The sequence below is a fragment of the Mustela nigripes genome, chromosome 6, assembly GCF_022355385.1.
Source record: "Mustela nigripes isolate SB6536 chromosome 6, MUSNIG.SB6536, whole genome shotgun sequence".
Lineage (NCBI taxonomy): Eukaryota > Metazoa > Chordata > Mammalia > Carnivora > Mustelidae > Mustela > Mustela nigripes.
The window spans coordinates 103753038-103893894 of record NC_081562.1 but is presented as its reverse complement, the minus strand read 5'-3'; the positions used below and the strand labels follow the sequence as shown (position 1 = coordinate 103893894).

Here is a 140857-nt window from a genome sequence, read left to right as displayed (position 1 = left end):
TTGATTTATCCTGGTCAACCTTGTCTCCTTCATCGCATGTGTAGAGTCTTTATGTTGGCTTCACAGATAGTCCTGGGACCCTGCCTCCTCGTGGCTCACCATCAAAGACAGATAGGCTGATGCCTGCTTTGGGGGAAATGTGACCTACAAATCCCTCTGCCAAGCCACGAGTAGGAGAGAAAGTTCTGGTCCCTGCATTTGGCCTCAGAGCAGGGAGAGACCTCAGACGGGCTAACCCCCTCCTGCCAAGGACACTCCTGGAGATGGACTGCCAGAGCAGGCTGGGCTGTGTTCCACCCTCCCCTCTGAGGGGCTCCTGGGCATGCATGTTCCTCGTCAGGCCTCCTTGTTGGGCCTGGAATGAATGGCAGGCTTAGGGTTTCACTTTCTGGAAGTTTCCTCCATGTCCGCTCAAGAGAGGGTAGGGTCCATGAGCCCTCCATTTCCAAAGCCAAGAGTAAGCATCAGCACCCCCCTCCCCCACAGCTGTCCTGAGTCTGTACAGCCAGCTGCTGACTGCTGTGGAAGGACATTACTGCCGCCATCTGCAGCCTGTCCCCTTGCACAAACTTTGCAAACAACCTTTTTAATCATGTTTACGAACTTGGTATACGCTTGCCACAGGTATGGTTCCCGTGATGACAGAGGTCTCGGCAGTAAAGCCAGCAGGTTGGGTTTCAAACTCTCAGCTTCACTGGGGACCCTTCCTCTGTCTTCCTACCTTCCCTCCTCTCACCAGCTGCCCCACTGTCTAGAATATTCCCCTGTTTTTTCAGTTTTCAGTTGACACTGTGCTTGTCTGTCTCCGGTAGGGAAGGTCCATTCTTATTTCACAAGTAAGAGAACACCGTGATTGGCCCAAGGCTGATGGTTCGAGGTAGCTGAGCTGAGCTTTGAACCCACGTCCTCTGTCTGTTTCCTTTGCTCTTCTCACTTTGCTGGACTCCCTCAGTCTGGCCCACATGACAGCCTCCTTCCCTGGGCAGCGCTCAGGGATCCCTGTGTTTCCACCCTCCCCAGGACACGTGGGGCCGAGCACGGTCTGCAGCTGCTGGCGGGCGGGCTTGGGGCGGGGGGCGGTGGTACTGCTTTGTGCTAAATTGTGGTTTGTGGCTTGTGTTTGTTCCCACGATGCCCTTTGTGAATGTCATGGCACTACCAGGACCGGCTCCTTCCCATTGCAAGCAGGAAGACCCAGCCCCAAATGGTGCTCTTCCCAGGGAACTGTGTCAGCTCTTTATGTCTCCTAGGGAGAGCCTTGGCTGGGAGTTGGGACTGCTGGGTTGAGACCCAAAGCCAACTGTCCTTTTATCCCCTGTTCTGGGGCAAAGTCACGTGCCCTCATTTCTCTGCTCCAGGGACGGGGCTAAAGATTATTATGACTTCAGATCTCAGTCCCTTGCTGGGCCGTGTGTGGATGCATGGGGAGATGTCCGCCAGGGCCATTTAGAACACAGTTACCGATGGACCAGTTGATGCTTAGCTCCTGGGGAACATGGGACACCAATGGCCACCAGCCCCTGGGCACATAGGCTGCACGTGTAATACCTTTGTCCCCAGGGTGTTTCCTGCTGTTTTTTCTCTCTAGGCCTGGTACTCCCTGAAGAAGGCCAGGAAACGCCCGGAGAGAGGAAGGTGGGTTTCTCTGTAGTCACCTACATGGCAGGACGTGGTGGAATTAGACTGGAGGGGTCCCAGTTCATCCTGTGATCCTAGGAGCCTCCTGTTTTCCGGGCCTGTCCCCCATCATTGTGATGGCAACGCTGCCTCCCTGCCTCTGGCTTCTTGTCTGTGAAGGAGCACACTCACACACTTCCAGGGAGGGGCACACCCCTCACCCCCCTCTTGGTTTTTGTTTTTATCTCCTGTCCCTGTTCCTATGTTTATTGGGCCCGTGTTCCCATTTCCCTAACCCCTCCGTGTGGGAGGCGTGTTTGCCGTGGGAATCACCTTATCCCCGCCCCATGCCTGAGTGTGACACCCACGGGTAGGCTCCAAGAAGGAGGTCGGGGGCTCTTTTTAGCCTTTGCAGAGTAGCAGCAGTGGCTGCTAGAAATCTGTCCCCTGGCTCGGCAGAGCTTCCACTGGTCCTAAGTGGAGAGAGGTTAGCTGTATAGGTGAGCACCAGCGGCAGCGTGGCTGAGGCTGAAACCCACGTGTTCCCTTTTGTCGTCGGCTGCCCTAGACTTGACCTTGGAGGGTCATTGGGAGTTTCCAACAGCATCTGGTAGGGAGGTGTCGCGGAGGGAGAGTGGGGGAGAGGAGAACAGCTAAGAGTTTGGAAGTTTTAAAATGGCATAAAGGCAAGAGAATCTTGATTATATTCTAGGGTGTGAAGAAGGAAGGCGTCCCCAGCATCATAAGAACAGAGAAGAGGTCTGACCAAGTGGGGCCAGGTATTATGAAAGAGCTCCTTGTTTCCTTCTAACTTCATTGTGGAAATTTTCAGACAGGTGCAGAAATAGACTAGTGTAAGGAACCCTCATGTACCCGTCACCCAGCTTCAGTGGTCTCGGCTTTTCTCCTCGTTTTCCTTCTGGGGTGTGTTTGGATTCAGAAGGTCCCACTGCAGGCTGAGGTGTGGGTGGTGTGGACAGGGTGGGAGAGGAGCAGCCCCAGGAGGATTGTGGACAGTCCACAGGAGTCAGAGCTCTGCCCCGGGGGCATTTGCTGTAATCTCCACTCCCCAGCTCTCCTTGGTGAACAGCAGTGACATTTACTAATTGAGTTCTTCCTATGTGTCAGGCTCTGTTGTAGGCTCTTTGCATGCTTTGCCTCACTGAATCCTGACCACGATCCTATGTCAGCATTTCCATTTTATGCTGGCTGTGGAATGGGGGCTCAGAGAGGTTAGGTCACAGGCCCAAGCTCACACAGCTGGATAGCAGGAAAGCAGGGGGATTTGAATCCAGGCTGCAGGCCTCCAGAGCTCTTGTTCTTCTTGTGTGTTGTTACACTGCCCCTCAAGGGTGTGAGGGTGGACAAACACATCAGAATTGCTTTCTGTGTGGCCCCTGTGTGACTTTTGGGGTAGCCCAGTGTTCTGCCTGGTGGGGGAGTCTCTCCTGCCCATTAAAAGGCTTGTTTTTATGCTTAAAGGGGATGGTTCATGGATCTCTTCTGCCAGATGGGTGGATGGCATCGTCCCCCACCTGCCTGTGTCTGGGCTGGTTGGCCTCATCTGTCTGTGGCCCCAGAATGACACTTACATGGTGGGAGGTGCAGCAGAAGGGAGGCTCTGGGCTTCCTGGCATTAGCAAGGTGCCAGGTTTGTGGAATATACATTTTCTACTGCCAGCCTTCGGAGAAGGGAGTTGGGGAGGCATCTAAGCCATAAGGCTGTGTCTGAGGATTGGGTGATGGTTTTCTTCTCTTGCCCTAGCCTGCATGGAGAGCACCCGCCTTTCCCCAGAATGTGGTGGGTGGGGGGTGTCTAGGCCACCCAGCCTCCAGGCATCTCTCCTTCCCTCTGCTCTACTCCATTAGATCTGAGCCCCTAAGTCTGAGAGAGATCACTCTGGCTTCCAGCTGCCCTTTGAAGCTTATCATGACACTGATTTTTTTTTTTTTTCTTGTCTCCTTGGGATAAAAAGTCATTGGGTCTATTCCCCTGCTTTCCCACTGATGACCCTCAAATGGTAAGTGCCTTGCCTGTATAGTGTAGTTGGGAAGACCTCCTTTTGAACGCCACAGTGCTGTTTAGCCTTGTAACGTTGTAGCTCGGTATCATTGGCATCTCCCTCTTTACCCCTCTCATCCCAGGACAGGCACCCAGCATGTCGGGCCATTCGGTAGCATCCGTGGTGTCCACTGTCTCTGCTTGTAGAGCACCCACGGGTGTGTGGTCCTACACTGAATGGCTCACCTGATTCTCGTGGGGATCCTGAAAAGCAGTTATCGTAGTTTCATGTTCTAATTCCAGAGCAGATGAAACTGAAGCTATGGGAGAGTTTAAGTAACTATCTCAAGGTCACACAGCTGGTGCCTGAGGGTAAAGGCATTTACACTCAGGGCTGTCTGGGTTGCTTGAAGTCCAGTGTTCCCGACCTCCTGACCACACCTATCTGTACTATACTCTGGTATTAAATACGAGCATAATATTAACTCCTGTGATAGAATGTAGATTTGATATATTGTAACAGTAACACCAAAATGGCATGGACGTTTGAGAATTGTGGCTTGCTGACTGTTACTGTAATTAAGTTTGTATAGGAAGAAATATTAGTGATCAATAAGCATGAGAAGGAACATCACTAGCTATCAAAGAAATCCAAACTGTGACGATGACACTGTGTTCTTTTTGTGTTTCTGGTGTGCCCAGATTTTCACACTGATCACTGCTCGTGTGAGGCAGCCCTTCAACACAGAGCTGGGGGTGGGGCAGAGGGGGTGAAGGGTCGGAGGGGAGTGGAGGGGAGCATAAAGTTCTGCACCTTTTGCGCTGGACAACTTGGTAGGGAAGTATGGAGAGCCATCCTCTGACCAGTGGGTGCACTTCCAAGAATGCACTCTGAGAAACTGATCAGAAGCGCTGTCAGGTGTCGCGTGTGAGTGTGTTCATTACAGAGCAATTTGTAGTAAAGGAAAATTGGGAACAACTGGAATGTCTTACGTCAGGGGAACGGTTAGACCGAGTACGACTGGCGGTGAGCGTGTTTGGGGAATCATCACATGTGACGGGGCAGGCGGAGATGTTCTCTGTGTGGTGTACTTCGCACACTGTAAAATGGGCTTTTTGGTGAACGGCTCTGAGCTCCGCCTAACGCATGCGGCCTCGTCGCAACCACTGCACAAGGGGGATTCAGGTGAGGCGGGATCGTTCACTGCCATGGGTATACAGCGAATTCTGAGATGTCAGAACACGTACGTGTGTGTGCCTATGTGTGTGTGTGTGCCTGCATAGGACCGGAACGGCTTCACGGAATGGAGATCAAGCAAAGGAAGGGATGGCTTGCCTTCCTTCAAGGAGGAGTGGGTGGCCTGATTTGGAAACCAGGGTTGTCCTTCGGTATCTTGCCTGCAAAATGGTGATGCCGGGTGCCGGAGCTCTGACTGGTGCGCTCAGCCCAGCACTGGTCCGCTCTGTGGGTGTGGCTCCAGGCCTGTGACAGGCCCTGACCTTGGGTAGAGGTACTGGCTTTGGGGTGTGCCCAGTGGGGCTGGGGAGGCGGCCGGCACTGCCAGGCCGGGGCTCTGCTGTGTCACTGGGCTCAGTATAGAATGGAATGCTGCTAGCCCGGCCATGTCCTGACCAAGAGCAGTGGAGGGCAGAGGCCTCTCCCCTGCCCCCTCCTCACCGCCTCTGCCAGGCAGCTGCTTGGAGTTGGGGCCTTTACATGTGGGGGCTACTGGCCTTGGTGAAGAGGAGATGCCCCGGGCTCCTGAAGACCTTTCTTCTTCTGGGCAGGGAGCTGTCTGAATCAAGAGAGAGAACGTTCTGCCTCCCTCCCTCTTGCTGCCTCCCTGGCCCCTCTGGTGTTACTCAGGCCACCTTCTGGGGTGAAAGACCACCTTCTGGGGGTCTTTCTCTCCGGTCTCCATCAGTCCCCTGGGGTGGTGTTATTATGAATTTGATTCCAACCAGACTGCTCCTCAGCAGGCCCAGAGGAGCCTGCATATGGGATACTGGCCCCAGTGCTTCGGGGCTGCATATGCAAAGCCCTGAGCTAGGGTGGGGTAGGTGAGGGGGCAGCCTGGGAGGGGGTCTGCCACCTGCCATTCCCTGCATTGGGGCAGGCGTACCTTCTGCCTTGTGGCCTGGCGCTCTGGGATTGCGCCCAGCATGCCCCTCGCCCCGGAGCTTCCTCTCCCCCCCCATCCTAGTGACTAGCAAGGGCAGCTCCTGTTCTGGGGAGGAACAGCTTCTAGGAGTGGGAGGTGGCCTGCTCAGGCTCCCACCGTCAGTTCTGGGGAGGGTCCCTGACAGCCAGGTGTTCTGAACCCCGCTCCTTGTCTCCAGCTCCCCAGGACAGGGACGGTCCCTAGCCCTCTCTGATGCTCAGCTGCTGGGACAGGACTACACGGGGAATGCAGTGGTCTGCAGGGCTTGCCTGTGCCCTGGGTGGAGGGGCAGGCTGCTGTGGTGGGGAGCCCCAACTTCATCCTGAAGGTGCTGTGAGGTCTGCTGAGCTCTCCCTGGGCCTGGGCACCCAGTGACTATGCATGGGATCTCCAAGGGCCCTTAGTGCTCAGTCCTTTCCTTGCAGGATTTCCAGCAGCACGGACTGTTGGGAATTGTGTGTCCCTCTGGGACGGCTGCTCCCTGAACCCTGTGTCCATCCCCTGTTGCCCCAAAGTGACACGTGAGCCTGTCCTCAGAGGTGGGGCATCTGACAGGAACTCTGGAGGAGGATGGAGAGTCCCCGGGCCTCTTAGCACCACCTTGGAATCAGCCTTAGAAAGTCTGGGTTTGGGTGCACTAGTATTTTGGGGGAATGGAGTTCAGGATAGGCCTTAAACCCCAAAGTAGATAAAGCTGACTCAGTATGGAAGCAGCGGTCAGGCCTGTGCTTCTCCCTATGTTGGTGTGTGGCAGTTGGCTTCTGCTTCTCATCTTCTGCTGTCCAACCACCGTGTCTCCTCCCTGCTGCCCAGCATCCGTAGAGCAGCTCTTGTGGGCCAGGCACAGTGCTGGACCTCTGCTCCCATGGCCTTATGGAGTTCCAGTTCCAGCCCGAGGTGGCCGGGCTGCCATTGTCCTTCCCTTTACACGTAGGTTCAGAGAAGCTAAGGAACTCGTCTGGCGTTCAGAGTAGCTCTGGGCACAGCAGTTCTGTCTGGCCGGAGGTGCTCACGTCTCACAGAGTGGCCCCACTCCCCTCGTGCCCAGACAGCTGAGCCTTGAGCTGCGGAGATAGGGCCGACAGCTAAGCCGCTTAGTGCAGGACCGGATCCCAGCCTAGGCAGCATCAGTCCTGGGCATCTGCGAGGGGTGAAGCCTGGCTTCAGGCCTTGCCTCTGCTATCCCCCACTCCAGCTCTCCCTCTGTTGGCCCTCCTTTGCCAGGTTTGGGTGAACATGGACATGAACGCCCCATTGCTTTCCTGGCCCCTCCGATACGAGTTCTCAGGCTGGAAGAGAGAATGGCCCTGTGGCCTCTGATCGGTGGCAGGGATGTACAAGGTAACAGGGTTCAAGGCCACTGTCTCTGAGAAACATTCTGTGATTGAGTTACCCCTGCCAGCCCTTAGGGGTCTCCTCTGTCCCCACATTCCCTCTGGTTCTATGCTTCTGGGAGCCAAAGTCTTCCTGTCCAGGCCTTGGTGGGCCAGTCGATAGCACTCTGGCCTCTGTTTGCCATGCCTGGACCTTAGGCAAGGCTGTGTCCTCCCAGTATGCTAAGGCTTACACCCAGCAGGGCCTCTCTGGGGCACTTTGCCCTACATAGCATACTCTGAGGAGACTGATGCTTCAGTGACATGATATTTTACCCTAACGGTCTGCTTGGAGGCAGGGAGATTACTTTGTCTGTGATTCAACTTTCTTGCCCCAAACTCTTGTCTTGTCTCCATGAGACTCAGCCGCAGGGACCCTGGTCCCCATGGAGGAGTGAGTTTAGGCAGGTCTCATCCCCACCCTGGACCTTGCTGTCTCTCCCCAAACCTTCATAGCCTTGTGACAGCCATTCCCGTAAAGAGATGTAGGGAAGTCCCACCTGCTGCTTCTCAGCACTGGCTGGAGAGGAGACCAGGGCTTGCCGGCCACAGCCCTGGAGCTGGGTGCCAGTCCTCCCAGCCCTCCCTGGAAGGAGGCACAGGGCACAGATGTGGGGGCAGGAGAGGCTGCTGCTGGTGTGTGCTGGGGCTGTGGCCAAACGCCCGCCGAGGTCCACTTCGGGAGGAGGGACTCTCGCACCCCCTGTGCCCCCTTGGTCCCTGTGCTGCAGACAAACAGCATCAGTGGCATCAGGGCTCACCAGATGGTGAGCTCCCAGTGTCCCCCCCCCCCCGAAGGGGACCATCTGCTTGATGGTGTCTTTAGTCATGGGTGTGAGAGCCCGTGTAACGGAGGAGAAAGCATGAGTGGAGCCAAATCTTGCTGGAGTTCTACAGCCGAGAAGGGAGGGTATGTGGTTCACTGGGTTTGCGCCGCCCTTGCCAGACTCTGGAACATTCTCCCTCTGAGAGTGGCTGGGCTCTTCCCTCCCTTTCCTGACGACAGTTGACCCAGCTTTGTCTCTCGGTATCCAGCACCATGCTCTTGGAGCTCCATGGGCTTGCTTCTGCCAAGTCTCCCTCCCTCCCAGCGCCTTTGCTTCTCCACTCCATGGCACCCAGGCTTCTGGGGCAGACACATGTGTGGGCTGCTTTGTTCCTGGGATGGAGGGAGGAGGATAGACCTTCCTGAGCCCAGGTGCCATCCATGCCCCCTTCCCGCCCCTGGGAGGGGCTGCCCTCTCTGCCTCTCGCTGGCAGCGTCTGGTTCTGGAACTCAGCACCACTCTGATCGGACCGTCCTGAGGCGGCCAAGCGAGCGAGCAGATTCCTGGACCAAGGCACGTTTCTTGCACCTGCTAGCCGGTGCAACAACCCCGGAAGGTGCCAGGCCCATTTCCAGTTCTCGGGCTCCTGCCAAAGGGAGGTGCCTGGGGGGTGCAGGAAGGACAGACGGATGTCCTCAAAGCTGCTCCTGGGCTTCCACCCTGAGAATGGAAAGGGAAAGTTGACTCTTGCCACAAGAAGTGTTTTCCAGTTTTCTTTTTATCAAGCCACTTTGGAGTGTTGCAGAAGAGGGGAACAGGTTGAGTGGAAGCCTAGTTGTGTCAGAGGGAAAGGGAGTGAGATAGGACAGGGTTTGCCCTCGGTTTGCCCTATGACCATGGACAGCCTCTCTGGGTCCCTGCGGCCTCTGTGGAGGGAAAGAGCTGCCTGCTCCCCTGTTGTCCCCACTTTGCTTCCTTACAGTATGTTGGCTGCCAAAAGAGTCACAAGGGGGGTGAGGGAGGTCTCGGCTGCATCTCCCAATCCCCCAAACATCCTTTGCTGATGACACCAAGCTGCGGCAGGAGGGGCCACAACGTGTAGCCAACATCAGGATCGATTCTGTGTCTGTCTTGTGCACTTTAGTGATTGGTGGGGGTGCTCTGGTTTTGTGTACTTGAGTTTCTGCTGGGCAGGCTGGGCCGTTCTCCTTGGAATCCAAGGAGCACAGAGGCTGTCCCCGCCCCCCGCCCCAGTGCCCTTCCTCTTCCCAGCTTCAGTGACCCCTCCTGGGACTCTGATGGGCTCAGTATAGCCACCCTGGGGATAGGAGGACTATGTGTCAGGAGGGATTGAACCCAGGTTACCTACTGAGAATGCTCCCTGGAGTGGAGAGGGAAGAAGGCACATGGACATTTGGCAAAATCTCACACTTGGAAGGTCTGGGATTCTGAGTCCGTTCTCCTCTAAGCACCAGGGAGTGGTAGCCCAGTTGTTCCAAACCCCTGTTATCTGGGTCAGCACACCCACATCCTTTCTGACCATGCCCTTCAATTCTGGCCTTGTAACGGCCTCATTTGGGGCAGGGCGGAACCACACTAGGATTGGTGATTCTTCTGAACAACCCTGGGGCCTTCCCGGCTCCCCTTTCTGAGTGCTGCTGGCCACCCTTGCTGGCCTGGGGTTGGGCGGTTCGTGGAAATGGCTGTGGGGTTTTGTGCCGAGGCGGTCTCTGCTCCCAAGGGTGTAGGTAAAGAGGCTGAGCCCTGCTCTGCGGGAGTCCTAGGTGACATGGGGCAGCCTCCAGGATAGACTGTCTGTGGCGTGCGTAGGGCTCCTGGGTGACGGTGGTCTGAGAAGAGCGTGGTCCCAGGGGAATACCTGGTGGAAGGAAGGGTGTAGGCTCGGCCAGAGCAAAGAATAGGAGTGCAGGGCTCATAGAAGGTGTTTGAGAAATGTGGATTGCTTTGGACACTGATGAGTTTATTGAGAGAGCATCTTGGGAATGACTGTGGGCCTCATCTAGGACCGGCCAACAGGCAGTGGGAGAAAGCAGAAACAATCTGACCAAGGCCCGTGAAATTTACTAAAGGTGGAGTGAGAGAGAGAAGATTCGTTCTTCCGGTTCTGGCTGATGGGATTTGCTGGCCCACGTACCCCTCCGGGAAAGAGCAGAGTGGCCAGTCCTCTGTCTTGTGGAGGCAGGAGATGGGCCTGGAAGCCCTCTAGAGGTCTTTCTTGCTTCAGTTCTCTACATCTTCAGAGCAGAGAAAGCTCAGGAAGGCCTGAGAGGACGTCAGGCCAAAATGACTGGCAAGGTCTCAAAGCCTCCTCGGAGAGAGACTTGGCAGGGGAAGGAGACCGGAGAGGAATGGGGTGCTCCAGTGCACAGAGAAGCACCCTGGGGTGGGGGGCATCCATGGAGCAGGTGCCGTCAACTCCATTGCCCATGGCGTTCTCTCTTCTGCCCTGGCTGGGGGGGACGGGCTGGTTTGGAAGGTTCAGATCCCCTGAGCTGGCACGTCTGCCCAGCTCCTTCTGCACCGCTCCTGAAGCCAGCCCACTACTAGAGGAGGTGCTCACTGCTGTCTTCTTGCAGGCCGCCCCCTGCACTGTTCCTTTCCCGCTGCTGGCTCCCGGACTCACAGAGAAGCCCCTTCACTCTTTTGCAGAAACACACCCCCCACCCGGCTTCCCACAACCCCACTGCCTGTGGGCTTCGGTGCTGGAATGGGGTGGTGTGTGCAGTCCGTGCTCGCCTGCCGGCCTGGCCCCTGGAGGACGCTGGAGTAAAAGTCTCCTCTTACTGGAGTGACAGCCCGCCTGATTTCCTCCCCCTCCCAGAGCCATTCGAGCAACAGCCACTTCATGATAATCAGGGAGTAGACAGCTCCCGAATGCCTCTCCTCTGACCTGCTGTCCCCAGAGATGTTGATGGGCAGTCCCTCACTGGCCACTCACACCTGTCGTTACTTCTGCGGGAGTTACTCCTCCGAGGGGCTGCGGTTCTCCGTAGCACCCACTCCACTTACCTGTGACATTGTCCTCCTTTTCAGGCTGGGTCAAGGGCACTTATTCCTGGTGGGACCTTGGGGGGTAGTGGCTGGCACTGGCAGTGTGGCCGCATGAGCCTGGGCTGTGGGCAGCCCATCTCTGGGGAGAAGATCCCACTCTCTTTCTTTGAGTTTTGAGATTGGGCCCTCCTGGTTTTTCTCCTGCTGCTCTGCTTTGTCCGTGGCTGCTGCTCACTCTGAACTCAACGTCTCCGAACATTACACCTCTGGTCCATCCTCCCTCTTGTTCTTCTCCCTCTCCCTTGGCAAAGCTGTCTAGCCCCTTGGTTTTTAGCTGTGAAGCCCGAGAGTAACATCTCACGTGTATAAAGTGCTTTGTGGTTTGTAGTGTTATCTTTATGTATGTTACATTTGCCCTTTACGACAAGCCCGTAGAGTGGAATAGTTCCTTCACTTTTTTCTGGATGATCAAGCTTGGGCCCGACATGCTGAAGCCACATTTGGTTGGGTTACACTTAGAGGCCACAGAGTGCATGGCCAAACCATGTTTTCTGATCCCGGCTTCACAGCCCTCCGTCACCATGCTTCCCACCGAGTGCTGGGGTTTCTACGTGCACCTTCCACTGGTTCCTCAAACCGGTTTTGTCTTCCTGCTTCAGAGGCCTTCCTTCATCCTGTTGCTTGGGTTGGTAGCAAGTCCCACCACCTGCCCAGCTCTCAGACCCAAAACTCTGCCTGGCCCCGCCCCATCTGTCCCGCACCTGTTTGTCTGTACTGCCATTTCCATAGGTCAGGACTCCTTCATTCCTTGGGTGCTCATTAGGTTCTTTTCTGATCTTCCTTGTCCCCACTTTCTCTTAGATCGTTGTGTCACAACTGCTGGGTTCTTCTTCCTGGTGCCTGAGTCTTGTTAATAGCCCCTCTCCACTTCCACGCAACATACCACTGCTGTCACCGTCCCTCGGAAATCAGCAGAAACCATGCTCCCCATCCCCATCACCTGGACCTTCTGAGCTGGAGTCACACTCTCTTAGTGACCTCAGGTACCCTGTGGACCACCTCTCCCTGTCTCTGCTCTCTCTCTGTCACATAGCACCCTGGGTAGCCCCTCGGAAACACTCAGACATCATTTCCTATTCTGCTTCCTTCCTGTGTTGCCGTGTGGCTCATGCTTTCCTTCCTGCCCATGATTCTTCCCATCCCACTGGTCTGTACACATGACAGCCCCATCCCCACTCCCTTAAAGATTTCCATCTCAAGTGCTACTCCTCTTCTTCCGTGAAACCTTCCCAAGCTCCTCCAGACAGACCCTCGGAACTCCTTCCACATTCTGTCTGTCAGCAATCCTTACTGCTTTCTCCTCGTGCTGGGTTATTTACGTGTGCCTCCAATGTTGCCGTGGGCAGAACCTCGGCTGATTTATTGGCGAAGTGAATGTGGATTCTTGTTAGTGGCTGTTTCCTGCCCACCTCCCTCCCACCTAACAGGCACTGTCCTTGGGGTTCACATATGTTATGTGGTTTAATTCTCAGATCATCCCTCTGCAGAAGATCTCCTTCTCTTTATTTTGCAAACAAGGGAACAGCCCCAGAGAGGTAAGGTACTTTTCTCAGAGCCTCCAAGTGTGAGTGGTGGAGCTGGCATTTGGACTCTGGATGTCGGACTCCAAAGCCTGTGTGCTTTCCTCTCACCCCGTGCCTCGTCGGGGAGCAATGTTGATTGCTTCCATGGCACATGGGGAGGGCTTCCTGAGCTCGGTGAGTAGCTTGTCTGTCCATTTGCCGTAGGGCTGGCCAGCGTGAAGGGCAAAGCACTCCAACTAACCTTCCTTTAATGAACCAGTGTGGTTTTGTCACCCTGGGTTTATGAGTGGTCTTGATCTTAGCCATATTTTTGTCCTGTGCCACCTGCATGGTAATGAGCCCCTTGCCTTTGCCCAGGTGTAAAGCTGAATTGCCTTTTATTTGTCCTCAGATAATTTTTTTAAAGCTTCGAGGGATGCCTGAGGTTCTATTTTGGGATCTGTTGGACAGATCTGCGTCGGCTGTCTCATTGTCCTTCAGGATTTTTGCAAACTTTGATCATATACCCTGCAAGCTTTGTGTTTCCAGAATGAGGAGTTCGCTGCTTTTAGAATCTCCCCTCATGCCTCACCTTTTCACTTGCCTCTTGTGTGTCTGCTGTGTTGGGTGGTTGCGGGTGAGTGGCCCACCACAGTCAGGCATACTGGGGGCCGGGCTCTTGTGCCCCTTCCCCAGTCCTGCCTGTCCTGGTGCAGGCCTGCCCTGGGAAGCCTTGTCTCTGCTCCCACTCCCGGGCTCAGCCTGCCCATGCTGAGGCCAGCTTCTCAGCAGTTGTGGAGGTGGCCGGTGCCAGGGTCACTGGCTCACAGCATTGCGCCTATGACACCAGAACCCATTTCGGGTGCCGTGACAGAGCGCCTGAGGTATGCAGTGCTCAGTTGTGGGACTCCTATGCCGATCACAGGCTGCCAGGCCCAGGGACAGCCAGGTTCATGGCTGCAATGGGCACGGCGACCTGCCCCGAGAAGGGGCTTGGCGCCCGGGAGGGATTAAAGATGGTGCAAAGTGGACGGGGTGGCAGGTGGGGATGGCCTCCTGCTCCAGCTCCTGCTCCAGCACCCTTGTCTCCTTTCGGCCTTGTCTTCCCCCTCGGCTCCCTTTCTTCATCTTTCTTGCTCTCACTCGTGTTTCAGGAGTCACCACGGTGACGAGTATGCTGAGAGGAGAGCCTGGGTGTTGGCTCCATACCCTCGTGGACTCCTTAAAGAGGCTGCCTGCCTACTAATGGTCGAAGGCTGTCTTTGGAGATAGTTGTGGGGGCTTGCTGGTATGCAGAGCAGCAGCAGGGGCCCCTCCAGGACCACAGGGAGGAGAGAGCGTTCAGCGCGCACCTACTGTTCCCCGTGCCGGCACGCAGGTGTCCCGCACCCGAGAAACGAGGAGGTCTGGTGCTGTGCTGTCCCAGCAATGATGAATGGCACTTGCATGGGGACGTTCTTCCCTTGCGGGTGTGAGTGTGCCAGCCCATATGGGGAAAGGAGGGTGCAGGTCTCTCACTAACGATGGGAAGGGTCCGAGAGGGAAGAAGGAAGTTGCTTCATCTATCCAAAGTTTATTTCTGGTTATAAAATTAGTATGTGATTTTTGGAGATGATCAGAAAGGATAGAGAGATTTAAAAAATACAGCATTAATTAAAATCACTCATAAGGCCATCTTTCAGAGATAAAGATGTTCACCTTTTGATGAGTTTCATTGTTCACCTTTTGATGAGTTTTTAGGTGGGTTGGGTAGGCTGGGGTGGGGTTGGGTGAGGAGATTTTTGTTGAAAAGCACACCTTTACTTATACAGAATGGAAGGACATGGAGGCCAATGGGCTCTTAGCCCCCATCGTGCCCCTGGGCTGTTGGGGTGCCCCACTCTGGCAGCCACCGCTAGCCGAGTTCCCCTCAGGATGGGGGCAACCACTTAGCACCATGCTCGAGTACTCCTGGGTTCAGTAGTACTCAAAAGAAAGAGGATGCTGCTCTGGGAAGTTCCTAGTTAAGGTGGGAGTGGACAGTGACTGGGACAGCAACAGGCTCATAGGACAGCTTCTGCCCCAAAGCAGAGGTTCCCAGCCAGCAGCTGTGGCATCTCCTCCTGGACTTTTGGGGGCAGCCACCGTGTCAGTCCGCTCTGGGTCTCTGGGTAAGTGAGGTTAAGGGGTTGTTCTTCACCTTGTAAGTTCCGATTCTGGGTGCCCATTCTACCCTGCAGAGCTTCATGGAGTGAGCTGGACAACGTGGGCCATGGCGGTCCTTCTTGTCCTTAAAACCCGCACCCGTGTGCCTTGCCACCTGTCCGCCAAACCTCTCATGTCTCCACACCCTCATAGATGACGTGGTTTTTACACCCGCTGGTACCAGCGTGGTCAGGGAGAGGGAGCCTTGGGCAAGGCTTCTGGGAGCAGGTGAGACAAGAATGGTGTTTGGAGGGTGCGGAGATGGCAGTGAGATGGGGAAGCCCATTCCAGGCCAGGGAATGGCATGCAGGAATGTTCAGCCGCGGCAGGTGTGCGCTCATGACTGTGTGAGCGGGAGCTCTGGCCGGGGCCAGGCAGAAATCCCAGCCCCCTGGGCTCCCCCCAGCCCCATACCCTTATATAGCCTTCCTCACGCTCCCAGAGCTCGGGGGTGGGGACGGAGCCCTCCCCCTACTGTACTCCTGTGGGGAGCCCGCAGCTAGCTGGGTGGGAGCCCACTCCCTCAGGATCGTCTTGTCATCACAGCCGGAGTCAGCTGTTGGTTTGGGAAGCCTTCCCTGGTCCAGTGTTTCACCGTGTGCAGCCAGAAATATAACCCTCCTGTTTGCCAAGAGCATTGGATCTTGGCAGGCATCCGTGTGGCCTATTTTAAACCAAAGGGAGCCGAGAGAGGTGCCTCCCAGGCTGAGCCAAGGACCCTTTTCTTATGGGCCCAGTGGGGCTACAGGGGTCTTGTCACTTTCTCCCTCCATGGGCTGGTGGACAACAGTCTTGAGGGGAGAGTGCAGGGGATGGGAAATAGGGCTGTTTTGGGGCCTCTAGAAGAGGCTTTATACGATTACATGGGGAGCCCTAAAATGACCCTGGGAAGTTCAGTTCTTTAGCTCCCCTGTGTTGTTGTGGCCGTATATGGGTGACCTGTTTGTCACCTGGAGAAAGGGGGCATGCATGGACCTGCCCTCTCTCTCAAAGAGCTCCTCTGACCTCGGAGAGTGGGACATCTCCTGAGCCCCTGTCATCCTGCTTCATTGGCCAGAGTCCCAGGCAGAGCCTCCTCGAAGCAGACCCAAGTTTGTAAGCAAACCAGATAAAAAGACAGCAGGATTCAACTGCTTACACGGCTGCCCGCTGGGTCTGTGAACGGAGCCGTCATGTGATCGCTCGTGAAGGATCGGCAGGGGCCGGTGCTCCGGATCTTAGCATCTGCATCTGACTGCCTGAGCTTCCCAGTGGGCCAGTTTCTTAATCTCTGGGAGAGCCTCGGTTTCTTATCTGTAAATGGGGATGATCGTGATCCCTACGTCATTGATCTTAGTGGGGGTGCAATGCATTAATGGGTCTGAGGGGCGGGCACCTGCTGCAGAGAAGGGCCACGTGAGCTTGGCCACTCCAGTTGCTGCTGCTGGGACTTCTGTAGCCTGTGCGGAGTTCCCAGAGTATCTCGTAGACCGTGCTTGCAGTGGGGCTGAAGCCTGGAGAGGACAGGCCACTGATGGGCCCAGGATCATCTTAGGTAGAAAATAGTCATCCTCCATTAAGCATCCACAGAGCAACACGTAAGGGTAGGAATCTGGTTGCTGTTCCCAAGGAGCCCTGCCATAGGAGGCTGAATGTCAGTGGTGGTGGTGACGGGGTGTTCATGCCAGACCATACATAGGGAGGCGCCATAGCATGTCCCTGGGGATCATTCTGTCCACTGTGCTTCAACCCAGTGGCATGCTCTCGTGTGGGCACATGGATGCTTAGAGCCCTGGAGATTCTGATGCATGGACCTGGGGCAGGGCCTGGGCATCTGCAATGTCACAGACCTTCTTGGGTGACTCTGATGCCCAGCAGGGGAGTGGAGGGGTAGGGATGGTGGAGTCACCCAGAGCTGGGGACAGAGCCTAACTGCTTGGTCTCAGGTGATTGTGCCCGCCTCCTCAGGCTGGTGTGGTACTGAGTGGACTCTCAACACCCATCCCAGAACCTAGTGCGTGAGCCTGTTCTCCAGACAGTGACAGCGGGGGTGATCTTGAAGCATGGGCATGGGGTGGGGGGTGGGGGCACTCCTCTGTCAGGCCCTTGCCTTGCCTTCTTTGGACCAGGTGCTGCCTGCCTCCAGGACTCCAGCTTCTTTCCCATACCCTTTCAGTCTTAGACATCCCCCCTGCAACATCCCTATATTGGAGGCCGAAACGGTAGGCGGGGCCTCCTCATCTTAGAGGTAAGGAGGACGGGGACCTTGGCCCCCTCCTGGGTCAGGACAGCAGCTGTCTTTTCAACTGGCTTATGCCTGAGCTGCAGGCTCCACAGTGGCACTCAGCACATCTCTCCACCAGAAGGAGAGCTAGTGTGAACGGGTTGGGTCTGGCTCATGCATCTGCTGATGACGCTGATGACAGTGGCAGTGACAATATTATCCAGTGCCTGCGGGACCTTTACTGGGTACCAGATGCTGCTTGAGGTGCTTTCTGTGCCTTAACTTATTTTTGCCTTGTGACAACCCTGGAGGAGGTACCGTTAGCGAACCCATTGAACAGATGTGGTAGGTTGAGTCGCCAAGGAGCTGTTAGCTGGGGAGGGCCTTGTATCCCTGTGTGCCTTTCCCTAGTCTTGGTTCTTTTTGTATCAAGTTCAAGCCTGTTTTCAGGAGTGGCCCGTGGCTGGGGATAGGCGTGGACGTTTCTCTCAGTAGTTTGTAAGCACCTCGTGGGAGGGATGCTGCAGGCATGCCTGTGTAGCGACTGTTGAGCGAATTGTGTTTGCTGGTTTCCAGGGGACAGGGGAGAGGGTGGCAGCTGTCCCATCACCAGGAGAGCTGTGCTGACGCCAACCTGCCCACCCTGTGGGCTTCCTGCTGCCGTTGTCAGCTCCCCTTTGTCCCCCAGAGCCCAGAATAGCCATCCGCAGTCAAGGGAGACAATGAGGAGGGAGGCACGTGGCTGAGCTGGAGGGCCGATGGTTGCAGGACGGTCAACCTTGGGGCTTCCGGCCTGGCTCCGACTGTCCCGCCAGCTCCGGGCTTTTTATAGCAAGGCTGCGTTAGGCGAGCCCAGCGAGTTCGTGCATGGGCCGCATCTGATGGCAGCATGTGGACCCTTCGCAGAGGTGGCCTGAGGAGACGTGGCCCCTGGGCTGACCTGGGTTTGAGTCTCTGCAGCAGCTGACTTGCCCTGCCCATAGCCAGTCAGCGCAACTGAAAAAGGAAACGGGCCGTGCCCTACCCAGCTCTATTATTAAACTTTTCTCCAGCACTTTCTCTGCACTCAGCCCTTTGCCACCATATTTTCGAGATTGTCCTGGTGCCACCCCAAGGGGATGTGGCCATAGGAAGCCAGGATAGAGAGGACAGAACGGGTGCTGGGTTTGGTTTCCTGCAAGTGCCATCAGGATTTCCTTTTTTATTTTTTATTTTTTTATTTTTTGGTGGCTGAAGAATGACTTGTTTGCAGAAGGAACTTCTTCGGGAACCTAGCCCCATAACCCAAAGTCATAGAGCCTTTCCCTTTAGGTTACTCTTAGCATAAGGCAAGCGTCATCTAGACTGGACAGACACGCTGTTGGTGAAATCTTGGTTCAGGCCAATAAACGTACTCTTGAGGATACGCCGGTACTGGGAAGTCTGAGCGTTCTCCTGGGCCCAGAGCAGAGTGTCCGGTTCAGTGGACATGTGGCCCGTGCAGGAACAAAGCTGGATTTCCCTTTCATATCTCCGAGGCATGGGCAGTTGCTCTTACTCTTTCCTTGAGGGGAAGGGCGGTCTTTCCCTCGCCAATCACATCCTTGAGGGCCGGGCTGTTAGCTGGTCACTCACCCCTGCCTTCCTTCCCTCCCTCCGACTCCCTCTCAGCCCCTGCTCCCTCCCTTCCCCTCTCCTCCCTTCCTTCCTTCTGTCTAGGAAGTTGAGGTTTACAACAGAATTGAGAGGAAAATTCAGAGGTTTGCAGCGTACCCCTTGCCTCCCAAACATGCAGAGCCCTGCATCACTGACCAGAGTGGTGTGTATATATGTTTTTCACCACGAATCAACTTTTGTTGACTCAACAATCGTCCAGAGTCCATAGTTTACCTTAGGGTTCACTCTTGCAGGTGTGACTTCAGTGGGTTTGGGCAAACACACAGTGTCACGTAGCCATCATCGTGGTATCATACCGAGTGCTTTTACTGCCTTAAAAATCCTCTGGGCCCTGCCTGCTCATCCTTTCACCCCTGCAACTGCCCGTCTTCTTTCTGTGTCCGTAAAGAACGTCGCATGGTTGGAATCACACCGTATGATCTCAGAGTGGCTTCCTTCACGTAGCGACATGCACGTTAAGTCTCCTCTGTGTCTCTTCGGGGCTCAGTAGCTCGTTTCTGTTCAGCACTGAATGCGATTCCATTGTCTGGATGGGCCTCCTCTTTTGCAGAGGTGGGGAGACCTGTCCCCCAACTAGACCCATTCCCGCGTCAAGACTCACTTACACAAGTGTCTCCACTCCCACTCTCTCCGTGGTTTTGTCCTTGCTTTCCATTTGTTGGGTGTCAGAGCTGGGGAGGTGATGAATGAGGAAGGAGGAGAGGGGTCAGGGCGCCGGCGGTAGGAGGGGGCGGGACAGGCAAGCCTGAGGCCTAGCGGTGAGCTGGTGAGAAGCGGGGGAGCCAAGGCCCAGCCAATGGGGGGCCCGGCGCTGCCCAAGGGGTGTAAGACGTTGTTGAACACAGCCCTTGGTGCCTTGCAGGGCCACTCGGAACCTGGCAAGGGCCCCCTGCAGGGGTCCGGCTCGGCCGAGTCCCCAAGGCCGAGGCCACAGGCCTGGTGCTGGGCACTTCACGGTGACGGGAGGTGTCTGGTTCCCTGCAGAGGCGAGCAGGTTATAAATAGTGGATGACGGGCTGCTGTAGCGTAATCGTCGATTTTGAGAGTGCCCTGGCGAGGGTTAGGAGGGATGGACGAGGTTAGATTCGGTCCTGTTGGCTGATTGGCATTTCTTGAGCGAGGTGCTAATCCCTTCAGGAGGTCAGATAAGCTCTCTTGCGGCGCCCCTGATCTTGACTTTGAGGCCAAGTTAACTCTTTCAGGGGACTGCCAAAGAACCCCAAAGTCATGACCGCTCCACGTTGCCTAAAACAGAGCAGAACGGGGCTTGGGCAGGGCCCGTCCCAGGCAGGGTTGGTTCCTGAATTACAGAATGCACTTTGCTATGTGGCCATGGCTCCAACCAGGCCATCCAAATGGAGGGCTGTTCTGGGACAGCCTTGTGGTTAAAGAGGACAGAAGCGACTTCTCCCTGGGAAGTCGTGGAGGCCTCAGGCAGCCTGACTTTGCTGAGTATCAGGGGTGAGGCAGATGGAAGGCTCTTAGCAGGCAGCACTGAAGGTTGGGGGTTCCTTCTACCACCAGTTCTGTGTGCCAACAACCCCCATAGTCCGATGAGTTGGGAGACCCCTCCCAGTCACGTCTTCCGTGACCCTCGAAAGTAAAGGCAGAAAGCTCCCCTCCTAAAACTCACTGGGCTTTTGGGGGTTTCCTGCCCCTGCCTGGTCTGCTGGAGGTACCATGCCTCACCCTGAGTGCAGAGTTAAGGGAAGCTCTTGGCCCTGTTTGCCCCACCCCAGGGGCTCTGGGGCAGCAGGTGGGTAGTTCTTTGCAGCCAGCTCTGGGGGTGCTCGGTCCTTCCCCTTCAAGTGCATGGGGTTCTGGCTCAGCTTTCCTCTCTGAGTCTGACCTGCTTCCCTCCCTAAGCTGGGGGTCCCGCTCTATTTCCTTCTGTGATGGATAGGCCATGCTCACGGGTTTCTTGGAACCTCCTCTTTCTAGGACTGTAAAACCTGGTCCCCGTGGAGTGTCACGGCCCCCAGTGGGCCGTCTCCTGCTTTATGGCTGCTGGATCTCGGCGGCGCTCACTCCCCCGTCACAGAGCTGTGGCATCCAAGAACAACAGCAACTGCTTGTTCCATTATAAACTCAACTAGCTGAAACCCGCTGAGACGCGGGGGGATAAATTATCCCCAACAAGCTCTCCTGTTAAAAGCCAGACCCCCTTCCACTGCTCCCACCCGGTTCCCCTTTGCGGGCATCTCAGCCTGCCTGCTGGCTGTCCCCTTCCAATGCCCTTCCTACCTGCTGTGATGGCTTCTCTCTAGCCACCGAGTGTGACAAGTCAGGAGGCTTTGGGCAGAGGACTAAAACTCCCGGTGCCCAGAAGTGGAGAAGATTGGATTTTATTCTTCAGTTTCTTTCTGTTCTTTGTCCGAGAAGGATACCTCCAAAGTGGTAGGATCTTAGCTGATCTTATAGGGTGACTCAGGATGGGGGGAATCATCCTGCCAGACAGGGGCTCTCCGGGTGATGATGAGTTGCTCACAATGCGTGTACTTGGAGATGAGCCTGTGGTCAGCTTGAGGGGGACCTTGGCTGCTCGGCCAGAGGAGCTTGGGCTCCTCACGCATGCGGTGGGGCAGGCTGGGGGGTGTAGCTGAGCTCCTGAGCATAGAGATGACACGGTAAAAGTGGTCTTAGGAAGAATAGAATAATTGCGGCAGGGAAGAGAGGTGCTGGGGTGGTGTTGGCAAGTATGGGTGTGTCAGGGGCCAGTTGAGAACTGACCATCTACGTGCAGCTTGACGCTGTCTTGGGCCAAATCTGCACCCCCCTCCCCCGACTGTCCTTGCCCACAGATTCTGGGGGTTCGGGAAGGGAGAGCCTTTGTGGCTGACTCTTGTGGGCCCAGGATGTGTTCTCTAGACGTGGGAATATAGTCTGGGGCTCACAACTCTGCTGGGATGGGGAAGGGCAAGGCAGGCCCTCCTTTCCTGGAGGGAGGCAGACCTCATGAAGCATTTTTGGTGTTGCTTGTCATCTCCTTCAGTGAGCTAGGAAGAGCAGAGGGAGCCATGGCTCCTTCCCTGTGGCTCAAGCTGCTATTTGGTATTTGAGATCAAGATGTCCAGTGAGTTGGCTCTTATCCTCCATCTTCCTCCTCCCACTGAGGTTGCAAGCATCTTGGAGTGACCCCAGATCCCGAGCACTGGTGGGTAATACCAGTTACCTTTCTCCTGGAACCCCAGTGCCTGCTCCAGGGCGTTCTGCCGTGGCTGGGAATGTCAGGTCGGTCCGGCAGCGGCTTCCCTTGGTGACTCCCAGCTGTGGTTCCCTGGAATCTGAGTGCGCCTGGTGTCCGTGGGCAGCGTGGTGTGTTCCCGGAGCCCTGTGGCAGCTTCGCCGCTCCCCTCCCCACAGCCTCTTGGGCTTCAGGTGAGGTCCTGAGACAAGGTGGCTGAGGCGTAAGTGATGGTGATACCCAGACAGCCCAGCACCTGGGGAGAAGGAGGATGAGCTCATTTAATTACAAAGAGCACGTGGGTCTGATTAACATCCTTGGAAAAAGAGAATTTTACATGAACATCCGCTCTGAACCCAGCCCTGTGTTTGCACAGCCTTGTGAGTTTGGCCTGGCCTCCATTGTGTAAATGAGAAGTTAAGGGCCAGAGAGATTAAGTAGCTTTCTTAAGGTTGGTGGCCAGGGTGCGGATTTTAACTCACTCGAGGCCATCGGCTTTAGAGCCCCCGTTTCATCCTGTTCTTGTTTGCGGGGGCTCTTTACATCCCATGGCATTCTCTCTGAGCACCCTGCCACTGCTCCCGGGATCTTGGGGATGCCCCAGAAGCTTCATTCGTGTGTCCTAAATGCTACTTTGAAGGAAAGTTCTCAAGGACAGAGGATTTCCAAGTCCTGGTCTCCTTCTTCCCTTCGTTCCTCCTGTCCCCAGATATTTATGGAACCTTTATCGCGGGCTGCCGCAGCGCAGTGCCCAGCACAAGGAACAAGTCAGAGCTCCCTCATCTCCTAGAATTCGTGTTCTTATAGGGAAGACAGACATTCTAAACAAACACTCTAAGTCATAACAGATTGTCATACAGGATGGGAAGGAAGCAAGGGAAACTTGAAGGGTAAGAATAAACCAACCACGTGACCACCTAAGGAAGAACATTCCGGACAAAGGAAACAACAAATGCAAAGTAGCGTGGGGCTCTTTGGGAGCCAACAGAGGTCGGTATGCACAGAGCGAGGACGCGAGGAAGGCAGAGGCCAGATCCCTCCAGATCTCGCAGGCTGCGGGAAGGATTTGGAATTGGGAGTTTGAACAAGAATGGTTCTGGCTGCTCTCTGGAGAAGGGGTTAGAGGAGGGCAAGAGTGCAGACGGGAAAGCAGAACAGGTGGGTGGCGGTTCAGGAGGAGATGGGAGCTGTGGACATGGAGAGAAAGGGACGGACCAGAGATGGAACTTGGAGGCAGAACCGGCCACACGAGGGAATGGAGGGCGTGAGGCAGTAGGTCGGACAAAGAGCCAGTGGTGACTCTTGGGTTCCCCGTGGTGGGAGCATCAAGATTTCTCCCATGAAGCTATTAAGAGAGAGATGCCCGTGAGGCATTTGGGTGGAGAGAGCAAATAGGTGAGTGGGCACACGAGCCTGCAACCCAGAGAGGGGATGCCCACTTCTGCCCTGCGGTGGTCCGGCCAAGCCCTCTGGGGTCCTGGGAGGCACTCAGTGCTGCTTGACATCGTTTCTGTCATCGTCTGCTTAATGATGACCATGGAAAGAAAGCAAGATGATTGCATGACTGAGTCACACAAAAGAAGAACCTTGGTCATCCCTGTGATCACGTGCCTTGGGGTAGGGGCGTGGAAGTAGCCGCATTTGGCAGGACGTGGCTGGGCTACTGAAGAATTCAGATGCATCTGGTTTTCATGGAGGGGACCTTGCTTGACCCCTGCGGTCCTCGACAGGGTGAGTGGAGAATCGGCTGGGCACCACACAGAACAGATTGTACCATCTCGGTCCCACCCTGCTGGGAGCTTGCCTTCAGGAAAACATAGCTCTGACTTGTAAAACGTTGCCTTTTGGGAGCCTACCTTTGCAAGGTGCTGTAGGAGATGCAAAATGAGAGTTGGCTTCGGCAAAAGCAACAAGAAGCTAATCGTCACAGGGCAAAATGTGTTGGGTACCGTGAGCTGTCGGGTGTTGGAGTGCACGGACGTAGAAGGATAAGGGAGGGGAGGTCAGAGACCCTTCCTGGGAAGGATGGCCCTTGCTGAGCAGTAGGGGGTGAAGGGAAGGGCATGGCTGGTGGGGGAAGAGCTAGAGGAGAGGTATATGGCTCAAAGACATGGGATATTTCACCGAGGGAGGGGTACTACCCACATTGTAGGTGACAGTCGTGCACTAATGATGAAAAAAATGAGCCTATGGAAGGTCTTGGATGAACACCTTGCCAAAGAGTTCTAGCCACCTCATGGGGGCTGCGGGAGCCTTCCAGGGTCTGCACTATGGGGCACCATATGCTATGAGAAGAGTATTTATATTGTGTTGGTGACAGAGGAGGTGGGGTGACCAACCGGGGCGGCTCCCAGCGTTCCAGCCAAAGGGGTGAGAGCAGGAAGTGGGTTCTGGGCCTGGAGAGGATGAGGTGGTTGCAGGAGATGGGCAGGGATATGGCTGGCGGGGCTGAGATGGATGAGATGCAGAAGGGTAGCGATAACCATGACCGAAGTGTGCCTCGATGACGTGAGGCTGTGCTCTTGTGCTAAGAGCTTTACAGTTTAGCTCTATTTAATTTTCACAACCACCTTGTAAGGTAAGTCAACTGCGTGGATGTTTTTGGAGCTAGCACTCTTTGCTCCATTCTACAACTGAGGGTCAGAGTCACAGAGGCTAACCAGCCCCGTTACATTGGGGAAGGGGAGAACTGGGGTTCACAACCCATGTGTTCACTCCAGAGCCTATGCTTGTAGCTGCTGGCCACAGATCCAAGTTTTAACTCCAGAAGGGAAGAAGGGGTGAAGAAAACACGTCCCCAAGGCGGGGGACATGTGTGGAGAAGCACATTTTCAGGAGGCCAGGATGGACACCCCGATCCAGGAAACGTTCAGAGCACCAGCAACACCACGGAAAACAAGTACCGTGGTTCAGGGCAAGCAGAGACTCTCAGGCGTTCTGTGGCCCAAGGGGCGGCGTGGGCACCGACAGAGGGGGCATGGTCCTCACCTGAGCCCAGGGTTTCCAGAGCGTCCAGCTTCATACCCACAGACATACACTAGGGAGCCCCAGCATGGACTTGCACCCCCCAACCAGCAGCAGTTTGGGCACTGGCTGAGCACCCCTCCTCTCTGGGCCTTGGCGACTCGCTTCTGCAGAAGAGGCAGCATCTGTAGGACGACCTGGGAGACTAGCTTTGGCAGAGAGGTCAGAATTTTCCTGAACAGAAGCCAGGCTCTCGTTCCCCTGAGCAGCTGGTACCACGGATGTTAACGGTTCTAGCTCCGAGTAAATTTTTCTTTTTTTTAAAGTAACTTCCACTTCCGAAGATGCAAAGCTGCCATGCGAACGGGAGCGGCACATACTCCCATTAATTTGAGGGTTTCTGTTTTGTGGGTGCTCCTGGTGGCAGCACCCTAAACCTCTCCACTCACAGTGTTATTTTTTTCTATTTCTTCTGACTCTCGTGTCAGCCTGTATCTCAAAAAACACTCTTTGGAGAGCTTAAGGGAGGTGTGGAGACGTAAAGTGCAGGCGTTTGCATTCTGCTGTGTCCGCGTCCCTCTCCGGTTCCTGCTCTCTCTTGCTTTTTTTATTTTTCTGTTGAATAAGCAAAAGCAAGAGCGAATTTATTCCTCGGGATCTCGTATGAAAATACGTAGTAATTGTTTCTTTTTGCTATTGTCACTGCGTGTCTGTTCTGTTTGCTGAACTTCATTCTCAGTGTCCTGCCAACTCACAGTTTAATGTGTAGGTCCTTTCCCCTCTGTTTGCTCGTTATAAAAAGGCATCGTTTGCCTCCTCCAGGTCTTGGTGAAGGGAGTGCTTATCTGTGTGTGGGGGGGGAGAAGGGCAGGGGTGGGAAAGGGGAGGGAGGCCCCCCTGGGATTTGGGATTTGCTTTAGAACAAAGCCTAGACTTGCTCAAAGCCCTCCCTTTACTCTGCTCCTTCCAGGTATGGGATGCACCTAAGCTCTGAAGTGATCGATTCTGATTTATATCCAGGTTGGGGTATAATTAGCAGTCTTGATTTACTGTCACTGTGGCCTGAAGCCTTGCCATCTCTGCCTTCTGTTTGAGTGGATGTACGTGGCGGGTTCCTGAGGCACGGTGCTGAATGGGCATCCGACTGACTCCTTGGCAGGTGGGTTGGGGGTGGGGCAGCAAGTCTTCTGTCCCAGTGTCATCCATTTCTTTAACTGAGGGTTTAGATCACAGGGTATGGGTAAGCATAAATGACACAGCCCTTCTCAGGCCCAGCTAGTGGTCTGGCACCTTTCCTCTATGCTCCGTTCTGCGAGAGAAGTGGCGCCCCTCTTCCTGAGGTGGGGGGTGGGAGGCAGGCCCCGCGGTGTGTGAGCAGGTCCCACAGCCTCGAAAACCTTGGCGTCTCCCCCCAGAGAGTGGACTAACTCTGACTAGAGGGAGGCTGGAGCTGAGATGAAATCCCAAGCGCTTAGGGCTGGTTGGGATTTGGGATATTATTAAGCTTGGGCTTTTGTTTTAGCGGTGGGGGGAGGACAGATCCAGTCACCGAGGTTCGCGGGTGTCCCGTGCACCGTGGCGGGTCCTGTGAGGTCGGGCTTGCCATGTGGCTTCGACTACACGCTTACCTGTCGACTAACTCCTGAACACAAGCAGAGCCGCACGCCTCTCTGTGTGTGCTGGTGGACAGACAGCTGGCCTGTCTCCCGCCATATGCCTGGCTTGCAGACGAGTGCCGGGACTGAAGGGGGTTGTATACCGTCGCACTCGGGTGGGGGAGGCACTCCTGTTGCTGAGCTGAAAACCCGCCTTGCTTCCACGTTCCCACGGCCCTCCCTCACTTGGGCTCGCTCAGTCGGTATCAACCTGGCTGTTGATAACGAGGCCCTCTCTACACCCAGTACTGAGCTCAGGGCCCAGGCAATGCAGAGAGGTGTGACGGGAGGCACCTGTGAGCAGCCGTTGTAGGCTGGAACACACACCCAGCAAAGGTCAGCACTGGCAAGGTGGGAGAAGGTTCTAAGGCTAATGAGCTGTCAGACCGTTGAGCCACTGTAGAGCGTTGTGGTCAGGGCGGGAGGGAAGGGAGTTGGCCAGACTGGAGGAGGAGGCGGGACATCAGCTGCGCCTTGAAGGTCCTGGGTTGGATCGAGAAAGGTGAAAAGGAACCTAGTCTACCTGGTTGTAGGTAGGGGGAGAGGCTGTGAGCAAGGCATGGAGGCAGAGTCCTGCATCATACACTTGGGGTGGCCTGGTGGTTCACAGGGAGTGTGGGGAAGCTCCACAGGAATGACGTTTTTGCTTTTAGAGGTGGCTCTCTCATGTTAGTGATGGGGCAGGCCGGGGTCTGATTAGATTTAGCTGGTCTTGCGTGGTGACTGGGAGTGGTGACTGGGATCGTTCTTTTGGCTCTGAGCATTGCTGAGAACCTGATGTTATCAGTGACTGACGCTTGCTTACCTGCCCTGAGGATGGAATGGGTCCCAAGAGAGGCACGGTGACTTCCTGTGTCTCCCCCTTCTCTGAGAAGTCTGGGTCAGACAGGGCCCTAGAGATCCAGGGAGAGGAGGCTGTGAGCCCTAGTCTTGCTTTGGATTGACTTCGGGCCCTTCTGGGTCACAGAGCGGCTTCTGGCCCGCCCACCTCCCGCCTCAGCCTGCCTCCTCCTGAGCTGGCTTTCCGCTTATCTTAATTTATTGATGAAAACTTGTTTTACGGTCCAGAGCACAGACGGCAGCAGCTCCCTGCCAAAAGAAAGCAGCTCACAAATCGGGAAAGCGAGCTGCCTCCCGGAGATGGGTGGCTGGGGAACAGGAGGACGGCAGGGTGAGTAAAGCATGTCTGGGCAGACGTGCTGGGCCCTGGTGGGGGAGGACGGCCCGCCGAGGCCGGGCAGGTCAGCTGGGGCTGGGACAGCTGGGCTCCCCTGCTCGCCACCACTGGCCCCCGGCTGACAGCCGCCCCGCCTGGTCTCTGTGACTGCGGCCCATAAATACTAATAACGACTCCTGTTTGTAGCTTTGTGTGCAGCACCACGCTGGGAGTTTATTTTCATGAATCTCATTTAATCCCAACTACGGCTCTCTTTGGTAGGTACCACTGATCCCCCCTTTTAAAAGCCAGCACTGGGAACGTTGTTTTCTGAGATGCACCCACACCCCCAAGGGTGAATGAGGGTGCTGGGAGTTGGAACCCAGTCTCCTTGGTTCCAAGGCCCGAGCTGTGCACAGCCTTCCTGGACCTGGACGTCAGCACTGGCCAGGTAGTCCTATGTGGTGGCTGGCTTCTGTCTTCTAGACTTGCTGGGTCCAGCTGGCTTGGTTGTTCCTGGAATAGGGACCCCATTTCTGGCTCATGTGCCTTGGGGGAGCCTGGTGAGAGACTGATGGCAAAATTCTCTGTGAACAGGTCACCAGTCAGACTTTCCTTGTTTGTCCTTTCTAGGAAGTGGACAGTCTTTGAGTTGCTTTTGTGAGTTGCTCTGAAGCTCCATTCCCCAGGGAGGGGGCGTTGGTCAGATGAAGCTCTTCTGCCAACCACGTAGGCTGGTTACAGGCACTGCATGAGAGGAGGGCTTGACTCCCTTGGGCTCATTTATAAAGCGGGGTGACCCCTCCTCACGAGGCTGTTGGGACTCTGTGTGTGAGAGAGACCGTGTATGTGAAAGAACATTCTAGAAAACAAACGGCAGGTGATTGTGATTATTTTTACCATCTCCCCTTTTATGAAAATACAGGCTCAAAAAGAAGGCCTCTTGGCCTTCTTTTATTTTAGTTATTAGTTTATTTCGTTTCTTTTTGCAGAGGTAAAACCAACAATTTCCATAATTCTGGTGAGATCAGTGAAGTAGGTATATTACCTGGGCTGGACTTTGGCAGCCCCAACCCACGTCCACGCCATACACACACCCCTGCCGCTCGCTCCCTGACCTCGCCCACCTTCTCTGCCCCCTGCCCCCACCCTGATCCATCCAGCCGTGGCACGTGGCACGTTTCCTTCCCTCCCTCGAGGCGGGCTCTCTTCCTGGGTCCCTCCCTTCTTCAACTCTCCCTTCCCAGCCGCCTTGACTCAGATCGGCCTAGAAGGTTGTTGAAAAGGTTTAACAAAACGAGGTCTTGGGTTTTTCTTATAGGAGTCACAGAGAGGTTTCAGCCATAGGATTTGGAATTATATCAAATTGGATTAAAATCCCAGGCCCGCCAGCTCCCTGTGGGCGCTTAGACGAGATCCGTAATCTCCAATCCTTTGTTTTTCCGTGTGCGTGTGCGCAGGGGAGGGAGGGTAAGGAGAGTAACTTTCTTGTATGGTTTTTGTGCAGAGGGGCTGGCACGGTGCCTGGAAGGTAACGTGGGCTCACTCAATGCTGGCGTCCTCATCAGTGCTCTTCCTGTCTGCATCATCGATGTCACCCCCCTGACACCACTGTGTCACCACTGCCACTATCCACCGTCACTGCCTGTGCTCTTCCTGCCCCTGCCCCCAGGCACAAGTAGGCTTCCAGGCCGTGGAGCCTTGCTTCTGCACAGCGTGCCACAGCCAGCCGGCCTTCCTCCAGACGCAGACGTGTGTGGACGACATCCTTTTTGGCCGATTTGGGATGACCTAGGTCTGCGCAGTGGCGCATGGCGTGTCAGAACACGGTTTCCGGAGCCCAATTTCCTGGGTCCCTTCACCACCCAACCTCCCTGCATCTCTGCTCTCGCACCTATAACACAGGAGGACAAAAATATCCCCGCCCCCACCACCGAGAGGGTTAAATGAGGCCGAAGAGGCAAAGCCCTAGGAACGGCGCGGTGCCTGGTCTGTGCTGGAGAACCCTTGCGCATTCCCGCCCCCTGCAGCATGGCGTCGAAGGGCCAGGGAGGTCAGGGGCAGGGACAAGGAGTGAGGCCTGGCCAGCCCATGGACAGGCAGCTTTCAGGGGAGGGCCCCGAATCACATGCATATGGACAAGAGCAGTAGGGTGGGCCATGGTCTCCTGTCGTGCCAGGAGGACGAAGACATGGGCAGGGCCTGGCATGGAGGGGCCTCGGGGGCTCACTTAGGTTGCTGCTGAGACCACATCTGACAGAGGGATGTGACCATCACCAGCCTCTGTCCCCCACAAAGCCTGTCAGAAATGCCAAATCCTGGCATGGGTGGACACACTCCCATCTGGTGGAGTAAATAATCAGGCCGTGGGCATCGGATCTCTGGAGAGAAGACCAGTCACGTGGCAGCCACGTCCAAGGGTTATAGCAGAAGTGTGCGTGGGTGGCTGTCCTGGGGCCGCAGATGGGCCTGGTGGTCAGCCACGATCTCTCCTGATAGCCGTACGTGTAATTACAGAGTGTTATTTGCCGAACTTGAGCAGTAGATGGTTATTAAAAGGGCATGCATTTGTCATTGCCGGAGAGCTGCCGCTCAGGGACATGTTTGCACCATGTGACTTCTCTTCGCCTCTCTGGGTGGGGCAGGGGGCACCTTTCCCCAAACAGGAGGACGGCACCCACCCCCTTGTCAGTTCTCCAGGATGAGTTATGGTCTCATCCGGGCTCTTTTGCGGGATGTGATGGCTGTTCAAGGGATCCTTGGCCTGTTCCCCTGCGTTTTCCAAGGAGTTTGAATAATAGCACAGGACATCATATGGTGTTTATATTCCAAGGAACAAAGTGCTTGGCAGGCACAATCCTATTCATCCTCTCTGTGTCCCCAAGTGCCGGGGAGCTGCTTTCTGTCTCCGAGGCCTTTAGCAGCAGAGCATCGTCCCCAAAAGTCCAGGTGGCCCACCAGAGCTGCGCAGTGTGTGGCTGTCCCCGAGGCCACTGCCCTGAGATTTGGGTGGCTGGTGGTTCTGCCTTCTCCGAGAAGCCCCAGTGGCCGCCCGTGTCACTGGGATCCTGGAAGGCTGGTTTCCTAAGCCCATCCCTGCCTCCCACGGCAGCCCCAGCCCTGGCTGCACGTATGCCTCCACGCTTTGATGCTGTCAGAAGTGCCTTTCTCCCCAGATGCACAAAATAAAACAAACGTGGCAGGAAGGAAAAAATATGCTGGTGATTGGAAAATCCTTTCTGCAGACTCCTTTGACAGGCTCTGCTGAGTCCTTGGCGCCTTCCCTCCCAATTTACAGCGACCTTGGGAGGGAAGAGCTTGCCTCTGACTGTAGTCCCGCGCGGGTCTGCCCCAGGCTCAGGGGCTCAGGTCATCATGGCCCCGGGGGTGCAGATAAGGAGAGCTACGCCCCAGCACAGACAGCACCCCTTCCTACAAGGGCACCCTGCCTGAGTATGGTACTGGGTGCGGGTGGCCTCAGGCTCCGAGCTGTTTCCTATCAAGTGTTGACAAGTTCCAGAGTTTGGGGAAAAGACATGTCCAAGGGTCATTGCCCTTCCCTCCCCTCCCCCAACTGTCCCAGCAGAGGGCAGTGTGCCAGCTGGCTCCAGGAACAGAGCCTCTAGAAGAGACCAAGGACAAAGGACTGTCAGCTTCCCTCTTGGGAAGTTCTTCGCTTGCCTGCCCCTGTCCCTTCGGAGTTTTAGCCTCCTTCCTCTTGTGTGTTCCTAATGAGGGACATGAAGCACTGTGTGTCCTCCCAGACGTCCTCTGTCTAGGTCCTCAAGCAGATTTCGCTGTCAGGGCCTCCGACTTCCCGCTCCAGGACACAACAGGATGGTGGGGTCAGTTGGGCAGCGCCTGGCTGCAGATGCTCCTGTGTGAGTCCCTTCTCCCCGGCACCCTCTCTGCATGTTTGGCGGCCAGCAAATGGCTGTGATGGCGGTGGGAATCGATGTTTATGGACTGGTGAGTGATCGTTGCTGCTTTACGAGGCTGGCTGGGGCTATGTGTCATCTACCGCTCCTTGGTGTCCCAGCCACACATCACTCTGTGGTCCTTCTGGGGGCTGTTCCAGAGGCTTCCTGCTGGCAGACTCTGGCCCCAGCGTGGACTCCCCGTGCTGTCCGGGCATCAGATGAATCGGGCTAGGTCTGCTCTCAGCACCCCCACCCTGGCCTTTGAAACCCAGGGATAGACACAGACTCTCCCTGCCCCCGGGCGGGTCAGCCTGGAGTCCAGCAGATGCCTTGATTCAAGTGAGCCCCTGGCTGGACAAATGCCCTTCGTGCTGAGGCTGGGAAGCCCAGACAGATGGGCAGTGCTTCAATAAGGCTGGCCTCCTGCCCTCCCGGGGTCAGAGGACACTGTGGGCTAGGACTGCTGGTACCTAGACCTTTACCCCCAGCCAAGACCTTCAGCAGGGCTGTCCTCAAAGTCTCAAGTGGGATTTCCTCGTCACAGACTCTGATTGTCGTATACTTCTTAGTATACTTCTTAGTATACTTAGTATACTTCTTAGTTTGGGGGATACACACAATACATGAGGTATAGTGATAGGACCCACTCTCAACAGACGGGGGCGGGTCTCACGAGCGGGTTACTGTGGTCTCAGCGTCTCTGCAAAGCTCACTGGGGAGAAGTGAACTCTGGAAACATTACTGAAGAGCTCTGTGCACCTCCGAGCCTTGCAACATCCAGACAACAGCACCCCTGAAGTTGGGCTGTGTTTAAGTGCTCTCTCTTAGAGCCGTCTGAGAAAATAACCTCATTCTGCAATAATCAAAATGTAACTGGGTTTTAGATATGCAAATGCTTTATGTAATGTTTATTTGGAGGAAAATTCAGCTCAGAAATATGGGTGTGATCTCCCTGTCACCTATGTAAGCTGGTGATATTGGGGGCTGCGAGGTGAAGTTGTGAAGAAATTGGAGGCTTTGAGAGAAAGTGTGGGGTCAGAAGAAGAATGACCGAGGAGTCATGCTATTTCACTTTAAATTATGCACAAGCTCAGCGTGAGCCAAAACCATGGGGGGCTGCCCAACAAGTCTGGAGGTCTGCGGCTAGATTACTAGAAGTATAGAGCCCAGAGTGTAAGGGATGAGAGGGGTATCTTTGTACTCCATGCTGTCCCCTGCATCGCAGGAATCTGACTGCAGGTGTGGGACAGGGATGAGACAAAGTTGTAAAAGCCGTGGAATAGACTTGGGAAGGCATGGTAGATACAGGCCTGCAAATACTTAAAAGCCTGCCACACTTGTGTTTGGTGGGCTGCTTGAGCAAATCTAGGACTGATGTATGTCAGCCCCAAGGAAGTGCATTCTTGAGTTACTAAGCAAGAATTCTTGATGAACCAGAATCGTGCAAAGGCAGGGTGCTGGGTATGGGTGGATGCTGAGCGTTGGGACCCTGGTGCGTCAGTGGGGACTGGTCTGCCTGGGGCCAGGGACAGCCTCACATGGAGACTTGTCACCCAGTGTCCACTTCCCTTCTGTGCTCTGATCTTCCTGCTTGCAGGGTGACTTTGGCAAAGACATTGTCTGGCTCCCCCTGTCCCCTGCTGCGGGTTATGGCCATGACACTGAATGAGCTGCAGGGCCCCTTGGAAGCAAGGGGTATCGGCAATACAATGACCCCCCCTCCTGAGGCAGATGTATTTTCCCTGGGATGAAGTTCTTGGCAGGCTGGCTTCTCCCAGGGCCAGGCTGGACCATTACTAGCGGCACGTCGGGTTGTGAAATGAAAGACGTTCTGGTTTTTTTTTTGTATTCTCCACATCCACTAATTTAGTAAATGCCATTAAATGCTGCACTTGTCTGTGGCTCATAGAGAGTGCTGGGGAGTGCTGAGACCTAGTGTTTGAAAAGCTCCAACAGAGCAGGGGGGTGAGGCTGGTGGGGTGCCAGGGCCAAGTTGGGGGGCTCTGCACAGACACAAGAGGCCACAGGGATGAAAACAGATTGGGGGCTCTGAGGGGAAGCGGGGTAGATAAGCAGGTGGCTTACACCGGCAAGCGAGGGGCTCCAGGGAGTCATTTGGGAGTAACTTGGGGCACTTGGGGGTTCTAAGAGTAGAGATGAAGAGATGATGGGGGCGATTTTATTCAAGTGGGTTTGTGTGTCTGGGTCTGGTCCTGTTCCTAGGCTGTGGCCTGCTCAGGCCCTCCCACCCCCTCCTACCCATTCATCCGTCCATCCATCCATCTGTGTGTCCATGGAGCAGATGTTGATGTATTCAAGGCATGTTCTAGGCCCTCCCATGGAAGAGGAATAGATGAACATGAACCTGGTCCCAGCAGCTGGTGTTTTAGTAGGGGTGGGTGACTAGTCTACACAGAAGGCTTGGCAGGTCCCTGATGGGCTGCCCTGGGGCCAGCCCTCGCACAGGAGGTCACTCTTGGGGCAGGCCTCCCCTGCATGGGGGACAGATTGTTGGCAGCTACAAGGGGAAGCAGGGAGTGGCTGTCTGCTGTGCTAAGTCAGGGGTAGAAGCTCAGAAGGGAGGTTGGTTTGAAGGGGAAATTATGGGACTCACCCCCAGAGAAATGGGATGTCTGCATGAAAAATACATAAGGACATGAGGCAGAAACACGTATTAAAACTACAAATCAATAGGATTCAAACTAAAGAGGAGGAAAAGTGCCATGGGGATATTTGGCTAATTACAACAGGCTTAATAAGTGAGGCAAGCCTGGAATGCTTGTCCACTCTATGGCCATAGCCGGGCTAGGACTCAGTTTGCCCAGTGTGCATCTGGTGGGTGGGCCCATGGGTGACAAGGAAGGGCCCGAGATGGCCCTTGGAAAGGGCCTGAACCTTCTCCCTTCTGCAGTCAGTGAAGGGCTGCACAAGAGAGCCCTGTAGGAGGGACACCCAAAGCCATTGCCAGGGATGAGGCTCTGTTCTAGGCTTTGGGGAGTTAGCAAGGAATGAAACTGACCCAAACCCCTGCCCTCACGGAGATCAAGGCCTCAGGCAAATGCAACGGTAGGAGCTTGTTTTCTTACATTTCGATGTGGATTTATTTGGGGTGCGGCATTGAAAACACTTAGAAATGCCCTCAGTTGGGGCAAGGGGCAGGGAGCAGGAAGGCCGGGTAGTCAGGACGGTCGCTGGTCCTCCCCGGCTGGAGAGGGGTGCTGACCAGGACTAGACCATATCATGTTGGCTGATGACCTTGGGTCGGTTGGTGCTAACCTTGGCTAGACCCTGGTTCCCTGAGTCACCCTGCCTCAGCCCAGAGTCTCTTCCTGGCTTGGGTTTGACTGTGGCTTGGTCCTCTTGGCTGAGACAGGCCTCTGGTTTGGAAGGGAATTTTCCCGAAGGCCCCCAGCTAGTTCTCTGACACTGAGTGTTAGCTGTGCCACTGCGGGCCTCATCTCCTTCCTACGCGGGGTACCTTCCACGTGGGCTCCTCTCCTCCCTCCTCTTCCCTCCCCCATTCCTGCTGCACCCTCCCCAGCCCCTTGCTCTAGCTTCAGAGGTCTGCTTCCTGTCTTCCTGCCCTCCTGTCCAGCAAACCTGTTCTGCCCTCAGTTCCTCACTCTTGCCCATTGCCGCACACCAGACATCGGCCTCTTCCCTGCCCCTGCCCCGGTTCTCACCAGCTTCCCAGATGGAGTCTTGTTACCTCTTTACTCCTCTCATGTTTTATTGTCCCTTCCAGAACCAGGATGCTGCTCCAGCCCTGGAAGGGGACACACTGGGTTCTTCCTGTGATGGCTGTCTTCTCGCAGTAGCCAGGGGGTGGGCGCCTGGCATGGGGCTGGGGCTGGGGCAGGGTTTCTTGGCTTCTCTCCACACATGGGGCTGGGTTGTTCTTTGTGGTGAGGGGCTCTTCTGGGCATTGTTGTTGTTTGGCAGTAACCTTGGGCTCTCTTCACTTGGATGTCAGCAGGAGCCCCCCACTCCAAGCTGTGTGAACCAGAAATGTCCCCAGACATTGCCAGATGTCCCCAGAGGAGCAAAATCGCCCTGGGTTGAGAACCACCAGGCAGGGATGCAATGGCACCGTGTCTCAGGCTTGGCTAAGCTCTTGCTGGCAGGGACCTAAGAAGTTCTCTAGTCTAAAGCCCACATTTTAAAAGAAATTGGGCCTCAGAGAGCTAATGAGTTGTAAGGTCACACAGGGGAACGGCCTGATGAAAGCAGCATCTTGGAAAAAGGATTTAGGCTGCTCCGTGCAGGCTAAGCTGAGAAACAGGCCAGAGGCAGGAAGGGGAGTGTGGCTGGGACCTGGGCGTGAGGCAGGGACTGAGGCAATGCCTTCCCTGTCTGTCCAGGCTCAGTGTGCACTCAGCGTTCTCCTGGAGTGAGGGTCTGGGAGAGGCCCCACACCAAAAACCCGGAATCTGGGTGTGGGTCCAGCCTGGCAGTGGGATGGCTGCATGTCCCCTGTTGCTGTCCTTAACTGTGAAATTAGGGCCTGATTGTTTTCTTCCTGCCTGGGGGTTCTGCCTGTGGGTCTGAGAGGGGAGCAGAGGCGTCATCTCAACAGGAGAGCCCTGAGGGTATGGAAGAGTGGCCGTGGGGTTTGCAAGAGGCCCCCCCTTTGCATGGCTGGGGCGTCATTTACTCAGCAGACTTTGTGTGCAATGCCCCCTACACTCCCGAACTGAATCACAGGCAGTGTGTGGGCACTGCCCCACCTGTAGGCACAGGGCTTACCTGGGATCCAGCCCAGGGCATGGTGGGACCTCAGACCGGGAGTGAGAGGGCAGCAGGAATGGGACCAGAGCCATGGGCCCTTCTCCTGTGCAGGAAGGAGGCTCCAGGGTGGGGGTTTGGGAAGCTTGTAGACCAAATCAAAGAGTGTGGAGCATGAAGTCAGAGATCTGTTTTGCGAGAGATGACCAGGTCCTGGGAGTTTCTGAGCCTTGAAGGTTTTCCCAGTTAGAGGCTCTTGGACTCACAGCTGTTCTCCCCAGGAGGGAGCGGGAGAACGGAGGTACAGAGGGGCCCCTGCCCGGCCCGCTCCCCGTGGGAGCTGGCTTCCAGGGCAAGGTGTGCCGGGAGAACTTTCCAGGGCCAGGGAGGGTCCTGGGGGCTCCAGAGTCCCCACAGCAGGGCAGTAGCGAATGTCCTGCATCTCCAGGGGTCCCCAAGCCAGTCCCTTTAGCAGGCTCCTCAATCCCTGGGGAGTGACCTGGCAGCCGTGGGCTTTCCTCTCAATCATCCCAGTCTCTGGCTTTTTGAGCCATAAATCTTCAGCATGAAGATCATGAATTTCCATGGTATGATTAATGAAACAAAAATTGAGACAGCAGTATAGAAACTGACCAGACTGAAAAAAGTCCCTGTGAGAAGTTGGAGGACCTTTCAGAGCTTCTGACCCGTCCTGGAGCGCCACCTAGTGGTCACATGGGTGGTGGCACCCACCCCCTGGAAAACTGTGGATGCCCATGGATCCCGTGGATGCCCACACCTTGGGAGCCTTGACATAGTTCCACTGGGACTGCTCTCAGGTACAGGGGCCACAGGAGCCCTCCACAGCGTTGGGGGGGCAACTCAGGAAGCTGCTCCACTCAGTCCCACTCCTCCCTGGCTGCTTGAGCCATCTCTGCTTTAGGAATGCATGGGAATACCCCCACTTCTTTTGTCATGCCCCAGTCTGGATCACCTTTCTGTTTCTTCATCTGTGAAAATCCTACTCATCTTTTAAATCCCAGCAAGTCCTGTCAAGCCTGCCTTGTACTGCTGCTCAACAGTCCTCCAGAGCCACCTGGTAGAGGTCACCACCAGCCTGTGCCTAATCCCTGCAGTGGCCTCCTGATTGCTCCCCTGGCTTTCCCCATTGCCCCCTCCCCTGGGGGCCATCCCTGAACAGCAGCCAGAGTGATCTGTCGGAAACATACATCATGTCACTCTCCAGCCTTCCCAGCATGCTAAGAACACCACTTGCCTCGTCTTTACACTGATGCCTGCAAGATCTCACCCCACTTGTCCCCTGCCACCCTGCCTCCTGGTCCCCTACCATGTGTCACCTCCTTCATTCCCTTACAGCCACATGGGCAGCTTCCCGCTCCCGGGGAAGGCCAGCCTCCTTCCCAACTCAGGGCTTTTGCACATGCTGTTCCCTCTATCTAGAACATTCTTCCACCATGTGCCCTCCTTCATTTGGGCCCTTAATAATAAATGCCACCTTTCTTAGAGGGCTTCTGTGACTACTGTGTCCCCTGAGAATTTCTAACTCCTTGCCATCCTTATTTTTCTTCATGGCACTGCTTGAAATTGTGTTACTTGTTTGCGTATGAACCATCATGTCCCATATAAGAAGAGCCTGCTTATTGGAGGGGGTGGCTGCTCATTCCTGCCCCGCCCCCAGGACTCAGAACAGGCCATGGCACTTGCTAAATGGGGGCTCAGTTTGGGTGTGTGGAGTGCAAGAGAGAAGAAAATGCCGCCTCCTCCGGGCAGCCTCTCCCCCACCCCCACCCCCGACCTTCCCTGCACGCATGTGAGAACCGCTATTTGCCTACTCACGGGGCTGCCTTGTCTTCCCTGCTCCTTTGGGGTCTCTCTCTAGACCTAGAGCAGCTTGAGAACAGGGGTGCACTCGATTTTTGAGGTCACAGTGTAACTCCTGGCACCCAGGAGCTGCTCGGTCAGGGCCTTCCTGAGACTGGCACCTGGTGCAGGCAACCCACTTCCCAGGCTTTCTCCCCTTTAAATTCTCACAGCAATCCTGGAGGCAGGCGATTGTATGCTCTTTGGGTCTACAAGGAGTTTGCAAGGTCGCACCAGCAGGAAAGGCTGGAGCCGAGGGGTCAGATCCCTGTCTGTGCCCTGCCCCCCAGGTCCTTGCATGTCTGCTTTCCCCCTGCCTGGAATATTCTCATCCCCCACCTGCCCTGAGTCCGCACTCAGGACTCTGCCCTGAGTCCGCCCATCCTTTGGGGACTGATTGCCTCCTCCAGACGGACATTACCGGCCAGAGCAGAGTCCCAGGAAGGCAGGGCTCTGAAGAGGTTGTGGCTTCTTCTTCTGGCTCAGAAGGCAGCAGGCTACAGGTACTCAGTAAATGTGGTCTGGCTGATGGATGGGCTCCTCAGACTCTGCATACTTCCTGGGAGCTGCCGGAGCTGCTAAGGCTGGGGGAGGTGGGGGGGGTGGGTCGGCTCTGTGGAGCATAAAATCAGACAGTTGTGGAGACTCGCAACCAGTGAAAGCGAAGTGTCCCCAGGTGAAGCCAGTGGCGTCACAGCCCCAGGGATGCCATGGAGAGAGCCAGTTTTCCGGCTCACGTGGATGGCCGGCTGAGGCAGTGATGGGTTTGCATGGCCTGTGTGTCCACCAGCCCGATGGGTCCCCTTCTCCTCCATCTGTGGGAAACCTGTTCTTCAGGCACCTGAGAACAGCAGGCCTGTGGCCCCTTTGGACAGGGCAGCGGGACACAGGCGCCTGGGGGTCCGGCTCTGAGCATCCCCCCGGTCCTGACTCTTTCCCTGCCCGCTCTGCCCCACCTCCTGGACTCCCTCTTGAATGCTGGGGCCTCTCCTCTGACAAGTGGAATAACTGTGTTCCCCTGTGTGTGTCTGGGACCCTCCATAGTTGTTACAGGATTTTGCCTGTGTCTTTTAAAATCAGATCCCCAGAGTGATTTAAAATCAGATCCCTGAGTGACCGTAGGAGATTTGTGTCGTGCTGTTTGCCGGGCAGGAAAACAGACATGGAGAGGCTCAGGGCTTGTCTGGGTCTCACAGCTGATGAGCACAGGCCCATGGCCCTATCTGACCTGTAGCCCTGTTCTCCCCCTTTCCCAGTCTCAGAGTTGGGGCATGGGGCCTTGCAAACTCTGGGGCCATGGGGATGAGCCCCCAAGCAGTGCTGATCTAATGGCTCTCCTTTCTCTCCAGCTCTGTGGCTGTGGGCTGCTTGGCGTGGGCATTTGGCTCTCCGTGTCCCAAGGCAACTTTGCCACCTTCTCCCCCAGCTTCCCCTCGCTGTCTGCAGCCAACCTAGTCATCGCCATCGGCACCATTGTCATGGTGACAGGCTTCCTCGGCTGCCTGGGGGCCATCAAGGAAAACAAGTGCCTCCTCCTCAGTGTAAGTTGGACCCCAGATCCCTCCAGCCCCCGAACTCTGATATCCCTACACTTGGGCCACTGAGATGGCAGGTCCTGGTGATGAGGGAGCAGGAGGCTGGCTGAGGACAAAGCAAAAGCTGGCTTACAAATGTCCTAAATCTCACTAACAAAGACGATTGATAGCAGGATTGTGACACCCCACCAAAAAGTCTCCCAAGGATCTTAATGTTAATGGCTGGTCTAAAGACAACATTGATCCAGCAGCAAGGGCAAGGCCTCCGGCAGGCCTGGAACATCCAGGCACCTTGTAGGCCCTCTTTAGCATATGAAAACTCCACTGAAACCTCCCTTCCCCTCACCTTCCCCCAACAGCAGGGTACATAACCTGCCATCCCTCACAACCTGGGGCAGCAGCTCTTCCTGCCCACGGGTCCTGTCCCGTGCTTTAATAAACCACCATTTTGCACCAAAGATGTCTCAAGAATTCTTTCTTGGTCATCGGCTCCGGACCTCAGCCCACCAAACCTCACCTAGGTTCTAGAACTTCATCACTGGGATGACCATCAGCCTCCTGGATGCCCAGCCTGAGCCCGGAGAAATTGTTTTAAGAGTGTTCCTTGACTGACCACGCCCCTCATCCCCATGATTGGGTATCCCTTCTCTACTTGTCCCTCCCACTCCTCCTTGATTGGCTGTCTCCTGTATCTCCCTCCCTTACCTGTCTGGGATTCCGCCGAAGTAGCTGGCCACTCCCACACCTGGGAAGCCCAGTCTAGGGGCCACTTGTCCCCTGCCCCCCCCCGCCATACTAGTGTGCACCCCATTCCCAGCCATGGCCGCTACGATGTACCCACACCTAGGCTTTCTCTTTTCAGTTTTTCATCGTCCTGTTGATCATCCTCCTAGCAGAGCTGATCTTGCTTATTCTCTTCTTTGTCTACATGGACAAGGTGAGCCTTATGAGAGGGGAGGGGGCATATGGGCGGTGGGGTGGGGACAGGGCCAGCCAGAGGAGAAGCACTGACAAGGAGGACCTCTGAGGAAGGGAGGAGGGAGAACGGAACCAGGGGAGCTAGGAGAGGCCCCGATGAAAGGTTTGGTGGGGGCAGTGTAGGGAAGGTGTTTGGGGGGGCATGGGTGGCTTATTGCCTGTGTAGTCTTGGGAAATAGAATCCTCTGAATCATTGGCCATGGACTGTCTCTGGCATTAGTGAGCTCCCCATTACTAGGAGCATTCAAGCATAGTTGTGCTGACCCTTTGGAGGAGGGATTCAGGTGTCTGCCCTCAACCTGACAGGTGAATGAGAACGCCAGGAAGGACCTGAAAGAGGGTCTGCTGCTGTACAACACAGAGAACAACGTGGGGCTGAAGAACGCCTGGAACATCATCCAGGCTGAGGTGAGGGGCCAGCCGGAGGAGGGGGCGGGGCCTCAGACTACCCAAGGGGCCGGGAGAGCTGCTGGGGTTCCCCATACAGGGAATGCTTCTGGAGAGGGGCAGCAGGGGAGTGAAGGAGGGTGAGCGGGATCTGGACACAGGAGTGCGTGCCTTAAATGGGTTCAGGGAACTAGGGAGGAGAGATCATCTTTATTCAGCAAGGGGGATGCCTCCCTGATCGTGGGTCAGGCAAGAAGGTCCTTGTGCTAAGAGGAAAACAAGTCCATGCAGCCCAGAGCTCCATAGTAAGCCCTGGATTTGGGTGGGGGGTGCAGCAGCTGGCTTGGGACTGTCCCCAAAGCAGAGCAGGTGGGGTGGGGCGGGTGAGCAGAGGGCTGAGCGCTTCTGGTCAGGGGGTCGGTGCCCAGCTCAGAGAGGCAGGTGAGCATCACCTTTTCTGTGCTCTGGTCTCCAGGGAGAGGCTGTGGCTTCCCTTTTAGGGCAAGAGGGATGCTCTTGTCTCCTCTGCTGACCTGCAGAGAGGCAGCGTTTGTGGGTTGGCTTGGGAGGATGGGAAGGCACAGAGGGGGGCAGCGGGCTGCGGGCACCTGACCCCATGGGCTCGCACCCCCAGATGCGCTGCTGCGGCGTCACCGACTACACGGACTGGTACCCAGTGCTGGGGGAGAACATGGTTCCCGACCGCTGCTGCATGGAGAACTTCCAGGGCTGCGGGCGCAACACCACCACCCCTCTGTGGAGAACGGTGAGGCTGGACGCTGCTGCCTCGGGGCCTTCTCCCAGAAGCCTGGGTGCGGGACGGTGTGGCCAGAGGACACCTGGAGTGGGGCACTGGGGACTCCAAGAAGTTGGCTTAACAGAGGTGGGGTTGGGGACACACAGGACTGAAGCTAAAAGGCAAGTGGACCTTTGGGCGGGGGATTGGACCCACAGCTGGGAGTGTCAGAAGGTAGGGGTTGAAGGGGGTCTGAGGGTGTGCAGTGTGGCCTTGTAGGTGGAACCCTGGGTGGGAAGGGGTGGGGTCAGCTCCAGGGCAGGAGGATGAGGGCTGAGGGACAGGGAGGGACAGAAGGAAAGGGCAAGGGCAGGGGCAGGAGGGGAAGTGAGGTGGGGGCTGGGCAGGGGGGGTAGTCACTGTCCTGTCCTGCCACTGCCTTAACCTGCGGTCCCTGCTCCCCAGGGCTGCTATGAAAAAGTGAAGATGTGGTTTGATGATAACAAGCACGTGCTCGGCACGGTGGGGATGTGCATCCTTATCATGCAGGTAAGAGGGTGGGCTACAGCCGAGCCCCACGCACCCCCCCACACCCCTGCATGCACCCCCACACCCCTACATGCACACCCCACACCCCTACATGCACACCCCATGCACCCTATGCATCCCCCAGACATACTCCCACTCCACCCCACATCCCTACACGCACCCCCACGCTCCCCACACACACCCCTACATGCATCCTCCTACACTCCCCCACACACACCCCTACACATACTCCCCATACCCTCCTTGCATGTTCCTGCTCTGCTGCATCCAGAGGCTTTCCCATTCACTGCCTGTCCCAAGCCAGCAGGCCCAGCGGGGCCCAGCTTCCTCTGCATTCCCTCTGAGTCTGGGGCCTGGTGTCGGAGCTGCACGAAATCCCTGGGTGGGTTTGCTTGAGAACATGCCTGCCCTCCTGAAAGCGGTGTCCCCAGGTAACAGGTCTGAGCACAGGCTGGTGCTCCATGGGCAGCCTTCCTGGCCATGTCGCCTGTGAGATGTGCAGGAGCTGGGCGGGCTGCCTTGCTTCTTTGCCTTAGTTTCCACTTCAGTGTAATGGGCATAGTCATCATGCCGCCTCTCCGCATCCAGTGGTTGAGCAGGACCAGGTGGCTGGGAAGAGCTCCAGCCCAGACGCTAGAGTGGAACAAGGAGGGAGAACCTGCCTCCCTTCCTGAAGATGAGGCCAGTGTGGCTAGAGGGGGGCCAGAGCCCCCCGACCTTTCTGGGACAAGCCTTTCCTGGCTCCCTCCTCTGCATGGCTCCAGCCGTTTCTGAATGGCTCCTCCAAGCGAGAGTCTTCAGTGCCCGATTCCCCTCGGAGCCTGGAACTCTGCTGGCCAGTCTGTGTGAAGGTGGCCCACCTGCAGGAAGTGATCTTTCAGGTCTGACCACGTCCAATTTACGGGAGAGACTTCAGGCTCAGCAGATGAGCCCGCTGTTGTCCTTGCAGAGCTGAGAGGACACGTGCGCACGGGGGCAAGCCTCCGTTCAGCACTGGGACTGGCTGCCAGTGACCATGCCTGGAGCAGGAGCAGCCAGGGTCTCCTCCAGTTAGGCCCCGGCACCGGGAGCACCAGTGACTTGGCGTGGCCTTACTGTTCTTGCCGTCTTCCCGTCTGCCGCCTCAGTTCCTCGGTGGATACCACTTAGGACGCGTCCTTTGTGTGTCTGGTCTTTACCACAGCCCTCGGCAGTAGCTCCATTTCCGAGCCTCTGAGGAGTCTGTGCCAGCAGCTCTGAGGGGCTGAGCTCCTGGGTGCACAGCCTCCTTCCGGCAGTCCTCAGGCCCACAGGCGGTCATCCCCGCTCACTCCGGGTGCCGCGTGGCAGAACCCCGCTGCGGGCTCCCGTCCTAGGCCCTCTCCCCGTGTCTTTCAGATTCTGGGCATGGCCTTCTCCATGACCCTCTTCCAGCACATCCACCGGACTGGTAAGAAGTACGACGCCTGAGCCGGCTGGCTGGGAACACCCTGGCCCGCCAACATGGACACTGTGCCCGGGAAGAAGATTTGAGCTTTGTGTTGCCTGCCCGCGCTCTCCAGACTGCTGACCCTTGCAACCACCTCCCCAGCCCGCCCGCCCCCAGCCCACCCCGCCTCAGCCTTCTTGGTGGGGGGAGGGCCAGGGAGGAGGAGGCGTGGAGGAGGCGCACACAGACCTTGGGGTGCTGGAGGCGCCTGGATTCCTGCATCTGTGTATTTGCCAAAGAAGAGAGGGTGGGCCGGGTTCGTGCTCCTGGAGCCCCCCCAGCACGGATGCGTTTCTGCCCCTGCCCTTCCTCACCCTGCCACTTTGTCCCCGTGGGGGTGGGGAGCAGAGAGCTCCCTCCTGGTGGAGAGACTGCCCAGTGGAGGCCACTGGTGTCCACGGCCACCCCCCAGGGCTAGAGCTTGTGGGGTCGGGGTCTGACTGCCTCTGGGCAAGGCCCCTGGGAGCATCTTGCCCAGGCCTTTTATACCTTACAGTGTAGCTTTTTTATTTTATTTTACTCTGATTATGATTATTCAGGAGTATTATCTCTCAGATAAGTTTAGGGTTAGCTTTCTGATTTGTAACTTTTTACTGTGTTGATTTCTGTAATGGTTTGATTTATTTTTTTCCCTGAGGGTAGGGGACAGGTAGGAAGAGAGGATGTCCATCAGGTTTCAGTCAGGACAAACCGCCGTGCCACACTCAGAAGGCCCTGCGGTGAGACAGGCCGGGGCCAGGCCCAGGATGCGCTGAGCAGGAGGGACAGTGGGGGGGGGGGGGGGGGCGGGGCCTGGCGTCAGTGTCCCAGGGGCCTGAGAGAGACGCATATGCAGAGGGGCAACCTGTGCAGGGTTGAGGCATTTGCTGATGCCAGCGCCTGCGGCCAGGGCAGTTAGGGGTCATCTTGGGGGTTGGTGCAGTTTACCAGGAACGTGGCCAGGGCTTTTGTGGGTCCTTATTCTTCATGGATGAGCAGTCTTTCTTGTTTCCCTTCTTCCTTCCTCCTGCCCTCTGCTGGCGAGGGAGGCTCCCCCTTCCGCCCCCTGTGGGCATTCCCGCGACAGGTTCTGCAAACCCCAGTTACTTTCACAGACATTCCTGCTAGAAATTCTCGGACAAATACCTCTCTAGTTCAAATGCTGCTCACTTTCTCACATTGCTTCTGGAAGGGGAAGTAGTCCTTATGTTTTGCTGTTCAGACAGGGGCAGAGGACCCGTGACCATCAGAAGGGGAAGGCGGAGCTGGGGCCCTCGATCATTCCAGCCACATTCACTGGGCAGCAGAGTCCCTGCTGAAGGGGTGGGGGGAAGATAGCCATGGGGCCCCAGGACCCCCATTCTCTTCCTTGGGGTTCACTGATGGCGGAGTGGTGGTAGTCATGTCCTCCAGGGCCCCCGGGAGAAGCCCTAAGAAGTCATACTGGGTCTTGCTACAGCTGTAGGAGGAAGCAAGCAGCCTATATCTGGGAAGAGGAGCTGAACAGGCAGGGTAGGGGGTCTGATTGCCACCGGGGCCCCCATAGGACTTAATGCTGGCCTGAGGGAGTGTTTTTGTAGTTTTGAAATAAATAAAGTCAAGAATTCACACAACTGAGCTTGAAAAGGCTATCCACTAGCCAGCTAGGGTTGGTGGCCTTCCTGGATGGGGCCTCGTGTGGGGCAGCTGCCTTTTTCCTGCATCATTTGGCTCAGTCCCTCAATTTCCCACCAAGCCCACGTCTCCTCTCCAACCTCCACCTGTCTTTTCCAAAAGCTGAGGCCTGTCCCCTACCCCCACAGCCGGCAACACCTCCACACGCCTAAGTAAAATGCAATTGGGACCAAAAGTACAGAACTTTTGGTGTGTTCAGGATTCCAGATTTTGAGGGTTGGGGTGCAGAGAGTAAGGTGGTCTCAGTGAGTCAGGCAGAGTAAAGACCATCCCCCACCCCACCCGAGACATGCACAGAGGATTCTCTGGGGAAGTAGGGAGGTGGGTCCTTGGGTGGAGGATGGGGCAAGCACACACATGAGCCCGACTGCCTCCCAGGTCTTTTGGCGCTACCTTCCTGGTTAGGAGACACGGCTGCCACCCCGGGGCCTCCCTGCTGCAGTGCTCAGGGCAGACATGCCACCACACCACCGCGGACCGGACAGACTGGCAAACGAGCCCCGGAGTCGCCGGGTGGGACTTGGTGCATAAGGACTGTGTGCTTGGGGGTGGGGCCGTTCGTTCACGCCTATCAATGCAATTTCAGTTTTTGTTCAAATCCACAGCAAAATTCTAACACCTGCGGGCGGGGGATGTGTATAGCCTCCCTGGCAGTCCTACGTTTCTGGAGCTTCAGGGTTGTCCTCTGGCTCCAGAGCCTTGGCTACAGTCCCCCTCTCCCCTCCAGTGCCCTTTCCCACCCCTCACCTGTCTGTCCTCCTCATCCAGAGTCCCCAGACTGCCATTCAACTGAGTCGCCGCTGGCTGGAAGGCACGAGTCTCGAGGGGTGCTCTTCCAAGCCCCCAGCCCTTTCTGCATGGTGGGACACAGCCCACGGAAGGCAACGTTGCATGATGTCTGTGTGGTGGCCTTCTCCATTTCTCCCGACTGTGATCTCGTTGGGGCAGGGTTCCCTGAACGAACCCTCTCACTTGGGGGTTCCCTTGCCAAAGTCCAAGTGAGTTCAGTCAGCTCTGATGCAGGCAGGTTACAGATTTGACTTAGAAGGTCAAGGTTCTATAGTCGGCTTCAAGGGAGTGTGGGCCAGAAACTTGGCCTTTTCCTGCCGCCATCTTCCAGAGGACGTGAGCGAACAGGGACTGAGAATTACCCTTGGGGGTTGCTGGAGCAGGTGTCGGGGGCCTGTCTCCACCTCCATGCCCCAGCTGGAGCATAGTCACTCCCTCTCTCCACCAGCATGGGCCTGCATCTGGGGCTTTCACCCCAGGGAGGTGGCTGACCCCACCCCAGACCCCCACACGGATGTTATGGTGTCACGTGGACCCAGGCGGCCATCCCTCCTTGCTTTGGTGGCCCCAAAGCAGTCCAGGTGGCTGGAAATGACTGTCCCCGCCTCTGCAGCCCCCTGCCCACCCACACTGGTGGAGGTGCTAGCTAGCAGGGCCCTGGTGTAGGGCGGGAGCTGGGTGCCTGGAGCCCCCCCATTTTGTCCCTCCACCCTCCTGCATCTGGCTCCCCAGGGCCCTGGCCGCCCATCTCGCTCCTCTGCACTTCCATGAGGCCTGGTCCCTTCTGGGCCCCTGAGGGCTAGAGCCAGGGGCTCACGCCCACACCCTGCCCCCCAGCCCGGGAGCGTGGGGAGCTGGAGGGAAGGAGAGCCAGCCCAGCTCACTTGCTGGGTTCAGATGCACTTTCCTGCTTGAGATGCCCTATCTGTGCGCTCCCTTCATCCTGGTCCTGGCTTTCTTGAACACCATGTTTTTAGCATGTTTTTAAATAAAAACTGATATCGTGTCAAAAGCACAAACAGACAGTCTCCTGGTGGGGTGTTTGCGTTCGTGTGGCCACAATGGTGCTTGGACTTGTGGCCGGGGTGAGGGACACAGATGCGGGTCAGGCTCTGGCTCTACTATTTGCTCAGGATACCCTACAGCAAGGACTTTCTCTCCCCTTCTCAGGCCCAGGTTCCAGGCCTGCTGGGCACAGTGGGGCTCAGTCCCCTCCAGGGTGCCCCTTTGTCTGGTGACTGAGGGCAGTTCTGTCCAGGGACCAGTCCCAGAGGCCCAAGCTCTCAGCAGGAGAGGTCAGCTCCCCCCTTGGTGTCTGTCACTGGTCACATGCTGCCCGGCTTGCAGGAAGGTCGGCAAGTGGGTTGGGGGAGGGGCAAGGAGTATGTCATTCATGGCTTCCCTGAGGGGCAGGGGCCATCGGTTTTAGGTACAAACTCTCCCCAGTCCCATTTGGGCCTGAATGTCTTCCAGGAATGGCGAGAACTTACAGCATAACTTGGCCCAGGCTGTGCTCTCTTAGGTGGGGGCTCTGAGACAGTCTCAAAGAAGGCACGGGAACAGCAGGTCAGGAGTCACCAGACAAGAGGTGGAACCCCAAGGTAGAGTGGCCCCCTGGCTGAAAGCTAGGGACCCAGGAGAGTAATCAGGAAAGGGAAGTCGGTACCTGGGGGGTGGTAGTGAGCTATGGAACCGAGATGTGGAGGCTCAGGGTGGAGGGCAAACCCCCCGACCCCATGCCTCCGTTTTGCTCTGGAATGGCCCAGGAGCAGCACTGAAGACTCCGCAGAAACAAGATGGAAGTCAGATTAAATGACCGTCACTTTGGACACAGAAATATTGGCATTGCAATGGTTTCCTTCTAAAGCGCTCAGCGAAGAGGAGGAGGCTATTGATTGAGCCATCACGTTTTTGCTGAGTTTAATGACAGCAGTGGAGATGGACTACCCTGGCTCCTTAAGCTAACGAAAAGCAGAACCCCATGCCACAGGGCTTGCTGGGGCCCAGGCTCTCGGGAGCTGCTTGTGGAATGTCCTCACTGTGCCCGTTCAGACTGCCAGGCAGCGAGAGCCAGGCGGGGCAAATGGTAGGCACTGTCTGCTTTCCCTGGCTGGCCCGTCACGCAGAGCAGGGCGGGGACCCACTAGAGCAGGGCTGCACAGTGGTCTGTGGCTGATCCTGGTGGGTTGAGCCTGTGGCTCAGAGATTTTCCTTCTGGTGTCTGTGGAGTTCTAAGACCTAGCCTCGCCTAGCATGCTGAGCGGAGCTGATCCAACATGCGGGCAAGGCGGACCAGAGCCATCACTCCGTGGCCTCAGGAAGCTCCCTGCCCTTTGCCTCCCTCCTCGCGCCTCCCACTGATGCCCCCACCGGAATTCCTGGGATCCCAATGTATTCCCAATACATGTCTCTTCTCTGGAAAGGGACACCAGTTCCTGAAAACACTCGGCCTTCTTATTACAGGTTGGCACTCAGGAAGACACATTGAATTTGACCTAATCCCCAACTTGGGGGTTCTCTAAACCGCAAACAGGGACTCATGAGCTGCTTCCAGTGTTTTAGAAGTCCAGTGGAAATTGCTCAGAACCTCTTCACGGGTGCCCAGGCTAATGGAAGCATAGCCCTCATAGCTCTGGCTGCCCTGGACACGTCCTCAGTGCAGTGGCATTGTTGGCACCTTGCTGATGGCAAGGGTCAGATGGAAGCTTTCCTCACTGCCCTCTTCACCCCTGGCTTGATCCAAAGGATCCTCCCAGGTCTGGGTTCCTCACAGCACCCTCTCCTTTTTGCTCAGTCCTTGTTCCATTGGGTTTCAGCCCGAAGACAGAAGCAGGAGGAAAGGGAAGTAAGGGGTTCTCATGTATTTGCTTTAAGAAGAAGGTAATGGAATGATCTAGGCTTTTTGGACCGTGTCTCCTCCACCCCCAATGACCATTTCTCTATTCTCAGTTGGGGAGAGGGAGTAGGAAGCAGGGTCCCAGCTCAAAGTGAGCCCACCTTGTGGTGACATGACAGCTTGGCATTCGGGCTGACATGAAGCATTGGCACCTGCTGGGAAGCAGTAGCTCTGGACAGGACAGGGCCAGCTGGTGGAAAACTTCACAGACCTTGCAGCTGCCCACCTACCTGAGTCCCCTACTGGCCACCAGAGCCTTTCTAGACGGCAGTGACACTCACCCACTGTGCTGTGCAGAAGGTGGGGGCCCAGACAGAAGCTTGTCCCTCCCAGGCACACTCGTGTTCTTCCACGCATGTGCACACACATGCACACTCACAGTGGTGCTGGAGGAGACCAGATGTCTGGGTCCAACAACATAGATGACCTTGCATGGGCCCTGGGCGGGATCCATTCCCTGTCTAATATGCAACCCACCAGAGGGCTGCTGCTGCATCTATTCAGGGAGTGATCTTGACCCAGGGTGCTGGGGAAACCCATGAGAGCTGACCAGGCTTGCAGACGAAATCTGCTTACATAGCAAGGGAGCAGGCCCTTCCAACTTTTCTCCAGGTCAGAGGCTCACTTCCCATCTGCTTCCCCAACCCACCCCAGTCTCACCATCTTGGGACTCCCAGCTTTCCCAGGGACTGTTCAGGCTGTCCCTCTTACCCACCCCATGAAGTTTCCTAGACAGATGAGTAGATGAGATCGAATGAATGGTTTGTGTCATCAAAGCATTGACCTGTGGCTCCACACTGGGTAACCTGATGCCCTCAGCTCCCCTGAGTACTAAGATTAAAGTCTTTTTGCATTTGGAGGAAAGAGGGTCCCACTTTGGATTTGGGGATGGAGACGAATTCGCTGGTCCAGGTGAAGGAACACAGTCACTCTGGAATGAGATGGGCTGGGGGTCCAGTAGGTAAAAGTGTGTGTCTTGGCTTCTGACACTCAGCCGGGAGCCTGAGGGCCAGCCGCTGGGGGCCCCTTGCCCCAGACCCCGCACCACATGCAGCCTTACTGCAGCCAGCCCCAGGCGATGCCCACAGCAGGACATGCAAATGGTAGGTGCACGACCAGAGCCGTCAGTGCATCATGGTGAGTGGTGCAGGGACACTGGCTGACCTCCGGCAGAGAGCGTTCAGAGGAATGCAGTCCAAGCCACTTGTTGGAGCCTGGCTCTTGCTTGCAGAATGGCATGCGTATAGGCGAGGCAAGGTCTGTTCAAACAAAGAATAGGTGGGAGCCAGACCAAGAAAAAGGATAGTCAGGACCCCAATCAGTGTGGTCAGTAGGTTTCCTTACAGGGCTCCCCCTTCCACTCCTCCTCCCCATGACTAATGTCTGCTCCAGCATGTGCAGTGGGCTGAAAGACATCTGATGAAATGATGATCTGAGATTTTCCTGCAGAGCAGGAAAAAAGCAACAGAAGGTAGTCCTAGATAGAAGTCCTTTATTATCGTGCCTCCCAGCAGGTGAGGCCAGGCTTACATGGAGGCCAGCTAAGGACAAGGCCACGTTCACAAAGATACAGTAAGTTCTCTATATGCAGTAGGTTAAGGCAACTTCTCAGTTTCTAAAATATTGTGATGACCCATATCCATGGGCCAGCTGGTTCCAGAAGCCCATCTGGCCTACTACTGGGCTGCCTGGAATTGCTAGTGGCACTTGCATGGGGTGTGTCAGGGGCAGAAGCAGGAGGGGAAGGGGGCACACGGGAGGCTGCAGGACAGGCAGGGCGGGGCCCTTGTGCTACACTAGAAAGTGGGGGCGATGAGAACAGAGCCGAACTCTCCCAAGGCACACAGAAGACGGGGCTGGGAACCTAATCTGCTCCCTTCCAGGAAGATGACCAGGCACCTGGTCTCCCAGCACGGTCACAGACCCACACAGAGGGCAGAGCAGGCACCACAAGAAGGCACGGCAGAAGAGGCGCATTCGTGGTCTGCACTTGCGTGGCGAATGGGCTGGGCTCCCGCCAGACATCCTGGCGATGCTGAGGGCTGATGCGCATACAAAGGAAGGTGGCCGAGTGTCCTTGGTGGGGTGGCCTGAAGCAGCGGTCCTCAGAGGGTGGGTCCAGGGGCCAGCAGTGCCAGCATTACCTGGGAACTTGTTAGAAACGCCAAGTTCTCCGCCCTGCACCTGCAGAGGGGACGCTCTGGGGGTGAGTCCTCTGGGTGACCTGATGCATCCTTTGGCTTGAGAACGTCTGGTTCCGAGACATCACTAGCACCCTCGGCCACGGGAGCGCCACCCAGCAGTGATACAAAGGATGCGTTTTCTCCGTAGCTAGTCAACCGCCTTCCCCTAGTCCTCCCCTTCTCTCCCCAGGCCCCAGGTGGCCAGAAGTGGAGAATGTTTGCAAGGCTGAAAGCAGGGTGGGTGGGGATGAAGGTGTTTCAGTCCACTTACTCTGCCTCCAAACCCTGGGATGGACCAGAGGGACCGATTCAAAGACCCAGCCTGACTGCAGGGCGCGAGGATTCGGGGGGCACATCACTGCCCCACCCCCACCCCCAAGGGTTGCGCTGGTCCTTCCAGGCCTAAGTGGCTATGACTGCGCACTGGCTGAGTGGCCTGAAAAGATTCCAGGCCATCAGCTCTGTGAGACAGAGCCCACACTGTGCACCCCCCACCCGCCCCGGAACCCTGCAACAGCAATGCAGGGGAGGGAAGGTGGTTAGCGTGGCCCCCCGGGGGTCTCCTCCCCACCTAGGGTGGCTCTGAGTGCCTGTGTTGTGGGACTTTTCCCCCGGGGCCCCGCCAGGGGCAGGGACAGGTCTTTGTCATGCCCTCACCAGCCCTCCGTGCCCCAAGATGTGCTCTCTCCTGGGTGTGAGATTTCACATGCCCTATGCGGTTCCCTTGCTGAGGTCCCGTCTGCTCTCACCCGGTGTCAGCACCGGCACCTGGGGCGACAAGCAGGCCATTCCCCTAGCAGCGGTCCCTAGGTCCCCAGGGCCCCGCCTGCTGCCTGAGCCACCCCACTGCCTGGATGTCCATGGGAAAGAAGCCAGGCCGCTCTGCTGACTGCAGATGCGGTGGTTCATCTGCCCTGCTGCTGCTATTGGACAGTGACCCCCGAGGGACACGATGTTCCTGAACGTCAGCCTGACAGCTTCCAGCAGAGCCGGAGAGCAGGAGGACACCGAGCAGCGGGGGCTCCCAGCCCAGCGCCCCTGGCTGCCACCCAGCTGGGGGTGCCCGACAGCAGCCACGGTCACTGACTTGCCCATCTCTTAGCAGCTTGGAGCCTTAATTTTGTCTGTAGAGTGGGAGACTGTATCTTGTAGCGACCAGCATGAGAGAAAGCACTTATGTGACTAGCACATTCTAAGCACACAGTAGGTCCTCAGTAACCACCAGGACCGGGACGCTCCCCTTTGGCGAGGCCTGAGCACTGCCCCCACACAGCACCCCCCGCCCCGGATTTGGGGCAAGGCTCCCGGGAGATGTAAGGAGAAGAAAGTTTCATAGACCTTTGAAGCAAGTCTCATTCCCTCACCAAAGGCTGGATTTCATTCCTGCCTCCCCAAGAAAATGAATGAGTGAAATGAATGAGACGGGTCATCCCGAGTCGGGGACAGGCCATGTCCTCTGAGGGTGGCTGCCCCAGGGCGCGGGCAGAGGGAAGGGTCAGGATGTGTGACTCAGGCCGCGTGGTTTCCAGCCACTGCCTTGGCTTCTTTTCTGGGTCCCTGTGTGCTCACGCACGACTGATAACAGCTTTCAACAGTCGTGATGCCCTTCTCTCTCCCTCCAAGGAACTCGTGAGCACGTCAGCCTCCAAGCAGTATCCTGGGTGCAGATCCGCACGCTCTCAAGTAGGGCGGGCGCCTTCTGGGCTCTGGACTCCAGCCTTCAGCGTGTCCTGAGCCAGATCCAGCTGTTCCCTGGGTCTCCGTTCCCTCTGTCTCTGCCTTCCCTCCGTGCTGTGGGCACGGATAAGCAGAGGAGCGTTCTCTAAAACTCTGGGTCATTCAGTCTCTGCAGCTTGGACCCTCTGTCCTCCTGCTGCTGTCAGGGTGGGACAGTGCCCAGGGTAGAATCACAGCTAATCCCGCCCTCCGCCCGGATGGCCTAATCCCATGTGGGGCCGGGGCCAGGAGGTCTGCCGATCACCCCGTTCCACCTCCACAAGCCCCGCTGACCTCAGGTACCACAGCACCCAGACCCTCCCCGGGCATCACCGCTTTCCACCGGCCCCTCCAAGAAAGAATGCAGCTTTCAGCCCTCCCTTGGTGAGACCTGTCAGTCTGCCTCCTAGCCCTGCGGAGAGCTTGGGGATCAGTCATTTCCCAATTGCCTGCACGAGTCCTAAGGAGTTGGAGGGTAGCAAACATAGCCCCTGTACCGTTTCTTCCAGCCTTGGTGCCGTCCAGGATTTCTGGAAAGCTAGTCTCCCTGTTAATGAGTTTGCATCAGCAACCCCAGGGCCCTGAGGACAGAGGGGATAAGCCAGCTGGGGTTCCAATAGGTCCCGGAGGATGGCCAGGGTCGGGAAGTCATCTGCCCTGGGAAGCTGGTCCTCCCTCTGTGCGTGTGGGTGATCTGTGTTCTGAGGGGGCAGAGCTTCTGTCCAGCTGGGGGCTGTGTTTGGGGGCAGCAATGACCTGTGTTAGGGAGAGAGAATGCCCTTCACCCAGGACTGATGCAGGTTACCAAGAGCTGTGGTCATCATACTGGGACTTGGAAGGAGTTGGGAGGCAAGGTGTGACTTTTCTTGGCCTTGATCTTAGCAATAAGGGGCCACCCTCTCATGGTGGGGTGTGAAAGGTTCCCCAGCATGGGCAGCATGGGACCTGGAAGATACAGGAGCTGGGTGCCGGCTTCTCTGGCTACAAGCTACCTACTTGGGACAGCTCCCCCTTGGGGGGGTGGGGGTCCCCGTGGCTGACTTTCAGGTTGACACCTGTTCTTTGGAAGACTGCCAGCATCTGTACTGTCCATTTCCCAGGGTTTTCCTTTTGTTCGATTCTCCCTTAGTATTTGAGAAAGTTCTTCCTAAAAAATTCCCTGCCTGATTCAGGGAGAATGAAGGAAGGGACTGCATTCACTCTGGGAAGCGGAGCGATGGCTCCTGGAGGCGGCTCGGTGGTGGCCATGTGGCCAGGGACTGCGGGCCCTGGAGAAACGGGGTTCAGGGCAGAGCACCCCTCTACTCAGAGCTGCTACTTCTCCATAGCTCTAGCTTTGCTGGGTCTGTGATTCGGCCTAATCAGGAAGGGTTTTTCACTCCCACCAACAGGAAGAGCTGGAGATCATTTTAAAAGCCTGGCATTCCAGGCATGGCCTGAGAATCAGGCCATAGAGAGGAGATCCCTGAGGGGCGTATTACTGTGGACTGGGGCTCAAGGTCATGGTCTTCTGGGGGACTTCTCGCAGGGATGGCTTCTGGGCAGTGCCCAGGGTCCTGGGACAGCATGTGCTCATGTGGTGGCCACTTTACTTGCCTTGGTCTGCTCCCTGGCTCTGCCACCAGCCATCTCTGCCTAAACCCAGCTCTAGGGTCCTAACTGCACACCTCTCCACTGCTGGGCACTGCGGGAAGGAACCAGTGGCCCTGGAAGGGCACTCCCTTACAGGTGAGAAGGTGTGGGGGTGGGCACATCAAAGGGCTGGGTCTTCTGAGGGCAGAGCTTACCCTAACTGCCCCCACCCTAAGTATTTCCCAATGGGGAGAGAAAAGGACACCAAGCAGGGATAAGAGGAGGGGTGCTCAGCACCAGTGGGGAGCTCACGTGCCCAATGCAAAGAGTCCCAAAGGAGCTGGAGTCTTCAGACCTTCATTCCAGTTTCCGGAGCTGGGAGGGAGCAGAGGCTCTGATTCTCACCCTCTTGCAGTCCACGGACCCCTCACGGCTGGTGAAGGGAGGGGCACTGACGGATGGGTTCCCCCGCTTGGGGATCCTGGCAGTGAGCATTTGGAAGTAGAGGGAGGGGGCCGAGGGACCCTGGCCTGGTAGGGAGATCCGCAGGGGTCAGGGTTTTGGGCACTTGGTAGGTCCAAAGGGGCTCGGCAAAGCGGAGGGGCTGTTTCTGGGAGTTTCTGGGAAGCTGAGGCTGACTCTGCAGGCCTGGAGGGTGGGATCTGGGCCCCTGTCCTTGGGAAGGGCCGTCAGAGGGGGATGCAGTTGGCGGTTAGTAAAAATGCAGCTGGAGCCTCTGGTGTAGGCAGCAGGTGAGAACCATCCCGCAGATCTGCCGGGTGGAGAAAGCAGAGGAGCAGAGAGAAGTCAGAAGCCCAGGAAGCTGCTGTCCCCGGACTGCCCTGGGGCAGGCTGGTCCCACTTGGGTGCACACGTGGGGGACCTTGACAAAGGGCAGATTCCAACTCGGGAGGCCTGGGGTAGGGCCAGGAGATTCTGCATTTCTAACAAGCCGTTCACTACGGGTTTGCGGCCACCAGAGATGGTCTAATTTAACTAGATCCTGCAGGGTCTTCGTTCTACTCCTCACGGCTGTCTGAAGCTGTTCTTCTCCAGGACAAATTCTGTCTGTGTCTTGCTGCTCTCAGACTCCAGAGCAGAACTAAGGTTCGTAGTCAAATCTCTGATGTACAAAAGCCACAGGGGAAACAGAGGGACCTCCAGAGCTGTCACCAACTCACCCTGGAAGTCAGCTTGCAATGCGGCCCACGCCAGCCCCTGGTCACATCCACTAGCTGAACAAGGAGGCATGAGAGCGTCCTGCCCAAAGCAGGATAGTCCAGGAAAGTCACCATCCCCCTGCAGGGCCTTACTTTGCTGATCTCTAAAATGCAGAACAAGAAGCTGGGGCTGTGTCAGACCCAGGAGGCCCATGACGGCCCATGACGGTGGAGGCCCATGACTGTGTGCATCGCAGCGATGCCATTGGATCCCGACTCCCTGCACACAGGGCGGAGGCGCCATGAGGGCAGCCCCGTGACTCTCCTGTGGTGCGAGGGCAAAGGTGGACTTCCCTAGAGATGGGGTACATGCCCCCATTGCTCCCAAATGTTTCCAATAGCTGCTGCTGACCGGATCTTGCCAGAGCATATCTGGGTGCGCCTGGAGCTCTGACCAGTGGGGGGGGGAGGGGAGGCTGGTGGAGCCGCCGAGGTGCCCGCAGGCATCTGGCTCCTCCTTGCAAGGCTGGCTTAAGGAGGGGGCCCAGGAGGAGCGCTGCTTCTCGCCCCTTCTCCCGCACTCTCCATTCCTTCCCCGGGAGGATGGTGGGGCCCTGCGAGCACAGCTTTCAGCTTTCAGACTCGGCACTCAGAGCTGTGCTGATCCACATCTAGATTCGGGGCCCCAAGCTGAAGGCGGCCCGCCAGGTCGTCTCCTCTCCCACAGGCTTTGGCAGGGGCCATCACAGCCAGGCCACCCAGGTGTCGTAAGGCACACCCTCTTCCCTGTCCCCAGCTTGTGCTTTGATGGCTAATCTGTGCGGTTACCTGGATCTTTCTGGTTCTTGCTGAGAGGAAGGCCATATGGGAAGAGTTGGCCCTGCACAGACTTGTGGCCACATCTTCCATGGTGTATGGTCTGTGCCAGGGGCCTGAGGGAGTGGAACTTCCTCCCAGGGAAGGCACATGAGCGGGGAGGTGTATGGGCCAGAATCTTATCGTGCGTGTCCACACCCCCACACCCCCGACACATGCAGAGGGGTCAAGGATGCACTCATCAACACACGCGTGCACACACACAAGCACCCTCATTCGTCCAGAGGAGTACTGGATGCCCTCTGGTCCCTGAGCGAGCCCCAGCGTCTCCTTCCTGAGAGAAGACATGCAGAAACCTGCACCAGTGGCTTCAGGTGGCCAGCAGGATGAGCAGAGAAAATGTGGGACAAGTTGAGTGCAGAGGCAGGAAGGGTGGGGACTGGCTGGGGGGTTGTGACCCAGCCGGGGGGAGCAGGGCTGCATGGTGCCCGGCGGCCTCTCCTGGCAGCCTGCCTAGGTACAGCACTTGTCCCCTGATGGGGCCATTTGAACAGGGAGGGGGTGTGCTTTCAGGTTCTTTTGAAGTTTTGGGGCCAATACCTCATTGTTATCAAGAGCATCAAGGAAGGGCCAGGGAGGTCCCAGGAAGCCAATCCAATATGATCTTTCAGTTTTCCTTTTAATGACTTGCAGACCCCAATGATGGCTGTCTTGTGAATTTTCCTGGCTCTGTGACATGTTCCAGTCTGGAACCTCGGGGTGGGAGTAGGGTAGATTCTCTTTGGGGCTGTGGGACCTTGGGCACAGTTATATCCCTCTCTGAGCCTCAAAGCTCCCTTTATCAATAGGGAAGCCTCCAGACTATTCACTGGTTGACAGCCTACCCTGGAGAGATTCTTTAAAAACGAGGATGATAGGAACAACATCACGGTTCCCCTCCCACACCCTGAGCCTCTGAGAGGCCAGAAAGTGGCTCTCCTGAGCCCTCAGGATAAAGCTCTTCCCCCACAGCAGCCAGCAGGGCTTTATAAATCCAATTCCCTCACGCTACCACTCTTCCCCCTCTTGATTCTTCCTGTCAGACTCCTTCAAGATTTAATTAACTATCACTTCCTCCAGGAAGCCTTCCTTGACTGCCCATGACAGGTTATAGCCTCCTATGAGCTCCCCCAAACACCAAGTCTCACACTTGCACAGCACCCCTGACTGCAGGCGACAACCCATGTTCTGTGTGTCCTCTCCCTAGAATGAAAGCTTGCTGGGAGAAGGGGACACATCCTGCCCACTTGTGGGCCCGGCACCGGGCGCAGAGCAGCTCTCCCTTCAGCCTCTGCATGGAGGCTTCCAGAGTGTGTGTGTGAGCAGGGCGGTAGGAAAGGGAGCTGAGCCACTACATCCTTTCAGGGCGGAAGTTTCCCTGCCAGAGTAGTCTGCCCATAAGGGAGACTACTGGCGGCTGTGTGGCTGTGAGCCAGTAAGCACACCATGGGGCTTGGTGTCTTCAGAGGCATAGGAACAGGGTGGGCCCAGCGTTCTCTGCCTCATCCCAGACAGTCTGAGCCTGATCCCATACGTCCAGGGCTCGCTGCACCTCCTAGAAGGAAAAGTCTGATTTGGAGGCACCTCAAGGTCCCAGTTATCCCTTTCAGTCTTAAAATCCTGAGTCGTGAATCCCATGCCTGGGGTGGACAGAGGGGCCCTGCAGGGTCTTGCTGGAAGTAACAGGTGCATGCCCAGAACGTCTGGCTGCAGCGTGGGAGGGACGAGCTGCCTACCAAGGACAGGGCGCCCTGCTGCAGTGTCCTGGCCAGACCCCCGGCTTTGCTGCACCTGCAGCCACACACAGCTTTGTGTTCCGCAGGGACTGCTGCTAGAAAATTCTCATTGTTAACACATTCTCCTCTCTGTCTCCTTGTAAATTCTACCCGTGGCTCCTGTCTGTCCTCTGGTCTCTCCTGGGAACATCTCCTTGCTCCCCCCGCCCCCCATCTGCCTTCAGGTGCTTAAGGACTTCAGTGATGGTGCCATCTTCTCCTGGCGCCTGACCTCTCCCACGTCTGACTTCCAGATGCTCCGTGGCTCCTGTCACTCACATGGGCCAGTGTTCTCATTCTGGGTGCACACGGAACCCACCAGGGAGCTTTACAGGATGCTGGTGTCTGGGTGCCAAAGCCCCAGACGGTGTGATTTGACGGTGCTGTGGTGTAGCCTGGCCAGTTCTAAAGCTTGCCAGGTGGCCTCCTTGTGCAGCCAAGGTTGAAGCCTGTGGCCACAGAGGCTCTGTGGAGATCCTCTGTCCCTCCAGCCTGCCACCAGTATTAGTGTCTGGTCCACACAACCACGGGGCCACAAGACACTCGTGGCCAAACCCCAAACAGTCGCATTTTCTGATTGGCATTCACACCATTTACAAGACATGCTTTGACCTTCTAGAATACTGCAGCATATGAGTCTCACTGAGGTGGCATCCTTACCTGAAATCATGGAACCTTAGAGCCCAACCCCTGCTTCAACCCGAGCAGCTCCTCCACATGTCTCACCTAGGCAGATCAGGAAAGACTGCCTCTTCACAGAAGGCCTGAAAAAGTCCACCTCCTCCGTTTTATAGGAAAGGAACCCGAGGCTCAGAGAGGGAATGTGACTTCCTCAAGGTCACATACTAAGAGGGGAGGCCCTCTGACTTCATAGCAAGGTCTCCTCTGGTCCTGGAGACCATGGAAGCAGGACACCGCCTTATCTCTTGAGCCTTGGGGGTCTTGGAAGGACCAGGCTGGGGGCATGGTTGGGGAAGGCGCCTGGCGCTTGCTCTGATGCATGAAGACTGGGAGCCCGGGCCCAGGCCAGGCCTGAGCCCTTCCTCCCGGCTGGCGGCCAACCTGGGCTTGGGGAGCTTAGTTCCAGCATCGGCCAGCAGAGGGCGCTGTGACCGAGGCTTGGCTGCCTGAGCTCCAGCAGGAGCCGGAAGGAGGGGAGAGGCTGGACAACGGTGGGGTCCACAGCGGAGGCCAGAGGAAGCTCCTTCTGAGGGACAGCGAGCTGAGGGGGACCGAGATTTCATGGGTGTGTGTGTGTGTGAGGAGGAAGCCTCTGCAGGCCCGCAGCAGCCTGTCTGACAAGATGGTCCCCTGGGCAGCATCTGCCTCCCCCCTTGTTTCACCTTGACCTTAGGCTTGGGGTACTGGCAGATCCCTCCCTGACCCCGGCCTCACTGGCCCTGTCCTCAGCTTCTACAGGCTCCCAAGGCCAGAGAGGTCTGGAAGAAAGGGGTGGAGAATGTGGTCCCGGCCTGGTCATTGTTCACGCTGCACAGGTCCACACACCTGAAGCAGACAGCAGGTTTCTGGAAACTTCAGTGGACCCAGGGGCTGGAGCACACAGCAGCCCTTCCTCAGGCCCCGGTGGCAACTGCCCAGCTCAGAAGGCCTGTGCTAGGGAAGTGCAGAGAGGGGGCGTCTGATGTCTCCCCGGGGCTCCTGGCCTGCCTGCGAACCAGTGGGGGTGGAAGGGCAGGAAACAACTTTCTGAGAAGGCTTTTTCGAGAGACAATGTGCCCACGTGGAAATGAATCAAATAATGATGGATACCATTTATTGAACACCTGCTATCTGCTCAGCGATGAGCCAAGTGATTTACATATATATTGCTAATCCTCTCACCAAACGAGGGATAATTAGCCCCATTTTACAAACGAGGACCTGAGGCCCAGAGATGGAATAACCAGCCCGAGGTTGCCGGGTGCCCCCCCTCCGGCGGGTAGAGCCCCGGGGACGAGGCTGCTGCTAGATCCCCCGGACGCACAGGCAGACGTGGCTAGGCCACGCGGTGATCTGGGAGGAGCCCCACCCTCGCAGGTTCTCCGTGCCAGCAGCTGCTACAGCCCCGGCTTTGCTTTCCATGGAACTCTCTGCTGGGGCGGGGTGGGGGAGGGACTGGAAGGAGCTGGGGAAAGCAAAAGACCAAGAGCCAGGAGACCTGGGTGCCTGTTCAGGATGTGACACCCTCGGGAAGTTTTTTTTCTGGGTCTCAACTTTTTGATCTGTAAAATGGGAGAATGCGGACACTCGCTGGGTGCGGGGTCTCAGGATGCGGTGGAGATCCGATGACAGAAAGTACCTGAGACCGCTCTGAGGTCTGCACATAGCTGGACAATAGCCACGTGCACTTACGGGGAGGCCTTCACGTGTGCCGGGCACAGAGAGTGGGTCACATTCATCACCTCATTCTGATCTAGACCTTATGTGTTGGGGATATGATCCCCATTTTGTGGAGGAAGCTGTGGTGGGGCAGGGATGTAAGGGCTTCGAGGGGCACAGGACCAGAGGCAGGGTTGGCCCCAGGGCCTCTGATGCCCCGGCCACTGCTCTCACCCGTCCCCTGGTCAGTGCCTGTGGTCCAAGGAGCAGGAAGAGCCAGGCAGCCTGGAACTCCCTCTAGCACCCGCTGGGCCCTTGCCGCCTGTATCTGCCCCACCCCAGGGTGCCCCTCCTGACTCCCCTCTATGGACCTGGACTGGAGCCACTGGGAGAGCACCACTGACATCCTGGGGGTTAGCAGGGGGCCAGATGGAGCCCCGAAACAGCAGAAGGCCTAGCTCAGAGCGGAGACCTGGGTGTGCACAGGGAGCACACATCCATTAGCACACATCCATGTGCACACACATACAGGGACGAGTGCATGTCCATGCACATACACACACGTGCACAAGCACACCTATACACATACCCATGCATACCACCCCACATACGCTGAGATGCATGCGGACAGCCCGCGGCCCACACACACCCCAGCAGGCTATGCATACATGCCCACGTGCACACACACGGTGCAGGCACATACCTGAGCTCACACGCACTCATTCTCCTCCCAGGTCTCTTATAAGTTCAAGAGGGCCCCCGGGGCCCCTGGGCATTTTCCTTCATCTTTTCTGGGGAACAGAGTGACTATGTGATTCACCCTTGGCTGCCGAGGGAAGGTGGGGAGAGGAGGAGGGGAGGGGAGGGCAGGGCAGCACAGGGCTGTGCAGATGGCAGGTGATTTGCAATCCTCGCCAATGGGAGAGGGGTTCCCAGATCTTCTAGACAACCCCCTGTCCCAAGTCCACCCCCCCACAAAGCTCACCTGCAGACAGGCCACCCCGATGCCCACCGCCCCCATGAGCAGCAGGTGGTCAGCCAGGAACTGTTCTAGCTTCGTGATGCAGCCGCCCTGCAAAGTAAGGGCAGGTGACACAGGGTGGCCCAGAAGCTGGCGAGGCCGGGGAGGGGAGGGCTGGCAGGGGAGCTGCAGTCCACCCAGCTGAAGGCAGGCCAGAGGCTTAAATGGTCTGGTCCAGCCTTTCAGTTGCCCACAGGCTTTGCAGGTGACCCAGGGGCCTGCCATGATGTCTCAGAATTCCCCAGGGCTTTTTGTGCAGACCATTGAGGGCCTCTTCTTGCCTCAAGGCCAGTGTGTACGTGTGTCCTGTGCCCCCGGTCCCCATGTCCCTGTCCTTTGCGGGTTGGGGGCGGGGGCTCCTGGATGGCCGGGACCTTGGGCGCTTACCTCCACCTTGTAGATGTTGGAGGGATGGGCCCTCTGGCCACAGCGGGTCACCACCGTCTTGCAGCAGCTATCCGGCACCCGGCGGCCCTCGGCCTCCTGAGACAGGATGTAGGCGCTGTGCTGCCAGTCGGCAGAGCTGTTACTCCCACAGCACTTGAACTGGAGGGAGAGACAGAGGCTAGGGGCAAAGAGTGCACATTGGGCCCCTCCGGCCCCTCCATGGCGGGGCTGCAGGACGCATTATTTGGATATTAACCCAACCCCTCTTTGTTCTCCCTGTGAGTTTTCCTGTGCCTATTTTGAGCAAGAAGCTGGTCTCTTTGGGGCCCTTCTGTCCCTGCAGGTACAGAAGCCAGCTGCGAGACGAGACCCCTTCTGGCCACCCAAGTCCTGTAAGGAGATGACGCCGGGGGTCCTGAGGGCAGGGGGGGTCTGTGAGTAGATAGATGAGTGGGGAGTAGAAGCAGGTGGGTCCCTGAGAGCGTGCGGCCGTATATTCTTGGGCAGAGCCCAGGGCAGGGCCAAGACCATACAGTGGCGGGAGTCACCCAGGGGGCAGGAACCCAGCCTCACTAGAGGCTCCTGGACCCTCACTGAAACCCTGAAGCCTCACAGCCCTCAGACCTGCAAGGACACAGAGGGTCCCAGAGCCCCAAAGCAGGCAGGCCAGTGCTGGCCGGGAGGCTCCAGAGCAGGAAAGCGCCCTCCTGGACTCCAGTGACACACAGGACATTGCTTCTCTCTTGCCCTTCTGAGAGGAGGAGTGGAGAGCCACAGAGTCAGCTGTGTTGAGGCCATCTCTGGTGTGTGGGCAGCAGGCAGGGTGAGAGGTACCCTTCGTTACCAAGCATGTGCTAGGCAGCTACTGTGTGCCAGGAGTGAGGCTAGCTGGGGCTCACGTGAACCATGTGGTTCCCGGCTTTCTGACCCATCTTGGTGGCTTACTAGGAGAGACCCGGGGAGACGGGGGCTGAGAAGATCCAAGGAGGAGGGGTGAGCGACTCTGCTCATGGGCCTGGAAGGGCACAAGGAAGAGGAGGAGCCCCGAGGAATCAGGCAGGACGGAAGGGCTCACAGAGCCAGGAAAGGCGGGGGGGTGCCGGAAGTCATGTGGGATTATACTTCCGTGTGTCCCCTGCACAGGTGACTCAGCCTCTCTGGGCTTCCTTTTTGTCACCTGTCAACGGGGCTAACGATGTACCCCCACGCCGGGTTGTGTGAGGGGTACAGGAGAGGTGGTTCTGGGAAGCCCGGAGAAGAGAGCCCTGCAGGGCTGAGCCGTCAGGAAGAGACTCCCTCTCGTGATGCTCCTTTCCTGAATACAGGTGTGTGGGCGCCATGGGACATAGCGGGGCGCAGCCCACAGCCCAGATGCTGGCCTTGGCCTCAGGCCACCGCCTTCTCGGGGCTGTCTCCTCGGGGCCTAGGCTGCAGGCTGGGGCCCAAGTTCCCTCATGCCCCCTGGTTCTGGCTGTGGCTGGCACATGTGGGTTGAGGGCCATACGTTCCGGTGCCCATGGAGGCCCTGGGCATTGGCAGACGCTGGCCCCCAGCGGTGCCCTTCCTCATGCTGTTCTCCACTCTCTGACTGCCCCTCCTGTCCTTCCCACAGAGGCAAACCCAGGCACTCCTTTCTGGTCCCCCCAGTTGGCCTCCCCAGCTCTTTCCTCCACTCTGAGGGGCCTCCCAGACTAGTGCTGGCTGCCCGTGCCTGATGTGTGTGGGGCTCCGGGCAGAAGGCCTCGAGGGCAGATTCAGGCTCAGTTTCTCATGAGGGAGCCCCCACAAGTGCAGACTGAGCTTTGGACAGGACTGACCAGCAGGGTGTGCATGGGCTGAGCATGTGGGTGTGGGTGTGGGTGTACCTGTGTGTACACGGGGGCCCCTAGCCACTAGAGCAGAGCCCAAGAGACGCCTCTGTGCAGAGCCTACTGGGAGCTAAGCCAGTCTTGGGGAGATGAGGCAGGTGCCTCCCCCACTGAACTAAAATTCCCTAGCGCTCCGAGCCCCACTAACTTCTGCTTCTGCCGACTTCCCCGGTATTCCTGGCAAAAAGACCTAGGCCTCAGGCCCAGGGAGGGGTCTGTAGTGACAGAAGTGGCAGGCTAAGGCTTGGGGTGGGTTGGCAGGAAGACGGGGGACCAGAGCGGGCAGGTAGAGCTTCCTCAAATTCGCAGACCCCCAACCATCGGGATCCTGGAGCCACACTGTCCCAAAGAACTTTCTACAATGATGGGAATGCCTTTTACTTTTACTATGCTGTCCAATTTGGTGCCCCTAACCATGTATAAAGGTTATTGGGCACGGGAGTGTGGCTAGTGACTGAGGAGGTGACGTTTATATTAAATTTAAATGTGCACGGCCACACATGGCTAGCGGCCATCCTACAGCCCAGAGAAGGTCTGAGCTCCATCTGCCCCTGCTCTATCCCTGGCAGGACCCCAGGCCTCACTGGAGGGATTTGCTGAGCCTCTTCTTGGAAAGACCCCCTTTCTGCCCCGCAGCTCACCACTGGGAAGCTTTTACAGCGGTCGGACTGCCTGTTACAGATCCCACCTGGGGACCTCGGCTCTGCTCCCAGGGGAGGAAGCAGGCAGCACTGCAGTGGAAGGAGCCCAGATCCCTGGGCAGAAGGAGGGTCCTTCCCCTTGCACAGCTAGCTGGCTGCCCACAGGGGCCCAGCAGGGAAAGGCAGCAGGGGTGGGGCTTGGAGGAAGCAGTGAAGGGGGCTGTGGGGCCGGGGGGCTACGGTGAGGGGCCAGGCACAGGAGGGATCAGGACAGAGTGTGGGCTCAGTACACGCTTTTCATGGCGGTACAGACTTCTGCAGATGTGATCGTACTGAACGCCCAACATGCCCTATGAGGCCGCACCTTAGAGGCAAGTAAAGCTCAGAGAAGGTAAGTAACTGGCACGGCGTCACAGACAGGAAGAGACAGAGTGGGGATCTGGGCCCACGTGCGCACGGCCTTCAAGCTGGCCGGGCGGGTGCTTACGTCCTGCTGGAGACGGTCTACGGACGTTGTGATGTCCGCGGCTCCGGGCTGCCTGTAGTTCTCGGCCAGAGTCCGGGCCAGGTGCTGCTTTAGTTCGTCACTGAGCTGGAGAGCGGAGAGGGAAGGCGCCATCAGCAGAATTGCTCAGGCCCGTCTTGCCCCCCAAGGCCCACCCTGAGCCAGGCCAGCTCATTCCCAAGCACCGGGCATGCTGAGCGGTGTGAGGGCAGAGGGGTCCCAGTGTAACGGGAGCGTCCATAGGAGACGGCACAGGACACGGGGTTCCTGGAGAGAGGATGCATACGCATCCTCTATCTCCAGAGAGGAGATGGGCAGAGCTGGGCTGGGGAGGGGCCGGCTCAAAGCCAGTGGGAGGGCAATGATCCTGGGCCCCAGGGAGGGGGAAGTTTAAAATCTTTTTTTCATTTGATCATGAGGTGATACTCAAAATATTTACAGTTATCCTGTGGGAAGCCATCGGTTGTACGGGTACTGGCTTAAAAGAACCGGTGCGGTCATCTGTCTCATCCCGGTCATGATCTTGAACCCCTGACTCACAGCACCGGGTGGGAAGGCACCTGACTGGCCAATCTGTCCTTGACCGACGCAGGTAGGCGAGGCCTGGGGTGGTCTTCATAGTCCGGCAGGCAGCCCTGGCCCCAGCCTTGGTCCTTGGATGCCTGACAGCTGGTTTCGTCCTCTATCTCTGCTTTGGAGGGGAGACGGGCCACCCCACCTCCCGTGGGGTGTCCCCACTCTCTGACTCCCACGCTCAACACATCAGATCCCCAGATGGGGCAGAGAATCGCCGGAAGTGGGACAAGAAGGAGGACCTGATGTGCCGAGGACTGATGGGGCCTGGGAGTCAAGATCCCCCTGGGGTGTCACTGCCCTAGCTCCCCCATTCCTGTTCACCCTGCCCCATGCTGTCGCCTCCGGGGTGGGGGGGTGCTGATGGGGAACATAGTAGGACACTTGCACTCACCCTCTGGTAGTACAGGTGGGCCAGGACCCCTGCCACCAGCTCAACCAGGAAGATCACCAGCAACAGGCAGAAATACTAGGAGAAAGGAGTGAAGGTGGTCACCACAAGGATCAGGCCCCAGTAGGCAGATGGTTCTCCCTATGACAAATGTCTCCCCCAAGCAGTGAGGGGGGGTGGGGTGACCCGCCAGGGACCCCATCACTCATACCATCTTCCCCCTCTTACCAACAGCTCTGGATAGACTTGCCTTTCCCACCTGCTGGCATGGAGTTCCCCACTCACCCCTTCACCCACTGGTCTACTTTCAGGTCCTTAGCCCACCCACCCAACCAGTGCTCATTAAACACCCACTATGGGCTGGATATCCTAAGTAAGACAGTCATAGCCCTCAAAGCTATGGGTCGGCAGGGGGGAGGGCACAGATAATTAAGTGATTATAATGCTGTGTTACAAACGTTACAAAGGGGCAAGTCCCAGAAAAGATGGGCGGTCCTAGGTGGAGGAAGGCAGTCAAAGAAGGCTTCCTGGAGGAGGTGACACCTGAATGGCATCTCTAAGGAGGAGCTTCCAGGTGAAGAAGGCAGGAAGCATGTGCCAGGCAGAGGGGAGAGCATGTGCAAAGCCTGGAGAGTGCAGAGGGAAGTGGAGGGAGCAGAAGAGGCTGGGCAGCCACCAAGGCTCAGGAGATTGCAAAAGGCACCTGCCCGGGGAAAGGTATTGGGCCCTTCATGGCCCTGCAGTGCATTCTAAATTCCGGTCGCCACTACTGCTTGGCCTTGTCCAGGCTCGGGGCTGCTCTGCACGCTTCCTGGCCTGTGGGCTGGTTTCCTGGCTCTGCTTTCGGCTGTGACCTTTCCTGTATCTGCGAGGCAGGAGGCTCTGGGACACTGTTCCATCCTGGGGTGTTCTTGCAGAGGCCAACAGGTCAGACATGTGTGTTAGGCCCATCTGGCTAGGATGGGACGGGGAGGGGCTCCAGGCAGGGGAGAGGGCACAAAAGGGAGGGAGAGAGGAGGAGGAGCAAAGGAGCACTGGTGCCTGAAACGGGAGCCCTCTGTGGCAGCCCAGCAGCGACGCATGCCCCATGCACAGCAGTTGGTGACACCTCCTTCTCCCCCAGGCACCACCCGTCAGCCTGGCCATGGTCACTGGGATCCCTGGATTGCAGAAGACACTCAGCCTCTGAAGGAGCCTTGAAACTTTAGGACTCCTCCAAGTAGGGGATGTGATGAGAAGACAGCTGGCAGGGCAGGGGCTGTCAGGCCAGTTGGGGGGTGATGTGAGTCCACGGGCCCAGAGACCTTGCCTGACCATCTCCCAGAGCCCAGCATGGAGCCAGGCATGGGCAGGACTTAAAACACAGAGGGAGGAGAGGGTACTTCTTTTCACGAAGAACGTTCCATCCACGGGCAAGTTAAGTCAAGTTAAGTCAACTGCGCGCCTCACCCACAGCCATTTTACTGAGCCCACGGTCTCTCAGGCTCACAACTGCCCACCCCCCGGGGTGAGGGAAGCTCTGAATGATGGCAAGAGTCCAAAAGGAGGTCCCTGGTACCTCCTCCCCTACATGCCCCAGGCTCCGTGCCGCCCCAGAAAAGGCCTCTGGTCTGCATGTCCGAGCTTGGTCCATCCCCCACCAGGATCGGGCAACCCCCGGCCACCCCTAGGTGAGGCTGTGTTCGAGAAGGCTGGTGGGGTGAAGTGGGGGACACAGCAGCCTTGTCAGCCCTGTGCCGCCTCTGGATGGAGGCTCAGGCTGTCTATAATCTCCAGGGCACCTGGGGTGAGGTCTAGAAATGGAGGAGGAAGCTGCAGGCCCATGAGGGCATATTTCCTGGGGCTCGGGGGTTTCTCAAACCCCAGGAGAGGTCTGCTGAAGGAAGGCCCTGTGTGTCTGGGGCAAGGGAACGTGTGGGGTGCTGTGCAGGCCTGCAGGCAGGGGCTGACGAGAGGCCTGTGGACGGGGCCTCTCTGCCTGAGGAGGTCTGGAAACCTGAAGAACGGTGGTGGGACGTCAGTGAGCTCTGGTGAGCCTCGGGCTCTGCCACCTGCAGGCTCTGAGAGACATGGGTCCGGCATCCCAAAGAGAACACGTGGCTCTGAGAGTCAGGCGAGCTGGGTTTTGGCCTCCTCAAGTCCTGCACACAGTGCAGCACCCAGAGCCACACGCGGTGGCCGTACCTGTGGGACCAAGCCCGTGGATGGGGAGAACGGCCCCTTCGATGTCCTGTCCACCCTGAGCCGCTGGAAGGACCCAGAGGGAGGAAATTAAGCTTCACGGTGGACTGACCTGCTTCTCACTCCCAGAGCTTGTGGGTGACAGACAGCCCGAGGGGAGCCGGACTCGTCAGCCAGTGGCAGGCCCAGTGGCCTGGGCCAGGCTGTTCCCGTCCTGAGACAGCCCAGAGCGGCACGGACATCCGGCAGCTCCTCTCGGACTCAGCTGCCCTTCCTGCTCACTCCAAACTGCCCCCCACGACCCCCTGAGCCCAGCGCTCGGAGGCTACCCCCCTCCTACCACACAGGACCCTGCGTGCAGGGACGGCCAGCCGGCGGCTCCCAGGCTCCCGGCCGCACCGTCAGCTGCCCTCTGGGGCATGGGCGGCAGAGCCGAGGGAGCCCGTAACTGAACGGGACCGCGCTGGCCGCTGGCAGCAAGGAGAACAGCATCTTGGCGTCTGGCTGCCTTCCCTCCGTGGGGGGGAGAGGCTCCTCTGCCCCCACTGCTCACGGTCCCGGATCACGGGGGACTGCCAGCCGAGAGTCGCGCTGGACGGTGTCATGAAGACTCGGCAGTGGCCTGCCACTCCCCAGGGAAGCCACTACCACCGCTGGTGCTGACGCTGCGCTGGGAAGGGGGTGACGGGAAGAGAGAGACCTGAACCACAGCCCTGACGTCATGGCGGCCCACACTAGTACACGCCAGCCCCTCAAACCTCTTGGGAGGCATCACACGGGCTACTCCACCGGACGGAGCTGTCAGGAGTGGGGACAGGGCTCCCTCCGGCCCAGGAGCCCCGGCTGCTCAGAGGTCCTTGGGGTTTTGGGGGGCCGACAGTGGGCTGCCAGGGAGAGGACAGACAGGCTGGGTGGCTGGCCGGCATGGGCACGGGCCCCAGGCAGTGGCTTTGGTGGCAGAAGAGCTGCAGGTGCGTGACTCACCTACGCGGGGGAGGCTGTGGGGAGCCATGAATCACGGCTCCCAGGAAGCAGGCAAAGGTTCATGCTCGCTGGGATCCTCCTGCATGGAGGGTCCTGGCGGCTCTGCCTCTGGAGTTGGCGGGCTGGAGCCCTGGGGAGTGGGGCCAGGCGAGTAGGGGTTTGCCACGCAAGGCCATGAGCTGTGACAAATGCCTTGCCTTTGCCACTTCCCCTTCCACTGTTACCAAGCCTCCCTGACTCCCTCAGTGTGCTGCATCACCCCAGCACGTCTCTGGTACAGAGGCCGCAAATCTGCAAAGCAGTGCTGTTCCTGTACACGGTTCCCGAAACACAGGCCTAGCTGCCCGGCCTCCGGTGTTTGCCCGCAGTGTCCCCCTGCCTGGAATTCCAGGGCCTGCCTGTCCTTCGTCACCCAGCTTGGCTGTGGCCTCCTCTGAGCCCTCCCTGGGTCCACAGTGGGTGTTGGCTTCCAGCCCACAGGGTGCTTCATCTGCTCCCCCTTCGACATAACATTCTGCGTGGTTCCTTCTCCCCAGCTAGACTTTGGCCTGTCCCTGCATCAGCCCTCGGCCTGCCATCCTGTTCCTCACGGGCTGGGTGGGCGATGCGACCTTGCCCACCACTTTATGGTTTCCCTTGCTTCGGGTGTTATGGCCCCACCTCCCCAGAAGGCCTGTGGGCTTCTGGTGCTTTGGGGTCTTTCCCAGTGCCAGGAACGGGGTTGGGTCTAGACGCACGCTCCGTAAACGTCACTGGATCAAGACCTGTGGGTGCCCTTCTTACCAAGCATGGTGTGGGGCCGAGGGGACAGGCCAGCATATGCCGGCCCCATGCTGGGGGGCAGGAGCTTGGCCATCTTCTGATCTGTGGGGGACACGGGATTGTTACTGTAGTTTAATTGATACCAGTGGTTCTCAAGTGGGCACGATTTTGCCTCCAGGGGACAATGTGGCAATGTCTGCAGACATTTTTATTATCACACCTGGGGAAAGGAGGCCACCAGGCATCTTGCAGGGAGAGGCCAAGGATGCTGGCGAACATTCCCCAGCACACAGGACAGGCCCCGTGGCAAAGAACGATCTGGACTAGTGTCACGGGGGCCAAGACTGAGAAACTGATTTACACATTTAACTTCATATCCGAAGGCTTCTGATTTGCATATGTGCCCCTCTGCCCTCTGGGAGACATGAAAAGGAAGGTCTGAGGCAGGCTGTCTAATTCCCAGGAGGCCTGGGACTGAACAGACAGAAGCACGCGAGGGGCTCCCTCTGTGCCTGCCTCAGAGGGGACTCTAGCAGGAAATGGCTTTCTCTGACTCCAGGAAGGGCCAGGGAAGCCTCCAGGGCTTCGGTTCCCAGGCCCTGGGGCACTGGGGGCTGTCATGGGGATGCTATTAGCCCAGGTGCCTCCTGAAATGTCACAGCTGGCTGTCCCCTGGCTTCCCCCATGGGAGTCAGGAGGGCTGGGCCGCTGCTGGCTCCAGGAAGCATGAAGACAGCCCGGGGGTGACAGACCTCAGACACCCTGTTTGTAACTCAGAGGTGTCCCACTTCAGTGTAAGTCAGGACTTACCGGGCCCCGGGCTGTCCGGCTGCCCCAAGCGAACCAAGCCAGGCCAGGGCCCATGGGCCTAAGTTGCAGGAGGCAATAACCCAGCTAAGGGTGCGCCACTGTGCCCAGCAATTGCACTACTGGGTATCTACCCTAAAGATACAAATGTAGTGATCCGAAGGGGCACGTGCACCCGAATGTTTATAGCAGCAATGTCCACAATAGCCAAACTATGGAAAGAACCTAGATGTCCAGCAACAGATGAATGGATCAAGAAGATGTGGTATATATACACAATGGAATACTATGCAGCCATCAAAAGAAATGAAATCTTGCCATTTGCGACGACGTGGGTGGAATTAGAGGGTATCATGCTTAGCGAAATAAGTCAATCGGAGAAAGACAACTATCATATGATCTCCCTGATATGAGGAAGTGGTGATGCAACGTGGGGGGTTTGGTGGGTAGGAAAAGAATAAATGAAACAAGATGGGCTCGGGAGGGAGACAAACCATAAGAGACTCTTAATGTCACAAAACAAACTGAGCGGGGCTGGAGAAGGGTAGAAAGAGGGTAGTGGGGTTTTGTACATTGGGGAGGGTATGTGCTATGGTGAGTGCTGTGAAGTGTGTAAACCTGACGATTCACAGACTTGTACCCCTGGGGCTAATAATACATTATATTTTATAAAAAAAAAAAAAAGTATGAAAAAAAAAAAAGCAGAGGAGACGTCGTCCTCTACGGCGGGAGCCACAGAAAGGCACCGTCCCACCAGGGTGCGAGGGAGAGCCAGGAACCGTTCCTTGGCAGGGTCAGTGCCCCCCTCACCACAGTGGCCCCGAGCGCACACAGTGGGGGCCCTTGGGGCAGTGAGGACACGGCCTGCTTATGAGTACTCTTCCTGCCAGAGATGAGCACAGCCGCACTCATTATGTGGCCAGGCGAGCACCGACAACGTCAGCCTCCCGGGAATCCCGAGACACGTGCACTGGGAGGCAGAGCTGCTGGTCTGAGGTCACATGGCAAGAACATGGCTGAGCCCAGAAGCCAGACCTGGAGATGGCATGCTGACTCACTGTATTGTCCCCACTGCCCAGGGATGGGGGGTTGGATGGGCTCACTGCAAAACCCCTGGGGTGGATACAGTGAGATCCTCAGCTGTAGCCCCCAGTGCCAGCAGGGCAGGCCAGGTGTGCTCCAGGGGGCCTCTCCTAGGCAGGCTCCTTCCTCAGCAGTGGCTTCCCCTGCTTGGCGCCCTACCTTCCTGCCTGGGCCAGGATCATGGCCACGGCTCTCATCTCAAAGCCCAGCGGCCTCCCAGGCTGTGTGGCACTCCCTGGGGGTGGGGTGGGGTGGGGTGGTGTGTGTGTGTGTGTGTGTGTGTGTGTGTGTGTGTGTACAGCGCCCTGCACACCAGAGGCCGCAGGCCTTTGGGCTGCTCTCCACGCCCCAGCCTGGGACTCACTGTCCTGACCGTGTCTGTGTCACACGTTGTTGGCCATTGAGTCTCAGCTTAGGTGAGACCTTCCCGACACCCCCACCCCCATGCCAGAAGTTCCTGACCATGACCTCACTGTGGACATCCTTGTTTCTGAGCCTCCGTCAGACTCCTGGGTCTCACACGTGTCTTGTTTCCCAGCACTACGGCGACTTTGGTCCTCCTTCGCTCCCCTGCTCTAACCTGTATCTTGTTTGGTCCTCACAGTCCCTGGGGAAACTTGGGGTGAACTGGACCCACCCCGCCCCAACTCCTCCCTGACCTCCAGCCACCCTAGGATTTTTGTGACTGGCTGGTCCCTGCACTCAGGCCTGCCCCCAGTCCTTCCAGAGGCAACCACTGAGGCTTGCTCTGAGACAAATCAGGAGTGAGACTTCTACAGGAAGTTCTTGCAGCCCCTGTGCCCAGTGCCCTGTAGGAACGAGGCCACTTCAAACTCTAGCACAGTGGACCCCGAGCATGGAAGGAACCAGGCTGCTAAGCACAGAAGGCGACGCAGACATTCATCCTCCCTCGGTACCCTCCATGTTTTTGTTCTCTTTAATTTTTTAATGGTACCGTTTGGACTAGAAGCGAAGTTGGATGTTTTCTAAAGCTATAGATCCAAAACGAAGCTGGAACAGCACAGCACTGTCTAAACCAAACCAACATTTTCTTTAATGAGAAGCTCGGCGGGAGCTGTGTGGAAACATTTCTCATGGTGACACTCCGGTGATTAATTAGGGATTGACTCTTCGGATGGACTAATACCGCATCGGGGCAAGCTGGGCCCCAGACGCCATTTCTGGGGCATTGTCACACTTGTGGGGGGGGAGTGGGGCACGAGTCTAGGCAGCTCGGCACCAGCTGGGGCCCTCCCTGCAGTTAGTTTTAAGAACTTTATACAGTTGGGCTTTTGGAACTCCTCTTTGGGCTGATTCTGCCGCAAAGAAGGGAACTTCGCCCAAGCTTTCCGTCCCCTGCCTCCTCCGCTATTCTGCACTATCAGAGACAGAAACCCAGAAATGGAGCCACAGCTGGAAAACTGAGGAGGTGTGGTGGCCCACAGGTGGGGGTGGGGGTAGAGCCCATTCTCAGAGCAGGGCAGCAGCAGCAGCAGCAGCAGCAGCAGCGGAAGAGGAGAGGAGACACAAGCTGCTGCTGAGGTTAAATTGCAGGGAGAAGGGCAGAGCCAGAGGCTCCCTGCGTGACTGTGTGTTTGAGAGAGAGGGTGCTAGCGGCAGGCTAAGGTCAGGGAGCTGCAAACAGCCAAGGCCCAGCTGGAAACGACGGAGTCAGCTGTTTCAGCGGCGATGACCGCAGGGCACATCATTTTCTGGCTATTAACCACCGGCCGGAGGCAGTCAGGACTCAGAGGTGCTGCTGCCGGACTGTTCGTGCAGGAGAGAGAGGATGTGGGCTTGAGAGCCTCAAGCCATTCCTGTAAGGAGATGTCACTGTTTGGAGGATGAAGGTGACCTCTAGCCCTGTGGGCCCCAGCCCAGTGCTCACCGCCCCCACCATCTAGCCCCTCCACCCTGGCGAGCAGGATGAGGCCAGGCTCCTGGGCAGGGGAGACATGGCCCAGAGAACTCAGAGGCATGCTTCTGCCTGATGGATTGGGCACAGGGGAAATGGCTAACTGCTGCTCCCTGTTGTCCCCCCAGAGGGACCCAGACGTTTCCTGTTGGTATCTTCTCCCAGGCTGCAGGAGAGATGGGGTGTAGCCCGTAGGACCCTGTGCAGGTTCTGGGGCAGATGAGAACAAATGAGATTGCATACGGGGCCAGGGCAGGACCACAGATGGGGCCTGTGACAGGTCCCCGGTGACGGTAATTCTAGGGCAAGGTTGGCTACAGGGGAGAGGGAAGGCTGAGCAGGAGAAATTCCTACCAAGTCTGGAGGTTAGGAGAAGTTCTGAGGCTCAGAGAGGTCAGAGGTTCTGACCAGATGGAAACAGGAATTTAAATCCCCCAGAAGGTTCTTTGCTTTTTGATACAGGTGTCTCTTTTTCCTCACTAGACTCTTCCCTGCTTCTCCTGCCTTGTGCCCTGTAGAGCAGGAAATTCTGAGAATGGGCTTTCCCACAAGGAAAAATGGCTGAAACAGGCAGGTGGCGACCGTTTCCACCTGCTGCAGCCTAAGAGAGGGGGATCTGGAACCCAGGAAAGTGCCAGTCAGAGAAGAGTGATGCCACACAAGGTGCCCTGGCCTAGAGGTCTGGGTCCAGCTTGCCTCTGGGACAGGAGGCTGTGTGACCCTGGGCAAATCACTCACCCTCTCTGGGCCTTCCGCATAAAATGTGGGGCTTAGATGGGGAGAAACATCTCTGTGCTGCAGCTTCTTCAGTCTGTGATGTGTAGGGACTTTGCCACCACCCCTCCACCCCCACCACCCCTGCTTCTCTCCTCCTTACTCACTGCTTGTCCTATCTGTCTGGGGAGTGGGCCTTCCTCCTTCATCTCGGGGCCAGCCTGTCCTCATGATGCCAGCTTCTCTGCTCTCCAACATGCCGTGAGTTTAGTGGGGCAGTTCTTAGAAAGGCTTGCGGGCCTGTCTCAACCAAAGCCGACCAGCGGCTAAGGCTTCTGGCCGCAGCTATAAAGCCACACACTCCAATCAGCCTCATCAGGAATGAAGCCCTTTTGCTGCCATCTCTCTGCCTCCTGGATCTTCCTTTTCAACTGATAGTCAACTCCCCTAAAACCTCCGTGAGATGTGCGGGGAGACGGAGCGGGGCACTGCAGGCCAATATGGAGGCACGGCTTTCCCAAAGCCAGCGCCACGACCCGGCAAGAAAGGAGCCCAGCGGGACACGTGTGTAGTCACTGCTCCTGTCCCAGGCCCAGGGGCACAGGGAGGACCATGGATCCATGACGGGAATGAGGTGTGGATCAGAAACCTCACCTCCTGGATGGGAAGGGGGGGCTCCTGCACTCTGTCTGCACCCAGGGCCCTTGGTAGGGCAGGAAACTCTCAGAGCCCAACAGTGGCCACAGCCTCGGCCTCACTGACCATGTGCCTGGGGCCTCAGGATGAGGAGAGTTTCCACTAGATTCAGTTTTCCTCAGCGGCCAGCCATCCTCGTGGGTGTGAGCTCGTGCCGTGAGAGACTGTCACACCAGTGGGGAGGAAATGTCCCTAGGAAGGTTGAAATACCTGTGTGGACCCACAGGCTTCTGAGTAAGTTGTGAAGGGCTATGTGGGGTTCAGATCCCCTTTACCCACCTCCCCCCCCCAGTCATCAAGGCCAGACTGGGCTTCATTAGGGGAGAAGGACTGTAGCATGTCTCCTTCCTGTCCTGTGGCTAAACTCAGAATCTGCTAAGGAAAGAAGCAGCAACCAAATGACAGAGGGCATAATGGCAAGCTAAGTAAACTCTTGGATTTGGGATACGAAAGTCTGATGTCTAGCAGCCATCCCCTGCCCTCCTGCCACACACACACACACACACACACACACACACACACACATTGTTTCTGAGTCTCCTCGGTCAGCCCTACTCTGAGGGAGAGGGGCAGAGAGAGCCCCCACTAAAGGGTGATCATCAACCCACACACGGCCAAGTTGGGCTTTCTCCAGCTAGGTCAACGTGTAGTCTTTGGTACATGAACAGAGCTGCTGCCTGTCCCGCTGCCCGCAGCTTGAAGCTTGACCTTCACTTTTGACTAGATCAGGTGACAGGCCGCCGGGTAACTGACCCCCAGTCCTCAAAGGGCTTTGCTTTTCACCCGGAATGCAAACCATAGGTCCTGAATCCCATGGAAAGTGAATGCCCATTCCCTGTGCTGGAAGCATCCAAAAGCGGGGGTGGGGGGGGTGTGCAAAGCCAGCCGGGGGCAGCAGAAAAGGCCCTGGACCAAGACTTGGGTGTTGACCAGGCTTTGCCAATTCCTGGCTCTGTGACCTTAGGCAAGTCTATTTTTCTCTCTGGCTAAGGGGATGGGTGGAGAGTTCGCACCCTGGCAGTCCCTTCTGCACAGCCCCCGAATTAAGGAGGGTGATGGGAAAGATCGGCCAAGGTCTTGAGAGGAAGAGGGGCCGCATTCCATCAGGCAGCTGTGGACGGAACAAGCCTCTCTAGAAAGACCCCAGCCAGCCCCCGCTGGGAAAGGTGGGGCACAGGCTGACTGGATGGGTCTCTGGAGCCGCCCTCTTGCTTCAAGGCAGACTCTTGAGGAAATATGCATCCTACTTCCTCCTCAGGAGTCTTGACAAGAGTCATCTTGCCCATTTCCCGGCCTCCTCTGCACCAGATAATACAGGGCCCGGAAAGGCTCTCTTGCTCTGACAGAGAGAAGTTGGGGCTCTCCAAGCCTGGGGCTCAGAATCCATCCTTTTGAAGCATGTGGGCAGCTGACTCAAAGGTCAGCGTGCCACCAACCAGACAAGGCTGTGACCACCATGCCTGGGTGGCTGATGGACACTGACAAAGTAAGGTGAGGCTGAGAAGCAAGCGATGGGGAGATGGGGCCCCGGCGACCCCGGGGCGGCGGGGTCCTTCCTCCACGACCAGCTTCCATCAAGGACGTGGTCCCGCCCAAGCTGTGGGGACCTGGGAGGGCTGGCCCTAAGAATAACTCCATTTATTTAGGTTCCTTCTCAAAGGAGCTTGGTCATGGTGATGGTGATGTAAATGATAATTATAGCCGCATTTGATGATCTTTATATAATGTGGTGACTCGTTTCCTCCTTAGAACACGCTCTCATTCTCGTCATACCTTACCCCCAGCAAAAGACAGGGATCCCAAGATGGCCAGAACTGGCCGAGTGACTTTTCCCAGTGCCAGAGTAAGTTGGGCAAGCTCTGCTACAACTCACTTTTGAACCACAGTCCTTGATTCTAGACTTCCTTGCCCTGATGAACCAGCTCTGGATGTACTGGATGGAAGTGCTGCCATCTGGGGTCTCGTCATTATCAGAAATTGGTTCTAGCACTTCTTCTGTTCTAATCCATCCCCTCAATATAAAAGAGCCCATGATGAGGACCCAGTTTAGCCCAAACTATACATCATCTTCTTCATTTGGCTTAAGACATAAAAGTTTTCAGAGCCCGTATTCAAAACTCTAAAAATATCCCTTCTGATCAGGGTGGCGTCCGTCCTGGTCACCAGCCTTAGGCCTAGATGGCCTGAATTATCTGGGTCCCGCATGCAGCTTTTGCTAAAACAGAAGATCTGGTGTGAATAATTTAAATCCCATTCCCTTTCCCCTCTGCAGATTTCCTGTCCCTGATGAACGCTTCCCTCTTGGGAAAGGGACTTTAGGAGCTGCAGATATGCTAGGAGGAAAGGCTTGGACTGGGGCAGGATGTCACTACGCCATGTGAGCCGGACAGCCCCACCCGGTCCCACCTTGGCTCATTCTCGGGGAACGTTGGATGTCCAGCCTCACCCTCCGCCTGATCCCGGCTGGACGCACATCACTAGGCTGGCTGGTCTTTCATCTTTTCCTTTCCTCTTTGGGGACCACTTTGTGCAAAGCCAGACTCACAGCATTCCTTCTCTGGAGTTGCCTTCAGCCTTTAGCTGAGAAAAGATTTCAAAGGGAAGTTAGACAAGGAGTGGGGAGAAATGAGAGCAGCAAGGGGCCTCCAGGAACCGCAGAACCCTTTCAGACTACCTTAGCCACATCGCTTGGCCCCGATCGAGAGCCTGGCTTGGAATTTTCCTACTTGTCTTAGCCACCTTCATGGGGAAACAGTAAAGGGCTCAATGATTCGGGGGCTCAGGGGCCAGGATGGGGGTGACTCAGAACCACAGCTTCACCTGTGTTTCTGTCCTCAGGATGGTTCTGTCTTTGGTTCTTTTGTGTGTGTGTGTGGGGGTGGAGCAAAGGGAGAAGATTCCGGGCTTCAAGGTTGCTCTTTGCTAGCCTGCTGCCCCCAGACCCCTGGGCCGGCAGCTGTGCATGGGCACTCTTCCCTGCCCTGGCTTCCAAGCCGGTGATGTGTCTGGTTAGTGACATTGGACCACAGAGGCCAGAGGCGTTGGATCAGTTCTGGAAGCAAGAGCAGGCAGGGGCGGGGAGGGGGCTGAGGTGGGGCTGAGAAGAAAGAGGGCATCTAGCACCAGCCCCTGTGCCCCCAGCCCTGCCTCAAGGCCCAGGGGGATGAGAAGGCCTCTAGTTTGTTGACCCTCTGAAGCTCAGAAGGGAGAGCTGAGAGGTAGAGGTGCACTGCCATGCAAGCAAGCCCGAGGCGCTGGCCTTCCAGAAGTCCCCATATCTTTCCGGCACAGCCCTGGGTACAGAGTGTGGTCCCCCCAGGCAGGCTGGGACTGGACGCTGGAGACATCAGTTATCTTAACGGCTGGGCTTGGAGGGCCGGCAGGCCTTGCTCATGAATGCTACAGGATGGGAGTACGGGAGAGGGGGCCGTGACTGTGGCTCACAGAGCAGAAGGCTGCCCGTTAGTGACGCTTAGACTTTCCTTCTGAAGTTCAAGACTGCCAAGGGGAAGAGCTCTTATGATTGAACTGGGCTCCACAGAAGCCGAGAACACTGAGCACCCCCATTAATGCCTGGGTGACCCACACTCTCCAGCCCAGTGTCTTTGGACTAGAATGTCTATGGAGCATTGGAGCTAATGGCCCTCAAGTTCCTTTCTACATGGGTTATGTTCTGACACACACTGCTTTGTCATACTGTAATGAGCTAATAAGTGCAAGGAACTTCTAGGTGCCCCCGCCCCCACCCCTGGTCTTCTGCCCTAGTATTCTGGCTAGGCCCTGCAGAGACCTCCCTCTTGTCCCCACCCAGGTCCCTGAGAGCAGCTGCTCTGCACTGACATCGCAGATACGGAGAACGGCGCACCCTCTGCCCACGTTACCCACTCGGCCTCCTGCTCCCCCTACCCCCCAACCTGCCAGGCCTCCCTGGGGTGTGTATTCTTGTTGGCAATTCTAACCAACTGGGCTTCACAGTTCAGCTCTGGCACTTACTCCCTCCACACCTCTGGGGCCAGCTGGCTCATGGGCATGGTAGGGTACGTAATGCCCCCTGGAGGCAGGCGGGCTGGGGAGGGTGGTCCGGGGTGGGGGATGGGAGCTCTGGCCCAGGAGACAGACCCAACTGCCCCTAGCAGTATGGCCTCTGGGAAATTGCTTAAGCTCCCTGCCGGCCAGCTTCCTCCCCTCAAATGCACACCGTGAGAGCAAGTATGTTGCCGGGCTGGGTGAGGAAGAACAGAGCTAGAGGCATCCGTGTTTAGAACAAGGCCTCGTGTTGAGCTCATGAGGGACTGTAGCATCCCAGGGCTCTATTGTGAGGACAGAGCCAGGACAGACAGCTCTGAGTGAGAAGGAAGGTTCCCCAGTGAGCATTTCTGCCTTCCTTCCTGGGCTGGAGAGGTGAGTTCTGTTTCTTCCACGGTAAGATTGGCTCGTGGAAGGAAGGGGCAGTTGGTGATCACACGGCTCCTCGGCTCACCTCCGTGGGCCAGAGGGCTCAGCCTGAAGCCCGAGGCCAAGCTCAAGGCCCCAGATGCTAAAGGGTCAGGGCTGAGCAGAGGAAAGGCAGACCCACAGAGAATGGAGGCATCAGGATCTCTCTGGGCCCGAAAGCACTGGTCCTCATATGCCTCAGTCCCCATCAGGGCAGAAGCTTCTCCGCCGACCCTTTCCACCTGCCCAGTGACTCCACTCAGCTGATGCCGATCAGATCAGGATGTCCTTCAGGCTCGCAAGGACGCATGCCAGGCCACGTGAGGGCTGGCTGCTGGTGTGGGGGTGGCCTGGGGCACACCTGTCCCACTGCTGTTAGGACAGTGCACATCAAAGCCCACGCGCTGGTGGTTGGGTCCCTGTGGGACTTCCCCCCACTGGTGTGCCGCTGTCCCTGTGAGCTGCACCTTGGCTCTGGGCTAGCTCTCAGAGCAGAATCAAAGAATTTTTTCTAGGCAGGGGAGAGCCATCCTACTGAGCCTGAACACAGGTGCTTTTATAGCCAGAGTTTAAAAACTAGGTCACCACCAGTGAGAGAGGCTTCTGGGGACAGCCCATCGGCTGCCTCCAGCTCCCCTGGTTGGATGAGCAAAGGGTACAGGGAAGTGGGGTGGGGAGAGCACAGCCTTCAAGGTTCCTTCCTGTGACCTGATTCCATGCAAGCTCAACCTGATTTCTCAGGGACACTCGGACTTGTCCTGGCTCTGGCCCTTCCCTGCTAATTCCACATGTTCTGTAGCCTCTCCTGACCCCAATGGGCTTGGTCCTTGGGAGGAGATTAAAGGGGGGAGATGTCACCTAGCTGCCATGGAGCCTGGTGTGGCCAACAGTGCATGGGTGCAAGGGAGTGGGTCTGCCTTCTGCCCCGACCAGTTCTGCCCTGGCTTCCTTTCTGGACACAATGAACCGGCTATGGATGGACAGTCTTTCCAGCTTCAAGGAGCCAGTGCCGCCCACACATCACCCATGACATCCTCTTGCCCCGATCATCAAATCTGTGTCTGATCAAGCTTCTAGATTCAACTGCCAGGAGAATACGTTAAACAATGTCACAAGGATATAATAAAAAAATCCATAGGACGGATGACCTGGTTCCTTCAACAAATAAACTGCAAACAAGGAGACACACACACACACACACACACACACACACACACACACAAAGGTGGTGTAGCTGAGAGACTGAAAGGGATTCTTAATACATGGGCCTAATTTAGGTTTCGATTCAAACAAACTGAAAAAAGAAAAGAGGAAGGGAAGAAAGAGAAAGGGAAATTTGAAACTGCCTGATTATTTCATGATATTAGGGATCGACTGGTAATTATTCTTAGGTGTGATCATGATGTTGGCATGTTTTCTAAAGAAGGGCCCTTCCATTTTAGGGGGACGCATTGAAATATTACAGACCACTGGCTGTCTGGGAGCCAGCGGGGGAGAGGTAGGAAGGAGGGAGGGAAGAAACGAACCAGAAGATGGTAGCTGTTGAGTCTGGGTGATGGACGGGGGCTTCATTATCACATTCATTTCTGCATATCTTTGAAAAGCACCATAATAAAATCTGGAAGGAGGAAAAGGAGGAGGAGGAGGAGCAGGAGGAGGAGGAGGTAAGTGGAAAGGTTGAGTCAAGGGGCCACCAAGTCTGGCTTAGGTGTTAAGAATCTGGAGACTGTTACCACCATCAGACCTGAGGGTGACTGTCCCTCTCTTGCTTTCCTGAGGCCTTGATTCCAGGGACCTCTACTGTGTGTGAATGTGGGGGGAGGGGCGGTTCTCAATATAGGAACCTGACAGGGGGCAGGGGGAGGGCTGGGGGCTCCAGCAAGGCACTCACCGTGGAGAGGCAGCTCCTGTCCTCCCGGATGACGGCGCCGAAGCCCAGGAAGCCTGTCACCATAACCAGAGCCCCGGCGAAGATGAGGATGTAGGCGGATGCAGCGAAGGTGCTGGAGGCCAGGACGCTGAGGTAGCCGCTCTTCTCTACCAGGGTCCAGACGCCCACGGCCATGACGGCTGCCCCGCCCACCTGCAGGGAAGTCCAGGTCAGGGCAGGTGGCCGCTGTGGGCCCACAGCTGCCATCGACAGAGCGCCCACCACGTTCCACCTCATCTGGTCTTTCAAAGAGCCTGAGAGGATAGTTTGGTCACACACTTCACAGATGAGGAAATTGAGGCATGGAGAAGTTAGGAGACTTGTCCTTAGTCACACACCTGAGCAAGATGCAGGACCAGATTTTGAATCCAAGGCTGACTCCCAATTGTGGTACTTCTTACCGGGATGCTATTGCGTCCCCATGAGACACGACCCCCTTCTTCTCCTGGAGCTCCTTGGACTGGCCCCTGTTTCCCAGTAGGGTGTGTTCATATGCGCCCCATTTCAGCCTTATGTTTGTTTGCCCATGGACGGAGCATACTGGGGCTTCTCATTGTGTCCCTTCTCATCTTCAGATGACAAAACTGGGGCCCACCAAGGAAAGGCCAGCTGCTCGAGTTCCTGCCTCTAGTTAGGGGCCGTTTGGGGCTGTGGCAGGGCCAGGACGCGGACTCAGAGCCACACTCTCTCCCTCTACCCTGAACGGACACACGCTGCACCAGCTGGAGTCAGTCTGGGGCAGCAAGGCTGGGAGAGATTTCTTCCTAGTTAATGATCCCATTTTTTTCCAGTTTCGAGAAGGAGGCAGGGACAGGGCACGGCTGACTGGCAGGTCAGGCCACTGGCTCCCGAGGAAGGTTATCTGGGACACAGAGCTGGGGTGGCTCTGTCACCCGGTTCTTTCTGCACGGAGGCTGAATACCCTTTCTGTGACTTGTACGCTCAGCAGAAGCATGTGTGTGTGTGTATCTGTGTGTGTGTGTGTCCTCAAGGTGCCAGACGGGATGGGGTGGTATTAGGGTGTCTACCCAGGGTCTTGGTGGGGGGCAGGACTCCTGGGACCTCTGACCATCTCTGCCTTCTGCTCCTGGAAGGCAGACTTCTGTCTGGCCCCCAGTCTCCCTGCCTCACTTAGAAGTGGGTTCTCTTCCACAGACGGATAGGGAATCTGCCTTGGGTATGTCCCACGCTACAGAAGCGCCCCCCCCCCCCATGCCCCTGCCCTGTGCCGCCTGGCTTGGTCTATGGATGCTCATCCTGCTAGGGCTTCCGTCCATCCCAGAGTGACTCTGTAACCCACCCTGTCATTTCACGGTGTCTGTTCTCGGCACTCACAGATGTCAGCTGAGTGAGTAGAAGGGGGTTGCGGCTCTCACCATGGCCAGGGCACACTCTCTTCTGAGTCTTGCGGCAGTTCTGTGTGTGGGGGAGGAGGGCGGGGGTGGGGAGCACGTAGCTCCATCTGGCAGATGAAGAAACTGAGGCTTGTAAAGAAGAAGGTGCTCACGTTAACACCCTGAGAAAGCTTCAGAATTGAGATTCAAAGCCAGGTTTTCTGAAGGTCGACTGAGGACTCCATCCTCTGATTCCACAGGTTGGGCTGGGTCTGGTGTGCTACTCACTTCACTCTTAAAATTGATTTTCTTCCAAGTGCTCTTTGTCCCCCTCAGCACCTCCAGCAGGTGAGATAAACAGGTAGAAAGACATCACACAGCCACGCCACTCCAAAAGGAATGGGAGAGACTAAGGTGCTTGTTTCTTCAATTCCAGGATGCACATGTCCCCCCACCCCTCTGCCAAAGCCCTCCCTCCCCCACTTTAACATCTCTACAATGGAGATGCATCTTACGAATATACTTGGCCGCATGTTTTCTTGATAGTGCAGAAAACAACGGCATTATATCTCACAGTTGGCGGTATTTTAGTGAAATCCTGGACTATGATAGATTTTTTAAAATTTTATTTTATTTTGAAATTCTCTGTGAGTGTAGGGTCTTTCTGGCCTGTACAGCCTTCATGACCAGGGAGGGAGTTCCTGAGTCTGGCTCAGGGGCACTGTGTCAAGTGAGGCTTTCCAGAAGAAAGCCTACACGGGTTCTTTCTGTGCCCCCTCCCCCCAGTGTGGCTGAAAGGCTTGGGTGAGAGTCCCAACTTGGCAGAGCTAACTGTGTGGCTTAAGAGAGTCAGTTTCCTCATCTCCCCAATAAAGGGGCTGTATCAGACTCGTGATGCCCAGCCTACAACCACCAAGGGCTCCTTTGATTACTTTTTCCTGCGGATCTTATATTTTGAAGGCTTTTGCCTACCAAATACAGTGCATTAATTAAATAATAATTCATTTCTCATTTTTTATTAATCAAAGGCACATGAGAGTGCCAGGAAGAGATGTCGAGCGGCACGAAACAGTCAATGTGACCACTTTGCATTGATCTTTTAATGGATGTATCTCTTTACAGAAATATACACACGATCCATTATCCATTAGGTTTGTCAACCCCATAGGTGGAGAATCAGATTCAGGATGCCCCATCTGGGCATGTGTGGGCTTGAGTGGGGACACCCGTTGAGGGACTTGGAACCACTGAAAATCTGATAAAAAGCTTTGGACACTCTGGCCAGAGAAATGATAAGCCATGTTAAATAATGTATTCAGGTTTGGGGCTTGAAGTCTAATCCTATAGCATGCAGTGAGCCCTGGTGTCGACGGGTCTCTAAGGCTGCCTCCTCAGCCTGGCTACACAGTCCGCTAGGAGTTCCCTGAAACCCAACCCTGGGCCAAGCGGGATTTCTGGGAGGAGGGTCCGTGCGTGACTATTTTATGAAGTTCCCGGGTGGCTCCAGAGAACGACTGCGTGGGTTCCCTATTTAATGGGGGGTCAGAGTGCCCTGCCCCTCCCCACCAGGAGGTGGTGCAGTGATGAATCTCACAGAGATTCATCTGTGAATCTCTTGCTTCTTGGAAGCTTCAGGGCCCCTGCCCTGGGTGTAGCTGCCTGGATAGCTCTTGACGCTTGTTCTGGACTTGAACTCTGTCAAACTTTCCCTGTCTGGGTGAGGCTGTTTGCTTTGGTAGGACCTTTGAGGTGGAAGCTAGGGTAGTGAGGAGCAGAGTTCCCAGTCCAACGGGATGAAAGTCCTATTAGGAGAAAAGGAAAAAAACAACACAACCCATGGGGCTCCCAGCGATAGGAGGTGGTGGGGGGCGCATAAGAAATGCAGCCCCAGGAGAGGAGCAGTATTGATCCCACTAATGGAGCTGCTTTCTTGCCAGTCACAGGAAGGGCTGGGATCTTGCAAATCAGGGAGAGCCCACGAGTCAGCAGGGTGGCAGCAGGGCCCCCAGCCATGAGGGAGGGTCTGGAAGTGATCTGAAGGGACCCACTGCCCTGACTGAGGTCCAGAGGACACATCCATACTCGATCTGATGTCACTGGGGACAGCACACCTTCCCTGGGATGTCACATTGGGTGGAGAAGTTCGTGTCTGCACGGGACACGGAGAGGGATTTGCCAGCAGGAACAAGAGGGGTTCAAGTCCTCCGGGGGTTTCTTCTTTCGGTCTCCATCAGCTCTTTAGAAAACAATCTTGCATCTGGACAGGAAGAGTGAAAGCTGCTAAATGTTGGAACGGGTCACCAGAGGCGGACGGGGAGGTAGAAGTCAGCGGGCCTAGGTTCCAGCCCCGGCTATGCCCCTGCCTCGCCATGCAACTGGGTACTAGACACTTCACTTGGCTAAGCCTCAGTTTCTTCATCTGTAAAATGATGCTGCAGGTTGAGAATATCTCCAAGGTCTCTTCCATGTGGGTAAAATATCACTGTTAGTATGGGCAGATGACCTTCCGCCAACATTCCTCCAGCAAGATGCTTCTGGACCAGCGGCTCAAGGCTTTCACCCCAGCGGTGTGGAGACTGCCCAGATCAGCAGGAAGAGCAGTGGAAGGGGAGCCGCGAGGACGACTGAAGGGTCATGGAGAGTGACCTGACCCCAGTGAGCTTTTTCAGCTGCCGTTTGCATATAGTTGATTCAACGGTATTAGGCTCTTTACAGAAACTGTGGAATATTAACTCTATTTTTCAAAACCAGAGCCTGTAGTTGATTAGCCAGAAAGCCCCACAGAGGGTGAAGCTGGCCTTCTTGCTAACGAGGACCCCGGTGGTCCCAGAGGCGCAGGTCAGGTCACCCACGCCTCGCAGTTTTAGGAACTTCCAAACTATAGAAGAGAAGCATTGCCAGGAGAAGGGTTAGTCTGAGCTGCTACACATGGCTGGGCCTCGACAGACAGCCGGCAGAAGCAACCTCTCTCCCCCAAACCCTAAAAAGCAGGCAGAGAATATAAAAGTAATTGCAGGATTTTCTTTGTCAGGCTACTGAAGGGTTTCTGCGCTGGGATCTGGGGGCAGGACCGGTTTGGGGGGTGGTGGAGAAGCAGGGACCAGGGTGGCAGGGCTCTCAATAAGGAAGGGTCCCCCAGGCCAGAGTTCCCTGCCTTCAGTGAGAAGGAAGCCCCTGACAAGGGGAGGCAGGAACACGCAGGGGGGCCATGCAGTTCACTTCTGTATGTGTTTGCCAGGCACCTCCTAGCTGCCCAGTTCCACACTGGCCTGGAAAGGTTTTGGAGCTAAATGGGTATTTGCCCATTTAGAGCCGCCACTGGGAGCTCCTTCTCCTTTGGTCAACCTCATCAGTGGCACCACCGTCTGCTCAGATGAGAGCCCCCAGAGTCACTGTGGACTCCGTACTCTGCCCCCAAGTGACCGTGGTGTGTGGACCCCCTGCCGTCCTCCTGATCCGGCTCCAGGCACTGTCCGGCTTTGGCTCCCTGCCTCCCCATGCCTGCGTCACCGGCTTCCCGGCCCTTGTTCAACCCAGAGGTAAGTGTGTCCTGCTTCCAATGCTGAGCCACAGGCAACCCTACCAAAAAGCTGCCCCTGGCTCCCTAGCCCCCAAAGCATCCAGCCCAAACCCCAGCCTGCCTCCCTAGCCGGCCTGAGCTGGATCAATGACCAACACCCCGGAGGGCCGGGCCAGCATTTCTCCCAGCTCCCCCCATTTCTCCACACTCCCTATGTGGCCTGAATGCCAATTCTGTTTGGGTTGAATCTTCAAGGCTAGGCTTGTGGTGCCACTTACGGCTTAAAGGCATTCTTTTCTTGGCTCTTGGGCTTTAAAGAGTCCTTGGGAAAAGAAGTCACGGCACTACTTTCCCTCTCTCCCCAGAGCAATCTATCTCTATGACAAGAGCAGAGGTCAGGGGATTTACTGAGGGTTGGAGCTAGGAGGGAACCTGTTCCTCCTTCAAACCCAGCTCAGAACCTGCAGGGAACCTGACCTCCGTCTTACAAATCATCATGTCCTCCCCATGGCTTCCCCGCCTTGCAACAGTCTCTAGATGGATGCGTGTCACGGCGTACTGTTGTATTTGTCCCTTTGTCTAGCTCCCTATTAGCCGCTGGGTGAGATCTTACTCATCTTAGTGTCCTGAGCAGGGCCCTATGCAGGGTAGTGCCCGGTAGCTCCCTCAGGAAGGAGGGAGGGAGGAAGAGAGGGAAGAATCAAGTCTGGCCCCTTCTATATTCTGGATGAAGAAACAAAGGCCCTGAGAGAGGTGACTTTCCAAGGTCCTGTAACCGGCCAGGGGCCAAGCAGGGACTAGAACTCAAGAACCCTACGGGCCAGTTCAGTGCCCGTGTTACCAGCTGGGCTGCTGATTCATGCAAACTCTGTTCACTAAACAAGCCACCTTGCCCAGGGCTGTCGTCGCAGGCTTCCTGCTTGGACAGGTCTCACCCACAATGGCCCACGCAGACCAAATGTGCATCCCCACCCCGCCATATGAGCCTGGCCCCCAGCAGACCCAGACAGCAGAGAGGAGAGGGATGCCCTCCCCCCCCCCCCACGGGGGTCCTGTGACTTCAGCATCTTAAGAAGGGGAGCCGTAGAAGAACCAGCCATGGGCCTTGTTCTGTCACAGATGACATGTCCTGAGAGGCAGGCGGAGGCCCCGTCGGGGGAATGGTGGTACAGAGTCCAGGGCCTTCTTCCCTCGGCAGGAAATCCAGAGAGGCTCTTCCTTCCTAGCCTCCCCATGGGAGTCTTAGAGAGATGTCCTCAAGTCAGCCCTACCGCCACAGCGGCGTCACAAGTCCTCCACCGTCTCTGTCTCCTGGTTGGACTTGTCCCCCCTAAGGGATCCCGGGGGTTCCCTGGAGGCCAAGCCCCACTGCTCTCCAAGGGAAGTACCAGCTCTTCCCGCCATTCTCCCAGAGCCTGGCATAGCTCCTGGGAGGCTGGGAAAGTTTTGATTATTAACACAGCCAAGCAGCTAATTAAAATAATAAATTAGGGAACAACATTTGCAAGGGTGATGGGAGCTGTAAAGAGCCGTGCAGGAAATGGGAGGGAAGAAAAGCATTCCCTAGGCACCACGGAGGGGAGCCGGATCTCATTTTCTTTTTAGGGTCAGGGAGGGGGCATGAAAGTGTTGGTGTTTTTGGTTGCTGACCCAGAGCTGTATCCAAGGGGGCCTCCCCTGCCCAGGGAGATGGTTCCTGTCATTACTGGGTTAATCGAAATCAAGGGGTGGGGTGGGGTGGAGTGAGGGATCGGGGGACAGTGAAGGATGGGGGATCAGGTGTAGGTTGAGTGTTGGGGACCGGGGAAACCGAGGTGGGACTGAGCTCAGGCACAGGAGAGGAGTGTCCACTGTGGTGTCTCCTAAGTCTTCCTTAGATTTTTCATAGTCTGCGTGTCTGGATGCCCACACCCTGCGAACATCCTGATTCAGGTTCAACCTTGAACCTTGGGGACATTCTTGATTCCAAGTAAGCATCAGAGCAGCGAGTCTATGGCTGTGATTATTGGTCAGTGTTCTCCACAGAGGGGAAGAGCACCGGACTTTGAGTCAGAAACCCCAGACGTGACATAGGATTCTGCCAACCACATGAGCCTCGCTTTCACCTCTACGAAACAGGATGGAGATGGTAAAGAGTGGTTGTAAGAATCAACGCAAAGTGTAGACTGATTCATGACCTTCAAATTGTGCAGGCATGGCACGGTTGACTGGGAGGCGGGGAGACTGCGTTTAAAGTCTGGTTGAAACCTCCAGGCCTGGCTCGTGACCACCGACAAGCACCTGCTTCCTGTACCTGTCAGGGAGGAGGTAGGGGCCGTTCACGCCATCTAACTGCTCTAGGATTTGAAACTTTGCCATGTAGCCTATTAGGGCTGGGACATAAATTTGGTGGGTTGTAGCCTGCATCAAAAACAGAGCAAAATGCCATAAAATAGAAGAGAAAATAGGCTGCTGTGTGCACAGTAACGGTAAGCTTGGTTTTCTGCACAATTCTTACTGGGCCATGATCCTGTCTTAAAGCTGGTGCTATAGGGATAGAAAACTAACTTATTCCCCTCAAAGAGCTACACACAGTAGCCAAGCACCAAGTGTGGGTCAGAAACTGCTATTTTCCCAAATGTTCATCTTTAATTCTTAAGGGGCTTTAAAAAATTGTTTATTTATTTGAGAGAGACAGAGAAAGAGCAAGCGTGAGTCGTGGGGTGGGCAGAGGGAGGTGAGTATGGAGCCTGACATGGGGCTCGATCCCACGACACCAAGTTCACAACCTGAGCTGGAATGAAGATTCAGATGCTTAACCAACTGAGCCACCCGGTGCCCCCCATTCTTAACAGGTTTTGACACTCCTTTTGACTGTACCCAAAACATGAGGCTCGGTGAGATGAAGGGATTTGGCTAATGTTTCAGTCTGCTCAGGCTGCCGTGATAAAATCCCACAGCCGGGCGGCTTCAACACCGGAGTGTATTTCTATCGCTCACAGTTCTGGAGGCCGGGAGTCCCACCAGAAGGGGCTGACCAGTTTAAAGTTGGTAAAGACCCCCTTCCCTGATGACAGACAGCAGCCACCCCACTGGGTGCTCATATGGCCTTTTCTCGGTGCTGCTTATAGAGAGAGATCTCTCTCTTCTCTACTGGTGGGCCCCCAATCCTCTTGGATTAGGATCCCATCTTTCTGACCTCATTTAACCTTAATTACCTGCTCAAAGCCCTATCTCCAAATATAGTCCCATTGGGGTTTAGGACTTCAACGTATGAATTCTGAGCCGTCACAATTCTGTCCCCAGCAATGCCCCATGGCAAATAAATAAGATCTGAATTTGAACCCAACCTTGAGCCCGAGTCTTCCCAGCATGCTCTGTTGTCTTACTGATTCACGTATGCCCCACAGACACTGTGGGAGAGGGACAGGACTTGAGGCTGTAGTTTTAGGGGTGAAAGCTGCTGGGATCCAGCTCTGGGTCTTTGGGCACATCGTCCCTCCCCCCTTGCACAGCGGGGCTCTAATAGAGCTGCTCAGGGATGTGGGATGCTGGGAAGATGAAACGGAATGATGTAGGTAAAGGCCTTCCACAGAGGAAGTCTGGAACAGGAAGTGCCATGCACCCTAGGGACTCCGTCCGCTCACGCTCCCAAGCACCTAGAACAGTACTTAATAAACATCGGGGCTGGACTTTTCCATTGTTATCACTGACCAGAATGCCTGGGGGTCAGCCCTCGCTTTCTTTTTTACCACTCTTAAGACCTGGGGCAAGACTCTGAACTGGGTGAGCCTGTTCTGCCCTTGAGGATAATGGCCAGACAGACCCTCAGGGCTGATCTGAGGATCCTGTGAGATAACCTGAGGAAGGTCTTTATCCAGCAGTGGTTGGCGAATGCTAGGCATCCTAACTGCCTGGAGGAAGGGCTTCTCCAGCCTCCCTATGCTGGATTGGGACAGAGTTTGGCAACGTGATGTATGGAGAAGAAACACTGCCGTGAGGGAGAAAGGAGGACCAGCAAGGGCCGTCTGCCTCTGCTGTCGGGCTCACTCTCTGTGCCTGTGCAGGGCAGCAGCTGTCTGCAGACCCTCCCCCACGCTCTGCAGTAAAGTCTAAGAGGAAGGCAGGAGCAGTGCGAGCACCAATCAGTCGCTATGTGTCTTGAAAGAGAGGCTCAGGTGGAGGGCTGGCAGCTGGACTCTGGGGTGTGTGTGGGGGGAGCCCTTCTCTCGTGGGACACGACCCTCACTGACACACCCCCTTCCCCGGGAACTTTGGTAAATTCCCAGGGGCTTTGCTCATGACAAGATGTGTGATGTTGTGCTCCGCTGTGAGAGGAAATGGGCCAGCAGTCTGTTCCTTGTCTTCTTCCGAGGAGATCACAGAGGTCTAGGGGACAATGCCGGGACACTCCTGGACTCAGACTGAGGCCTGAACACCCCCAAACGGACCATCTGTCATAAGGTGGATGAAGCTTGGTCGAATGGGTCCCTGGGAGGCTGGTCCATGTCCAGCCAGGCCCCCAGGCAGGGGTATTTTTAACCCAAGGTGGGGAGCTCACTATGGGGGAGGCTCCCTCTCCCTCACTGGTAGCTGCTTGGGTAGCATACCTGCTGGCCATCTGCCTGTGCTGCCGCCCCCATGTCCCTCTCCCTGCCACTCCCGAAGGGACGCAAACCTGAAGAGACTCCCAGTCCGCTCCCGCTGGCTGGAAGGGCCTTGAGGGTGCTCACAGGCAAGGTCAGGGCCCTTCCACAGATATTCTGGGCTGAGCACCTCACAACAGCCTTCCGGCCCCACCAGCTGTGGCTCTCTCTCTCTGCTGGTGCCCAGCAGGTGGCTGTCTACACTGACTGCCTACTTCTTCCATCCCCGCCCCCAAATACTCTCCCGGGAGTTCTCGTACTACAGCCACCAATAAACTGTGTGGTCAACCCAATGACCTCTCTCTAGGCCTTAAAATACTTGATGTGTCCCCTCCCTGGAACACGTATCTAACCTGCCCCCTCCATCACCAGCTTCTGGGACCCTGTCCCTCCTGCTTTGCCTCTCTCTACTCTGAGAGCGCTTCCCTCAAGCCCCCCTGCTGGACGGCTCCTGTCAGCTTGCCTGGGCTCTCCTGGTGGGAGAATGAAAGTCCCACATCTCAGGAGCTCTCTCAGTCAGGGCATAAGGGGGCTGTTGTTGAGCTTCAACTCACCCCTGCCCTCGGGGCTGCTCTACGTCTCATTCTCGCTTCTCTCCTCGGTCTCCGTGGGGGTCCTCACCTACTTCTGTGGCTGCAGCTACTATCAGTGTGGGAATGATCCAGACCCACGAGCCAACTTCCCCCGGGCCATCTCTGCTCAGATGCCTTCTGGTGACTCAAACCCACCATGCCTCCATTTGACCTCGCCACTGGACGCCAAACTGCTTGTCCTTCTGGTCTACCATTGCAGTGAAGGGCTTCACCATCCACCCAGGTTACATATTTTCTTTCCTCTCAACCAGTTTGTAACCTAATGTTACCTCCCAAATCCCTTGACTCTCTCCAAATATTTCGATCCCCACTGTTCCTCCCATGGTGCAGGTCACCACCAACTCCTGTCCTGATCGGGGCCATGTCAACAGGGGTCATCCCTGAATGGTGAATATATGGGTTGAACTGTGTCCCCAAGAAGGTTTGTTGATGTCCTAACTCTGGTACCCGTGAATGGGACCTTATTTGGAAATAGGATCTTCGCTGATGTAATCAAGTTACAATGAGACCATCAAGGTGGGCCCTTATCTGATATGAGTGGGGTCCTTCTGAGAAGACAATGCCACATAAAGACAGAGACACACAGGAACAGCTTGCCTGTTTATAATACTCCGTTTATAATACTCCGTTATGACACCCCTAGGAACCTAATACACAGAGATGTGAGCAATTTTTATTTTCTTATTTATACTTCTCAGTATTTTAGGGATTATCTGTAGTGGAGACATAGACTTTTATGATTGGGGAAAACATACTTATTCTTAAGAAAAAAACAAAAAGTCATCACTCAGCAAGAATCCTAAGCACTCTATTGGATTTTTCTCTGAGAATCAAAACTATCTGTACCCACACAGCTTACTGATTATATCAGCGTTGACTGTAGTAGTCCATTGGCTTCAATAAGCTAGCTTTAGTATTCCAGGAAACTCTTGCCCAGGAAGAAAAAAGTTGCAAATGAAATAAATTTATTGTCCATCTCAGGGACTTTACAAAAGACATTTAAGCCAACATCAAACGATTCGACTTTGTAACAGACAGCAGCAATGGGCATCTACTCTCCAAGGCTCTCTCCCAAACCCTGGCCTGGCCGTGCCCACAATCCTTAACTCCTGTATCATGATTCTTCCAGGTCTAAACACATTGGCCCATCTCAAGCAATTTAATTAGCCTTAACGAAAGACCCTGGACAAGTAGATATAACCTATCTTTGCCTTTGCCTTTCTGAGATGTTTCTAAGACTGTCAAGGGAGGGCACTGCTTCCCAGGGGAGGCAGGGACCTCCACTCTGTTCTGTCAGCAGGCTGATTTGGTGGTATTTGCAAGCTTTCTGCCGCTCACGTATCTGAAATGTTGTATTTACTGAATGCCTCCTATGTGCAGAGACTGCGCTAAGCACTTACCATGAACTCTTCTAGGGCACCTGCTCATTGAACTGCTAAGAGATAAATTGAGGTATATCAAACATTTTAAGAGTTTCTTAGAGCACGAATTGATTCCAATTAGGCAGCATCCAATCTAGCAGATAGAAAGGAACTCTGACGTGCTTGCACCAAAAGAAAGACTTTCATAGCCAGCAGGAAGCAGGACTAAGGATGTAAGGCTAGGCAAAAAAGCAGGATGGTTACTGCAAGGTTACTTTCCTTTAGGGAAAGGCAGCAGCTTAGCAGGTGGGTTACCTAACTCGTGATCATCATTCCTGATTGACTGGTTTAAGATGCCACTTCTGGGAGAGCCAAGACTGTAATTAAGTCTGGTTTGGTGACATGAAGCTTAGCATTAAGTGACTCCATTTGGGGCCTGTTGTTTCCTTTTTAACAAATCCCAGGTAGTTAGAAATGATTTGCATTTTGTAGCTGGGGAAAGAGATACAGCCAGTGTTAAGTGGCATGCCCCAGGCGGCGCCAACGGTAAACAGCAGAGCCTGCTCTCCCAGCCCCCTTCCAGCTCTCCAGATCTAGGGAGATTGTTATACAAAACATACACATTCCAGCATCTGGTTATTTGGGGGGGAACCCATGGTATTCTGCTTCCTATTACTTTGATAACTGCCTCATGTGAATGGACCCCGCTCCTCCTAGAAGACCTCCCTAGGGCAGACTTCCTGAGGGGAGACACCATGAAGGCTTTTCCCACCACACCAGCCCCAGGGCCCCACGACTTCTGTTTCTTTTCCTGGGGCCCGGAGAATGTTAACCATGAGAGGCAAATAAATGGTTTTCGGTGGAGCACAGGCAACGAGCAGGCACATTTCCCACAAGGCACTGGTACAGCAAGTTAGCGGGGAAGAAAGAGCCAGACCCTTTGTACAGCAGGTGGGAACACAACGCTCCGTGTGATGTTTACGTGTCCCCTATTTCAGACGCCGTGTGGTGCGGACTCCACGCCAACCTGCAGACCAGATTCTTTTCTTCCCCCTCAGTAGCAAATGTACATATTTGCTTTAAAGTAGGCGGCGTTTGCCCATGGGTGGTCTTTGATTTGGAAGAAATCAACCCGAGTGGTGACTCACAAAAAAACAAAGGGGGTTTGACTCACTCTGTGCTGGGCCAGGGGACGGATGCGTGTGCGAGATTCACTTACCCAGAAGAAGAAGTTAAAGACGAAGAGTAAATACTTCAGGTAAACAATCAGCCAGTCATCCTGCTCTGCCTTGTAATGGGCCATGGTTGCTGAGCCTGCAAAGAAGATAGAGGGAGCTGGAGGGGGACGCCCACAGGGAGCCACCTCGCCCGTCCCAGAGCCAGAGCTCCTTCCTAGCCTGTTCGGCCAGGTGGGTCTGAGGCTGTGGGTATGGAACCTGGAGCAGAGAGCAAGGAAATGCAAAGGCTATTATCAGATGCACAATAGAGGTGAAGTGCGCAGAATTTCCTAGAACCTTTGCATCTTGGTTTTGCCCTTTTGCCTAACTCTAACCTACAAGTCTTCTACCATAGGAAGTGCCCTTATTCCCCTCCCCTGTCTCATCAGGGTGGCAGGGCACAGATTTACCTGGTAATCTGCATCATTTGAACGGGACCTCTGTGTGCACAGGGGTGGCATGAGCCCCAAATCAGACCGTCCACACTGGAGAGGACATGAGCCTCATCCAATCCGCCCCACGGGCCCCTTGCACCATGACTTTCCAAATGAGGAAACAAGGCAGCAGGCCCAGTTCTTTGGCAGGAAGAAGCACAAGAGCTCTGGAGTCAGACCCCCTGGGTTCAAACCCACGTCTGCCACAGACACATGGGGTCTTGGGCAAGCCATGCAACCTCCCATTCCTCCCCTGTAGCAGAGAATAACGATGGCTACATCTCGGGCCTGTTTGGAAGATTAAGTGGGATGGTCTGGGTAAGGCGTTTAGCATCATCCTGGGCACACGGTAAGTGCTCAATGGATGTTAGCTATTAGTAGTAGTCTGTGTGGCAGGGATTAGGACCCAGGCCTCCAGCCCCAGAATTCCTCGTTTTTTGCCCGGGGAACGTGCTCCCTCTCCTTGTCCTGCTGCCCCCTGCTGGAGTCTCGGGGAACTGTGTGTGACAGCGGTCCCTTGGCACAAGCAGGGGAGGCTTACTGTGCCTGTAGTCCTGTGTGCTTCTTGGTGGTACAACAAGTACAAGGGTGCAATAGCCCCTGTACTTTCTGCTTCTCCTGAGCTCCACGTCCCCTGGGCACCCGCCTGCATCCTAACACTCACGGAGTAGCTAGCTGCTCCTCGAGGAACTCGTTCTCTCGCGGTGACCTCTTATTCTGGAACCACAAACAACAGGGCACTGATTTTACGCACTTCCATCTCTTTCTCCCTTATTCCCCACCTCTGGTCGGGCCCTCTTTGTCACCGCCCCGCTCCTTTTCCTTGGCCGGCACTGGGCCAAGCCCAGATCATTCCTCCTAAGTCACCATCCTGCCTTTTATTTCAAGCTCCTGGGCTCCTAAGACAGGGGATGAGAGAGAGAGAGATAGAGATAGAGAGAGAGAGAGATAAGGAGGGAGGAAAAGGTGGCTCTCTTATTTGGGATTTCTATTTCAGAACTTGAAGAAGGTAATTTAAGAGTTTTAGTCTTCTGGTTAAAAAAGGACAAAACCCATTTTTCTCCAATTTCATCTGAGAGGCACTGCGGTGGAAAGAAAAAATACAGAAGGAGAAAAAAGGAAGCCTACAAAAAAGTGTGAAAAATGATGACAGATGGGGTCAGCCGGGTGAGTGGAACAGGAGCTATTACGCAGCCATCCTGCAGGTGGCCTGACCAGAGCTCCGCTGGGCCAGCGCGGGCCATTAGTAAATGGACAGTTTGGGGCCTGGCCTTCCCTGTCTGCATCTCTTCTTGCTTTGCCTGCCCCTCTCCTCCCAACCAGGGACCACAGAACCACACTGCAGACACTTCTATACTGATAACCCCAGAGCTCAGGAGCCTCTAAAGGAAAACTGTATTTTTAAAAAGGGAGTTGATGCCGAAGACAGAATTAAACAAAAAGAAACACATTTCTAATGGTAAAGTTTCAGCCATCAGTGGTAGAGACGTTGGAACCACAGAACATCAGGGTCATGGGAAATCCTGGGCTCATTAAGTCAACCTTCTGCAGAGGGAGTGGGGAAATTAACACTCTCTGAAGTGACCTTGCTAATCGGTGGTAGCAGTTTCCTATCGGCCCCCAACACCCCCATATACCCCCACAACCTATAGTGCTGGGGGCGGCAGAGGCCCCGAAGGGGTATCAGTACCAGTGTGGAGCCAGATACTTGGATCTGAAAGTTAGCCTTGCCATTTATCAGATGTGTGACCCTGGGTAAGTTACTTAACCTCTCTGTGCAGCTAACATTTCTTGAGCATATATTATGTGCCAGGCACAGAACTAAGTGCTTGACACATGTTATCTTATTCCATCTTCCCAATAGCCCTAGGAAGTACAGGTTATTCCCATTTTGAAAGATAAGGAAGCTTGAGGCTGAGCAAGGTTACATAAACTGTCTAGAGTCACACAGCAAGAGTATGTGTGTGTCACTTGATTTTAAAACATTCTGGGAATATTTTAGTAGTCTTTTTCTTGTGGATTTCTGGCTTGATTCTACTGTGGCTAGAGAAAAATCCTCTGTGGGATTTCAGTCCTTTGAAATGTGTTGAGACTTGCTTTATGGCCCAGAAAACCATTTCTTTTAGTGGATGTTCCATGTGCATTGAAAAGAAAGTGTATTCTCCAGCTTTGTTAATCATGCTACCGAAATAATAAATCACGTTATGAAATAAATAGAAGTGGGGGGAAGGCAAGGGTTAGAGGGAGCATGAAACATCTCATTTTGGCAAGGCACTACAAAAGGAGCACCTTCAGTGGGGTGGGAGGAGGCCCGCAGAGGCGGGGCCACAGTTTGGGGGTCTGGGGGTGGCTCCATGGGGGGTAGCACTGGCAGGCCCTCTGCCATCAAAGCAGGGCTAATGAGGTCATTAAGCCCAGAAGGTGATGCTGTCCCCCTGCCCATTCCCTCTCTTCTCATTGCTGCCCCCATCCCTACTCCTGTGACTCAGGGAGGACCAGGCTTCTCCGACTAGTCTCACTTCTGTTTCTGGATGGCTCTATGATCTTGAGCCTCAGTTTCTCTCATCTGCAAAAGCAGAACGACTATCTGGCTCACGGGGTTGGGTAGAGATGCCACTCTACTCCAGGACTTACTACAGGGCCACTTCTGTATCACCTTAGGCTCTGTGTATACGATCGTGTCGTGCGCCTAGTAATAACAATGGCTAGTATGAATTGATCTTGGGCCATGAGCTGGGGTGGTTCTAATGAATGAACAGATGAACCCAGGCACCGATGGGGGAACGGGAAAGCTCCCACACTCTTTAAGAGTCATATTTCTCACTCAGTCCCCGAGGACACCTGAGTCAAATATGATGGAAAAGAGAGAAACACAACTAACCCCAACCCTTCTGGGTCCTGAACCTGCACGAATGGGGAGGACCCCGTGGCCGAGCACAGGGCCTCCTGGGGAGCCTGCAGAAGCCCCTCAGGGCCTTGCTCTGTTTCCCCCCAGAGCCTGCCATGCCCCTCGCCACGGCCCCTTCTTTCCTCTTGTCTTTTAGTTCCACCCTCCTGTGAGAAACTCAGACCTTGGTCCAGGGCATGCCAAAGTAGAAAATCCTTTTCAAAAACACACAAATGAGGCGCAAACAGGGACTGGACGGTCCCTGCTGGTGGGATACCCTGGGGCATCGTCACGTGCTTCCTCATGGAATCAGACCTCACAAGAACACACAGCAGGAGGGGCGGTTTTGACAGGTTCGGAAGGTGAGCGCGCAGGTAACCCCCTTCTCCGAGCTGCACACCCTCTTTTCCTTGCCTTTGCTCCAGCCCTCCCAGATGGCTGTCCAGCAGGGGCTGGGAAAACCTGGAGCCCCGAGGCCCACCCCAGTGGCATCTCTGTACCGGTCACATGTGGCTTTCTCCTTACAATGCTCAGCAGCCCAGCAGCCGAGCTGTGTGAGGTCAGAGTGTGTGTGCACCTGACCCGAAAGGAGCTCATGAAATAAATGCCTGATTTGAGAGAGGCAAGTCATTCTGCCTATGTGTCGGAAACATAAGATTTCCTAGTCATGGAGACAAGGTGTTTCAGGGCTTTGAGAAGCCACCTCTGGCCCTGGTGCCTCTGCCGGACTCCCCACCCAGGAGTCGGATGCCCCAGCCCCCAGCAGCGGCAGCCAGTGAAGAGGCCAGGGGCCAGCAGCTCTCCTTTATAACCAAGGGGGCTGAGGCTCCTCTGGCAGACCCAGCGACCCATTGCTGGTATTGCCGGAATCAAAGGCAAGACCTCTCAGGTCTGGGCTTTCATCGGGTTTTGAGGAAAGAAAAAAAAGTCCCTTCCAGCCACAGTCGATTTCTCTGTCCAAGCTCGGTACTTGGAGCATGGAGATACCTCCATGAGAAGCCTCTCACAGCAAGGATGGAGGTTCCCGAGGTGGCCCCTTCAGGGGGAGCTCAGGATCTGTATGATGAAGAGCATGGGCAGGAGGAAGGCCCCAGAGCCCAAGCTGTTGGGGCTCCGCCTAGGAGTGGCTCCTGGGAATGCGACAAAGACAGTGCAGCTACGTCCCTCAGCTCCAGGGGGCGCTGTACACATCAAGGGCCCCGTGAGTGGCGGCCTCTGGAGTTGTGCAGGGCCTGTGCAGGTGCACACAGCTGTCCTGGCAAGCCCAGCTGCTCATTTCTGATCTTCCTTCTCTTGCCGGGGCTGGGTGCCTCCCATCGCACGAGGCCACCTGGGTGAAAGCTTGACTTTTCATTTGCAAACAGAGCCTGGGCAGCACAAAATATTCTGGGTGGGCAGACACTGGGGGGCTGGTACAAGTGAAAACCTCCCACCCCCATGTACCTCTTTAAACCCATAATCCTCAACTCTGATCTGCAGGTAGCTGTCCTCGTCTTTCATCCAGAGAATGGGACGTGGATTAAAGCTGGTTTAAGTCTGATTCCTAAGATGGCCCAGTCTGTTCGCGGTCCTTCAGAAGTCGTTCCCCCTCCCTCCATTATAATGGAGTTGGAGGTGGGTATGTGGCCCCCTCACTAGCAACTACATTTCCTGGGGGTCTCAGCAGCTAGATCTGGCTGGGTGGTAGTTCTTGACAATGGGATGTGAGTGGAAGGGCTGTGTCCACGCTTGCCCTAGACTATCACACGAGAGAGAAAGAAACTTCTTTATCCTGTTGGGTCTCTGGCACAGAGCCCAGCTTCGTCTCTCACCGAATCCTGTCTTCGGGAGTCAGAGTCTTCGCTGTATAATGTTCCATTCCAAGAGAAGAAGGAAGGCAGGCCTGCCGGAGCTCCCTCCCTGAGAGCAACGAGGTGGTCCCCAAGCACACGGGCGCCCACAGCCAGGATGGGACTGCAGGTGGGAGGCCCCCGAGCCTGGCCTGGAAGCCACGCACACTACCTCCCAAGTGACCCTGCCTCCTGTCTCCTTCTTAAATCATTGCCAGATCTTCTTCTCTTCACCACTGGGGCCTGAAGCTTCACTTCCCTGTCCAGTTACCGTGCAGCCCACCACAGTCAGGCAACCCCCTCCCCTCCACAATCCTACACTCACTTCTGACTGTCAAAGCCAGAGGCAGCTTTCCCCACCTTGTCCCGCTTCGCCTCTGCCGAATTTGAAACCACTGAGCGCACTGTACCTTCCCTTGAAGCTCTCTCTCCCCGGCTGGTGTCACCGCCCCACCCTCTCCCAGTCCTTCCGGTGTCTCCAATTTGCTCTGATCTGCACATCACGACCCCCAGTCTCCAACTCTGTGCTCTCCTCGGTCTCATGGGCTGGGTCCTCCTCTTGGGGCTCTCCTTGGTCCTCCGCCTTGGCTCCCTCTGGCACAAGGTGGGGACCATTCTTTCTGCTTTGCCTTCTCTCTCTCCTTTTCATCCTCACTCATACCCAGCTCTGCCTGCGTCTCCCAACCTGACGACTCTCAGAAACCTGTGGGGCACTAGGCTCTCGCCTGTGGCCACAAGTCCCTGACCACCAGCCAGGCAGAAATTAAGTCAATATCTGCCCCGCCAACCTGGCTGTCTGGTATCCCTGACACTCCCATCCAGCCACTCATCCAGGGCACCAGTCTTCAGGATTATGTCCCAGTCCTTGTCTTTCCATTGTCACCACTTCTTGCCCCACCCCTTTCCACTGCCCCCAGATGTCCCCCGTCTGCCGCCCTCCTCCATCAACCTCTAGAGTGTCCACTCACACTGCTCTTCTGCGACCTGCCCGCTGTAGGCCTACCCCTGGTTTACTGCTGTGGTGGTCTGGCTGGTGCTTCACGTAGTTCTTTTCCCTTTTGAGATCGGCTTATGAATTCATCTGTTAATTCACTGAACACTCAAGGCTTGGCTATGTGACATTATGGGCTGGAGATGAAAGAGAAGACAATGAACGAAGCAGGCCCCAACCTCAGAGAGCTTGTGGTGGGGGAGACGGTCAGAATCAGCGTCATCCAACCCAATGTATGAAGTTCAGGGAGAAAAGTGTGTCCAGGAGAAGAACCACTAGTGAGAGTTCAAGCACAAGTAGGAATTAGGCAAAGGAGGTGACAAAGCAGCTGTATGCCAGGCTCAAGATTCTGGACTTCATTATGAAAGCAATGGGTACCAGTGAACTTTCCAATTTGGGGAGTGATAGTAGAGTCACTACTTGTGAAGTTAGGTTAGATAAATCTAAATGGCTTAACAGGTTATAAACCAGATCCTAGGGTTTGGAAGGAAGTATTCCTTTAAATAAATTTTTAAAATCCACCATGGAACCTGGGCATCTGAAGGGACAACCAGGCCTGTCTGGTTGATTTGCTGTGGCTCTGTAAGGCTGCAGTAGACATGGTGTTGTCTAGGACGGTCCAGGGTGGGCCAGCTCAGCCCACCATCAGGCCAAGCCACTGGCCCAGGCTGACTACCTGCACCGGTAGACCAAACGAGGGGAGCCAAGGAGCCAGTGATGAGAAGTAAAATCCTAAACCCGACAAGGAAACTCAGTGCCTCTCTGAACAAAGAGCACAGGGTTTTAATTTTGACACATTAGGTCTCAAAGACACCTTTAAAAAAGAAAAACGCATTGCCTAATATACTTACTGCTCCCTCTAAAAACCAGCTTAATTATAGTGAAGAATACAGTCTATAATTTTTCCCACACTCGGAGATGGATCTATATTATAATTTCCCCAATCTTCATGAATGAATGGATGTATGATTTCCACCCAGAAAGAGCTCCTCTTTTCATCACCCATGTGGAGACCCGTGCTCGAGGCCCTGGCTGGGTGGGGCTCATCATCCCCTGTGGATGACATCCCCCTTGGCATGAGGGGGATTTGATCGGGTAGTGTGTGTGTTCCTAGAACTCAGGAGGGGACGGCCACTAAGGGTGGTCCTCCCTTCCCGAGATTCCCAAAGAGGAATTGCCAGAAGGACGCTAGGAATGTCTGCGGACACTGAGGGATGGTATTTATGGAGGCATTGGCAGATAGGGTTTGGCTGTGGGGTGGAGGTGGCCTCTGCCCAGGGGTCAAGGGGTCTAATTCAGGATTTCCCTCACTACCTGTCAGCACTTTGGGCAAATCACTGTCTCTCTCCATGCCTCGTTTTATGAGAAAGTCGATGTTTTCGCTACATTCTTTCAAAGACATTTGTATGTAGAGCCTAACATATAAAGCAGATAATTGCTTCTCTGGCTGAAGGGGTGTGCCCCCAATAAGCCCACCTGATCACTGTCTCCAATAAGCCCACCTGATCACTGTCTCCCATTCCCCACTCACCCGAAAGCTGGAACCACAAAGAACTGCAGCTCTAGCACTCTTATGAGACCAAGATGTGGGCATTAGCTTCTTAAAATTTATTTTTATTTTTTTAATTTATTTGACACAGAAAGAGAGAGAAACAGTGAGAGACAGCACACAAGCAGGGGGAGTGAGAGAGGGGGAAACAGGCTCCCACTGAGCAGGGAGCCTGATGTGGGGCCCGATCCCAGGACACTGGGATCATGACCTGAGCTGAAGACCGATGCTTAACTGACTGAGCCACGCAGGTGCCCCGGCATTAGTTGTTTTATTCTTTAACCGCGTATTGTCCCCTGTACCGGTCCCCAGTCAAAAGAAGCAAGGGGAGAACTGCGGAGGTCGACGTCATAGAAATCTTCATTCCATATCATACGTTCACAAGATATTTTTAGAACTGGAAGTGACCTCTGACATCATGAGAAACACTTCATTATTGATGGCTCCAATTCTGTTGACCCCCACCTGGCCTCAGTTCCACCCACTGTTTTCCTTTTATTTATTTATTTATTTATTTTTAACGGAGGGAAAACACACATAACATAAAATTTACTCTTGTAACCATTCAGTGCAGTGGTCTTACGGGCATTTACAATGTTGTACAAGCATCACTACTGTCAAGCTCAGACCTTTCCATCACCCCAGATGGAAACCTTGTACCCACTGAGCGCTCACTCCTCATTCCCCCTCCACCAGCTCCCGGCAACCTCCACTAGCTTCTCTGCAGATGTGCCTACTCTGAAAACTTCACCTCAGTGGAATCGTACAATATATGATTCTCGGTGCCTGGCTTCTCACCTAGGATAACGTCTTGGGTTCATGCTCCAGCATGGACCAGTGCTTTGCTCTTTGTTACAGCTGAACAATATTCATTTGTGCGTACAGGCCACCTTTTGCTTATCCATTCTCCTGTTGACTGACATCTGGGCTGTTTCCACCTCTTGGCTAGAGTGGACAGAGCAGCTGTGAGTATCCAAGCACACGTGTTTGTTTGGACACCTGTTTCCAATGCCTCTGGGTAACGCCCAGCAGTGGAATTGCTGAGACACGTGTTGAACTTACTGAGGAACTGCCCATTGCCATCCGCAACCCTACCTCATTTTTTTTCAATATGGCGTCTGTCCTGGGCAAGTGGGTCCAGCCCACTGGGGAACAGCAGCCGCCCTGTATGCAGGCATGGGGTTTGCTATTTCTATCCTCCCCAGGCTTTAGCTCACTGGTTGCTTGCACAGAGGATGGGAATAATAACAATAACAATAATACTTATAACTGTGATGACATAATTATTATGTACTTCTTACGGTAACTCAGAGGTGGGTCCTCTTAGGAGCCCCATTTCACAGACGGAGAAACTTATTCAAAAACACACAGCCTTGTCTGAAATACAGGGCCACCCTCCCATCTACCCCCCCGCGCTGCCCTCGAGGGGCCTCCCCACCCCCCCCCCCCCCCCCCTCCGCCCCCCCCCCCCCCCACCCCATCCCCCAACTGACCTCCAGCCTGGAGAGCCTCCTGGCCCAGCTCCTTGTGCCTGCCTCCCAGGAGCCTGCCCTCGTCTGGCTTCTGCCAGGCCATTTCATGAGCTGGGCTGCCTTCCAGATTCTGCCGGCACATCAGGCTTCTCTGATGAGTGCCCAGTTCCCAGCTGATGATGAGACCCCCTCTGCCCAGCAGGCTTCTGGCATAGACGAATGCTGCGCCCTCAGCTAAGGCTCCAGGGACACTGAAGTACGATGATAACGGATAGCGCTCCTCCTCCCTCCTCCCCAAAGTAGCTCCCAGTGCATGTGGGCTCACGCTGCCCATGGCAGCTTTCCAGACCCTGGACACAGCCAGGGACACTGAGCCTGGGCTGGTCTTTGGAAGCTGCCCCTGAGCCCTGGCATCTGAGGCCAAGGCAAAAAGGCTGCCCATGACAGACAGGCCCGGGGCAGAAGGCTGGCCCGGGTTGCCCTCCCTGGTCGGTTCTGTTCTGCTACCTCAGGTGCAGAGTTGGGATAGAAGCAGCAGGCCCTCGCTGTCACCCCACCCTCTACCGACAGGTGGTCCAGCCAACAGGCAGCCGAGGGTGCCTGACAGAATTTCGAGAAGGCCAGAGGGCTGGGTGGCCATGACTCTGAGAGCAGAGGCAGAAACTCCTAGACATCCCCAGTGCCCAGTGAGCCAGAGAGAAGGGAGAGAAGCCCTAGGCCCTGTGGGCCTCTCCCAAGCTTGGATTTAGGGCTCAGACTGGAGCCGAAGACCCACGGGGCATCTGTTCTTAGGGACCAGGGTACACTCACTGTCGTGTGCCTGTGAGGGTGCAGGGGGTGAGAGGCGGCTCCCTGAAGCAGCCTGGAGGATGTGGGAGGTGCTCTGGGCCCCACATCAATGTTGACCCCCTCCCTCAGACTCAACAAGGACTCCCACTGGGTTTGACGCAGGGGACCAGGTGCTCAGTTGCACAGGCCCCCTCTGCGGCCCCCTCTCCCAGGGTGGGATCCCCAGCAGAGTGCCAGTCACCCAGAGCAGCCTCCTCCCCATGTCCCTAGCTGCAGCCACAATTCGCTTGATCTGAGGGTCTCCGAGAGCCACCTAGGAAATGACCCTGCTTGACACCTGGGAGCTTCAGGGAGGGGGTCCTTGCGTGGCCGCTGAAGGATGATCCCGAGTGTGGGTGGGAGGGGGCTTTTCCTCCCTCCACCATCCCTGGTGCTAGGAGAAGGGAGTTGGGCGTGAATGGGAACGTGAGCCTGCTTCCCTGATGCTTGGTTTGGGCTGTCGCATCCATGGAGGGAAAATTACAGTCACTCTTACCAGCTGTGTGAACTAGTGGTCTCCTCTGTCCTCTGGGGATAAGAAGGCCCTTAAGGACCCCAGAAAGAGTGACCTTGAAGGCCCGTCAAGCACTGGTGGACTGTGTAGCCTGCTCCCGCCCGACCCGTCAGCAGTGTCGTTGGTCAGCCGCCTCCATGGGGGGTAAGAGGAAGTCAGCAGGTTCTGTGCCCTGCAGAGGTGCTCTGGGGGGGAAGGAGGGGTGCCCGCGGCGCAGCTTTCATCAGGCTGCACACTAATTGGGGCTTAAGCACATTCACAACCTGCTTGCTGGGACTCAGAAAGGCACAGACACTCCCTTCCAGGCAGCAGGAAACTTAAAAAAAAAGAAAAAAAAAAAAAGCCTGAATGACATAAAAACTTGTCTCTTTTCCCAGAGAGTAGGATTTGTACAATTTCTCCTTTGCTTTCCAAATAGTGCCTATCTTGTCTCTGGAGCAGGACACCGTGGTGCAGCAAGTAAGCCTAAAAGACCATTCCTTCTAAGGGGTCCTAAATTGGAGGCCCCTGAAATTATATGAAAAAATGTTAACCATTTCTGTGCTGGGGTTCCACAGGTGTTAGCAGATCCCCAAAGAGATTGATGACTTCCCCCAACAAAAAAGTTCAGACTCCCTGTTTCAGGTGGTTATAGATAAGACCTGGATTAGCAACTCCCAAGAGAAAGGCCTTGTGTTAGGCACGGGTTCAGGGTCCCCGTGGATCCCAGGGATCCCAGAGGAGGCAGAGCTGGGACTAGAAGCCAGTATCCCAGGTATCCAGACCCTGGTTCAGCTTGCTTTCTCCCATACCACGGGGACCGACAGAACCGTGTGTTCGTGTATAGGAGGGTGAGGGAGAGAACACTGACGCATCCAAATTTAAATTCCAATTTTCACTTTGGGACTTGGATGTAAATCTGTTAGGTCTTAAGTCCAGAAAGTGATGTAATTTATTGAAGAAAGTGTGGAAGCTGCTAAGCTCCCTGATAAATAAGCCATGTTGCTTCATCCCAGCCCTGCAGAAACCTAGTTTCTAGGGACATAGAAACCCCCTTGGAAAGTATTAGAATCTTCTCCCTGCAAGAGAGCCAGACACATAGATTCTTGTCTTTTTAAAGATATGTGACCTTTCTGGCAAGGAAATAGTGCACTCACATGGCAACTAACCAACATCCCCCGCACTGTTACCCTAATTCTTTCCAAAGAAGAAAAAAGAACTTTAGTTCCGTGAGTTATAGAGGATGTTATAGAAATGGACTTGGCATCCGAACACTCTAGATATTGCATATATTGGCTCCCTAGCCATGTACTAATTTTTTCATCACCATCAACATCTCTTTGTTGTTCCTGGAGTCTGGAGAGCTGCCTGCGTGTCCCAGGACTAGAAGATGGAGATAGAGCCCATCCACTCCCATATGTTGGCCAGAGAGGCCTGGAGAGTAGAGGTCGTTTCTCCTTTCTCCCTGAGTAGGTCTGAGAAGAGCTGGCCCTCAGGGGCGCATCTCTGGTTCTCAGCCTAGTTCTTGGGCTTTGGGAAGACTGCAGGCTCCCAGTGCCGCCAACAACCATGATCTGAGTTCCCACTGCCTTTGGTTGTTGATGAGTCTATTAATATGAAGACATCAGGAAATAACAAGACTCCAGTGTTTTGGAAGTGTGAAGAGCTCTAAGAGGATGCCTCATTATTATTGATGGTGATGATAATATGTAGTATGTAGTCTTTATATGCCACTTTGGCTGCTAATTTCCAAAATAAGGAGGGAGGAATTTAAAGACCCAGCCAGCTCTGGGAGTAGCAACAGCATTCTTGACAACGCACACAGAACCTTTAGCTTCTGGTCCTTGAATTCCTCCTAAGGTGGCATGTCGCCAATCCAGCCTTTGGATGGTGTGGGCTCACCTCCTGCCATGGGTGTACGAGACACTGGGCAAGAATTAGGACAGTGGGAAATAATTGCTTTCTATGTCCACGAGCTCACCCAGTGTAGATTTACTGAAATGCCTAATATATGGACAAGTTTCCCCACCTCCCCACCCTCCCCAATTTTGAGGCCAGACCTCCCCGGGTTTGAATCTCAGCTCTGCTATGTGTTAGCTGTGGGATCTGAGGAAGATGTTTAACTTAGGTGTGCCTCAACATTCATGACTGTAAAATGGGGGTAACAGCACTGATTCTGTAAGGTCTGTGATGACTGCAGGAGAGAGCATTTGTTAAAACCTCACACAGTGCCTGGAACGTAAATCCTATTACATTGCTAAAGGCTCCACACACCACACTGTTGGCAATTGGGCCAGCGACCCCGACCCCATGGGACTCCCTAGAGAGAGCAGCTGGGATAAGAGAATGCAGCCATCCTTTACGGGATGCCAGTCGGCAGCACAGCTTTCCAACTTCTTGGGCACATGTGTGTTTATTTACATTATTTCCACAGAGTTCAGAAGTGGGCTTAAACCCCTGAATTGACCAAAAGGCTACCTTCTGTAAGTTAAGAGACAAACACATATATAGCAATGAAAAATAGAGCCCAGGGCTACAGCTCCAGGTAAGGATAACTTTCCCAAGGGAGGGATTCATGATAGCTGCTGGAGGTGTAATTCTTATCCCAAGCTCTGGGTCCTGCAGCTCTCTTCACCTTCCAGACCTCAGCAGAAGAACAGTTCCAGTCATTTCCAGCCTTAGATTGCAAAGCAAGGTACTCCACTCTGAGAACAACTCCCTCGGGGCAGTGCTTTTCAATCTTAGCTGCATAGAACCACCTGAGGACTTTGTAAAAGTCCTGATTCCCAGGCTGCACCCCTGGGCGGAATGAAAGTGGGATCTCAGAGGGAGTCACCCGAGAGACCGTGGTTCCAAGGCCAGGCCTTCCTCTAACTCAGGCTAGCCCCTATGCCCACGTTCAGTGCTTAGGGGTCCTTGAGCTGTCCATAACCACAGGTGGGCAGACTGGGGCTCTGCAGACTGTTTCTGCAGACTGTTAAAACAGGTTAGCAAGTCTCCCAGGCTCTGTGGGCCCCACAGTCTCGGCCGCATAGTCCTTGTTCTTCTGTTCATTTCAGCCTTTTAAATACATAATATTGGCTCGTAGGTCATACGAGACAGTTTGCGGACCGCTGGAGAATAGCATGTCATGCAACTGTCAAATGTAATAATGAAAATAGTTGTTTATAGCATTACTTAGACAATAAATTAAAACCCAGGTAGAAAGTAGGCCAACTTGAAGGGAGTAAAGGTACAAAGTTAATGTGGTTTCTTTGCTGTCTCTAACTACTTCTTCTAACAGGTCTTTCTATATTAAAAGGAAGGAAGGAAGGAAGAAAGAAAAAGAAAGAAAGAAAGAAAGAAAGAAAGAAAGAAAGAAAGAAAGAGAAAGAAAGAAAGAAAAGAAAATAAAAAAGGTAGAAAGAACTCCTATTTCAGTTCACGGTGCTAGTAGTTGTTTCCTAGTACTCACTGGGAACTAGAGGTTTCCAGCCCACTGAAAAGCTCTTAGCGGGCAGCCATGCTATCAGAAAGTGTTAATTGCTTTCTGAGTATTTCATTTTGGCTGAGCACTGCTAGTCCTAACTTCCGGTCTCCCTGCCTCACCTCTCTCTCCCCACAGAGAGACGGACTTATTTCTTCTGAAGGCCCGGCTTCCCTAAGCCTCTCTCTGTGCAAAAAGCACCCCAAAATGTGAAGTCACCCAAAGAGCACCTCCTTCCTTGTTAACTAAGCCACACCCTTCCCCATCCCGAACCATCAGCTTGGTTTCAGTATAAAAATGGTCATGCCTAGAACAAGCCAGCCAGCCAGTATCTTTGAACAGACACAAGAACTCCTAGAAGCTTTTTGCTTTCTGGTGCATTCCAACCCTCAGACAAAATGGGCCCAGCTCCCCTCTACTCCTGTCCTTTGTTCCTTTCTTTTGAGTTTCTTAAACCCACTAGAACCTGTGAGTAAATGATCCAAGCCGACTTTTTGAAAATGTAAATGATTTAAAGCAGAAGGATGGAGGCGTGAACATGGAGACGGAAGCCTTTGCTGTTTTCTCGACATCTAAGTGACTACTTAGATGGAATCCAAGGGCACTTGAATGGCCCACTCATTTAAAGGATGTGTTCTAGCCCAAGTCGGCCAGAACCATCTAAAAATGGGACCAAAACAGGTCAAGGGTTGAAACCCAGCTGGCTTCATGAGCAGGCTTCCAGCTCAGACTCACAGTGCCCTGTGCTGAGAAGGGCCTTGTGCTTGGTTTAATGCGAGGCTGTTGGCATCTTGGAATTTTTAACAATTTAATCTTTGAGTTTGTGTTTTGTAAGTGAAGCCCCATAGGACAGTGGGTGTGACTTTGAGCAGAGAGAAATTCAGTGCGTGTCCACTTTCCCTTGCTGATCTCCTTGGATCCACGATGCCCCACGAGCACAGAGTTCCTGGGGGTCCTCCAGACGTGGCACTCAAGGAGCCTTAAAGAGTACAAGATAAGGTATTTGGTTTCTGATGGAGCAAGTGGGGGCTGATGGCCCAGGGAGGTCAGGCTCTCTACTGGAGCCAGAGCTGGGTTCACGTGCAGAAACCAAGTGATGCATTGTAAGAAACGCTAGCAACCAAGGATTCTTAGGCTATACTGTCCCTCCCGGTTTGTGGCACTTCCAGCATTAGTCACCTACTAGTGCTGAAAATGAACAGAAGGGAAGCGGAGCCATGTCTGTGTTGGGCGTGGTTGCTTTTCCTTTCAGCCCTTTCTTTCCCCTTGGGCTGGAAGTAGGGTGTGACAGTGTGTTGATGAAGGTGCATGTATCAAGAAGGGAAATAAAAACGTTGAGGTCATTTTGTGCATCATTTCCAGTGTTGAGAAGAACAAAACATGTGCTAGAACATATGAATTGTGTGACTTTGGTGATTCCACATAGGAGTTAAGTGCTATTATTTTATTTTATTTTGTTTTAGTTATTTAAGCAAGTCCCTACTTAACATGGGGCTCAATCCTATGACCCTGAGATCAAGAGTCGTACGTCTTCTGACAGGGCCAGCCAAGTTGCATTTAAATCTGGCATCGCACGCTATCAGGATGAATTAGTAAAATTCATGCTAATACTTAAAACTAAATTAAAATTAAAATTTTAATTTCTCTTTACTTAGAATGCCATTGAGTAGCAAATAAAACCTACCCTGACAAGTCAAGAAAGAGACCATGGAAGACAGGAAAAAGCTGTATATTTTAGTACTTTTAGTGACATTTTTCCTGCTTTTTGAGCCAGGGGTCTGCCATTGCATTTTGCACTGGGTCTGACAAATTATGTAGCTGGCCCTCCTCGAGGTACTTCTTCTCCCTGAGGCCCAGTCTCAGTGATGACTGATAACCTCCAGCCTGAAATATCTATTCTGCAGACACTGACTGAACTACTGTTTGCCCAACTTGGTGCTAGTTGCCAGGGACAAAAAAAAGTCAATAAACGTAAATTTCTCTCCTCATGCAGTGGAATATAATTCTGAAACCATGGTATAGGACATTGTTTTCCAGGGGTCAGAACCCTAATACTTGTCTGCAGAAGAGGGTCAGAGAGAGAAAGGTCTTTACAATTTGTCATAAGCACTTATAGAAACGTGGGCCTTTGCTTGTCAGAAAAAAGCTTCAGCGGCTAGCTACCACACCTACACGATCAAACAGGATAATGGGAAAACCGTTCATAATTTTGCAATCTGTCCCAAACCTCCAAAAAACTGGACAGCACCAGCCCAGTCCTGCTCTTTGTCCTTTTTACTTCTGATCCTTTCAACATACTAGAATCTGTTGGTTAAATGGTCTACACCGATCTTTTAAAAATGTAAATGACAGAAAGCAGAGAAGACGACACTGGATAGTGAAATCACTACTGCTTTATGGTCTTTGATCAATTGCTTCCAAAGGAGAAACAAATTTCCCTTTACACTGAAGTGTGGCTGACAAAAATCTTTCAAAACACGAGATCCCTGTTCAAAGAAGAAGAAGAAGAAGAAGAATCTGGAAGTCAGGACACAGGTGGGAACCACTGCGGGGGTTTCCCCTGCTGCCTGCCATCTAAGAGGGTCAGGGAACTCTACTTTACTTCAAAACTTACTACTTCAAAACAGATCACGGGACGTCAGAGCAATTTCCTTTAACATTTCCTGAACCTCTGTAACAGCCTCAGTTCTTGAATTCTTGGCGTTCTGCAGTAAAAGCCCTTAAGCCTTTAAGAAGGGCTGATGCATACACGGGGCACTGAGACACTTAAATCCAGCTGTAACCTGCACGCAGCTGTGTGGGGAGCAGAATGACCCAGGGGGAAATGCACCCAGAGGAGGAAAGGGGTGGCTGGCTGGCCCGGGCGTACCCCCGATGCCCAGCATGCAAGATCAGGGTTGGGACGCGTGGTGCAGCGGTCACCACCTGGCAGGCCCCCCTCTGGCGAGCACACTTGTCCAGAGTGCTCATCTCTTAGCCTGCACCTGGGCACTCTGTGCCCCTCAGTCATTCGTCCATACCCAGGCCAGCTGGGAGTTAGAGATCCTTCGTTGGTTGGCAGAAGAAGAACCGAAGCTCAGTGAGGTTGCGTAACACACGGAGGGTCCCTTGGGAGGAAGGGGCAGGGCCCGGATTCCAGGCTGGAGTGCCTGACCCAGACCTGGGCTCTCTACCTTCCCTACCCCCAGCCCCACGGCCCTGGTGAGCATCCCCTCAGGTACTGTACATTTAGCTGTTCTCTCCTCTCTTACCCAGAGGGACTCTAATCTCCTCACAACTAGATGCCTGAGGTCAGGAGCCAGGCCTTTAGGTACTCACAGGCCCAGACGTGGTGCTGGGTGAATCTGTGCACACAGGCCAGCCACCCCTTCAGCTCTGCAGCACAGCCCCTTGTAAGTACAAACATCAGGAACCCAGGAGCCCACAAGCAGCCAGAGCAGGAATGGTTACAAGAAGCAAGGTCAACAGTCAGAAGGAATTGGTCGGGGGAGGGGGATGTCTGTGTTCCCTCTCTCCTTTTCACTTCTTTCCATAGTCTCTCCCCTCAGCTATGCTCCCAAAACAACCCAACAAAACAAGTAAAACTCCTTCTCCATTAAGCAGTGTGCTATTAATATATAATATTGCCATTTCATGTTATATACTCTTAGTACATACTATTATATACTCTATATATACTATATAGTAGTATATATACTAGTATATATATATATTATACTATTTAGGATATAGTAATACATAGTAATACATAGTATTAATACATAGTACCTAATAATATATATACTAATATATATATATTAATACATATATATATATATACTAATATATATATTATTAGGTACTATGTATTACTATATCCTAAATAGTAACATAAATAATAATAAATAACAATAGAATAGTACTAGTATATATAGTATATAATACTAACAGTATATACTATAATATGTAATTATATAATATGTATTTATATATTAATAGCATGTAATATTTAGCATATTATATTACGTATTGTATACTATATGGCATTAACGTACCTAACATAATTATATATATATATATATATATATAAAATGTTATAGAACTACATTAGAGTATACATGTCTTATATTAATTCTCATGCAGTTTAACAAAGGTGCTGGTCAACATGGATTCTGTGCCAAAAACCTGAACACAGTGCTGGGGACAGGAGCCACAGGGCCACCTGCAAATGTATTTACAGGAGGAGACGACCTCGGGGCCAATAGGGCTGCTGTAAATGTGGGTCAGGGTGCACCATCACATTGCTGTCTCCTAGGCTCAGGAATAGTTCAGAGAGAGGGCTCCGTCCCACCACCAATGACTCAGGAGTAAAGCACACTGAGTGGCTATCTATTGGGCAGGAGGCCCATCTGGATGGTCGGCCTGGGAACACACCCCCCCACCCCAGGGAGGATGATGACAGACATGGTCACTCTGAACAGGCAGCTCTCCAATATCAGAGTGTGGTTTATTGGCTTTGTAAATAGTCAGTGTCGTCCCCCCCTCCCCCCCAGCTCATCTCACACATGGTTTAGAGTTCCCACGGACCGCAGGCTGCTGCTGGGCTGTGTGCAAAATCATTTTCATATTAACCTTGTCCAAAAAGTCAGGAAGTTAAACTGATTGCGAGAAAACAACCCTACGTTGATTTCCCTGGCCAAGCAGAAGCAATCTGTGGCATGTGAGTGTCTGAATGACGGCCATTGGTCCTCCTTGAGGGCCAAGAGGGCACTATTTCCAGCTGGAGAACTATGATTTCAACTTGGACTTGAAAAGGCCCCTTGGGGTCTTCTGATACAATGGGTTTCTAGTTTTATCTTACTGGGAGGGCCCTTTCTTCAAAGGAAATCCTACCTGGACACCAGCCCATAACTCAGATTAACCCCTAGCTGTTGGGAGTGAGGGGCCCATGGCCCTGCTTATGGAGCTCGTTCCTCCCTCAAAAGCTCCTAGGAACACAACTTGAAAAGCATGCCGCAGCTCCTTGCTTAGTAAGTTATTTGCTCCCTCACTGACACAACCTTTTTTGGGTACCTATAGTGTTGCAGGGGCTGGTGAGCCACCGGATGGAGGACTGGGGCAGGTCCTTGCTTTCCTGAATCTTCCAGTATGGCAAACTTAGCAGAGCTAAGTTCAGACCATGTAAGTGCTGTGATGGGATCAGATCAGGGAATGTGCTTGTGGCCCAGGAGGAAGCTGCTTTCGATAGGGGATGGGGAAAGGCCTCTCTGAGGAAGTGGAACGTGAGCAGAGGGCAGAACAACTGACTGGACAGATGCCCTGATTTTGACCAGTGAGGAAGCAGACCCTAAGAGGTGAAGGGACGTTCTTCAGGACACACAAGTTGGGAGCTGAGCCAGGATTTGACCCTGGGGTTTCCAGGCCCCCTGGCCAGGGCCTACTTTCCTTCTCAGTGTTTACTACACGGCTGCTACACGCAAATAAGGCTCTGTGATGGGGGACATCCAAGTGCCCACAAAACCCCAACCCTGCCCTGGTGTTCAGGGCCACCTGTCATGACTCTTGACAACTTCTCAGCCTTTTTTGGCTGGTTTCAGCCTGGCTCTGTACCCCAGAAGACAGAACCAGGCAGCTGACATCCCACACCCATGACGTTGCTTGGGAAAATGTCCTCTTCTCCTATCATCCTGGCTTCAAACTGTGGAAAGGGCTCCTTACTGCTTTTGTTGGCTGCATGAAGATAAAAGCAAGATGGTGGCTCACTTGGAGGAAAGCTCTCTGGAAAGTCAAGCTGCTCTAAGGTTACACAACTCAAAAACCAACCAAGCCAGTTTTCCTTCTGGGCTGGAGAAGGCTTTCATAAAACCAGATCTGTATGTGTCTCACACACCAAGAGTCCATTGCTGGGCTCTGAGCCTACACTCCTCTGATGCTCAATATCAAGGGAAGGAGTATGCAAATGGCTCCCTTAACTACCCCCAACCAAAGAGCTCCAGGCCCTCAAAGTGTTCCCCAGGCCTCAGACTCTGCTCCATGAACCCGCCATTTGCCCTTCGCCCTAGCAGCCTAAGGCTGTCCCAGCCCTGTCCCAGGCATTAGCCAATTTGAGCCTGAAGACACCCGCTGACGTAGGCAGGACAGCAGTTTTAAGTCCCATTTTGCACACAAAGCTACTGAGCCCCAGGGAGACCTTTGCAGAGAACAAGGCTAGTAACATAGTACCAACCATTGAATTCTGATTCAAACCCAGGGCTCCAGACTCCAAAGGTAGCTATCATCACGTTGCTCACAAATTAAACACTCTGGCCTAATTCTACACTCTTCCCTCTCACAGCCTTCCAGCTGCATCTTATGACCTGGAGGGTACTTAGGAGGGTTTCCAGAAGCTGCCTCTTCTCTCTGTGCCACCCCTGCCTCCTACTGTGTGTCCCCAAGCTGGAGAGGTCTGGAGCAATTTAGACCCAAGGTGAGATGCTCTCCTGCCCAACCGGACTGACCCCCTCGGTGTTTTCATATATTTCAGCCAGTTCACGCTTGTCAATACCGCATGTACCACTGGGGAAACAATGCACCCCGGAACCCTCCATATCTTCCTTCTTCCCATACCAAACCAGCCAACTGCACCTGCAGGAGTGGACAGGCAAACACAGGTGATGGGGCCTGCATAGCCATGTCCCCACAAAGACACAGATGTGTCCCCATGGGACACAGAAGGCAGATCTGTGCCTGCAGAAGTCACACCAGCTGCTAGCATTTAGCAAACTCTATTTCGCAGGTAGTACTGAGCCAAGCTCTATACAATTCTAGCTAGGATTACTCTGGACCGGTCGCCCAGGGGGTTATGCCCAAGAGCCAGCTACTAGAATTAAGGTGGACAAAGAGAATGACATTTCCAGGAGAGAGGCCCTGAGCCCGCTGGGCCGGCAGGAGGCACTCAGAAGCCCAGAGCCCAGTCCCAAGGCCCTAAGTGCAGAAAGGCGGGCTCAAGGGACACAAACGCTGCGACCCCGGCAGAGTCCGGTGCGCGCCCGCGTCCACCTAGAGGGATCCGAGGCCTCCTGCCCCCGCCACCCCCTCCGTATCCAGAGTCAGCTGGCCCCCGCCCGCCCAGGCCCCGCTAGCGTCCGGCTAGCCGCGGTTAGCCACGGCACCGGGAGGGAGGTGGGGGCGCCTCCTCCCTGCCGGGCTACGGCGCAACCGAACGGCCGCTCCCCCTCTCCCTCCCCTGTCCCCGCGCGCCCCCGCCCCGGCCCTCCCGAGCCTCGCGCGCTGCTGCTCCGCCGCCGGCCGCACTTACCCAGCCGCGGGTCGCGGGGTTTCCGCACGCAGCGACGGCAGCCGGAGCCTCGGGAGGCGCGGCAGCGCTCCGGGCCCTCCCAGTGGGACAGGGTCGGGGTGCGGGCAGCCCGGCTCCAGCCCAGCACCCAGGCACTTCCTGCCGCTCCGCCCCGCCCCGCTTCCCGAGCGCCCACCCTCTCGGCTCGCCCCCCTCCGATTTCCAGGCTCCGTTCCTCCCAGCCGGGAGGCCTCGCCCAGAAGCCCCGAGTTGGGCCGCGTCTTTGTTTGGGAGTTGGCCTCTCTTCAATTCGGAGCTCGCAGGGCCAATTAAGTCGGAGTTAGGGGCAGCTGTGTGGTTGCCCGGGATCCCTGCGGGGAGGGGAGGGGCGACTCACAAATCTCCCGTCTGCCCCCATCTCCCCGCCACCGCTCCCTCTTTCCCCGCCCTGGGGCCTCTCCAGGGTCTGCTTTCCCCTAGGCTGGTACGTGGCTCAGGCCCCGGCAGAAATTGGCCTATGGGGGATCCCAGGGACTCTAGGCTCAAAGCCCCTCTCCTTCTCCCTACCCGCATACATAAGGAAGACTCCCATAGGGGCTTTGACCCAGAAAGAGCCCTGTGGTCCACGGGCTTGGCTTTCTGTTTCCTGGGCCCAGGGAGCATTAAGACCTCTTCCCTGACTGGAGAGAAGCGGAAGAGTAGACACAGCACGGGCCCTGCCCTGGCTGAGAACAGGTGCAAAGCTTCCCCAGAACTGGCTCTGCTCTTCCCCGGGGAAGCATATTATTTCTCAAAGCAACAAAGGCCTGTGCTTACCCAGCCACGTTCTTCTGAAGCTTGGCAGCAGGAAGCAAGGTTACCCATTTACCAGGGGGCGAGGTCAGGGAGGCCACTGGAAGCCGGGATTGCTGACAGAGGCATAACCCTGGAGCAGAAATCCGCAGAGCGGACCAGGTGGAAGTTGCAGGAGGTGACTGCAATGGTCCCTGTGAAGGGCAGGCCTGAAATGGGGGTGAATGTGGAAGATGCAGTGGCGGGGGTGCTACTGGGCTTGCCGTGTTGCAGATGGAGGGGTAGCAAGGGGGTCTGAAGAAGGACCTGCCGCTGCCAAGCTGCAAGTCTGGGGGAAGACCCGGGGTGCTGCGAAGCAGAGGGAAGACAAGATGGAGGGAGTCTGGACAATGCAGAGAGGGCCAGGCTGAGACCAGAGCAGGTCCAAGCTCAAAACGGAGCCAGGGAAAGAAGCTAACACCATCCAGGAAGGTGAGCACTTGTGCACGACACCCAAATCCAGGAGAAGCCTAGGCTACAGGGACACTGAAGAGGAAGGTGCCCAAGAAAGCAGGTTGGAAACAAAGAGATCTTTGGGAGACTTTCGAGAGGATCATCTCAGGAGTGGGGAGTATAAGCCTCATTGCCCCTCCTTGGGGACATATGGTCCAACAGTTGATGAAGGGATACAAAGGCACATCCCCTCGCTTTCATACCGGAGGACCCCAGCTCCTGATCTTCCCAAGGGATCAGCGGAGGCCTCTGTGGAAACCACACCTCAGTTCAAGTTTGCTCTCTGTCCAGTACATTTCCTCAATTTCTTACAGGTGTTGTTCCCAGCTCTTCCTGATAGACCTCCTACCTGCAGATCTCCATCTCCTTGGAAAGTCTGTTTTCCAGAAATCTGACCTGAGATGTAGGGTCAGAGAGAATGGGAGAGTGACGTAGAGGGGGTGAAGACAGAGGGCATCTGGCACCAGCGTTAGGGAGGGGAGGAAGAGCATATGGCAGGAGAGAGGCCTGAGCAAGCAGGGACTCTGAAGGCCTCTCCCTCTGACCTTCGTGCAAGACCTCTAATGAAGCAGACCTCTCGTGAAGACCTTGACCTCTACTGAAGTAGTTTCAAGAGATGCAGGTCGTCAGAAAAAGTCAGAGGAGGTGGTGTTAAAAGATAAGACAGAAATGAGGAGGGAGAGAAGAACTCTTCACAAATAGAAATAGGTTTTCCAAAGCCTGGCAGAAGAGAGAAGGGGAAGCAGGCCTGAGAAGAGAGAATGCTGTTGGTGGGTAAGGATGAAGGGAAGTATGCGTTCACAGGAAGTAACATTAAACCAGTAATTCAGAAAGAGAGGGTTGGAAAGTGTTCTTCAGGGACCTTGTAGCAATATGAGAGGGCAGGTGATGAATGAGCCCTTGGACCAGGATATCCCCTCTCCAGCACTATCCCCAGGAACATTAAACATCTAGAGCAGAGAACCAATAGAAACACGATATGTAATTTACAATTTCCCAGTAGCCACATTAAAAGATGTAAAAAGAAGAATTAGGTGAAATTAATTTTAATGATACAACTTTATTGCACACAATATATCTAAAGTATGTATGTTCGTTTCAACATGCATCAATATCAGAATTATTAATAAGCTATTGTATGTTTTCTTTCTGCTAAGTCTTCCAACTCTGGTGTGTATTTTACACTCAGCACATCTGAGTTTATATACTACATTTTCAACAGAAATGCTTGATCTGTATTTAGATTTCACAAGGGTCATGGTCAAAGGAACAGAGTTACAAACCTCAGTTTCTCCGTGTGTACTTATGCTTTCCAATAACAAAAACCAAAAGGTCAGGTTTAAATGGAATTAGAGTGAATTGAAATAAAAAATGTAGTCTTTCTGCTGCACTCAGCACATCCCAAGAGCTCGACAGCTGCACGTGGCCAGTGGGAACCACACCACACCACACAGGTCTAGCATACGAATTCCTGGACTTGTGGATTTTGTCTTGTTTTGTCCTCACCTCCTGTGAAGGGACGGGCCTTGCCCCCACGATGGCTCCACTAACAAGATTCTACTCTGTTCCATTTTATTTCACAGGACCCACTGGAAGAAGACAAGGGAACAGGTGGAGAACCTAAGATCTGTGGGAAGGGAAAGGGGGTCTGGCTTGGGCCAGGTGAAGAGTGTAGAGGATGGGACATGAGTCGGTTGGTTCAGTTACTCTGTGTTTATGGGAAGAACGTTGCCATTTCTTTGCCTAGGGATTGAACTGAGAATGCAAGAGACAGTCTTGTTGTCATGGTCTCCCCAGTTGGTGGTTTCCCCTGAGCTCCAAGCACTGGCCTAGTCACAAACGTTTGGGTGTGGCATCTGCAAAATGGGAAGAGTAGTCTCTTACTTAGGGAGAAGAAAAGGGAGAGGTTGTGAAATCCTAAGCATGAAGCTACAGTGAAAAAGGAGTTTTAGTTCCATATTGGGAGACCTGTGCTTCTCATCCAGGCCCCCTGCTAGGGGTCAGCAACTTCTGTTTTCCTTCCTCACTCTGGCACCATATACCTGTGTGACATGCGATAGACTGATCCAACAGGGAGAGCTGGAGTGGAGAGGTTGTAGAGACTTTCCGAGAGATGTAAAGATAATATTAGTAACACTTAGACTCCATTGCTCTGAAATGACCTGCCCCTATCCCCTCCATGCTGGCATAGGGCCGGATATCCTTCCTCCCTGCCAATGGTATCTGTATCCATTCCTAGAAATAAAATTTCTGTATCTATTCCTTGAAATAGAACAGAGTCACAGAAAATACCTTTGTGTGCATGTGGATGGTTAGACACATGCATACACACAAACACACACACACAGGCACACCACACCACACACACAAGAGTACGATCTGCTGTTTTTTGTGTCCTCAGGATGTATGGCACATTAGCTTAGTTTAATATTGCAGGTCAGGAAACATAAAAGTTGGATGTCTCCATCCCCTGAGCATAAGCCTATCTTTGAGAGCACTTCCCAGTCACTCCCTAGGAAGGTTGCAAAGAAATGAAGGAGCCCTTCATGGTCTCTTCTCCTACCTCCCTGACATTCCCCCTGGGTTAAGCTCCCATGCTGCTGTGTTCCTGATAAGAACTGTTTGTACAGACTCTGAGCCATTCCCAAGAAAAACAGCTGTGTTCTTGGAGGTAGAAAAACTCGGGTAGAAGTCGCACCCACTGTGTTCCCATACGCTGCATGTCTGGCAGCCTGTTTCCCCTTTAAATCCTTAAAAACGGGGAGAAACTCCTCCTGAGAGTCTTTCTACCCTCTTAGAGAGTGGAAACTAGCCTTGGTTTCATCATCCATGTGAACAATGGAGCTACGTAGCATCTGGTCAGCACCTTTCCTCTTCCAGAGGGACTGGCAAATGATCAGATGTTAAATACTAATCAGTTTCGACTGGCTCGAATTCAACCCGAGTTTGTCTATGAACGTGGTGGCTTAGCCTACTCATTTTTGTGATGATATCTGGTGTTTTATAGGAGCTGGCAAAGAAATGGTCGTGGAATCGAACCATACAACCTCAGGTATAATTCCCACGAGAAGATGTGAGACTAAATATAGGAGTTTTTAAACTGTTGTGAGGTAGACTTCTTTTATTTTTAAGATTTTTTAAAAATTTATTTATTTGATAGACAGAGAGAGATCACAAGTAAGTGGAGAGGCAGGCAGAGAGAAGGGCAAAGTAGGCTCTGCTGAGCAGAGAGCCCGATGCGGGACTCGATCCCAGGACCCTGAGATCATGACCTGAACCGAAGGGAGAGGCTCAACCCACTGAGCCACCATCCAGGCGCCCCATGAGGTAGACTTCTAATGACATTAGGAATACTAATTGTGCTAATTAGTGCTTAAAATAATTATTGATCTTTATTAACGATGTCAAAATAATCGCTTAGATGTCCAGTTGCTTGAAATGCTCTCTTAGCATTCTATGTGAAGGACTTTATAGCCTGGTTCTCTCCCAGGAGAACATTATTTAAGGCAAAACATAGAACAGCACATCTAGGGCACAGAAAACATAAGTACCAACAGCTGAGCAAATATATAAATAACATGCAAAATGACACTTAAATATTTACAGCTTGAATTTTTTAGTATGTGTAGCACATTCAGCTAGTCCTCTTCCATCTTCCCCAAGTTTTCTAGAAATTTCTTCTAGAACTGGGGCAGAGGCTTTTCCAGGCATCCAAGGTCATCTGCTGGGGAGATAGAGAAGCCTTTGGATAAACATGGTGAATATTCCTAGAGCATCTATGTTAAATTTACTTGGGGGGAATACATTTTCAATATATTTTCAAAAGTATAACATCTGTATGTGCTGATTATAGATTTGATCAATGTAAAATATTAAGGAAAAAAGTTAAGTTCTCTGAAATCATAGCCATCAGAGATAATAACTATATTATTTTAGTAAATTGTGTGTGTGTGTGTGTGTGTGTAAGCAGATTTATTTCATTTTAGAAATATTCAGTTATTTTTTATGTCAATGGATTTAAAAATGTGTCATTTTTGCTATAATACATGGATGTACCAATCTGTTTAACCAATACTCTCCCCTATTGATGGATATTTAGGATGTTTCCGATAAAATAAATATTTCCAATATGGTTATGCAAACTTTTTTCACAGGTATTTTGCTTACCTATTTAACTGTTTCTTCATGATAAATATCAAGAAATAGAATAGCAGAAAATACAAGTTTTTTGTGTGGATACACACACACCACATACATATATACAAGTATATATGTTAATATATGTAATATATAATGTAATGCATGGAATAGTTGGTAGAATATGTTTCTTTAAAAAATGTTTTTTTGGTAGGACATGTTTCAAATGTAAACACAGTCACTACCTTTTGGGAGAGGACTGGGATTGGGAATGTAGTTAAAGAGGAATTTGATCAAACCTATAATGTTAGTGTTTTACAAAGAAGAAATACCTGTGTAACTTGAACTTAGTTAACATTAAAGGTAACAATAATAAAAAATAGGACAAGATGAAGTAGTTATCAGTTGACTATCAGACATTATAGGAAATAAAACTATCTGCTTTCTTCTGCTGAAAAAAAGTGAAAGGTAAATGTTGGAAGAATAGAAATTGGATATATAAATGGCAAACCACTAAGAGAAAAAAAGGAAACAACACCTAAAATTTTGATTAACCTTACAAAAGTAAGGAACGAAAGAAAGAATAGAAACAACCAGAAAGTGTAGTGAGTAAAAGATACAAGTATACAGAAAAAACACGCCCAAAGATGCTAACACTTGTGATTTCATGTGATTTGGTTGAAGTAGCAACTCTCACATTGCATAACAACACAAAATTCAGTTAACTGTTGTTTCAAAGGGACACATAAAAAATACAAGGCCAGAAAGTAGCAAAGTAAAGAAATGAAAAAGATGTGTTAACCAAGGAAATGTTAACACCAATAGGTGTGTCAATATTAACATAAATGAAATGGAACTGAAAGTGAAAAGAATTAATGGTCCAAGAAGATTTTTGTTTTGTTCTTGTCCACTCATGAAACTTCATGCAGTTTCAAAATGTATAAACAGAACAATAGCTCAAGGAGACAAAAAATAACCGAGGATTTAGAACTGTACTGTCCAATTCAGCAGCGACCAGTCACACACTATAGCCAGCAACCAAGAGGCTACAGAACACCTTAAATATGGCTTGTTCAACTTGAGATATGCTATCAGCAGAAAACACATATCGGATTGCAAAGATTTAGTATGAAAAATAATACACAATATTTCATTAATATTTTAAAATAGTGTTCAAATATCATACTTTAGATATTTCGAGTTTAACAAAATCTATTAAACTTCATCTTAGTAGTTTCTTTTGACTTATTTTGATGAGGCTACCAGAGAATTGAACATACACGGCACACATTGAACAGGGTGAAGAAGATTTAAATGATAAAATGAATAAGTATGGGCCAGTAGGTATATAAAGGGAGCATTTTGACTTACCAGAGATTTTATCATCTTTTTTTTTTTTTTAAGATTTTATTTATTTGAAAGACAGAGATACAGCGAGAGAGGGAACACAAGCAGGGGGAGTGGGAGAGAGAGAAGCAGCCTTCCTGCCAAGCAGGGAACCCGATGCCGAGGTAGATCCCAGGACCCTGGGATCATGACCTGAGCCGAAGGCAGAAGCTTAATGACTGAGCTACCCAAGTAGCTCCTTTATCATCTTTTCAAACATCCATGCAATATTTATAAATTGATCAATTACCTAGACACACAAAGATCTCACAAATGTCTGAAAACTTGATCTTACACAGGCTGATACCTGACCACAGTGCTTTTTCACAACTCTACTGGAAATCCCTGGTGCATATTCCAAATGTTGTTGACCTCCCCAGATACTGTGGGGAGTTGTCCGTGCAGGGTGAAGTTTGCGGGCGCAAGCCCTTGGAGGTGGGAATCTCCAACCCTCTCAGGAGCCGGTTAACTGAGGTCCTACCCAGCCTATTGGTCCCAGCTCACAAAATTTGTTGAGTCAGAGCTCCCTTTTAGAGAGCACTGATGACAGCTTCACCAGGCAGGAAATACCCAGTCTTCAAACTGCTCCCTGTTTACGGATGACTGGGAGGGGCAGCCTTATTCAGAATTATTCAACTGATAACACTGAGGAGGGGCTCAGGCACTTTCCTCCACACTGGTGCCATCACTCTGAATGTGAACAGCTGTTCTTACTTTGAGTACTTTATTCTATTCATGTTTGGCTTGAATATTTTTTTCTTATTATTTCTTTATCAATTCATTTCTATTTTTTAAAAAAAAAATAGTCTTCAATATTTCTAGTCTGCAGGTAGGCACCCTTCCTTGATTTCTAGCAACATAACAGATCTATTCCTTTTTCAAAAAACATCTCTGTAATTTCATGGGATTGGAGTAGCTGGAGATGTAGAAGCAGGTATCTTGTCTGACATCTTGATTCCATCGCAGGATGTCAATCTGTGTGTATTTTTCTTATAACTAGCCACCTTACTAATAACATCTTTTGTATTAGAATAAACATTAAGAAGAATGTGGGATGTGGACAAAAGGATACTCTTATGCACTGTTGGTGGGAATGTAAATTGGTACAGTCATTATGGAAAACGGTACGGAGGTTTTTCAAAAAATTAAAAAACAAAAAGTAAAATCACCATTAATCTCATCTCCGGGTATTTAACTGAAGAAGATGAAAACATTAACTCAAAAAGATATCTGTAGCCCTATGTTCTTTGCAGCATTATTTACAATAGTCAAGATATGGAAACAACATGTGCCCATCAATGGATGAATGGATCAACGGGGAATAAACAAACAAACAAATAAATAAATAAATAAATGTATTTATAAATAAATAAATAAATAAATAAATGTATATTCCATATGTAAATGGAATATTATTCAGCCAGAAAAAAGAATAAAAGTTTGCCATTTGCAACAATATGGATGGACCTTGAGGGCATTATGCTAAGTGAAATAAGTCAGAGAAGATAAATATCGCATGATGTCACTTATATGTTGGAATTTAAAAACATAACAAAACCGACAAACCCAAACCAAGCTCATAGATACAGAGAGGAGATTGGTGGGTGCCAGAGGTGGGGTTGTGGTGGGTAGGAGAAATGTACAAGCTTCCAGATACAATAAAAAGGTCATTTAGATGTAATATACAGCATGCTAACTCTAACATAATACTGTATCGCATATTTAAAACTTGCTAAGAGAGTAGATCTTAAAAGCTCTTGTCATCAGAAAAAATTTTTTTATTACTATGTTAGGTGACAGATATTAACTAGATTTATTGCAATGATCATTTAACAACATATACAAAGAATGAATCATTATGTTATATACCTGAAACTAATATAATGTTACAATGTCAATTGTATCTCAATTTAAAAAAAGAAGGCGAATGTGCATGCATTTTTCAGTGACATGGGAACGCTCAAAGAAGTTGTAAAAAGAGAGTTGCTATGCCCCACATTTTTCTTGTTATTGAGGCTGAAAAATGTTGAAAATTCAGCTAAAAAAAAAAGATTTTTGATGCCTTCAATTGGCCTCTCAACCTCTCCCATCCCCGGTCCTTCTCTCTTACCCGGAGAAATAAATCCAATTCCAATAAAAAGAAAATGTTCTAACAAGGCTTTTGGTCTCTCTCAGTCATGGGGCTGGTCATTATGGGCAGGCCACCTGCACAAGGCCCCATGTTTCAGCGGGACCTGCCCTTCATTTAATGCTCTTCTGTGGCTGTCTTGAAATCCCTAATACTATTCAAAGAAGAGTCCCAACATTTTCATGGGTCACACAAACTAGGAAGCTGACCCTGAATATAGGTTTCTGCTCAGCAGAACCGGGTCCTTGATATTTCTGCCAACTACTTAGCTAGTATTATGCATTTTCTACCCAAATTAAAAAATTAAGGCTTATGACATTTTGTTGATCCTGGAGAAATTTCCATCATATGCATCTTCAGAATAATCTTACTTTTTCTGCAGGGTGGGGTGGGAGTTTGAATTTGAAGGAAGAATATGACCAGAGTCCCACCGTTAATATTCTTGTGTGACCTGGCTTCACCTTCCCTTTTTAACACTCGTACACTTCTTCAGTCCTCTCCAGCCATACCACCACGTACAGGTGAGTACGGAAGATTTGTTCTTCTTCCACACATTTGCCCAACTGGTTCCTATGACTGAGAAGACTTTCTTGCCCTGTTTACTTGGTGAACTCTTTCTCAACCTTCAAAACTTGTTTTAATTATCGCCCCCTCTAGGAAGCAAGTCCTCCTTGGCCTCTCCAGGTAGAACTAAGTGCTTTGCTCCTATTGATCTCATGTCTCCAGTAAGAACCTAAGCATAGAGCTGGAATTATGTTCTTACACATTTCTTTTCCACTAGATCGGTGGTTTCCAACCTTCTTTTTGTTTGTTTCTTTGGTTGGTTGGTTACTTTCCTCATTTTATTGTGTGTGGCACACTTGAAGGCATTAAAATACTAAAAAACAAAAGTCAAAAATAAATTACAATGTCATTATTGCTGCTGTAGAACAAGGGTTCGTACTGACTTCGAAAGTGTCCACTGTTACCACACTGTTATTTGCTCTCTCTCTAATACCAGTTTGCTGTTATGAACACCTGCCCCCGTATATCTCATCTGCTATATTTTATGTTCCAAGAGCTGCCATTGGATTGGCTAGGTTTCGCATCTCTCACCTCTTCTCATAGCCAGCTTACTCCCCTCTCCACTATTATGTGACTTTTGGGGGCTGTGTTCCAATTGACAGAATTTGCTAACATGCATTATACATTAGAGCAAAAGTATATGCCAGACACTAATTGAAATTTGGCCTCTCATCCTGACAAAACCAGATTGTTCACTGTACCAGGGTGCTCAGCTGAAAAGGCAAGGGGAGACTAATGGCCAGCAGTCATCTGCTCACCAGACTTGTGCCCACCAGACTTTGCCTGCCCAGAAGGGGTCATGCAAAAGGTACCATTTGGACTAATGGTTCAGGACACCGCACGGTGCTGTAGCAGGTCACCTGGGAACCGATGGAAAGCAAGGACCGGACTCTATTCGTCTTTGCTTCTCTAGCACCTAGCACAGTGATGACACACTGTAGTTAACGTGAAATAAATTATAAGACAATCAAGAGACTGTCGATAGCATGCAATATGATTTGGACTTAGTCTAAAACACCGTTAACATGAATTTCCCAAATCAGTGGCTCTGAAATGTATGGAATATGCTGGGGTGAGGTGGGCTGCCCTGGCCCCAACCTCCAAATGTCATGAATAGCCCTGGATCCTCCACTTCTGTGCTGAAGTCCGCCAAAGTCCCTGGGAGGGCATCAAGTTCTTAGCCATCACTCATCAGGTGTACTACTCCCAAAAGAGCTGGTCAAGGGCAATGTCACTTCATGCAGTGGCATTGGATCCCCACAGTCCATCTCCTGCCCCATTTCCTACACGTGCATGTGGGATGAGCACAGCTCTAGAAATTAGCATTTACCAAACATTTTGACAGTTTAGAGCTGGAAGATAGCTTAAAGGTTGTCTAGTGTGGTCTCATTTCCCATCAGGAGAGGGACGTGGTATCCCCCATTTGGTGTTGGTAGAACAGCAAGTAGGGCCCGGACTAAGACTACTTCCCTTCTGTGAGGCAAGCATATGCCCCCATTCCTCCTTTTATTCAGGTCCATATCAGTTCCCCTTCCCCATCTCTCCTTCCATGAGCTGCTCTCCTTGGCTGTTCCCCAGTCCTACTTTCAGAGATGGCAGAGCTGAGCTCAGGAGAGGCAGGAATAGGACATGGCAAAAAAAGTATCTTCTTCTCTTCTTGCCTAGAGCTAGAGCCTAGGCCTCTGTCAGCAGGAGTCACATTGCCACTGTGGGATTTTGTGCTGATGAAGAGTGCTTTGCACCAGACTCACAGGATAGAAGCTGAGCCAGGAGACTAGAAGTGTCCTAGTGTGAGTAATTCCTATCTGATTTTATGTCAAGTGTTGCATCCAGAAACAAAATCCACACACTTTCTGTGATCACCTTGTTCCTACCACATTCCTCATCTGGTCTCTAGGGCTTGTTTCTAAAACCTGGAAGGGAGAAATGTCAGGGGTTAGCGAGCAGGTTTTGTAAAGCAGTCTTCTGGGAGCCCAGCATGAGGTGTGGCCCTGCTCCAGGCTCAGTCTATAGGCGATCGCGAGGGATGAGGGCTTTTACTTCATGCTCCCAGGCTCTCTGCTCTCAGTCTGGCTTGGGGGTCCGCCAGTCTGCTCAGAGACCCTCCAAGGATGTCTGGGAGCTCACCTAGGGATTCTAGGGACAGTGCTCCCTTCACCTTGACAGATGGGGGATGCTGAAACTTCTGGAGAGAGAAAGCAATGTCCAAAGGTCATAAAAGGTGTGAGACCCTGTATGAGAACCAGATCGAGAAGCTCCATGCTCCTTTCTGTCTGGAGCCCTGGCTCCTGACTCCTCCTTCATCACTTCCACATGGTGGCTCTGAGGGTTGTCTTCTTGCCCTTGGGGTCTCAGGGTATGGAGGCCTTGAGGTTGGGAGGGAAGGATAAGGGGGTAATGGAGTGAGTCCTTGCACAAGTATTTATTTGAAGAGAGGTAAGAGATAAGGGTGAGGGGGGAGCCACGGAAGTGTGTCAACCACCATAGTGGCCCTTGGCCATCTTAAAGCTTCCGAGAGAGACTTTCTCCAACCTCATGATCTACATGAGAACTTCTCCATGATTCTCTCTGCTATTTTTTATCACAGGCCTTATTACAAATTGTAGCTGCCTATTTCTGCGTGTTTTTCTGTCAATGACATTGACATTCGGTTCAATGTCTGTCCAGAGGCCAGTAGGGGCTGCAGGCGAAAGTGCGAGATGGCTTAGCTTGGTAAGGGAAAACAAAACAACAACTACAACAAAAACAAAAGAAACCCAAAAGCAAAAACAAAAAGCAAGCCCCCAAAACAACACCCCCCCCCCCCAAACAAAATCACCCTCATTTGTGAGAAAAGCAAAACAGCCTGTTTATTTATTTTGCACTAGAAGCTTCTGGTGCATAAGCCTACAGAGATGGATTTGCAGAGCTGAAAAGGAGAGAATTGTTTCTCGCTCTTTCCTGGGCAAACCACATTTGCATTCCTAGAGAGTGTGGATTACAAGGCTCCAAGAAATGAAATTGCTTGGTGGGTTGGTTTACTTCAGCCCAGACACAAACCACGTGCAGTTCTGTTTGTGTGCGGAGGTAGAGAGCTGCTGTTTGGAGGGTTTCTGTACCTGCCAGAGACTGGGCTCCTTATTCTACATACCGAGCAGACAGGATAGGTTGGCTCACTCAGGACCTATCTTTCTCCCCTCCTTTCCTTTTTTGTAGAGTTTGGAAACCTAAAACTTGATTTCCTAGCAGCCTACAGAAGGTCACATGACCCAGTGCTGGCCAATAACATGTAAGTGCAAATTTGTTGGCAGGGACATCTCTTCCTAACTAAAGAAGACAAAGTTTCACGAAGAGAAAGCCCATCATCTCCTTCTCACCTCTCTGTTCCTCTTGCTCATACTGTGGATGTGATGGTCGAAGGTGTAGCAGCCATCTTGCAACCATAAGGCAAAGTGTGAGGATGAAAGCCACTAGGTTGAGTCTAGCCCTTTGTCATAACCTACTGTCTCTCACTGGAGACACCATCAGTATTGGAGGACACACCTTTATTTAAGTCCTGGTAGGAAAGATAAAACACTGTTCATTATAGTACAACTTGTTTGTAAACCACTTGCAGATTCCCAAGATATTACCATGGGAAAGAAAATAAAAAGCAGGTCTTAAGATTGATGAGATCTGAACACAGTCTGAGCCCCAGCATGTCTGCCTCTAGACTTACATGAGAACATTTTTGAAAATTTTTATTTTTAATTAATTAGTTAATTAATTAATTTTACTTATTTATTTGATAGAGAGTGAGCTAGAGAGCACAAGACCACAAGCAGGGGAAGCGACAAGCAGAGGGAGAAGCAGGGTTCCCACCGAGCAGGACCCTGGGACCATGACTTGAGCCGAAGGCAGGCACTGAACCGACTGAGCCACCCGGGCTCATTCTTTTAGGCATGGCTGTCAGGCTTTCTGTTCATTTCAGCAAAAACATATTCCCGTTGACTCCTGACAATCACCTCTTGAGATGGGTATTAATGCCCTTATTTTACTAACGAGGAACGTGATACATAGAAGGACATAGACCTTCTATGGATCTCATAATTGCATACATTGGAAGTGAGAGCTGAGCCCACTCAGGGGCCCCCAAGTGTACTGAACTTGGCCCTGTGCCTGACCTGCTCTGTTGGTTTTCCTGCCATAGACATGGCCTTCACAGTGTAGCTAGAGGGATGATGGACAGCTCTGTAGTCACACCCTTGCCCCCTTCCCTTGTCCTAGAAGCCACTGCCCTGTCATTCACCAGGACACACAATTTGTCCCTGTGAGTTGGGAGCTCAGTGGCCTTCTGTCCCAGGTGTCTCAGTCACAGGGGCAATTTGTTTTGATGTGGGAAACAAAGGCAGAATAAAAATTGTTAAATTTCCTTGCTACCTATAGCCCACTGACAAATCCTTGAAACAGGCAGAGTGACATTCCTGTAGGGACTCAACTGCCCCAATGTTGACCCTTTGCTAAGGGCAAAAGATAATCCTAGCCCAACAATGCCCCCCTCCAACCCCATCCTGTAAGTCCAATTTAACATATAAAAATTCCCTTAGAAATTTCCTTTATCTCTAAACCCCCCAAGATACATGTTGGCAATCATCCTCCAAGCATATGGCCCGCTGATATGCATCTGAAGGGTCTCATGACTAAGGTTTTATTAGACAGTAGCAAATGACCTTTTCCTAACAACAGCCAGCCCCTTAAGGTCCTGGAAACCTTGCTTCCAAAATTCTTTAGAGACTTATGCTCTCCCTAACCGCTTCCTAAGTTGGAAGTATATACTGGGCCATGCCTCATGACCCCAGTGGAGCTCTTTCTGCCCACGGGTCCTGACCTCAAGCTTTAATAAAACCACCTTTTGCACCAAAGACATCTCAAGAATTCTTTCTTGGCCTTCGCTTCAAACCCTAATATTCTTCCTGATATCAGGTTTTTCGTCCAGTTTCTCCTTGCCTTTGCTCTGTGCCCTTCCCCATGCCCTCTGCAACAAGAGTATGGGACTGGAGAAAGCAAGATGTCTCTGCGGGAGAACTACAGATTCCCGCTCTCCTGGGCTTGATGCTGGTTTCCGGTTTGCCCACAGGCTTCCGGGGTGTGGGGCCCACAGGACTACAGGTGGTGGGACAAGACTTTGGCAGAAGAGGACTTTCCGGTCAAGAGCCTCTTGCAAATTAGCCAGTCAGCTTTCCTTTGCCTTGGAAGCTGGCCTTGGAGAACAGCCTCCGGCAGACCAAGGGGTGGGGGAGGGGGAGGGCTTAGGGCTCTCCTCCAGAAGGCACAGACAGAGTGTTTGTGCCTGTAGCTTAAGGAAGTGTTCGCTCCTGACTCCAATTTGTCCTTCCCAAGCAGAAAAGAGAAGCAATGGTTAAAAGGGTGTTAGCATGAAGTAAGAAAGGCCTGGCTTCTGCAGATGTCTGTTCCCTGCTGGGGGTTGGGGGGGTGGGGTTGCAGAAAGGAATGGAGAACAGTAGGGGCATATGAAATAGGATATGGGTCAGACAAATACATTAGAACATTAATTTTTAGTGTGTGGTTTAAGGAATCACTTGAAGCGCCTAAGAAGCACGGTGGGAAGAGAACTGCTCCTTTAGTCCAGCGTGCAGAAGGTAGGGCCAGCCAGCGGGCACAGCAGCTGGGGGGGGAGGAGACGCAGTGGCTGTCCCCCCCTGTGGGCCCTTCCTGCTGGCTTTCTCTGATTTTTGGCGGAGCTGGAGAACTGGGGGCGGGGTGGGGGGCGGGGTGAGGCCTCGTGCCATCTCCTCTGGCTTCCAGCAGAAGTAGCAGAGAAGTGAAAAACTCCTAGGGGGCTTTTCTTCTCCGACATGAGGGAAACACACGCACAGGATCTTTTCCGGAAAAAACCCGCTGGGAGCCGCCCTCCCCTCCCCCAACCCCAAAAGCCTAGGGGCTGGAGAACTGACCTTGAAAACCCTGGTTTCTACACGGCCCAACTTTAGTCCAACCCCATCCTGGCCTGGCACCCCAAACCACACAGTTCCCATAAGAGCGATGAGTAAGGGCCTGTGTACCTCACAGGAAGTCTTAGATTGCAAACATCTGTCCAGACTGCTGACTTGGTGTAAATGGATCCAATCGCTAAGTCTGTGTTGGCAGGTTGGGCTTTCCTATGGTGAAGCCGTGAGGACTTGGCCATTTGAGCCTGTGCCAGGCTGCAGGGAGCCTCTGGCTTCAGATGGATTCTGGCTGAAGAGCTCCTTTTGTAAATCAGCCTTAGGGCAATTCTTTGCCTTTCTTCTTTCTGCAAGTGAAATACCAGGGCACATTCTTTTGGACCCCATGTGGAGCTGGTGGCTTTTTCCCTTATTCATCTGCTGGGATTCTTCTGGCTGTTTCCAGTATCCTCACCACACTGCTCTGGGCTTCCTGATGCACCAGATTTATTGAGGGCAGGCTGGCGCAATTTTTTAAAATTAAACTTTTTATTTTGAGCTCACCGGAGGTGCACATACAGTTGTAAGGATTCATACACAAGATTCCATAGAATAGCACACCCAGAATGTTGACATTGACACGTGAAGATGTAGAACATTTCCACTGCAAGAAATCTTGGATGTTATTATTTTATAGCTACTCCCACAGCCCTCCTTCCTGTCACCCCCTCCCTGCTATTACCCTCTTCCCTCCTGTCACCGCCCCCCTTACCCTTGGCAACCATAAACTCTTCGTCATCTCTCTAATTCTGTCATTTCAATGAAGCTATATAAATGGGCTCACACAGTATGTAAACATCTGAGGCTGGATTGTGTGTGTGCGTGTGTGTGTGCGTGTGTGTGTGTGTGTGTGTGTGTTTGTGTTCTGACTTGGCAGAGTTCTGTGGAGTTATGTTCTATGTATCCAAGTTGTATGTATCAAGACTTTTGTCTTGTGACACTGGGTCGCTTCCAGTCTTTGGGTATTGTCAATAAAGCTGCTATGAACAGTTGTGTACAGGCTTTTGTATGAACATAAATTTTCATGTCTCTAGGATAAAGGCCCAGGAGTGTGAATGCTGGGTCACATGGTAGTTGTATGCTTAGTGGTTCTTTATTTTTTTTTTTAAGATTTTATTTATTTATTTGACAGACAGAGATCACAAGTAGGCAGAGAGACGGGCAGAGAGAGAGGAAGGGAAAGAGGCTCTCTGCTGAGCAGAGAGCCTGATGCACGGCTCGATCCCAGGACCCTGGGATCATGACCTGAGGGGAAGACAGAGGCTTAACCCACTGAGCCACCCAGGTGCCCCTACATGCATGTATGCTTAGTGTTTTTAAGAAAAACCTGCCAAACTGTTTTCCAGAGTGGTTGTATCATTTCACATGGGCACTGACAATGTGTGAGTGGTCATCTTGAATCCTGGCCTGCACCAAATGTGACCATGACTTTGTATCGTAGTCATTCTGGTAAGTGCGTATGATATCTGAACGGGATTTCGATGTGCATTTCCCTCCTAGGTAGAGGCATTGCGTGCTTTCCTTGTGTGCTTTTTTGCCATCCGTATATCCTCTTTGCTGAAACTTTTGTTTGCATCTTTTGCCTATTTTTCTAAGAGGGCTGTTCAGTTTTTATTGTTGAGTTTTGAGAGTTCTTATATACTCTAGATGCTAGCTCTTTGTTGGATACGCGGTTTGCAGATTTTCCTCTGTTTTGTGAGTTTTTTCCATCCTCTTAACAGTATCTTTTGTGGAACAAAGTTTTAAGTCTTGATGGGGTGCAGTTGATCAGTTTTCCTTTTATGGATCATGTCTTTGGTGTCAAGTCTAAGTACTCTTTTCCTAACTCTGGATCCCAAAGATTTTCTCTTGTGGTTTTTTTCCTGAAAGATTTATAGTTTTACATTTAAGTCTGTAATACATTTTGGGTTAATTTTTGTATGCTGTGTAGGACTTAGGGCAAGGTATTTTCATTTTTACCCTGTAAATTTCCGGTTTCTCCAGGACAGTATGAAGAAGGCTTTCTTTCCTCCATTGAACTGCTTCTTGTGCATTTTTCAAAAATCCCTGGGACTTCTTTGTGCTGGTCTGTTTCTGTGTTCTCTCTTCTGTTCCAGTGATCCATGTGTCTATCTCTCCACCAAAACCACACAGTCTTGATTACTCTGGCTATTTATTATGATATAATATTTTGAAATTAAGTAAACCCATTCCTCCCACTTTATTCTTCCATTTCAAACACTGTTTTAGCTCTTCTAGACTCTTCCCCCTTCTGTATGTATTTTAAAATACTCTTGTCTACGTCTATAAAAATCTTGTTGGAATTTTGGTTGTAATTGTTTTATTTATTTCTTTTTTAAACGTAAAAGTTTTTTATATTAACATATAATGTATTATTTGCCCCAGGAGTACAGGTCTGTGAATCATCAGTCTTACACAGTTCACAGCACTCACCATAGCACATACCCTCCCCAATGTCCATAACCCAACCACCCTCCCCCTACCCCCTCAGCAACCCTCAGTTTGTTTTGTGAGATTAAGAGTCTCTTACGGTTTGTCTCCCTCCTGATCCCAACTTGTTTCATTTTTCCTCTCCCTACCCCCCATAACCCCCACCCTGCCTCTCAAATTCCTCATATCAGAGAGCTCATATGATAATTGTCTTCCTCTGGTTGACTTATTTTGCTTAGCTTACCCTCTAGTTCCATCCATATCATTGCAAATGGTAAGATTTCTATTTTTCTGATGGTTGCATAGTATTCCATTGTATATCTATAACACATCTTCTTTATCCATTCATCTGCTGATGGACATCTGGGCTCTTTCTATAGTTTGGCTATTGTGGACATTGCTGCTATAAACATTTGGGTACATGTGTCCCTTCAGATCACTACATTGGTATTTCTAGGGTAAATACCCAGTAGTGCGATTGCTGGGTCATAGGGTAGCTCTATTTTCAACTTTTTGAGGAACCTCCATGCTGTTTTCCAGAGGGGCTGCACCAGCTTGTATTCCCACCAACAATGTAGGATGGTTCCCCTTTCTCTGCATCCTCACCAACAAGTCATTTCCTGACTTGTAAATTTTAGCCATTCTGATTGGTGTGAGGTGGTATCTCACTGTGGTTTTGATTTGTATTTCCCTGATGCTGAGTGATGTTGAGCACTTTTTCATGTGACTGTTGGCCATGTGGATATCTTCTTGGCAGAAATGTCTGTTCATGTCTTCTGCCCATTTCTTGATTCAATTATTTGTTCTTTGGGTATTGAGTTTGGAAAGTTCTTTACAGATTTTGGATACTAGCCCTTTATCTGATATGTCTTTTGCAAATATCTTCTCCCATTCTGTCAGTTGTCTTTTGGTTTTGTTGACTGTTTCCTTTGTGGTGCAAAAGCTTTTGATCTTGAAGTCCCAATAGTTCATTTTTTGCCCTTGCTTCCCTTGCTTTTGGTGATATTTCTAGGAAGAAGTTGCTGTGGCTAAGGTCGAAGAGGTTGCTGCCTGTGTTGAGGTATTTCATCTATTTTGAGTCTGTTTTTGTGTGTGGTGTAAGGAAACGGTCCAGTTTCATTCTTCTGCATGTGGCTGTCCAATTTTCCCGACACTATTTGTTGAAGAGACTTTCTTTTTTCCATTGGACATTCTTTCCTGCTTTGTCAGAGATTAGTTGACCATAGAGTTGAGGGTCCATTTCTGGGCCCTCTATTCTGTTCCATTGATCTATGTGTCTGTTTTTGTGCTTGTACCATACTGTCTTGATGATTATAGCTTTGTAATAGAACTTGAAGTCTGGAATTGTGATACTGCCAACTTTGGTTTTCTTTTTCAACATTCCTCTGGCTATTTAGGGTCTTTCCTGGTTCCATACAAATTTAGGATTATTTGTTTCATTTCTTTGAAAAAATTTGATGGTATTTTGATAGAGACTGCATTAAATGTGTGGACTGCTTTAGGTAGCATAGACATTTTCACAATATTTGTTCTTCCAATCCATGAGCATGGAACATTTTTCCATTTCTTGTGTCTTCCTCAATTTCTTTCATGAGTACTTAATAGTTTTCTGAGTACAGATTCTTTGCCTCTTTGGTTAGGTTTATTCCTAGATAATCTTATTTTGGGTTTTGGGTGCAATTGTAAATGAGATCAACTCCTTAATTTCTCTTTCTTCTGTCTTGTTGTTGGTGTATAGAAATGCAACTGATTTCTGTGCATTGATTTTATATCCTGACACTTTACTGAATTCCTGTACAAGTTCCAGCAGTTTTGGAGTGGAGTCTTCCGGATTTTCCACATAAAGTATCATATCATCTGCAAAGAGTGAGAGTTTGACTTCTTCTTTGCCAATTCAGATGCCTTTTATTTCTTTTTGTTGTGTGGTTGCTGAGGCTAGGACTTCTAGTACTTTGTTGAATAGCAGTGGTGATAATGGACATGCCTGCCATGTTTCTGACCTTGGGGGAAAAGCTCTCAGTTTTTCCCCATTCAGAATGATTTTCTCTGTGGGTTTTCATAGATGGCTTTGATGATTATGGGGTATGTACCCTCTATCCATACACTGTGAAGAGTTTTGATCAAGAAAGTATTTGTACTTTGTCAAATGCTTTTTCAGCATCTATTGAAAGTGTCATATGGTTCTTGTTCTTTCTTTTATTAATGTATTGTATCACATTGATTTGTGGATGTTGAACCACCCTTGCGGCCCAGGAATAAATCCCACTTGGTTGTGGTGAATAATCCTTTTAATGTACTGTTGGATCCTATTGGCTAGTATTTTGGTGAGAATTTTTGCATCCGTGGTCATCAAGATTATTGGTCTGTAATTTTCCTATTTGGTGGGGTCTTTATCTGGTTTTGGGATGAAGGTAATGCTGGCTTCATAAAATGAGTTTGGAAGTTTTCTTTCCATTTCTATTTTTTGGGACACTTTCACGAGAATAAGTATTAATTCTTTCTCAACTGTTTGGTAGAATTCCCCTGGAAAACTATCTGGCCCTGGGCTCTTGTTTCTTGGAAGATTTTTGATGACTGCTTCAATCTACTTACTAGATATGGGTCTATTCAGGTTTTCCATTTCTTCCTGGTTCAGTTTTTGTAGTTTATATTCTCTAGGAATTAATCTATTTCTTCCAGATTGTCAAATGTGCTGGCATATAGTTGCCATAATATGTTATTATAATTGTATTTCTTTGGTGTTCATTGTGATCTCTCTGCTTTCATTCATGATTTTATTAATTTGGGTCCTTTCTCTTTACTTTTTGATAAATTTGGCCAGAGGTTTATCAATCTTATTAATTCTTTCAAAAAACCAGCTTCTAGTTTTGTTGATTTGTTCTACTGTTTTTTTGGTTTCTATTTCATTGATTTCTACTCTGATCTTTATTATTTTTCTTCTCCTGCTTGGTTTAGGCTCTCTTTGCTGCTCTTTCTCCAGCTCCTTTAGGTGTAGGATTAGGTTGTGTACTTGAGACCTTTCTTGTTTCTTGAGAAATGCTGGTATTCCATATACTTTCTTCTCAGGACCACCTTTGCTGTGTCTCAAAGATTTTGAGCAGTTGTGTTTTCATTTTCATTTTTTTCCATGAATTTTTAAAAATTTTCTTTAATTTCCTGGTTGACCCATTCATTCTTTAGTAGGATGCTCTTTAGCCTCCCTGTATTTGAGTTCTTTCCAACTTTGAAACTAGAACTAGTTTCAAAGCACTGTGGTCTGAAAATATGCAGGGAATGATCCCAATCTTTTGGTACTGCTTTAGACCTGATTTGTGATCCAAGATGTGATCTATTCTGGAGAATGTTCCATGTGTACTAGAGAAGAATGTGTATTCTGTTGCTTTGGGATGGAATGTTATATTTGTGATGTCCATCTGGTCCAGTGTGTCATTTAAGCCTTTATTTCCTTGTTGATCTTTTGCTTAGATGATCTGTCCATTTCAGTGAGGGGGGTGTTAAAGTGCCCTACTATTGTTGTATTGTTGTTGATGTGTTTCTTTGATTTTGTTATTAATTGGTTTATATAGTTGGCTACTCCCATGTTAGGGGCATAGATACTTAAAATGTTTAGATCTTCCCATTGGACAGACCCCTTAAATATGATATAGTGTCCTTCCTCATCTCTTATTATAGTCTTTGGCTTAAAATCTAATTTATCTGATATAAGGATTACCATCCTAGCTTTCTTTTTATGTCCATTAGCATGGAAAATTGTTTTCCATCCCCTCATTTTAAATACGGAGGTGTCTTTGGGTCTAAAATGAGTTTCTTGCAGACAGTATATCGATGGGTCTTGTGTGTGTGCTTGTCTGTGTGTTATCCAATCTGATGCCCTGTGTCTTTTGATTGGGGGCATTTAGCCCATTTGCATTCAGGATAACTATTAAAAGATATGAATTTAGTGCCATTGTATTGCCAGTAAGGTGACTGTTACTGTATATTGTCTCTGTTCCTTTCTGGTCTGTTACTTTTAGGCTCTCTCTTGGCTTTGATGACCCCTTCAAATATACTGTAGGGCTGGTTTGGTGTTCGCAAATTGTTTTAGTTTTTGTTTGTCTTGGAAGATTTTTATTTCTTCTTATATTTTCAATGACAGCCTAGCTGGATTTAGTATTCTTGGCTGCATTTTCTTCTCATGTAGTGCTCTGAATGTGTCATGCCAGTCATTTCTGGCCTGCTGGGTCTCTGTGGATAGGTCTGCTGCCAATCTAATGTTTGTACTGTTGTAGGTTATAGACCTCTTGTCCTGAGCTGCTTTTAGGAGAGTCTCTTTGTCAGTAAGACTTGTAAGTTTTACTATTAGATGACAGGGTGTTGATCTATTTTTATTGATTTTGATGGGGTTTCTCTGTGCCTCCTGGATTTTGATGCTTGTTCCCTTTGCCAAATTAGGGAAATTCTCTGATATAATTTGCTCCACTATACCTTCTGTCCCCTCTCTCTTTCTTTTTCTTCTGGGATCCCAATTATTCTAATATTGTTTCATGTTATGGTATGACTTATATCTCGAATTCTCCGCTCAAGGTCCAGTAGTTGTTTATCTTCCCTTTTCTCAGTTTCTTTATTCTCCATCATTTGATCTTCTATACCACTAATTCTCTCTTCTGCCTCATTTATCCTAGCAGTAAGAGCCTCCATTTTTGATTGCACCTCACTAGTATCTTTTTTGATTTCAGTTGGTTAGATTTTAGTTGTCTTATTTCTCTAGAAAGGGATATTCTTTCTCCAGAAAGAGATTCTCTAGTATCTTCCACGCTTTTTTTTCAAGCCCAGCTAGCACCTTGACAATCGTCATTCTGAACTCTAGTTCTGACATCTTACTAATGTCCATATTGATTAGGTCCCTAGTTGTTGGTACTGCCTCTTGTTCTTTTTTATTGAGGTGAGTTTTTCTGCCTTGTCTTTTTATCCAGATAAGAATAGATGAATGAGAGAACAAAATACTAAAAGGATAGCAAGGACACCAGAAAAATATACACTTACCACATTGGAAGAGACCCAAAACCGGGGGAGAAGAAATGAGGAAAAAAATATGTATATATTTATATATATTAGACTGGTGAATAGAACAGAGCCACACACTTGATTTAGGTGTATTTGGTCTGTTAGAAGAGGCTGCATTTTTAAAATTTCAAATTTTAAAGAAAGAAAAATGTATATATATATTAAAATAAGGGTAAACATGAGGAAGGGATGGAATGTGACTGTAAAGAAGAAAATTAAAAAGATTCTTTAAAAAGAATTGATAAGATGTTGGTTGAAAAAAGAAATGAAAAAGAAAAGGAAAGAATGTGATCAAGGTGGAACTAGAACAAAGCCATGTGCTAGATTTAGGATATATTTTGATCTATTAGAAGAAATTGTATCCCAAAAGTTTAAAGAAAGAAATACCTCTATGTATACAAACATAAGGTTAAATACAATGAAGGGATAAAATATGACTATAACAATGAAAATTTAAAAAGATTTTTAAAAATGTGTTGATAAGCTAAAATAGTTAAAAAACATTAAAATATGAAAGAGGAAAAATTAAAAACAACAGAAAAAGAAAAAATAAAATTAAAAAAATTTAACTTTGAAAGGCTAAAGGATCATAGGAAAAAAGCCATGACTTTTTTTGTGTTCCTCTCCCCTAGCTCTGGAGTGCTACAGTTCTCATTGATTGGTGAGGTTGGATGTTCTTGCTGATCTTCTGGGGGATGGGCCTGTTGTAATGATTCTCAAGTTGTCTTTGTCTGAGGCAGAATTGCAACACCCTTGCCAGAGTCCAGGCTAAGCAATCTGCTTGGGTTCATTCTTGGGAGATTTTGTTTCCTGAGCGCTTTCCATAAAGCTTTGGAGGGTAGGAATGAAAATGGTGGCCTTCTATCTCTGGCTGCAGGAGCTGAGAGCTTGGGGCACTACTCCTCAGTGCACCCTCAGAGAAAAGTAGTCAATCCCTCCCTTCTCCCTGGTCTTGGGCTGCATGCCAAGCTCACCCGGCCTATGACCACGTGTTTCTGTCTCTGGCGCAGAGCTTCCTTTGGAGTCTCCAAATCCAGCAGATTCCTGCAGCCCACTCTCTTAGTGATCCTCCTGGAGGAGGAAGGAGGAGGTCTCCCTGAATCTGCCTCCAACAGGGGTCCCTGCTTGAAGAGCAGTGGCTTGACTGTGCCTCAGATCACAGTTTAAGGTAACCCCTAGCTGAGAGCTCACTCCTCCGCTCCATCTCTGTAGCCAGTTTCCCCACTCTGAAACCTGGGAGCTCTGCCACACTCAGAAACCCCCGATCCTTTTGTGACCCTGTGAGACCTGAGACCACACTGTCCCTGCAAGGGCTGCACTCCCCCACTTAGCCTCTGGAGCGCTGTCCCTCAGTGGAGCAGACTTCTAAAAGTTCCGATTTTGTACTCTGCTGCTATACTGCTTGCTGGCCACTGCTCTCTTACGTGCCCCCCCCCCCCAACTGTGGTATATCTACCTGTAGCTTCCGATTCACTTCTTTGCACATCCTACCTTCTGGAAAGTGGTCACTTTTCTGTTCCTAGAATTTCTGTGCTTCTTCTCTTCTCTCTCCTGTTGAGTTTGTAGTTGTTCAGAATGGTTTGATAGCTATCTAGCTGAACTCTTGGGACCCAATGATATTTAGGTCTCCTACTTCTCCACCATCTTGCTCCTCCTCTGAAATTGTTTTAATCCTCTATATAAATTTGAGAGCTAATCAATATCTTTACTATGTTGAGACTTCCAGACCGTGCAAGCACTAAGTCTTTTCATTTATTTAGATCTTTGATTTATTTCAACAGTGTTTTGCAGCTTTCAGCATGCAAGTCCTGCACATGTTTTGTTCTATTTAAACCCAAATATTTACTATTTTTTGGAATGATTGTAGATGGTAATGTATTTTTAACTTTGGTGTCTATGTGTTCATTGCTAGTCTATAGAAATATAAGGAGTTTTGTGTGTTTATTGTGTATATTCCAACATTGCCCCACACACTTACTGATTCTAGTGGTTCTTTGTAGGTTTTCAGGAATTATCCACATAGAAAATCATGTAGTGTACAATAGGGAAAGTTTCATTTTCTTTTTTCCAATTTGTATGCCTTTCCCCCTCTTTTAAAAAATTATGTTAAATTACACAAAATACACAATTTACCATCTTACCCATTTTTAAGTGTACAGTTCCATGGTATTAAATACATTCATACTGTTCTGTAGCCATTAACAACTGTCCATCCTAGAACTCTTTTCCTTCTGTAAAACTGAAGCCCTATGCCTATTAAAAACTACCTTCCTATTCTCCTCTCCTCCAGCCTATGACAGACACCATCCTCCTGGTTGTCCTTACAGTTTTGATTACTCTAAGTACCTCACTTAAGTGGAATCATGCAGTATGTGCTTTTCTGTGATTGGCTTATTGCACTTAGATTAATATCCCCAAGGTTCATCCATGTATTTTTTTTTTTTTTAAGATTTCATGTATTTACTTGAGAGAGAGAGAGTTAGCAAGAGATAGAGCACGAGGAGGGAAGAGAGGGGAGAAGGGTAGAGGGAAGGCTCTACCTTCCTGCATTAGCAGGCTCCCTCCTAATGCAGGACTCTATCTCAGGACCCCAGGATCATGAC

General features: G+C 52.8%; 2 protein-coding genes across 7 annotated transcripts in view; one reads left to right on the top strand and one right to left on the bottom strand.

Annotated features, from left to right (window-relative positions):
* The window catches only part of TSPAN9 (tetraspanin 9), a 192200-nt gene extending 145084 nt beyond the window's left edge, over positions 1 to 47116 (top strand). For 4 of the 5 annotated variants that reach the window (XM_059403796.1, XM_059403797.1, XM_059403798.1 and 1 more), the window contains 6 exons: positions 39352 to 39543; positions 40400 to 40474; positions 40822 to 40923; positions 41537 to 41668; positions 42104 to 42187; positions 43565 to 47116. In XM_059403796.1, the coding sequence (XP_059259779.1) occupies positions 39352 to 39543; positions 40400 to 40474; positions 40822 to 40923; positions 41537 to 41668; positions 42104 to 42187; positions 43565 to 43636 (657 nt within the window). In that variant the 3' untranslated portion in view covers positions 43637 to 47116. The remainder of the gene's footprint in view (positions 1 to 39351; positions 39544 to 40399; positions 40475 to 40821; positions 40924 to 41536; positions 41669 to 42103; positions 42188 to 43564) is intronic. The other variant, XM_059403795.1, reaches the window with a different exon arrangement.
* A 3352-nt stretch (positions 47117 to 50468) lies between these two features.
* On the bottom strand, positions 50469 to 116154 carry TSPAN11 (tetraspanin 11). Of its 2 annotated transcripts, none has more exons than XM_059403792.1 (8): positions 116136 to 116154; positions 94118 to 94212; positions 81427 to 81618; positions 65963 to 66037; positions 64978 to 65082; positions 61982 to 62140; positions 61559 to 61645; positions 50469 to 55236 (listed from the first exon to the last, which is right to left on the bottom strand). In XM_059403792.1, exons 2-8 carry the CDS (start codon positions 94199 to 94201, stop codon positions 55177 to 55179), a joined length of 762 nt encoding a protein of 253 aa, XP_059259775.1. In that variant the 5' UTR covers positions 94202 to 94212; positions 116136 to 116154; the 3' UTR covers positions 50469 to 55176. The 2 variants fall into 2 exon arrangements, with proteins under 2 accessions (XP_059259775.1, XP_059259774.1); XM_059403791.1 differs by lacking the exon at positions 116136 to 116154 and adding an exon at positions 115341 to 115702.
* Between the last annotated feature and the right edge of the window lie 24703 nt (positions 116155 to 140857).

What these genes read in the sequence shown, in the direction of transcription:
- TSPAN11 (XM_059403792.1), bottom strand. Translation starts at nt 94,201, where the DNA reads ATGGCCCATTACAAGGCAGAGCAGGATGACTGGCTGATTGTTTACCTG. An exon ending in TCTTTAACTTCTTCTTCTGG is followed by an intron (nt 81,619 to 94,117) that starts GTAAGTGAATCT and finishes ACTTCCCTGCAG; the next exon opens with GTGGGCGGGGCAGCCGTCAT. An exon ending in ACAGGAGCTGCCTCTCCACG is followed by an intron (nt 66,038 to 81,426) that starts GTGAGTGCCTTG and finishes CCTTTCTCCTAG; the next exon opens with TATTTCTGCCTGTTGCTGGT.